Source organism: Panulirus ornatus, chromosome 6 (assembly GCF_036320965.1).
Source record: "Panulirus ornatus isolate Po-2019 chromosome 6, ASM3632096v1, whole genome shotgun sequence".
Taxonomy (NCBI): Eukaryota; Metazoa; Arthropoda; class Malacostraca; order Decapoda; family Palinuridae; genus Panulirus; species Panulirus ornatus.
Window position 1 is genome coordinate 3,668,845 of NC_092229.1, and position 102,278 is coordinate 3,771,122.

General features: G+C 37.0%; 2 protein-coding genes across 3 annotated transcripts; one reads left to right on the forward strand and one right to left on the reverse strand.

Annotated features, from left to right (window-relative positions):
- Positions 1–12,250: 12,250 nt before the first annotated feature.
- Nt5c (5' nucleotidase C) lies at positions 12,251–54,730 on the forward strand. 2 transcript variants are annotated; one of them, XM_071662378.1, is made up of 10 exons: positions 12,251–12,448; positions 22,644–22,819; positions 23,904–24,125; positions 24,413–24,472; positions 35,874–36,002; positions 36,655–36,812; positions 42,776–42,962; positions 44,588–44,728; positions 48,746–48,897; positions 51,195–51,535. In XM_071662378.1, the coding sequence occupies exons 1-10, from the start codon at positions 12,274–12,276 to the stop codon at positions 51,397–51,399; spliced, it is 1,605 nt and encodes a 534-aa protein (XP_071518479.1). In that variant the 5' UTR covers positions 12,251–12,273; the 3' UTR covers positions 51,400–51,535. The 2 variants fall into 2 exon arrangements, with proteins under 2 accessions (XP_071518479.1, XP_071518480.1); XM_071662379.1 differs by lacking the exon at positions 24,413–24,472 and having other exon boundaries at positions 12,252–12,448; positions 51,195–54,730.
- Positions 54,731–58,263: 3,533 nt separating this feature from the next.
- beta-PheRS (phenylalanine--tRNA ligase beta subunit) lies at positions 58,264–80,407 on the reverse strand. The gene is made up of 10 exons (XM_071662377.1): positions 80,238–80,407; positions 78,953–79,200; positions 76,773–76,902; positions 75,361–75,527; positions 72,887–73,105; positions 71,785–71,981; positions 70,880–71,081; positions 66,729–66,896; positions 60,607–60,814; positions 58,264–59,074 (listed from the first exon to the last, which is right to left on the reverse strand). Exons 1-10 carry the CDS (start codon positions 80,293–80,295, stop codon positions 58,902–58,904), a joined length of 1,770 nt encoding a protein of 589 aa, XP_071518478.1. The 5' UTR covers positions 80,296–80,407; the 3' UTR covers positions 58,264–58,901.
- Between the last annotated feature and the right edge of the window lie 21,871 nt (positions 80,408–102,278).

A 102,278-nucleotide genomic window follows, 5' to 3' on the forward strand; every position in this document is an offset into this window, starting at 1 on the left:
TGGAGACTGTATCACTGGAAGTCTAGCTAAAGAATTGTCACTCGAAGGATGTCTAAATTTCCTTGCTACTGAAACTAGCGCAGACCTAAGCTGCACGTACCTTTAGAAAGGTCTCGGATAACACTTGGACTTCTGAAGCAGTCAAGGGAAAATCGTGGAAGGGCCTATGGGGCTTGGCTGTGGACAGAGGAATCTGGTTTCGTTACATTATATAAAAGACAGCCAGAGAGTTCCTGGCTCTACCTCGGTACACGGAAAAAGACTACTAAGTCTTTATATATATATATATATATATATATATATATATATATATATATATATATATATATATATATATATATATATATATATATATATGTATATATATATATATATATATATATATATATATATGTATGTATGTATATGTGTGTGTGTGTGGGTGTGGGTGTGGCTTGTCTTGCGAGTTGACTGGACTTGCTGTGTTTTCCCGTTGAAGTGCTTTCTGGTGGCAGCCTTGTTTGTACCCTGATAGTGTGGGAGATCACTGTCGCTCTCGTGTTACACTGTCTTCATCTGTTCATCGGAGTCATATATACCTTAGGTTTCTCAAGATATCTTTCATTTCATTTACCTGTGGAAGTTCTTATGGCTAGCTCATCAGTTCTGTTTAGTGTCTCGTGTACACAGAATATAATGTATTGATTTTTCATTTACCTCAAAGCTTTCTCTTTGTAGATTTTTTATAGATACAAATGCATATAGTGACCGATATGGTACAGGCAAATCATGCCCATATTGAGGCCATTTTGGGTGAATTGAGAAAGTAATTAAAGATAGGAATGTTACGTGAATGAGGAAAGACGAAAGAAAGAGGACAGTACCACAGCATTGATGTTTCATGAAATGGGATATCATCATAATTTAATCCCCGAGTGGCCTGTCTCCACAATGAAACTTAAGGAAACATACCTGTAGAACAGGGAGACGGCAGCACCATCGCGGCGAACAGAAGAGATTTGAAGATTGAAGAATTGGTGAAACGGAGGGCTTTTCTCACTCGTTAACAGAGAAGTGGACGAAGAAACAACTCAGAAATGTGATCAGTATTGCACCCTATATTAGATCCACTAAAACATCCATTGAAATGAAATAGTTGCGTTTAATAAGAATAATTTCTGTTCAACACACATAGTCTTTGGGAAGGAGGGCTTTATTTTTTTTATTTTTTTTTAAGTTGGAGGCTCCAGTCATGGAAAAAAAAAAAGCCCGCATCAAGGCCAGGCCTTAACTGAAATATAGGGAGGTTAATGAAGGAGGAAAAAGGACAGACAAGGGAAAGATTTTACGAATTTTGGAGGAAGTGGAAAACCTTATCAGAATGTACCAGTACACAGTAATTGGGAAAGACATTATGTGGGATCATAGTATAGAGTTGAGGATGTGGCAATGCCCAACATGTTTAGTTAACACAGGGCTTAGAGATTTAGGAGAAATTGCGTTTTAGCATTATCAATTTCAACAGGCCACTGTCTCCCACTTCATACCGCGCAGGTTCGAAATGAAGTATTGTACGTACAATACGAGAAACAGAGCAAGTATAAGAAGGATGGGAGGGAATGTGAGATGAATTGTGTGAAAGTGACACGAGACGGAAGTTGAAGAGAGATCATTTATAAAGAGGGGAAAGAGAATAAGCGATAGGACAGACAGAGTCCTGGGGGATACCACCGTTGATAGGATAAGATGGGGAAATCACTCCTTCAACGATTCCTGCAATAGATCTATTCGCTAGGAAACGGAAAAAAATCAGAAAAAAGAAAGTAATTTAGAAAGTAACACTTACGCCTTACCGTGTCCAATGCTTTGAAGATGTCGAAGGCCTCGACAAAGGATTTACCGAAATCCCTGAGAGATGAGGACCTGAGATGAGTCTTTAAGATATACCACCAAGAGACCACACGCTGAGAAAGCCGTATAGTTGACCTTTCATCAATTGTAAGGTTACACAGAAAGAATGATTTATATGACTCATTAGCACAGCTCTTCCACTGCATCATTGTTAATGTCTGCAGGTGCCTTTTAAACAGGTCATTACTCAAGCCACTCAGTGTCTGTGCTGCGAAGGCGTCCACATCCTTCCTTGCATCATGGAATTTCTTGTGCCGGCAACATCTGTGTTGCGGATTACCCAGGATCGCTGCTTAGCGAGACTGAACCAATCTTCTGGTCTGTCGAATGTTAACCACACAGATCAAAAAAGAAAAAAAAAACTTTACTTGCATGGAGATATAGATTGTAATAGTAAGAGGGTAGGAAAGAGTTCTCCAAGCTTTGGAACATTTTTGGCAATATTTACTGGTGTACAATTCCGATTACTCACCTGAGAAACCTTTGATAACGTTGTTTAAAGCTACAAGTTTGTTCATAAGGCTTACGTAATTACAAGAGGCAACGTCTATAGGACAATTGATAAATTGTTAATATCAAAATACAGGAATCGACTCCTGCTCGAACTAGTAAATAGATGAAATTAACTTCAACTCTTGGTAGATATCTTATTCAGTTCTACCTTCGACAACACCGAAAGTCGAATGCAAAGTCGTCTGTACTGACAAAAGTTTTTGAAGTATGAGTTGTCGTCTTAAATGAATTTAAGTTGGCGATGATTTGGATAGCTGGTGGGTGAGGCACACAACCAACACTTATCGAGTCCCCCTGCCTTCATTCTCAGAATGTACTTGAATTAAGATGACACACGTTTCTGTAATTCCCTGAAAAATCACACAAAGCAAGCTAAAGCTTTCTTGTGTTGCATGAAATGAACAAATAAGAATTGCCTCCTTCTCTTTCCAAGTTTACCCCTGCGTGCATCACAGCGATAGACTTTCCCAAAGAGACGCTGCGACTTTCTGGGTGCAGTTGTAAATATGAACTTTTTTCAGTCTAGCGTCACAATTGTAATTTTTTATTGACTGATTCTTTAGTTTATAATCGACACTGAATTTACACTTATCTTATATTTGAGTGTGTCGAGTTTCTAGTTAGTGTGTGAAAATCATACTGCAACTGGCAATATTATTGATTACCTCACAGAGCAAATTCATGAACTTTATGCAGGCTCTAAGTACAACAATTTCGCCACAGTATTCACTTTCGGTTGAAAGGTTTAAAACAGTTTAATGGAGACACGAAACATACTTTGATCTCTCAGGATAAGTCGAATGAGTTACAATTCCAGAAGGCTACAAGATCTTGATAAGGTTGTGTGCCTGGTAGCTACCTGTTGGGTATAACTAATATTCTGTAACTTCCTAAAGGAATCTACATTACAATTTTATGAGATAAGGAGAAGGGGGTCGCATATCTATCAACGTGTGACATATTTCCTTTAAATACGTTACTGGATAAAACTAGATATATTTGGTTCTGCCAGCGCACGACACCAAACACTCTTGCCAGATGTTGTGAAGGATGCGCAAGGCCTCAGCCTGGCACGGGCACTTTTCTTCAGAGGGCCCGCCCCTACCTCTTCCTTGTTGTCAGATATGTTATGACAGGGACCAATCAGTGCTCTTGCTGCTGTCGAGAGGTTCCTGATGATTTGAGGGGTGCTTGGTGCTGTCCTAAGATATTGCAATGACTGAATTTGATGCAAATTTAATATTCTTATGGTTGGATGCAAAACAAAACACTCGAAAGACGTAAGGTGTGTGGGAGTGACAATACAAAGGCTCATTGTGTGAGGGACGCACCTTGGTTTTCCTTGTGTTGTAGTACATAACCTATTATCTTGCCTGCATGATAAACACACACGCAGAATTTCTAAATTCAAAAACCTTCGACGCTGAATTCACGGAAATTCTTTTACAAGAAGGCTTTTTCACATAATGTGTTACAAACAAATGCACACACACATTTAAACAATACATAACGAGAAGAGTAACCGCTGGGAAGTGCGTAGTGTTGTTGATGTTATGTAATCAACCAAAGAAAGAATTGCAGCGATCCAGAACAAATGTACAATGACTATAATGAAGGAATGATCAGGATGGTACATAAAGCTGTAAAACACTCACTTCTCATGGGAATCCTTACATTGTTCAAATCTGGCGCCAGTTGCTGTTCTGAGGGCATTTACTTTATTTGTTGTTTATGCGTTGATGTCTATGATGTAGGCAGAGAATGTCATGTATGTGTGTATCACTTTGAACAAGTTTAAACTATTTCAGTCATGCTAAACTAACTTGTAAGGCAATGAGAACAATGTCAAGGAGAGCATAGCACTCATAAGTAATTTCTCAGGGAACGGTATTGTAGAGAAAGATTGTTTACCACTTGATTCAGGAAGCAGTCATGTGACTGCCCACACAGAGCGGATCCAAAGCTGGCTAAAAGCCAGTGAATAGCCGGGCACCAGGATGAAGCCACCTGTAAAGACGATTTTGGCATTAACAAATGATAATAAAATCGTAGTACTTTGTTTTTTCTGGTGAAAGCTGGAGAACTCCCTTGGATTCTCGTGAACAGCTCACCGAACATGCTATCCAACTGTGCAACTGAAGGTTAAGGAAATATCCATGACAAGCCGTAATGAAAGTCAAAAGATTAACACATTAAGGTATATAGACTCAGATGAAATGGTGGATGAGAACTGAATTCGCATATTAAGGTAAGCCTTGCGTGCACTAACACGGACGTGGATGCAGAAGAGTTCTTCTATATTTCGCAGAGGCAAACTAAAAAGACCTAGTGTAATGCACGGTAACCAGAGTTTTGTATCTACCACCAGGCCTCACAGACTTTTCCCTGGCTTAGCCCGGCTACTTCCCCTTCCCTGGTCATTCCACTGACAGTAAGTCGATCCCTGTATATCAAATTACTCTATCCCTTTCACCCCTTGCATGTTGAGACCCCGATCATACAAAATCTTTTTTACTCCATACTTTCATCTCCAATTTAGTCTTCCTGTTCTTGTTCCCTCCACTTCTAACACACGTATATCCTCTGTCTACCTTTCCTCCCTAATTCTCTCCATATGTTCAAACCACTTCAGCACACCCTCTTTAGCTCTCTCAACCACAATCTTTTTACTCTTAGCTTCTTACCTTCGAAAACCCTGAGACGAATGTGACAACAATCTAAATTCTACCTTTTGTACATTTCATCCGAGCTAGAATGATATGCAATATCCTGTTTCTCAAACATCAAAGCTCATCGAACGGCTGGGAATGTCTTCATAGAATTTAACCAGAATAGCTCTAGAAGTGAGTTGATTGAATCATGAAAAGAGGAAAGAAGCCTTCAGTCTACCCATACTGAAAGAAAAGAAGGGGGAAGTGAGGTATGATTACCACATTTAAATCCATGGAAGACCACGGTCATGTTAACACAGAACAGTTGATTGAAGTCATGATAAACACTGCCACAAGGGGATATATTAAGAGATTAGCCAAGGAATGTGTTTAGAGGGACATGCAGAATCATTTCTTCAGCAGAAGAATTATTGGAATATGAAAGCAAATTGCAGATGAAACAAATGAAGACAGTATTAGAGAAAAAGATTATTATTGCAGCGTACACTGTTTGCTGTAGGCCAGCCTGCAGGGCACGAGCACCAGTGTGTCGAACCTCTAGCACCTTGCCCGTTGTTAAGAAGTTCGTGAAGGAAGCGTTCCTTCATCTTGCGCTACTAGATTCTTGTGGATCGTTCATAGGAGCTACACACTCCTTAGGAGTGCCAGTAAGACCAGCAGTCGTATATACAAATTCGCTGAGTGTTTTTGTAGCAGAGGCTTTATCAGTTTGGCTCTAATTTGTACCTACCATAGGGAAGAGAGACTGACAAGGTACCATGGCTGTGTTGCAGTTAGGAAATAGCCTTGCCGAGGTCCCGTGGCTGTGCTATAAGTACTACTGGGGGGAGGAAGCGTTTCCGAGGTCCAGATTGTGATGAAGTAGGTTAGGAAGCGTTGCTGATATCCCGTGGCTGCACTACAGAAAGGAAGAGGTACTGCTTAGGTGTCAATTGTATTTCTGTGCTAAGAAGGCCCGAGAAGTGACATGTCATTCATGCCATCTGGGGTGTGAAATGTGACAGCAGCTGTCAGGGCTTGGGGAGAGCCAAAAGATTTGCGTAAGGGCTGAGGTCGTTCACACCACCTGGAGGTTGAATAATGACGAAAAACTTTAGGTTAGTGAGAGCAAGGTTTCTCGAAGCAAAGAGATCCTTAACTGGAGTTCATGTTGACTAAGGGTGGTTTTGTGGAGTGACACTGGGAGAGATTTTGAAAACTTAAGCTTCAACATTAGTAACTCATAGCCCATGGTAAGGAAAAGCAAAATAGAATTAAGGTCGAAATGCGAGGTTAAGGGACTGGACCTCATATGTAAACATTACATAATGATAATAACATTACATTATTATAATTATTACTATTATTATCAATATCATTACTATTATTATACAGCTCCAAGACCCTTTTTATGGGGTTCCTGCATCTTCGAAGCTGCACTCTATGCAGAAGCAGGGAAATGATTGATCCTTTTTGAGCAGGAAGATCCTCGACGAGGATACGTTTTCCCGTTCATTGACACCGAGGCAGACTCAACAAAGGTAACCGCAACTCGAGGTGTGACCACTTGAAAGCGGCGTCCCGTAACACCGTAGTTAACATATAAGGGGTCTGACTCCAGAAGCTATGATAACCCTAGGAACCTTAATCCAGGGTCTCCTGCAGTTTCAAGACTGCTTTATGCTCAGTAACAGGGAAACGAAGGATTCCTTTGAAATGAGTTCTCCGACGATAATACGGTTTCTTTCGTTAAATGTCAAAAGTTACAGCCTCGTCAACAAAGGTGACTTTTTACTTTTCACGGCGAGTGAAATGTCATATTTAGCGAGTCTCTGTGACAGGGAGCAGTCAATCCAAAAGAAAAAACCCACATTTCCCTGCTGCTGAAAGTAGGAGATCCATGGACTAAAGGGGCCTTTCGGAAAGACATCCAGGGCAATACCAGGACTGACAATAGAAAGAGGTCCTGAGGTGATTCTATATATATATATATATATATATATATATATATATATATATATATATATATATATATATATATATATATATATATATGGAAGGAAGTAAATAAAGTGCGTAAGACAAGGGAGCAAATGGGAACTGCAGTGAAGGGCGCAAATGGGGAGGTGATAACAAGTAGTGGTGATGTGAGAAGGAGATGGAGTGAGTATTTTGAAGGTTTGTTGAATGTGTTTGATGATAGAGTGGCAGATATAGGGTGTTTTGGTCGAGGTGGTGTGCAAAGTGAGAGGGTTAGGGAAAATGATTTGGTAAACAGAGAAGAGGTAGTGAAAGCTTTGCGGAAGATGAAAGCCGGCAAGGCAGCAGGTTTGGATGGTATTGCAGTGGAATTTATTAAAAAAGGGGGTGACTGTATTGTTGACTGGTTGGTAAGGTTATTTAATGTATGTATGACTCATGGTGAGGTGCCTGAGGATTGGCGGAATGCGTGCATAGTGCCATTGTACAAAGGCAAAGGGGATAAGAGTGAGTGCTCAAATTACAGAGGTATAAGTTTGTTGAGTATTCCTGGTAAATTATATGGGAGGGTATTGATTGAGAGGGTGAAGGCATGTACAGAGCATCAGACTGGGGAAGAGCAGTGTGGTTTCAGAAGTGGTAGAGGATGTGTGGATCAGGTGTTTGCTTTGAAGAATGTATGTGAGAAATACTTAGAAAAGCAAATGGATTTGTATGTAGCATTTATGATTCTGGAGAAGGCATATGATAGAGTTGATAGAGATGCTCTGTGGAAGGTATTAAGAATATATGGTGTGGGAGGAAAGTTGTTAGAAGCAGTGAAAAGTTTTTATCGAGGATGTAAGGCATGTGTACGTGTAGGAAGAGAGGAAAGTGATTGGTTCTCAGTGAATGTAGGTTTGCGGCAGGGGTGTGTGATGTCTCCATGGTTGTTTAATTTGTTTATGGATGGGGTTGTTAGGGAGGTAAATGCAATAGTTTTGGAAAGAGGGGCAAGTATGAAGTCTGTTGGGGATGAGAGAGCTTGGGAAGTGAGTCAGTTGTTGTTCGCTGATGATACAGCGCTGGTGGCTGATTCATGTGAGAAACTGCAGAAGCTGGTGACTGAGTTTGGTAAAGTGTGTGGAAGAAGAAAGTTAAGAGTAAATGTGAATAAGAGCAAGGTTATTAGGTACAGTAGGGTTGAGGGTCAAGTCAATTGGGAGGTGAGTTTGAATGGAGAAAAACTGGAGGAAGTGAAGTGTTTTAGATATCTGGGAGTGGATCTGGCAGCGGATGGAAGCATGGAAGCGGAAGTGGATCATAGGGTGGGGGAGGGGGCGAAAATTCTGGGGGCCATGAAGAATGTGTGGAAGTCGAGAACATTATCTCGGAAAGCAAAAATGGGTATGTTTGAAGGAATAGTGGTTCCAACAATGTTGTATGGTTGCGAGGCTTGGGCTATGGATAGAGTTGTGCGCAGGAGGATGGATGTGCTGGAAATGAGATGTTTGAGGACAATGTGTGGTGTGAGGTGGTTTGATCGAGTAAGTAACGTAAGGGTAAGAGAGATGTGTGGAAATAAAAAGAGCGTGGTTGAGAGAGCAGAAGAGGGTGTTTTGAAGTGGTTTGGGCACATGGAGAGGATGAGTGAGGAAAGATTGACCAAGAGGATATATGTGTCGGAGGTGGAGGGAGCAAGGAGAAGAGGGAGACCAAATTGGAGGTGGAAAGATGGAGTGAAAAAGATTTTGTGTGATCGGGGCCTGAACATGCAGGAGGGTGAAAGGAGGGCAAGGAATAGAGTGAATTGGAGCGATGTGGTATACCGGGGTTGACGTGCTGTCAGTGGATTGAATCAAGGCATGTGAAGCGTCTGGGGTAAACCATGGAAAGCTGTGTAGGTATGTATATTTGCGTGTGTGGACGTATGTATATACATGTGTATGGGGGGGGGTTGGGCCATTTCTTTCGTCTGTTTCCTTGCGCTACCTCGCAAACGCGGGAGACAGCGACAAAGTATAAAAATATATATATATATATATATATATATATATATATATATATATATATATATATATATATATATATATATATATATATATGCATATATATATATATATATATATATATATATATATATATATATATATATATATATATATATTTTTTTTTTTTTTTTTTTTTTATACTTTGTCGCTGTCTCCCGCGTTTGCGAGGTAGCGCAAGGAAACAGACGAAAGAAATGGCCCAACCCCCCCCCATACACATGTACATACACACGTCCACACACGCAAATATACATACCTACACAGCTTTCCATGGTTTACCCCAGACGCTTCACATGCCTTGATTCAATCCACTGACAGCACGTCAACCCCTGTATACCACATCGCTCCAATTCACTCTATTCCTTGCCCTCCTTTCACCCTCCTGCATGTTCAGGCCCCGATCACACAAAATCCTTTTCACTCCATCTTTCCACCTCCAATTTGGTCTCCCTCTTCTCCTCGTTCCCTCCACCTCCGACACATATATCCTCTTGGTCAATCTTTCCTCACTCATTCTCTCCATGTGCCCAAACCATTTCAAAACACCCTCTTCTGCTCTGTCAACCACGCTCTTTTTATTTCCACACATCTCTCTTACCCTTACGTTACTTACTCGATCAAACCACCTCACACCACACATTGTCCTCAAACATCTCATTTCCAGCACATCCATCCTCCTGCGCACAACTCTATCCATAGCCCACGCCTCGCAACCATACAACATTGTTGGAACTACTATTCCTTCAAACATACCCATTTTTGCTTTCCGGGATAATGTTCTCGACTTCCACACATTTTTCAAGGCTCCCAAAATTTTCGCCCCCTCCCCCACCCTATGATCCACTTCCGCTTCCATGGTTCCATCCGCTGACAGATCCACTCCCAGATATCTAAAACACTTCACTTCCTCCAGCCTCTCACCATTCAAACTCACCTCCCAATTGACTTGACCCTCAACCCTACTGTACCTAATAACCTTGCTCTTATTGACACTTACTCTTAACTTTCTTCTTCCACACACTTTACCAAACTCCGTCACCAGCTTCTGCAGTTTCTCACATGAATCCGCCACCAGCGCTGTATCATCAGCGAACAACAACTGACTCACTTCCCAAGCTCTCTCATCCCCAACAGACTTCATACTTGCCCCTCTTTCCAAAACTCTTGCATTTACCTCCCTAACAACCCCATCCATAAACAAATTAAACAACCATGGAGACATCACACACCCCTGCCGCAAACCTACATTCACTGAGAACCAATCACTTTCCTCTCTTCCTACACGTACACATGCCTTACATCCTCGATAAAAACTTTTCACTGCTTCTAACAACTTGCCTCCCACACCATATATTCTTAATACCTTCCACAGAGCATCTCTATCAACTCTATCATATGCCTTCTCCAGATCCATAAATGCTACATACAAATCCATATATATATATATATATATAGGTATATAGGTATTAAGAATATATGGTGTGGGAGGCAAGTTGTTAGAAGCAGTGAAAAGTTTTTATCGAGGATGTAAGGCATGTGTACGTGTAGGAAGAGAGGAAAGTGATTGGTTCTCAGTGAATGTAGGTTTGCGGCAGGGGTGTGTGATGTCTCCATGGTTGTTTAATTTGTTTTTGGATGGGGTTGTTAGGGAGGTAAATGCAAGAGTTTTGGAAAGAGGGGCAAGTATGAAGTCTGTTGGGGATGAGAGAGCTTGGGATGTGAGTCAGTTGTTGTTCGCTGATGATACAGCGCTGGTGGCTGATTCATGTGAGAAACTGCAGAAGCTGGTGACTGAGTTTGGTAAAGTGTGTGAAAGAAGAAAGTTAAGAGTAAATGTGAATAAGAGCAGGTTATTAGGTACAGTAGGGTTGAGGGTCAAGTCAATTGGGAGGTAAGTTTGAATGGAGCAAAACTGGAGGAAGTAAAGTGTTTTAGATATCTGGGAGTGGATCTGGCAGCGGATGGAAACATGGAAGCGGAAGTGGATCATAGGGTGGGGGAGGGGGCGAAAATCCTGGGAGCCTTGAAGAATGTGTGGAAGTCGAGAACATTATCTCGGAAAGCAAAAATGGGTATGTTTGAAGGAATAGTGGTTCCAACAATGTTGTATGGTTGCGAGACGTGGGCTATGGATAGAGTTGTGCGCAGGAGGGTGGATGTGCTGGAAATGAGATGTTTGAGGACAATGTGTGGTGTGAGGTGGTTTGATCGAGTAAGTAACGTAAGGGTAAGAGAGATGTGTGGAAATAAAAAGAGCGTGGTTGAGAGAGCAGAAGAGGGTGTTTTGAAATGGTTTGATCACATGGAGAGAATGAGTGAGGAAAGATTGACCAAGAGGATATATGTGTCGGAGGTGGAGGGAACGAGGAGAAGAGGGAGACCAAATTGGAGGTGGAAAGATGGAGTGAAAAAGATTTTGTGTGATCGGGGCCTGAACATGCAGGAGGGTGAAAGGAGGGCAAGGAACAGAGTGAATTGGAGCGATGTGGTATACCGGGGTTGACGTGCTGTCAGTGGATTGAATCAAGGCATGTGAAGCGTCTGGGGTAAACCATGGAAAGCTGTGTAGGTATGTATATTTGCGTGTGTGGACGTATGTATATACATGTGTATAGGGGTGGGTTGGGCCATTTCTTTCGTCTGTTTCCTTGCGCTACCTCGCAAACACGGGAGACAGCGACAAAGCAAAAAAAAAAAAAATATATATATATATATATATATATATATATATATATATATATATATATATATATATATATATATATATATATATATATATATATATATATTGAACACTCATGTAAGCTTCCAGTTTTCCTGTTCACCTTCTAGAGGAATTTTATTCGTAATTACATTTGGTATGTTTACATACAATGAACTATTTGCGTATATGATATTTTTTTGTGCTCTTACCTCACTGGAAGTATCTATAACCGAAATTAACAATAATACCATCAGAATATTCAGGATAGTTGTCTTGTTAGTTTAAAGTAGGTAAATGACTGAATTTTTTACCTATTTTCTTCATGTGGAAAAGACATCACATGACCATAATTATACATTTACTATATGAATTAGGTTTTTGGTTATATGAAAAGCTATATCTCTATAATTGAAACTTATAAATCAGCCATCGTCAGTTCCTATGTATCATTAGGGAATCACAAACGGAGGACGAGCATCCCGCACCAGCTGACTGCAGACGACACATGTTGGCAACGATGCGGGGTGTTCAGTGTATTTACAGTCTTTACTTGGCTTCAGTGCAGACCCGACCATCGAGAAGGATAGTCAGAAGTATTAGGATGTGCACCATGCAAAAAAGGGAATACTCTCAGGAGTTCCTACAAAAGTGTTATCAGGATCATCGGGCATTATGGGAGAGTGAGTCAACCTATCTTTTCTGCAACATGAAAAGTCTCCCCACGGAAGTACCGAGTGGCGCTTAACTTGAATAATCTCACTTTCGTTAGTAATGACCAACGTTATTGTTTCTAAGTCGAGCAGTAAGCTAGTTTGTGTGTTCCATTTAACTTGTTCTTGTTATGAAATTGACAGATATTTGAAGGTTCTTTAATTCTGATTAGAGACAAAACCCCGGTAAAGCTTTAGTATTTTGGGCATCATGAAACTGACTTTGGAATATCACTTACTTTAGTTTGCACTGTTAGTGTACTTGTGAATAATAATAAGCAAGTTGATAGTGGGAGGACTGTGTAGATCATGGAAAAGTGTGGTTAAGCAGTGTAAAAGTAGGTAAAATACTTTTAGAAATCAGCCGAGCCGCTAAAGAAGCTCACTTAGCTTTGCCTAAGAGGTGACAATCACTCTTTGTCAGTGTTATACCTTAGTTAACATATCCTTATATTACTGTTATCTGCTTCCTCATGCCACATGAAGTTTGTATGTTGGAACATGCTTATGAAATTGAATGCTTCTTTTTTGTGTTTGGACATACCCAAACTTATATCCCATAGCTTCTCAAGAACTAGATGTAAGTGTAATACCATGGCAAATGCTTATTTTTCAAATTATTCTAAAGATAAAGTAACTATCAGCAGCTAGGGAAAGTTAGGTGAGGATTTTACTGTATCTTAATTCTCTGAAGTGTTTTGCATACTTTAACATTAATCAGATCCACATTCTCCCTGACCTTCATAGCCCCTCTGCTATTAATATATACTGTTGTAGGATAAACGAAAATCCTAGTCATATGATGCTGAACTTATATTCTCCACACTGTACACCTCCAACGCAAAAAGTTACTGATATTCCAGAGCTAATATAGTAGTGCTTCTAGGCTGAATCTTTACCAATATGTCATCTAAAGGACTGAAAAGATAGAGTTTGCTAGCAATGTGCAGAGGTGGTAAACATTTTATATTCCTAGGACTTTGAAGGAGTAACATTGACTGATTATTTGTTGCAGCCAGTTGACATTTTATGATTCCACACACACATGTCAAAAGTCATTCTTGAAGCAAAAACGATTCACTCTCTAGGTGATAGGGAACAGTATTTGTGAAGCATAGGAAATTCCAAGGTACAAAATGGATAAGCCACCTTGAAAGAAATGTTTGCTCCCAGATGGGACTTCTTGATTTTATTATTTTATGGTCATGAAGTAGATTCATAAATTATTTTCCACAAACTGTAAAGTTTTTGATTGTTCTGGTGTTTCAGCATTCAACATGACTTTATTGTGGAGAACTTTTACCTACAGGAATGGTGTGTGACATACTTATAATGATAAACTAAGACAGACATTTCTTATTGATTATGCCATGCAAACAACCTGGGATTATATGGATTTATGGGTAGTGAGACCCAGATGATGACATATTTCTAAAATAACTGAAAATAGGGTAATGTCAGTACTAATGAAAAGTAGGTGACTTTTCATTGGATATTTTTTATAAAGAATTTTTAAACTACGTATAACCCAAAATTTTCTCTCTTCAGTACCTTAACTCCTTAGGAGTTATTTACAGTATTACTCCATAATAATTTCAAGTTAGATGCTAAAGCAAATGTATTGATCAGATTTTTTCAGTATGAAGATCTAAACTTTACATGCATCTACATTGCTGGTTCAGAACAGTTGAATATCAGTTCCATTTGGGTGTAGATATCTATCAACATTTATACCCAAATGAGCAACAATACTTGGGTAGATTGGGCTTCTCTTCCAACCTAAGAGGTTTGATGTAATCTGAACATTATAATGTCAAAATACCTCTTCCTTTGGTTGAAAGTCTTATCCTGAAATACCCAATCTTCTTTTACACATGTGTGTAATGCTGCTGAACATAGTTGATACTGCAGATTTTTTAAGTGTTTTATCTTACTCTGTCCTCAGAGCTATTAATAGTCTTGGCACAGCAGTCATGAGTAGAGCATAACTAGAAGAAGCAAACAAACTGAAGATAGAATATATGTACATTTAACGCAGATGAGTAAACATTTTTAGTTAATGATGACAAAACCCCTTTGATTTATGGTGATGTTCAGTCTTGAAATAGAGTCAGTGCTCATTTAGTGAGTCCATAAAGCTATTAACAGTTTAGATATATCCTAACATTAGTAAAGCATAATTGGGACAAATTCATGGACTCTTAGAAAAACCAAATTTATGTGCCAGGACTTTATTAATCAACTTTAGTTCTACTTTCAACACCAGAGCATGCTGCCTAATGTGAAAACTTTCTGATCTTAAGATATTATATAGATGTAGATTTGTCTTGAATTTACTATAGATATAAGTTCTGAATATTGGTAACAAAACATTAACCACCAGAGTTATAGATATTGGATCATAACAAGGTTATATTTTGTTTGATGTGTTATTCATTCTATGTACAGGTGGACTCTTATCACATTTAAACAGCTGCTTTGTTGTAATTTGTTGCCATCTCATCTTTATTAAGACCAGTTTCTGACAGTGATGAAAACAATCTTTTGGTTGGTGTAAAGAAAACAAAAGAACTCATAATTGATTAATGGAAATATGATCCTTCTTGATTCCAGTTAGTTATCACTGGTGACTCTTATGGAATATTAGGAAACTCAAATACCTTAGTACCAGCTTTGATGAAAAATTATCTTGGTTGTAGTATTTTGGTGAAGTAACATCTAGATTTCCTGGAAGTGCTTTAAAACATTAGATTTTGATAATACCATATTTTATCTGTTCTGTACATATATAGTTGTAAGTTATGTTTGATATTCTTATTTATTGGTCTGCTTTAAATAATGTTCAGAAATAATACATGAGAAGGCTGCATAAAAGAAATGATAGGATTACAAGTACCAAAATCACCACATTTGAATCCAGTATATCAGTGAATGTGTACACAAAGTAAGATTTATGATTGTAGATCATTATTATCCACCAGCATATTATTGCTGATCTGAGGTGCTCTTTGCAATGACTATCTAAACTTCATACAGTAAGTATTCCACCCGACCATTTCCAACCTCTCCTTTAAAGAAATCTATCCATCTTATACAGATATCATCCTGTGTCAGATTTGTGAAAGGATAGACATGCATGGCAGAGACTACATGAAATGCTTTTATGGATACTTGCCAACTTGTACAAGTTTGAGATAGTTAATGTGTTTTCTGCTCTTTATTTTCCTACATCATTTAAATATTGCAGTTGGGAGTTCTGAAAATGTGTAGTAAAGACATTGTGACAAACTGATTTTTTTTCTTTCCTCTTTACTCTGTGCTACCTTGTTGTAGTTACCCTTAGCTCATGTTTTGGCAGTTTGCTGCTGTACTACCGGCCTACTTGTTTCGGTTTCATTCCTTGATGAATGTGAGTGGTGATCTTTATCTGTCATTGGAGAAAGGAGTAGTAGCATCTGGACATTGCTCAAGCTAACAGTGCATTACACTAGGGGTCTAGATTTTAATGATAGTTTGTTAACTGTGACACACATACCTTTGTTTTAGGTTGTGCTTATTACATATATAACAATAGGTTTTGTAAATTGACTTCATACCTTTATTTACAAATGAAAATTTTGATGCAATGTGAATATGTTGATTTTTCTAAATTCATTTGGATTTGGTAGACTCATGACACCCTACATCAACAAAAATTTCATTGGATGGGAATACTGTGAGATATGCTTCCCTGCCATGCTAAGTTTGGCATTATGCCTACAATGCTCATTCATTTCATGATATCACCACACCTAAATTGGAGACTTCCCAATCACAAAATTCAAAATAGGCAAAAAACAAACCAGACGGGAGTGGATGGAGATAGTATCCATTGATCCCACAGACATATACATATATACACTTGTACATAATTCATACTTGCTGCCTTTGTTCATTCCTGTCGCCACCCCGCCACACTTGAAATGACAACCCCCTCCCCCCGCACGTGCGCGAGGTAGCGCTAGGGAAAGACAACAAAGGTCACATTCGTTCACACTCAGTCTCTAGCTGTCATGTATAATGCACTGAAACCACAACTCCCTTCCCACATCCAGGCCCTACAAAACTTTCCATGGTTTACCCCAGACATTTCACATGCCCTGGTTCAATCCATTGACAGCATGTCGACCCCGGTATACCACATCATTCCAATTCTCTCTATACCTTGCACGCCTTTCACCCTCCTGTATGTTCAGGCCCCGATCGCTCAAAATCTTTTTCACTCCATCCTTCCACCTCCAATTTGGTCTCCCACTTCTTGTTCCCTCCACCTCTGACACATGTATCCTCTTTGTCAATCTCTCCTCACTCATTCTCTCCATGTGACCGAACCATTTCAATACACACTGTTCTGCTCTCTCAACCACACTCATTTTATTACCGCACATCTCCTTTTTGAAGAAAGAAATCATGGTTGCTACCAATTTTGAATAAACAAAACTTACAGTTGTACATATGGCATGGAAGAGAAAAGAACACTGCAAGAAATACAACTTCCTGACATTACAGTTTTGGAAGGCCTGTCCACGGTTCAGATAATCAGAGGTCTAAGTTTATTGCAGGTTTCGTAATTTTGTTTTATCTTCTAGGAATATTCCCTCCATCAAGTTTTACAGGAGTTTTACTTGTACTCTTTGCATGATCATTGACAGACACATCACCATTACAGTCAGTTGACTCTGTGAGTAGATTATGGCAAACATCACCTTTGACATTATCACTTTAGCAGTCATCCACAACTGTATCAAGTTTATCATGTTCTGCTGCTACATTCATATCAATTGCATAAATGATGTGATTTACATGAACATATCTTACTGAGTTACCACATTTCACTAAATATGTCTTAGATCCACATACTTTATTGATGACACCTGTTATCCATTTTGCATGTACAGTACCATAGTCTTTAGCCATGTTCCTAATTCTCACCCTATCACTTACCTTTAACACTCTTTCATTGGAACTCTTGTCATGATACATCTTTTGTTGAGCTTGTTTCCTCACTACAATTGCAAACAGACTTGTCTTAACTAAACTCAATCTTGTTTTCAATTATCTCTTCATCATTAACTCTGCAGGAGTACATCCTGTCACACCATGTGGTGTGGTTCTGTATCTGAGTACGAAATTTGCTACTCTGTGTTTCATTGATTTTCCAGCAGTTCCTTGAATTACCTGCTTAGAAAGTGCTCCTTTTACAAATCTAACTGATCTCTCAGTTGCAGCACGAGAGGCAGAATGATAGGGTGGGGTCAGTGCACGCTTTACACTGTTGAGTCTCATAAAGTTTTTAACTCTAATGATTGAAATGGAGGACCATTGTCAGATACTACCTCCTCTGGTATTTCATGTTCAGTAGATATTAATCTTGATTCATTAATGGTGCTACCAGCATTAGTACTATACATGTGCTTAACATCAATCCACTTTGAATGACTCTCAATTAATATAAAAGATTTGTCTGTTCCCTTAGCACAAAAGTCAATGTGTACTCTTTGAAAGGGACAGGTAGGCCATTTCGAAGTTTTCAATGGTGTGCTGGGTGGCATACTCTTAACATTCTGACAAACAGAGCATTCACATACCATCATTTCTATTTCACGATTCACTGTAGGCTACCATACAAAACTTTTGACCAATGCTTTCGTAGCACATATACCTGGATGTTCAAAATGCTGTTCATTCAGAATTTGCCCTCCAAAACACTGTGAAATTAACACTGTCATACCCCACAACACACATCCCTGCCCTATGGATAATTCACATCTCCTTAAATGGTATGGTTGAAAGTCTAAGGATGGACAAATCTCTGGCCATTCATTTAGTGTATATTCTAGGACTCTGCCTAAAATGACATCTCTCTTAGTTTCATGAGCAATCATTCTGGAGGTGACTGGAAAATCTTCTGATATCATGGTTACAACATAAATCCTAGGATCTACTCCATCATTTGATCTGCTACATGGCAACCTGGACAAAGCATCAGCATTGAGATGATCCTTTGAACGTCTGTACTGTATCTCATAGTCATATGCAGATAATATCACAGCCCATCTCTGCATTCTGGCTGCAGCAAGTGTAGGAATAAGTGATTTAGGACTCAAAATTGCCAAGAAAGGCTTGTGATCAGTTACTACAACAAAGTTCCTACCATATAAATACTGGTGAAAAACTCTACTCCAGATATGATAAACAAGGTCTCTTTCCCCATTTGTGCTTTGTTTTTCTCACTTTACGTTAGAATTCTTGAGGCATCTGCAATGGGTCTTTCTTCATCATTATCCATTGTGTGACTTATGACAGCACCAAATCCGTAGAATCATGTGTCACAAGCAAGCTTTAGTGTTCTACTAGCATCATAGTGGACCAAAGCATCAGTACTAGACTGAGCATCTTTACTATACTCAAATGACCTCTGAGTTGCACTATTCCGTTTCCATTAAGTTCGTGCAAAGGGCCCAAAACTAAAGAAAGTCCACTCAAGAACCTTGAATAGTTCTTTATCATTCCCTGGATTGCTTTCAATTCACTGACATTTTTTGGAGCAGGTAAACTTACTGTCTCTTACTTTATCTTCTACTGGTCTCAGCTCTCCTGCATTCACTTTTTAGCCAAGTAACTTCTGTAGCTAGAAATTAACTTTTGCTCTTGTTGAGCATGCCATTGTGTGCCAGCAATTTTTCAAATACTGTAGCTAGGGTTTAGACATAATTTTGGATGTCACTGTCAACAATAAGAACATCATCCTGAAAACATAACGCATTTGGAAGACCCACAAGAATATTGTCCATGATGCACTGAAATAACTTTGGTGCACTTTCAACCCCCTAAGGCAACCTTTTGAACTTATACAATCCTTTATGGGTGTTTACGGTAAGGTACTGTTGACTTTCATCATCAACACAGAATTGGGCAAGTCTTAGTGAAAATGTCACCTGTCAGTGAAGCAAACAAATCTTGAGAAGTGGATAAGGGATGTTGCTCATCCTCAACAGCTTGATTAATGGTAACTTTAATCACCAAATGATCTAACAGATTTATCAGCTTTAGGTACAACTACTATAAGAGCAGCCCAGTTGCTCTTGGCAATTTTTCAATATCTCCCTCACTCACAAGTCTGTCTAATTCCTTGTTCACCTCACCTTTCAGTTGCTAAGGAACAGGTCTAGCCTTAGCATATATGGGTGTAACATCTTTGTCAATGGTGATATGAGCCTCAAAACCCTTTATACCATCCTCTCCCTTATCAAATGACATCTTATATCGTTCATACATTCTGTAGACCTGGAACACTTTACACACTTTACACTTGATATCTCCTTCCAGTCCATCTTAAGCTCACACAACCAGTCCTTACCTAACAAAGTTGGTTTATCCACAGAACTAGCTACAGTTAATGGTAACTTCAAATTCTTATTTTTGTACCTTACCTCACAGTCTAGTTTCCCTTATGTGTTCAAAATCTGTCCAATGTAGGTTCTTAACCTAACACCTGAGTCTTCTAAAGGTATGTATGCAAATAACCTCTCATACGTATATTTGCTCATTATAGAGAAATCAGCTACAGTATCTACTTCCATGGTTGCTAGTGTATAATTAATGCACAAGTCCTCATTATATATATATATATATATATTTTCTTTCTTTCAAACTATTCGCCATTTCCCGCATTAGCGAGGTAGCGTTAAGAACAGAGGACTGGGCCTTTGAGGGAATACCCTCACCTGGCCCAATTCTCTGTTCCTTCTTTTGGAAAATTAAAAAAAAACCGAGAGGGGAGGATTTCCAGCCCCCTGCTCCCTCCCCTTTTAGTCGCCTTCTACGACACGCAGGGAATACGTGGGAAGTACTCTTAATCCCCTATCCCCAGGGATAATATATATATATATATATATATATATATATATATATATTTTTTTTTTTGCTTTGTCACTGTCTCCCGCGTTTGCGAGGTAGCGCAAGGAAACAGACGAAAGAAATGGCCCAACCCACCCCATACACATGTATATACATACACGTCCGCCCACGCAAATATACATACCTACACAGCTTTCCATGGTTTACCCCAGACGCTTCACATGCCCTGATTCAATCCACTGACAGCACGTCAACCCCGGTATACCACATCGATCCAATTCACTCTATTCCTTGCCCTCCTTTCACCCTCCTGCATGTTCAGGCCCCGATCACACAAATCTTTTTCACTCCATCTTTCCACCTCCAATTTGGTCTCCCACTTCTCCTCGTTCCCTCCACCTCCGACACATATTTCCTCTTGGTCAATCTTTCCTCACTCATTCTCTCCATGTGCCCAAACCATTTCAAAACACCCTCTTCTGCTCTCTCAATATATATATATATATATATATATATATATATATATATATATATATATATATATATATATATATATATATCCCTGGGGATAGGGGATTAAGAGTACTTCCCACGTATTCCCTGCGTGTCGTAGAAGGCGACTAAAAGGGGAGGGAGCGGGGGGCTGGAAATCCTCCCCTCTCGGTTTTTTTTTAATTTTCCAAAAGAAGGAACAGAGAATTGGGCCAGGTGAGGGTATTCCCTCAAAGGCCCAGTCCTCTGTTCTTAACGCTACCTCGCTAATGCGGGAAATGGCAAATAGTTTGAAAGAAAAAGAAATATATATAAACCATGGAAAGCTGTGTAGGTATGTATATTTGCGTGTGTGGACGTATGTATACACATGTGTATGGGGGTGGGTTGGGCCATTTCTTTCGTCTGTTTCCTTGCGCTACCTCACAAACGCGGGAGACAGCGACAAAGCAAAAAAAATATATATATATATATATATATATATATATATATATATATATATATATATATATATATATATATATATAGCGCTACCTCGCGTGCATGCGGGGAGAGGGGGTTGTCATTTTATGTGTGGCGAGGTGGCGACAGGAATGAATAAAAGCAGCAAGTATGAATTATGTACATGTGTATATATGTATAGGTATGTATATGTGCGTGTGTGGACGTGTATGTATATACATGTGTATGTGGGTGGGTTGGGCCATTTCTTTCGTCTGTTTCCTTGCGCTACCTCGCAAACGCGTGAGACAGCGGTAAAAAAAAAAAAAAAATCAATATAGGTGGTATGTAAACGTACATATGTATAACAGGCCCAACAACCCCATACCCGTTTATGAATACTCCCAAGATAATCTTGCCTCAACATGTTTGTTATAGAGTTCTTAGGAAGAATGCTAGACCCTTTGTCCCCAAGCCACTCCAAAACTAACCATCATCCCTGCACACTTCAAGATATGTACTCACAGATTCTTCCTCCCTTAACAAACACAATATCAAAAAAATATATATATGAACACACCAAAATAACCAACAAACAGTAAACAACTGCCCTCCCAATCCAGTCTTAAACACCAACCCACCAGACATACACCCATCTGAAACCATGTTCTCTAGACATGCACAAGTTACCTTTTCTTGCCTACATTCTGGACACTACCCATTACTCTAGCATTACACATAACAACATATGGGAGGACTTGTTAGGAAAATTAGGTTATGAGCCTCTGAAAGCACTGTGCTAGAGTTGCCCTTTCCCAGTATCCTGTTCAGGGTGAGGCAGTAAAGGCTAAGAAGCAGCACCAGAGTTCATCAGTTATGGAGACTTTTGCTATGGTCACCCTCAGAAGAGAGTTCCTGGAAGGAACAGGTATCTGAGATATAGACAAACAGATAGAAAAATGAGAAGACTCCTTGTGCTCAAAATGTACCTTCCACACACTCAGTTGTCTTGTGCCCACCCCACAAAGACACGCACATCACCACCACACTTTTTGACTTGTAGTCCTGCTTGTTGGACATGGCTAGCATCTTGAGCATTGTGGGAGCCCCACAGAAGGGGCTTGTAGGGCAGGAAGGTAAATTTGAATATGATTTTAAAAAGTTTATAAATGCTCTAGTGTATTGCTGTTTTGAAGAGTGAATATAAAAAGTCAAAGAAATGTTTAACCAGGAAATATTTGCTTTTAAGTATTTTGTTTTTAACCTAAATTTTAGATCCTATCTTTGACCTTGCAGATATGTTGTATATCAGTTTCCATTTTATCTGTTTCAGGTAAAAAGCTACCAGATAATGTTAACCCAAGAGCTGTATTTGCAAACAATGAACTTGATCTTCGAGATATTAAAGTCTATGGCTTTGACTATGACTACACCTTAGCAAATTATGAAGTAACCGTTGAAAGTTTGATCTATGATCTGGGAAAGAATGTTTTAGTTTCTAAATATAGGGTGAGTACAACATCAGCATTAGTCAGTTTAAAGAGGGCCGTAGTTTTTTCCTTTTTTTAAGGAAATAAAGCTTTAAGTCCTTCTTTACCTTTACCTTCTTTATCTGTATCAAAAGAAGCTAGTAGATAGGAGACAATATACTGAATGACATGAAAAGCAAAATTTTTTTTTACTTGAAGAATCATTACTTTCCACAGAGTATATTGTACTGTACATTCTCACATTTCTGTGTACAAAACATTTACTTTTTATCACGTTTATCCTGCCCTTCTTTGTTCTCTGTCCTCATTTTTGGTCAGTCCTTCATTTACTTCACTTGATGTAATCCTTGCATGATACTCTTCATGTTTTCCATCTTCCTAGGTCCATGCTTTTCAAAAAGACTCCATTATTTATGAACTGCAGCCTGCATAAGTAAACATCTCCTGTGAACTTTCTTCACTTTCATAACATCTCCATATGAGAATTATACTTGAATAGTTACGACTTACAAACCAATCTTTCATTCCATACTTGCATTTACTAGCATATCCTGAAATAGGCTGTAATTTCCATTGGACAATTCTTTTCACACTTTCATATATACAGTTTTAGCCTTTCATTGCTTTCCTGTTTACAGAGCTGTTTGCATGCTGATATGAACTTTATTTTTTAATATTTTCTCAGTCATGCTAAATTGTCTTCTGTAGGTTTTGATTCTCCATTGATTTTTGTTTGAATGGGATGATAGCCCCTTTTATATTGTCACTCAAAAAGGGACTTGGGGGACCTAGTTAGGATAGTACCAACTCAAAATATAACTATAACAGAAACCGTCAGTCCATCATAGATAAAGTATGGGATAAAGGCTATCTTCTCAAGATAGGTAATCAAAGCATTGCCTTTGGCATGATGTTAGGGCATTGAGCCTATGTAAAAGAGAGAGGGAAGGTAGTTCATGCTATAGAATTGATGTGCAATTCCAAATTTCCTTCATATCTATATATTAGTTCTGGAGGGATCAATTTATGACTAGAAATATTTTGATTTCTTTCACAACATGATTCAGATAATTTCAGAAATAATATATAAAGAAATTTTTCAGTATCCTGAGGCAATTAAGTCTCTAGAATACAACCGTGACTTTGCTGTACGAGGGCTTCACTATGATATTGAACAAGGACTGCTGATGAAGTTAGACCAGTTTCAGCAAATTCAAATTGGATCTATATTTCGAGGCTTAACTCGTCTCAGCCAAAAGGAGGTCTTAGAAATTTATGGTAGTCGGTCGCTGCCGCTCCATTATGTGGAGGGGCACTTGAGAGGGGTAAGTACACTTTCAGCTTTACTTCATTTTAATTTCAGAGAGAATGAAGCATGATTAGTGGTAAATGTATGGAAAGATTTAGTGAGCTGCTACCCAAACATTCAATTTGGATAAAAATTATTACATTTTACTGAAGTCAATATTTATTAGAATGTTTATGATATAATGATATATATATTCATATATAATAAGAAACTGAAGAAGTCTAATTATATTAACAGGAAAGCTCATTTATATTATGATGTGGTAGCTAAGGTTCTTGCTTTCACATTTTCATTTACAAACAGATTTCTGATGGTGTCTGTGAGGGACGCATCTTTGGAGAAAACCAGTTGGCAAATTCCATGGTATAAGAAATGATTAATATAATGACAATAAACCTTTTCCTCTCTGAGTTGATTATGGGAGAAGTATGTAAATGGGATGAAATTCATTGTAAATCTTGTTTAATTCCTTTCTCTTTCATTAGTTTTTGAAATTTAGAATTATGTATTTCAATAACCGTAATTCATATTGGGCAAGTGATTTGTGCAGACAGCTATACATTTCTTACCTATGGACAAAGCCCTTTTTTTACCCAGTTATTTAAGCTCTGTTCTTGTTCATTTACCCCCAGTGAACATCAGAAAACTTGAGGCCACTAGATGCTCATTTATAGGACTTTTCATCCATAGAACAACTTGTTTGGGCATGTGACATCCTGGCCTGGAGTTGAGGTGATGCTAAGTAATCCCTCTTCATCATTCATGTACTGTTGCCAACTGGTGTTATTTAAACTTGCCAACCAGTGCTTGACATTTGTTTTTGATGTCTACTTTTTTCAGTGACACAAATCATAAGAATTTTGTTATTCTTAAGAACCAGTGCACCTGTAGACAATGATATCTGCTACAATATGGTTTCAACTTTAGACTTTTGTATTATAGTCTAAAGTTTGGCATGCTGTCAGGAAACATGCCAATATAAGTTCAAATAACCATACTGAAAGTATGTGCAATATACTACAGAGAAATGTTTAAACTGTATGTCATGATATGAAAAATACTTACTGGCTCATATCAACTGGCATATGCCAGTTCATTCCATCTTGGCTAGGTTAATATCAGACATCTTTACCATCAGTAATGCAATATCTTTAGCAAATTTCATAGATTTTCTAAGTAATGCAGATTCAGATGATGAATGTGTCAGGTTTAGCTATTTAGTCACCGACATTTTGTCAAGAAGGCATGTTTCTTCCTAATACAGGAAAGTCTATGATCTTTTTAAATCAGTTCACAAGGCACAGGATCATTTGACGTCCCCAAATAGATTGGCTACACCATTCAGCTTGTTAATAGTACAAATAACATTGCTTGTTTTGGTGACTTTGGGTCGACATTGTTTGAATTTATGAATCAGGGATGTTTGTTCATCAGTGCTGAGGCTGTAGACAATGTAGACAATGTGTCTCATTTGGCCAGGTGTATCAAACATGTGGAGAATTACCTAAGAGTGAATTTATGCCACAAAAGTAAGCACTGCCTTACTAGATCAGAGAGGCAGAATAGTGATGTAGTCTTGTGTCACTGTATTGAAATCAACTATTTTGAAGTGGATCTAGTCATCAGAAGTAGAGCAACAGTTGGATCTCTTTGCCACCAAGGCAAGAAAGAATAGACCAGATTTAAAAGAAGTGGACCTCCATGGTGCAGTGGTTAGTGTTGCTTACTGTGACATTCTTAGGCTACCCAGGGTTGAGGCTACATAAGTTTGAAATCCTGGTTACAGCAGTTAGTGCACAGTCAAAGCAGTTGTTCACTGGGGCAACTCATTAGACTGATTACCTAGCATAGACTGGCGTATGTATATATATGTATATATATATATATATATCTTTTATTTCATACTATTCGCCATTTCCCGCGATAGCGAGGTAGCGTTAAGAACAGAGGACTGGGCCTTTGAGGGAATATCCTCACCTGACCCCCTTCTCTGTTCCTTCTTTTGGAAGAAAAAAAAAAAAAAGAAAAACGAGAGGGGAGGATTTCCAGCCCCCTGCTCCCTTCCCTTTTAATCGCCTTCTACGACACGCAGGGAATACGTGGGAAGTATTCTTTCTCCCCTATCCCCAGGGATAATATGTATATATATATATATATATATATATATATATATATATATATATATATATATATATATATTTCTTTCTTTCTTTCAAACTATTCGCCATTTCCCGCATTAGCGAGGTAGCGTTAAGAACAGAGGACTGGGCCTTTGAGGGAATACCCTCACCTGGCCCAATTCTCTGTTCCTTCTTTTGGAAAATTAAAAAAAAAAAAAAAAAAAACGAGAGGGGAGGATTTCCAGCCCCCCGCTCCCTCCCCTTTTAGTCGCCTTCTACGACACGCAGGGAATACGTGGGAAGTACTCTTAATCCCCTATCCCCAGGGATAAATATATATATATATATATATATATTTTTTTTTTATCGAGGATGTAAGGCATGTGTACGTGTAGGAAGAGAGGAAAGTGATTGGTTCTCAGTGAATGTAGGTTTGCGGCAGGGGTGTGTGATGTCTCCATGGTTGTTTAATTTGTTTATGGATGGGGTTGTTAGGGAGGTGAATGCAAGACTTTTGGAAAGAGGGGCAAGTATGAAGTCTGTTGTGAATGAGAGAGCTTGGGAAGTGAGTCAGTTGTTGTTCGCTGATGATACAGCGCTGGTGGCTGATTCATGTGAGAAACTGCAGAAGCTGGTGACTGAGTTTGGTAAAGTGTGTGAAAGAAGAAAGTTAAGAGTAAATGTGAATAAGAGCAAGGTTATTAGGTACAGTAGGGTTGAGGGTCAAGTCAATTGGGAGGTAAGTTTGAATGGAGAAAAACTGGAGGAAGTAAAGTGTTTTAGATATCTGGGAGTGGATCTGGCAGTGGATGGAACCATGGAAGCGGAAGTGAATCATAGGGTGGGGGAGGGGGCGAAAATCCTGGGAGCCTTGAAGAATGTGTGGAAGTCGAGAACATTATCTCGGAAAGCAAAAATGGGTATGTTTGAAGGAATAGTGGTTCCAACAATGTTGTATGGTTGCGAGGCGTGGGCTGTGGATAGAGTTGTGCGCAGGAGGGTGGATGTGCTGGAATGAGGTGTTTGAGGACAATGTGTGGTGTGAGGTGGTTTGATCGAGTAAGTAATGTAAGGGTATGAGAGATGTGTGGAAATAAAAAGAGCGTGGTTGAGAGAGCAGAAGAGGGTGTTTTGAAATGGTTTGGGCACATGGAGAGAATGAGTGAGGAAAGATTGACCAAGAGGATATATGTGTCGGAGGTGGAGGGAACGAGGAGAAGTGGGAGACCAAATTGGAGGTGGAAAGATGGAAGGGAAAAGATTTTGAGTGATCGGGGCCTGAACATGCAGGAGAGTGAAAGGCGGGCAAGGAATAGAGTGAATTGGATCGATGTGGTATACCGGGGTTGACGTGCTGTCAGTGAATTGAATCGGGGCATGTGAAACGTCTGGGGTAAACCATGGAAAGTTGCGTGGGGCCTGGAGGTGGAAAGGGAGCTGTGGTTTCGGGCATTATTGTATGACAGCTAGAGACTGAGTGTGAACGAATGGGGCCTTTGTTGTCTTTTCCTAGCGCTACCTCGCACACATGTGGGGGGGGGATGGTATTCCACGTGTGGCAAGGTGGCGATGGGAATGAATAAAGGCAGACAGTGTGAATTTTGTGCATGGGTATATATGTATGTGTCTGTGTGTGTATATATATATGTACATTGAGATGTATAGGTATGTATATTTGCGTGTGTGGACGTGTATGTATATACATGTGTATGGGGGTGGGTTGGGCCATTTCTTTCGTCTGTTTCCTTGCACTACCTCGCAAACGCGGGAGACAGCGACAAAGCAAAATAAATAATAATAATATATATATATATATATATATGGAGTGAAAAAGATTTTGAGTGATATGGGCCTGAACATGCAGGAGGGTGAAAGGCGGGCAAGGAATAGAGTGAATTGGATCGATGTGGTATACCGGGGTTGACGTGCTGTCAGTGGATTGAATCAGGGCATGTGAAGCGTCTGGAGTAAACCATGGAAAGTTGTGTGGGGCCTGGATGTGGAAAGGGAGCTGTGGTTTCGGGCATTATTGCATGACAGCTAGAGACTGAGTGTGAACGAATGGGGCCTTTGTTGTCTTTTCCTAGTGCTACCTCGCACACATGAGGGGGGAGGGGGATGGTATTCCATGTGTAGCGAGGTGGCGATGGGAATGAATAAATGCAGACAGTGTGAATTGTGTGCATGGGTATATATGTATGTGTCTGTGTGTGTATATATATGTGTACATTGAGATGTATAGGTATGTATATTTGCGTGTGTGGACGTGTATGTATATACATGTGTATGGGGGTGGGTTGGGCCATTTCTTTCGTCTGTTTCCTTGCACTACCTCGCAAATGCGGCAGACAGCGACAAAGCAAAATAAATAATAATAAATGACATGAAGTCTGTTGTGGATGAGAGAGCTTGGGAAGTGAGTCAGTTGTTGTTCGCTGATGATACAGAGCTGATGGCTGATTCATGTGAGAAACTGCAGAAGCTGGTGACTGAGTTTGGTAAAGTGTGTGAAAGAAGAAAGTTAAGAGTAAATGTGAATAAGAGCAAGGTTATTAGGTACAGTAGGGTTGAGGGTCAAGTCAATTGGGAGGTAAGTTTGAATGGAGAAAAACTGGAGGAAGTAAAGTGTTTTAGATATCTGGGAGTGGATCTGGCAGCGGATGGAACCATGGAAGCAGAAGTGGATCATAGGGTGGGGGAGGGGGCGGAAATTCTGGGAGCCTTGAAGAATGTGTGGAAGTCGAGAACATTATCTCGGAAAGCAAAAATGGGTATGTTTGAAGGAATAGTGGTTCCAACAATGTTGTATGGTTGCGAGGCGTGGGCTATGGATAGAGTTGTGCGCAGGAGGATAGATGTGCTGGAAATGAGATGTTTGAGGACAATGTGTGGTGTGAGGTGGTTTGATCGAGTAAGTAACATAAGGGTAAGAGAGATGTATGGAAATAAAAAGAGCGTGGTTGAGAGAGCAGAAGAGGGTGTTTTGAAATGATTTGGGCACATGGAGAGAATGAGTGAGGAAAGATTGACCAAGAGGATATATGTGTCGGAGGTGGAGGGAAAGAGGAGAAGTGGGAGACCAAATTGGAGGTGGAAAGATGGAGTGAAAAAGATTTTGTGTGATCGGGGCCTGAACATGCAGGAGGGTGAAAGGAGGGCAAGGAATAGAGTGAATTGGATCGATGTGGTATACCGGGGTTGACGCACTGTCAGTGGGTTGAATCAGGGCATGTGAAGCATCTGGGGTAAACCATGGAAAGCTGTGTAGGTATGTATATTTGCGTGTGTGGACGTATGTATATACATGTGTATGGGGGTGGGTTGGGCCATTTCTTTCGCCGGTTTCCTTGCGCTACCTCGCAAACGCGGGAGACAGCGACAAAAAAAAAAAATATATATATATATATATATATATATATATATATATATATATATATTTTTTTTTTCATACTATTCGCCATTTCCCGCGCTTGCGAGGTAGCGTTAAGAACAGAGGACTGGGCCTCAGAGGGAAAATCCCCACCTGGCCCCCCTCTCCGTTCCTTCCTTTGGAAAATAAAAAAAAAACGAGAGGGGAGGATTTCCAGCCACCCGCTCCCTCCCCTTTTAGTCGCCTTCTACGACACGCAGGGAATACGTGGGAAGTATTCTTTCTCCCCTATCCCAGGGATAATATATATATATAGATATATATATATATATATATATATATATATATATATATATATATATATATATATATATATATATTTATATATATGTACACCAGTCTATGCTATGTAACCAATTTAATAAGTTGCTCCAGTGAACAGTGTTATATGGTCACAAGGCATGGGCTATAGATAGGGTTGTGCGGAGGAGGGTCGATGTGTTGGAAATGAAGTGTTTGAGGGCAGTATGTGGTGTGAGGTGGTTTGATCAAGTAAGTAATGAAAGGGTAAGAGATATGTGTGGTATTAGAAAGAGTGTGGTTGAGAGAGCAGAGGAGGGTTTATTGAAATGGTATAGCCACATGGAGAGAATGAGTGAGGAAAGATTGACAAAGACGATGGACATATGTGTCAGAGGTGGAGGGAACGAGAAGTGGGAGACCAAATTGGAGATGGAAGGATGGAGTGAAAAAGATTTTGAGCAATCGGGGCCTGAACATACAGGAAGCTGAATGGCGTGCAAGGAATAGAGTGAATTGGTACGATGTGGTATACTGGGGTCGATGTGCTGTCAATGGATTGAACCAGGGCATGTGAAGTGTCTAGGGTAAACCATGAAAAGTATTGTGGGGCCTGGATATGGAAAGGGAGCTTTGGTTTCGGTGCATTACACATGACAGCTAGAGACTGAGTGTGAATGAATGTGGTCTTTGTTGCCTTTTCCTGGCTATATATATGGAGAGAGATGGGTGATTTTAGGTGCCTATGCACCTGGTCATGAAGAGAAAGATCATGAGAGACAAGTGTTTTGGGAGCAGCTGAGTGTGTGTGTTAGCAGCTTTGATGCACGAGACCAGGTAGTGATGAGTGATTTGAATGCAAAGGTGAATAATGTGGCAGTTGAGGGTATAATTGGTGTGCATGGGGTGCTCAGTGTTGTAAATGGAAATGTTGAAGATCTTTTAGATTTTTGTGCTGAAAAAGGACTGGTGATTGGGAATACCTGGTTTAAAAAGAGAGATATACATAAGTATACATATGTAAGTAGGAGAGATGGCCAGAGAGCATTATTGGATTACATGTTAATTGATAGATGTGTGTGAAAGAGAGACTTTTGGATGTTGATGTGCTGAGAGGGGCATCTGGAGGGATGTCTGATCATTATCTTGTGGAGGCGAAGGTGAAGATTTGTAAAGGTTTTCGGAAAAGAAGAGAATTTTAGGGTGAAGAAAGTGGTGAGAGTAAGTGAGCTTGGAAAGGAGATTTGTGTGAGGAAGTACCAGGAGAGATTGAGTGTAGAATGGAAAAAGATGAGAGCAAATGACATAAGGGGAGTCGGGGGAGGAATGGGATGTATTTAGGGAGCCATTGATGGCTTGTGCAAAAGATGCCTGTGGCATGAGAAGCGTGGGAGGTGGGCAGATTAGAAAGGTTATGAGTGGTGGGATGAAGAAGTAAGATTGCTAGTGAAAGAGAAGAGAGAGGCATTTGGATGATTTTTGCATGGAAGTAGTGCAAATGACTGGGAGATGTATAAAAGAAAGAGTCAGGAGGTCAAGAGAAAGGTACAGGAGGTGAAAGTGGTGAAGTGAGGAGATGGAGTGAGTATTTTGAAGGTTTGTTGAATGTGTTTGATGATAGAATGGCAGATATAGGGTGTTTTAGTTGAGGTGGTGTGCGAAGTGAGAGGGTCAGGGAGAATTGTTTGGTAAACAGAGAAGAGGTAGTGAAAGCTTTGCATAAGATGAAAGCTGGGGAGTCGGCGGGTTTGGATGGTATTGCAGTGGAATTTATTGAAAAGGGGGTGACTGTGTTCTTGACTGGTTGGTAAGGATATTCATTGTATGTATGGTTCATGGTAAAGTGCCTGATGATTGGCAGAATGCATGCATAGTACCATTGTACAAAGGCAAAGGGGATAAAGGTGAGTGTTCAAATAACAGAGGGAACAACATGTGGGAGACCAAAGTGGAGGTGGAAGGATGGAGTGAAAAATTTTTAAGCAATCGGGGCCTGAACATACAGGAAGGTGAAAGGCATGCAAGGAATAGAGGGAATTGGAACGATGTGATATACCAGGGTCGACGTGCTGTCAATGGATTGAACCAGGGCATGTGAAGCGTTTAGGGTAAACCATGGAAAGTTTTGTGGGGCCTGGATGTGGAAAGGGAGCTATGGTTTTGGTGCATTATACATGACAGCTAGAGACTGAGTGTGAATGAATGTGGCCTTTGTTGTCTTTTCCTAGCGCTACCTCGTGCACGTGCGGAGGGAGGGGGGTGCCATTTCATGTGTGGCGGGGTGGCGATAGGAATGGATGAAGGCAGCAAGTATGAATATGTACATGTGTATATATATATATGTGTATATATATATCTCTGTGTATGTATATGTACATGTGCGTTGAAATGTATAGGTATGTATACATGCATGTGTGGGCGTTTATGTGTTTACATGTGAATGTGGGTGGGTTGGGCCAGTCTTTCGTCTGTTTCCTACCAGGAAGCCAACTTGTAAGATATGTAATAGAAAACTTGCCTGTTCTTTGGTGTTAAGATAATGGTGAGGTCAATGTATATTGCCATGTAAGGCTGCCTGCATTGCGTGATTTTATTCAAAGACACAATTTTAACTTGTATGATAAAATGATGATATTAATTTGTTACTTTCATACACATTCTAGACTTTCATTATCATGTCAACTGATCATCAACGGTAGAAGAGAAGGTTTTCTGTTCACTTATTAAGCCATGCCATCCTTTGTTGAAAAATTTTGTCAGGATAAAAAACAAAATCTCAATAGATTCAGAGGTGACACTGAAGTCATATTTCAATGTTATCTGAACCCAAATGGGGTTAGGTTGTTTTTCCTATGTCTTCCATCCAGGAATCACAACCTAACCATATATCACTTGTTTTCTGAATCTAATCTTAGTACCATACTCATTCCTAAGTAACTTAGACCATTAGATTACTCTTGATTACTAATGTAATCTGGAAAACAAGAACCTAACCTTGATGTGAATCATTTGTTTTGCTTGTTTAATTTATTTGACCAAGCTTGCATGTTATGCTACCATGGGACCTTACTTATCTTATAATCAGGTAAGAGGGATACAAGGCCATATCACAAGGTCAAATAGTTAAACAAGATTATTGGATGAAGAGTTGCCATTTTTGTTGTAGATAACAGGCCTGCTAACATTTGAAGTCATGATTTCACTTGGAGACTACACACCAAAAAATGTAAAGAATGAATATGCCCTAAACTCATTTCAGTGGATAGAAGATACTAAAGAAAAAATTTGAAAAAAAATTATGTGAGGAAACAAAAACAAGTGTGAAAAGCACAAGAAAGAATTTGGACCTGTAGTGAACAACATGAATGGTGTGAAATCTACACATGACTTAGATATAAGGAATATATATACTCACTGTTCCCATAAAATGCCAGAATAAACCCAGAAGAAACAGAATAATCATAATTAGAAGATAATAAATCGGTGATCAACAAAGACTGAAGAAATTACAGCACCAGCCAAAAAGCATGTTGTGTAGAGAAAAGTAGAGTTTAGTCAATTACTTGCTTAGCTTACCTCTTTGGATTCATTTCTTGACAGCAGAGATAATATTGGACCACTGATTATGCAGGGTTTTCCTTGCTATTGTGGCAAATGATGGGTAAACTGCTATAAATCTTTGGGATTGTGCCTGGTTTTTATTCCAACGGAAACGGGTCTCTCATGTCCATGCTCAGTGGCTAGACTTAGTAAGGAAGAGTTCTTAAAAATTATTCATTATACTTAACCGCTGTCTCCTACATTAGCAAGGTAGCGCGAGGAAACAGACGAAGAATGGCCCAACCCACCCACATACACATGTATGTACATAAACGCTCACACATGCACATACATATGCATTTCATTGTTTTTTATTTATCTATGTGAATATGTGAGTACTTATTTGTATATTAGTTCATGAATTAGGAACCAACCTGCTAAAGAGAATTCGCAAGAAAGATTAAAAAAGAAGCAATTTACCATATTCTTTACTGAATATGAATTGAGCTTGCTCTGTTTCCACACTTGCTAGTGGTGACGTGCTTAACAGCAGTTCCATCTCTAATACCCATTTCTCCCCTCATTTTTTGAATGTCTATATTCATTAGTCCACGAACTAGATAGCAACTTAGTAAGAAGTTTGTAAAAAAAAAGTATATATGAATTGACTCAAGAATTTACCGAAAATATGAATGCTATGATGCAATAGAATAGAATTGAATTCATGTGACATATATGTCAAGTATGACAGAGTGTTAATGTACTGTGTTCTGAAAATATAGCACATACTGGCTTGTGCTGATGTCAACTTTGACTAGTCCAGTGCATGCTGATGTTGATTTATCTTTGCTTGGTGCCTCCTCCTATAATATATCAAATGGCACACCACAAACTGATGTGGCTGAACATGTTTAGTCGGGAAGTGGCGTGGTTTTTGGATGAGGTGTTGGATGTATTGTTAGCTAAAGAATTTTGCATTAGTCTATCATTGAAATATCCAACATGAAAAGATTTGTTTTTGGTGTAGCTGGCTAGTGGAAATAGAGATATCAAGTTACATTTTGTTTGGAGAGAAAAGGAGTTGACTCTTTGCAAAAAATGAAGCTGCCTGATTTTTAAAAGAAAGCTTTCATGTGCATGCTTAAAAACTTGTTTAGGGATACATCATATGTTTTGTCCAGTTTTGGTGTTAAGATAGTACTGTGTTTGAAATATACAGTTGGGGTTACAATTAACAGTCTTTCCATTAATCCTAGATCTTGCTTTTTGTTTAAAGCCAAGAACTTCACACTTGATTTAAAGAACCGTTAAGATTATCCAACCCAGGATTTATTTAAGAATGCATGACTTGAAAAAGTATTCCACAGTTAAGGTCTTTCCATCACACAACATGCATGTCCATCAAACATCAAATATTATGGAAGTCCAGGAAGAGTTTTGCTGGGAGATGTTTGCTCTGAGGGTTTCTCTCATTTTAATGCTATGTGGCCTTGGGAAGATTTATCGACATGAAAACTTCAGCAATAGAAGAGTGCCTTAGATCGTAGAAGACAAGTGCCATGTAGATTGTCTCCACCATGTACTAGTATCTTACAGTGATTTTATGGTTGATAGATCTTCCCTTCCTGTTCACAGTGGTCCTAAAACTACATTATGGAAATGAGATTAGAGAGCTGGCTCAGTAAGTCAGCTGTAAGCATATGAAAAGCACATATTGGGACAGATCTTTCACTTACTCATTACCCATCCAACTTTTCCCTGTATTCTTGGGTTGCCCTTCTGATTATCAGTAAAGTTCAAGTCTAAGTGGCACAACAGCTGTGTAGTGGAGCTATAGCAGCATGATGCCATAGGTGTGAAGGCAGAGGAATAATTTAGCCAGTGATTATAGGATTATTTAAGAGCAGAATTTCTCACACAGCCCTCCAGGACATTACAATTATGTCTTTTGTATGCATTTAATGTGACTATGCCACTATAGGTATTTTGTTTGTTTGTTTCATTGACTAGATTAAATGGGTGTTAGGAGAACTATATGATAGAGTGTAGGTGAGGGATATGGCTCAAAGTCTTGCTTTTCATAAGCACAAAACTGACATTTTATTATTTTTGGTGTAATTGTTTCTTGGTAACAATAGAACAGTTTGACTACCAAGTTTCTTTCTGTCTGATAATTAGCATGAAATTCAAAATAGCTTTACTGAAACTGATTTTACTTGGTAATTTCTTATTGTAATGATTGGCATGCAGTTTGAAACTAACATTGCTCATACACTTGTGTATAAGATTTGATTGACCAGTTTCATGCTCACTAATGATTAGCTTAGTGTTTGAATTTGTATTTGGTTATAGTGACATGCAAATATTTAGGACATATTTTGATATTTCATAAATGTAATGTTCATTCAGAATTTTTTATTTGAAATTGTTTCAGCATGCCAAGATGGCTCATCTGGCTGATCTCTTCTCTCTGCCTGAGATGTGCCTCCTTAGTCAGGTGGCACAATACTTCCATGACAATAATGTGCCTTATCACTCCGTCCCTCTCTTCAATGATGTTAAGGTCAGTATTCAGTTATTAAGTTAATTGAAAACTATTTGTATTACTTCATAACATTTTTAAGGAATGGTATGTATTGTTTTGTTTTAACTAATATCAGATATCATAGTTTTTTGGCTTAAAAGCAAAGCTTTTCTTGGAACAATGTTTTTCTTTTTATAATGAATGTATAATTTTCAATTATGACAGAATCTTTCCAAGTCACTAAGGCATATTACATGATACCTCCATCTGTCTTAGTTTAACCTTCAGTTGTCAACAGGAGTTGAAATCAGTCTATAGAGCTAAAAGTGATTTTGATTTGACTTGAAAATTGGTTTTGAGCTCATGTGAGTTTAGTTTTCTATTGATAACTTTTTCCACTCATTGCTATTGTGTTCCTTTCCTTCCCCTTTTGAAGTTGCACCGTTTTTCATTATATATAAACCAGTTGTGATGAACTTGTGGCCTACGAGCACCACCCATCAGTAAGACTTGGGAAATATACATGCTCATTATCTTAATGTATGATGATACTTTTCCATTTTTTCTCATTTAATGGTATACTCATCTTGCTTTTAGTGTATTTGTGATGACTCACATGCATGAGTGATAGCTAGACTTGATTATTGCAAGAAAAACCCTAACTAAATGAAATTATCATGATTTTCCACAGGCAGCCATTGGTAGTATTCATCCAGAGATGCACCGTATTGTGGGCCGTAACATCAGTGAATATTTGATCAAGGACCCCAATCTTGTTACCTTTTTTGATATGTTAAAGAAAAACAAGAAAGAAATATTCATCATTACCAACAGTCCATTTTATTTTGTGTAAGTGTAATTAAGTATGCTGTCAAGGAGTCAGTATGCAAGATTGTAAAATAGAGATATTTATTTATATTTATTTATTATACTTTGTCGCTGTCTCCTGTGTTAGCAAGGTAGCGCAAGGAAACAGATGAAAGAATGGCCCAACCCACCCACATACACATGTATATACATACACGTCCACACACGCACATATGAATACCTATACATCTCAACGTATACATATATATACACACACAGACATATGCATATACATATAAAATAGAGATACATATACATATAAATATATATACATATACATATGAAATAGAGATAACATATTTATTATATCTTATGGCAGCTTCTGAGAAGTATAAGGAGGTAAGAATTGAGTAATGTAAAATGAGAGTGTAGTAGAAACGTATGAAATAACACTGTGGAACATGGTTCAGAAAATCCTAAGCTGTTTCATCTGTGCATTAGAAGCATATTGTCATTAAAAAATAAGCATTCAGACTGAAGGATAGAGGGGTAAGGGTCATGAAATCAGAGGAGAAAATATATGAGGGGGGTCTAAATGTAAAATTTCAAAACTTCCTCTTAAGGCTGAAGAGTTGGGAAAGGAGAGTAAATATATATGGTTTCTAGTATTTTAACAAGATACTAATGGTTTATGATCCTCATAAGCTGCATGACCATGATGGAATCTCACTTTGTGTACTCCATGAATGTGCAGAAATACTCAACAGAGCACTTGATTGGAAGAGAGTAAACATCATATCTTTCTTTTCAAAGGAAGCAAAGGAAATTGCACAACACTACTGGCTGGTATCTATCGTGAGTTCAGTCTGTAAAGGACTAGATAATAAGGAAACAAGTAGATAAATACTTGCAAAGTGGGTACTGTCTAAGCAAAAAAAAACCTGTCATAGATTAAGCAGTGGCCTAAATAAAAAGCTCGGTAGCTTGACAGTATTTTTGGAGTACCAGTGTTTCTTCGACTCTGTTATCCAAAAGAAGTTGACTAAGATATTGGAAGTACAGGCAGGCATAAGAGGAGACCTTTAGTGAACTGAAAATGATCTAAGTGAGAGAGAGCAAAGGACTCTTGTCAAGGGTGTTTTCTCAAATTGGGATAGTGTAACTATTGTGGTCCCGTCAGGGCTTGGTACTTAGACTGCCACTCTTCCTGAATTCTATCTGTATCTCTGATGCTTGTTCCAACTGGAACCCCCTCAAGGGGATGGCCAAGGTAATAGAGTCTCCATAACTAGAGACTTCCAGTGCCACTTATTAACCTTTAGTGCCTCACCTTTAGCAGTCCACTAGCAGAGGGCAACTCTGGGCAGTGTTTGCAGAGGCTCCTACCTAATATTCGCACTGACTACTTCTACCTAATGCTCCAGCCTAAATGTCCCTTCATACTACTTAATCCACTGCTCCTACCATCTTGCCAGAAGGCAGGGCTAGCGCATAGTGCTCACTGCAAGAAAATCTCATTACAAAGAATGAGTTGTGTGAGTCAGTGTTGTCAAGTGTTATATATGACAAGGAGAGATTGTATGTTTGTGGACAGAATGCCACACCTGAATATGTTTACAGATGATATTAGAATTATGAGATCAAAAGAATTGTGTGGACTACCACAGAGAACCAAAATAGAATTCAGCTCTTGCCATCATATACTTGCCTAGGGAAATTCATCCCAATGATTTGTAAGGTAATAAAGATGGGATAGAAAGAGGAGACTTTTTTGACTATTATCTTGCTGTAAACAAATTGTGGGAATCATCATGAGAGACTTGTGGCTGATATACTACCAAGCCTATCCCTAGAACAATACTTTAGGAAGAATGTCAAGGGGCTAATTCATATGCTGGTCATCAACAAAACTTTTTGAATAAAGAAAACAGGAAAGGATTCAGAAAAGTATACATAGCATATATTAGGCCCAAACTAGTATGCAGCACCATTTTGGTCACTGAGCTAGATTATTTATTTATTTATTATACTTTGTCGCTGTCTCCCGCGTTTGCGAGGTAGCGCAAGGAAACAGACGAAAGAAATGGCCCAACCCCCCCATACACATGTATATACATACGTCCACACACGCAAATATACATACCTACACAGCTTTCCATGGTTTACCCCAGACGCTTCACATGCCTTGATTCAATCCACTGACAGCACGTCAACCCCGGTATACCACATCGCTCCAATTCACTCTATTCCTTGCCCTCCTTTCACCCTCCTGCATGTTCAGGCCCCGATCACACAAAATCTTTTTCACTCCATCTTTCCACCTCCAATTTGGTCTCCCTCTTCTCCTTGTTCCCTCCACCTCCGACACATATATCCTCTTGGTCAATCTTTCCTCACTCATCCTCTCCATGTGCCCAAACCACTTCAAAACACCCTCTTCTGCTCTCTCAACCACGCTCTTTTTATTTCCACACATCTCTCTTACCCTTACGTTACTCACTCGATCAAACCACCACACACCACACATTGTCCTCAAACATCTCATTTCCAGCACATCCATCCTCCTGCGCACAACTCTATCCATAGCCCACGCCTCGCAACCATACAACATTGTTGGAACCACTATTCCTTCAAACATACCCATTTTTGCTTTCCGAGATAATGTTCTCGACTTCCACACATTCTTCAAGGCCCCCAGAATTTTCACCCCCTCCCCCACCCTATGATCCACTTCCGCTTCCATGGTTCCATCCGCTGCCAGATCCACTCCCAGATATCTAAAACACTTCACTTCCTCCAGTTTTTCTCCATTCAAACTCACCTCCCAATTGACTTGACCCTCAACCCTACTGTACCTAATAACCTTGCTCTTATTCACATTTACTCTTAACTTTCTTCTTCCACACACTTTACCAAACTCAGTCACCAGCTTCTGCAGTTTCTCACATGAATCAGCCACCAGCGCTGTATCATCAGCGAACAACAACTGACTCACTTCCCAAGCTCTCTCATCCCCAACAGACTTCATACTTGCCCCTCTTTCCAAAACTCTTGCATTTACCTCCCTAACAACCCCATCCATAAACAAATTAAACAACCATGGAGACATCACACACCCCAGCCGCAAACCTACATTCACTGAGAACCAATCACTTTCCTCTCTTCCTACACGTACACATGCCTTACATCCTAGATAAAAACTTTTCACTGCTTCTAACAACTTTCCTCCCACACCATATATTCTTAATACCTTCCACAGAGCATCTCTATCAACTCTATCATATGCCTTCTCCAGATCCATAAATGCTACATACAAATCCATTTGCTTTTCTAAGTATTTCTCACATACATTCTTCAAAGCAAACACCTGATCCACACATCCTCTACCACATCTAAAATCACACTGCTCTTCCCCAATCTGATGCTCTGTACATGCCTTCACCCTCTCAATCAATACCCTCCCATATAATTTACCAGGAATACTCAACAAACTTATACCTCTGTAATTTGAGCACTCACTCTTATCCCCTTTGCCTTTGTACAATGGCACTATGCACGCATTCCGCCAATCCTCAGGCACCTCACCATGAGTCATACATACATTAAATAACCTTACCAACCAGTCAACAATACAGTCACCCCCTTTTTTAATAACTTCCACTGCAATACCATCCAAACCTGCTGCCTTGCCGGCTTTCATCTTCCGCAAAGCTTTCACTACCTCTTCTCTGTTTACCAAATCATTTTCCCTAACCCTCTCACTTTGCACACCACCTCGACCAAAACACCCTATATCTGCCACTCTATCATCAAACACATTCAACAAACCTTCAAAATACTCACTCCATCTCCTTCTCACATCACCACTACTTGTTATCACCTTCCCATTTGCGCCCTTCACTGAAGTTCCCATTTGCTCCCTTGTCTTACGCACTTTATTTACCTCCTTCCAGAACATCTTTTTATTCTCCCTAAAATTTAATGATACTCTCTCACCCCAACTCTCATTTGCCCTTTTTTTCACCTCTTGCACCTTTCTCTTGACCTCCTGTCTCTTTCTTTTATACATCTCCCACTCAATTGCATTTTTTCCCTGCAAAAATCGTCCAAATGCCTCTCTCTTCTCTTTCACTAATACTCTTACTTCTTCATCCCACCACTCACTACCCTTTCTAATCAACCCACCTCCCACTCTTCTCATGCCACAAGCATCTTTTGCGCAATCCATCACTGATTCCCTAAATACATCCCATTCCTCCCCCACTCCCCTTGCTTCCATTGTTCTCACCTTTTTCCATTCTGTACTCAGTCTCTCCTGGTACTTCCTCACACAGGTCTCCTTCTCAAGCTCACTTACTCTCACCACCCTCTTCACCCCAACATTCACTCTTCTTTTCTGAAAACCCATACAAATCTTCACCTTAGCCTCCACAAGATAATGATCAGACATCCCTCCAGTTGCACCTCTCAGCACATTAACATCCAAAAGTCTCTCTTTCGCACGCCTGTCAATTAACACGTAATCCAATAACGCTCTCTGGCCATCTCTCCTACTTACATAAGTATACTTATGTATATCTCGCTTTTTAAACCAGGTATTCCCAATCATCAGTCCTTTTTCAGCACATAAATCTACAAGCTCTTCACCATTTCCATTTACAACACTGAACACCCCATGTATACCAATTATTCCCTCAACTGCCACATTACTCACCTTTGCATTCAAATCACCCATCACTATAACCCGGTCTCGTGCATCAAAACCACTAACACACTCATTCAGCTGCTCCCAAAACACTTGCCTCTCTTGATCTTTCTTCTCATGCCCAGGTGCATATGCACCAATAATCACCCACCTCTCTCCATCAACTTCCAGTTTTACCCATATTAATCAAGAATTTACTTTCTTACACTCTATCACATACTCCCACAACTCCTGTTTTAGGAGTATTGCTACTCCTTCCCTTGCTCTTGTCCTCTCACTAACCCCTGACTTTACTCCCCAGACATTCCCAAACCACTCTTCCCCTTTACCCTTGAGCTTCGTTTCACTCAGAGCCAAAACATCCAGGTTCCTTTCCTCAAACATACTACCTATCTCTCCTTTTTTCACATCTTGGTTACATCCACACACATTTAGGCTAGAGCTAGATGGGACCTAAAAATTGGAAATGGCAGGTCGATGAAAGGACGTAGAATGAAACTAAAAGCAAGATACAAGAGCTGTAGGAAATATATCAGAATAATGAACAGACAGAAGAAGCTGAGAGGAAATGACAGATGCAGACAGAATAAATGAGTTTAAAAGATTGTATGATGAAAAGAAAGTTTAAGAGATTGTGCCTTTGTAAGTGTAGAATTTCCCCTTCTCCCATATTTCATGGATGTTAATCACAGTTTCATATGACTGACTTTACTTTTACTGAGGGAGATATTGTTATCCCGACTTAAAATGCTGAAATGATGTTTTTAATAATTCAGGACCCTTTTTTCAGGATTTCTAATTGTAGATTATTTCTCTGTAAAAGTAAGCACCCAAGCTTCTTTTTGTATCTTTTTTTCACATTTCCAATGTACCTATTATTTTATAATGTCTTGCCATACAATTTTTCTCAGCTTCTCTTTTTCATGTATTCTGTTAGACTATTAACTTCTTTTTTTTGCTTTCTCTTGGCCCTTCTTTAAAGTAATGGGTCTGTACTCATCTCCAAATAGACTCCTAAGCAAATCAGTAATGGATCCATTTTCATGTCAGACATATGTAAAGGAATGCACATTGAAAAGTATTTTCTGGTTAATTTTCATTTTGCAAGTTGTTCTTTAGCCAGATTTTTGCATAGGAGTTTTAGGTAGAAATAAGAGATTGGAGAAAAGTGATTGTACTGTTGGATATTGATTTTGGAAGTACCTTTATATCAATCATTTTAATAAGTCCCAGGATATTGTATGTAAAGTACATGTACAAGCTGTAGTTTGACTTAAGGAAAAATTCTCAAACTTTTCAGAGATGCTGGAATGTCGTACTTATTAGGAGAAAATTGGCGTGATTACTTTGATGTTGTGGTTGCTAGTGCAAAGAAACCAGCATTTTTCACAGATAGCATGAGACCTTTTCGTGAGCTAAACGAAGAAATACACATTCAAACTTGGGGGCCAGTGACCAAATTGGAAAAAGGCAAGATTTACTTAGAGGTAAGCTGTTTATCAGTTATAATTAAAAGTAAGGCAAAATAATGAAGCTTGCTCTTTATGAATACTGTTCATATTCTCTAAATTCCTGAAGTAGCACAGTATATAGATTTAAGAGTTCCAGAGTTGTTTGGCTACTTACAATTATGTTTGATGAAACAGCTTCATTAAAATTGATTATTTTTCATCTCTAATGTATGAAAATTTTTAATTCATCATATTGTGTTTGACTGTTGAGCCCCAGATTTCAATCATTTTATGAGGTCTTGAAACGAATCATGGAGTCTTCAGCTTGGTTGCTTTGTATGTTATTCTAGGCTTTGTAGCAGAGGAAGGATAATTTGTTTATTGACATGTTTGAATTGGAAATCAGTCCACAGACATAAATCCAACTTCCACCCTCACAAAATCCTGAATGGTCATCCACCTCCAGTTAGCAAAACTCCAACTTTATACATGGTATCACCGATGACATACAAATGGAATTCACTCCACACTACAAAGATAGACACAAAAGTCATGAGCATCCTCAAAACACTAACACAACTTTGGACAAGGAAATTAATCCCCTCAGTATCCTCTTCATGAAGTTTAGCTCTGGCAGTTATGCCTTACCTTCATGGTCATCCACAGATTCAAAAGCTTATATAACAGAACTACAAATCACATGATACAGAGCTCTCAAAACAATCACCTATTGTTCAGCAGCCATAAACATACATCATCTATGGAATGTAACAAACATAGATGATTCCATCTCGCTACACTTGATGACCCTTACCATTTCACAACCAAAGAGCATCCTTCATGTAAAAATTGAAAACTAACTTGACCTCATACTTCAGCAACCTATACTTGCAAATTACCCTCTCCCCAGCATTGACAAAAAATATTCATTGTGTAATAGCTCATCATGTACAAAAAATAACTGCCCCATCAACTCAGTTTTTTGAACTCCACTCCACTGGACACCCTTCAGAAGCTGCAGTCCCCAGTCTTGTTTAGATTACACTTTTTGATCTCTATTCTTGATGTCGTCTATCTATCACCATTATAAGCATCAATTCAGCACATCTCAAGACTCCTTATGCCAAAAATGCAACTTTCATGCTTAGAATACAGAGCACCTCCCACAGTTGTCCTGCACTCACCCAACAAAGACAGGCACACAATATAATGGTTATTTTCACTTTTGGCCCCACCCTCTGAATGTGGTTAGCTATCCCAGTACTATGCGAGTCCTATGGAAGGGTATCCCTGGGGAAGAGAGGATGGACAACTGCCATTAGGAGAAGGTGAAGGATAATTGTTTAGAATCTTTTAATAAATATGATTGATCAGTATGTTAAGATAGTTTGCTATAGGAAAATTAGGAATAATGAGTAAGACAAAGAGGATGTTAATGAAAATATGAAAAAAATTGAACAGAAAACTGCAGTTGTCAGAGTTAGTCAAGCTGCAACAGTAGGAGATGCAAAAGGTAAGTAGTGAATGTTAAATCATTGTCAGAGTTACCAAGATGAAGTAGTAACAAATGCCTTATAAAGTCTTACATATTTTGTTTGTGGGATAATTCAAAGTAATATATCTGTGTAAATGTTTGTCAGGTTCATCATTTTTTTTTTCAGGGTAACCTAAGCCAACTGCAGGAGATGAAAGGTTGGCAAGGTCAAGAAGTTTTATATTTCGGCGATCATCCATACAGTGATTTGGCAGATGTGTCCCTCAACCACAGTTGGCGGACTGGTGCTATTATATGGGAGCTAGATGTAAGTAAAGATTCTGCGAATTAGTTGATATTTTCATTAGTTAAACATGGGAAAAGTTAAGATATTGTTTTATGATAATGAAGAATGTTCAAGAGATGGGGCCCCACAAGTGTAAAACTCCTTCCCCGTGCAGTACAAGTAGGTAAAGATTACATATATATCCCTGGGGATAGGGGAAAAGAATACTTCTCGCACATTCCTCATGTGTCATAGAAGGCGACTGAAGGGGACAGGAGCGGGGGGCTAGAAACCCTCTCCTCCTTGTATTTTAACTTTCTAAAAGGGGAAACAGAAGAAGGAGTCACGCGGGGAGTGCTCATCCTCCTCGAAGGCTCAGACTGGGCTATCTAAATGTGTGTGGATGTAACCAAGATGAGAAAAAGGAGAGATAGGTAGTATGTTTGAGGAAAGGAACCTGAATGTTTTGGCTCTGAGTGAGACGAAGCTCAAGGGTAAAGGGGAAGAGTGGTTTGGGAATGTTTTGGGAGTAAAGTCAGGGGTTGGTGAGGATAGGGGGAAGGGAAGGAGTAGCACTACTCCTGAAACAGGAGTGGTGGGAGTATGTGATAGAGTGTAAGAAAGTAAACTCTAGATTGATATGGGTAAAACTGAAAGTGGATGGAGAGAGATGGGTGATTATTGGTGCCTCTGCACCTGGGCATGAGAAGAAAGATCATGAGTGGCAAGTGTTTTGGGAGCAGCTGAGTGAGTGTGTTAGTAGTTTCGATGCACAGGACTGGGTTATAGTAATGGGTGATTTGAATGTAAAGGTGAGTAATGTGGCAGTTGAGGGAATAATTGGTGTACATGGGGTGTTCAGTGTTGTAAATGGAAATGGTGAAGAGCTTGTGGATTTGTGTGCTGAAAAAGGACTGGTGATTGGAAATACCTGGTTTAAAAAGAGAGATATACATAAGTATACATATATATATGTAGAAGAGATGGCCAGAGAGCATTATTTGATTATGTGTTAATTGATAGGTGCATGAAAGAGAAACTTTTGGATGTTAATGTGCTGAGAGGTGCAACTGGAGGGATGTCTGATCATTATCTTGGAGAGGCAAAGGTGAAGATTTGTAGAGGTTTTCAGAAAAGAAGAGAGAATGTTGGGGTGAAGAGTGGTGAGAGTAAGTGAGCTTAGGAAAGAGACTTGTTTGAGGAAGTGCCAGGAGAAACTGAGTGCAGAATGGAAAAAGGTGAGAATAAAGGACGTAAGAGGAGTGGGGGAGGAATGGGATGTATTTAGGGTAGCAGTGACGGCTTGTGCAAAAGATGCTTGTGGCATGAGAAGTGTGGGAGGTGAGCAGATTAGAAAGGGTAGTAAGTGGTGGGATGAAGAAGTAAGATTATTAGTGAAAGAGAAGAGAGAGGCATTTGGACGATTTTTGCAAGAAAATAATGCAATTGACTGGGAGATGTATAAAAGAGAGAGGCAGGAGGTCAAGAGAAAGGTGCAAGAGGAGAAAAAGAGGGCAAATGAGAGTTGGGGTGAGAGAGTATCCTTAAATTTTAGGGAGAATAAAAAGATGTTTTGGAAGGAGGTAAATAAAGTGCAGAAGACAAGAACAAATGGGAACATTGGTGAAGGGGGCTAATGGGGAGGTAATAACAATTAGTGGTGATGTGAAAAGGAGATGGAGTGAGTATTTTGAAGGTTTGTTTAATGTGTTAGATGATAGAGTGGCAGATATAGGGTGATTTGGTCGAAGTGGTGTGCGAGATGAGAGGGTTAGGGAGAATGATTTGGTAAACAGAGAAGAGGTAGTAAAAGCTTTGTGGAAGATGAAAGCCGGCAAGGCAGTGGCTTTGGATGGTATTGCAGTGGAATTTATTAAAAAAGGGGGTGACTGTTGTTGACTGGTTGGTAAGGATATTTAATGTATGTATGACTCATGGTGAGGTGCCTGAGGATTGGCGGAATGCATGCATAGTGCCATTGTACAAAGGCAAAGGGGATAAAGGTGAGTGCTCAAATTACATAGGTATAAGTTTGTTGAGTATACCTGGGAAATTATATGGGAGGGTATTGATTGAGAGGGTGAAAGCATGTACAGAGCATCAGATTGGGGAAGAGTGGTGTGGTTTCAGAAGTGGTAGAGGATGTGTGGATCAGGTGTTTGCTTTGAAGAATGTATGTGAGAAATACTTAGAAAAGCAAATGGATTTGTATGGATCTATGGATCTGGAGAAGGCATATGATAGAGTTAATAGAGATGCTCTGTGGAAGGTATTATGAGTATATGGTGTGGGAGGCAAGTTGCTAGAAGCAGTGAGGAGTTTTTATCGAGGATGTAAGGCATGTGTACAAGTAGGAAGAGAGGAAAGTGATTGGTTCTCAGTGAATGTCAGTTTGCGGCAGGGGTGCGTGATGTATTCATGGTTGTTTAATTTATTTATGGATGAGGTTGTTAGGAAGGTGAATGCAAGAGTTTTGGAGAGAGGAGCAAGTATAGTCTGTTGTGGATGAGAGGACTTGGTAAATGAGTCAGTTGTTGTTCACTGATGATACAGTGCTGGTGGCTGATTCAGGTGAGAAACTGCAGAAGCTGGTGACTGAGTTTTCTTAAAGTGTGTGAAAGAAGAAAGCTGAGAGTAAATGTGAATAAGAGCAAGGTTATTAGGTACAGTAGGGTTGAGGGACAAGTCAATTGGGAGGTAAGTTTGAATGGAGAAAAACTGGAGGAAGTGAAGTGTTTTAGATATCTGGGAGTGGATTTGGCAGCGGATGGAACCATGGAAGCGGGAGTGAGTCACAGGATGGAGGAGGGGGCGAAAGTTCTGGGAGCGTAGAGAAATGTGTGGAAGGCGAGAACGTTATCTCGGAAAGCAAAAATGGGTGTGTTTGAAGGAATAGTGGTTCCAACAACGTTATATGGTTGCGAGGCGTGGGCTATAGATAGAGTTGTGCAGAGGAGGGTGGATGTGTTGGAAATGAGATGTTTGAGGACAATATGTGGTGTGAGGTGGTTTGATCGAATAAGTAATGAAAGGGAAAGAGAGATGGGTGGTAATAAAAAGAGTGTGGTTGAGAGAGCAGGAAAGGGTATTTTGAAATGGTTTGGTCACATGGAGAGAATGAATGAGGAAAGATTGACCAAGAGGATATATGTGTCAGAGGTGGAGGGAACGAGGGGAAGTGGGAGACCAAATTAGAGGTGGAAAGATGGAGTGAAGAAGACTTTGAGTGATCGGGGCCTGAACATGCAGGAGGGTGAAAGGCGTGCAAGGAATAGAGTGAATTGGAACGATGTGGTATACCGGGGTCGACGTGCTGTCAATGGATTGAACCAGGGCATGTGAAGCGTCTGGGGTAAACCATGGAAAGTTCTGTGGGGCCTGGATGTGGAAAGGGAGCTGTGGTTTCAGTGCATTATTACATGATAGCTAGAGACTGAGTGTGAACGAATGGGGCCTTTGTTGTCTTTTCCTAGCGCTACCTCGCACACATGAGGGGGGAGGGGGTTGTCATTCCATGTGTGGTGTGGTGGCGATGGGAATGTATAAAGGCAGACAGTATGAATTATGTACATGTGTATATATGTATATGTCTGTGTGTGTATATATATGTGTACATTGAGATGTATAGGTATGTATATTTGCGTGTGTGGATGTACATGTATATACGTGTGTATGTGGGTGGGTGCGGTCATTCTTTCTTCTGTTTCCTTGCGCTACCTCGCTGACGCGGGAGACAGCGACAAAGCAAAATAAATAAATAAATTATAAATATATCATATAATTTTTTTTTATTATAATTACCCCAGGGTCTCTTTCTAAGAGAGTTCTTGCCACCCAAGACTGCACTACTTCCCATAGCAAGAAAAAGTGGACTCCTTTGGAATGAGAAATTCTGTGGTGAGACTTCTCACCTAATGATACATCCTCACCAGAGATGATGACTTTTCACTCACAGGTCAACCACATGCAGATGGAGTCCATTTACATCATATATTATATTTAAAAATGTGTGTAGCCTTTATGTTATTCTTTATAAAGTAAGCTTTCATTTATTTGCAGTATGAGATAGAATGTCTCAATTGTGAGGATTACAAGAAGATCAGTGGATGGCTGATGATCTTGCAGTCACTCATAGAGAGCAGCCAAGACTTTGAAGATGAGGAGTCACGTAAAATTGTACAGCAGTGGGAGGAGGAGAGAGATTTATTGAGGTGAAGATATTTTTCTCATCCACTTGTGTCTCTGAAAGTTTTGGCTAACTTTCCTTATAAACAAATTTACCATCTCCGGAGTTACCTTTTTGTTTTTTTGGAGAGTAGTGTTGTATTTTGTGTAAAGAGGTAGTAAAAGCTTTGCGGAAGATGAAAGCCGGCAAGGCAGCAGGTTTGGATGGTATTGCAGTGGAATTTATTAAAAAAGGGGGTGACTGTATTGTTGACTGGTTGGTAAGGTTATTTAATGTATGTATGACTCATGGTGAGGTGCCTGAGGATTGGCGGAATGCGTGCATAGTGCCATTGTACAAAGGCAAAGGGGATAAGAGTGAGTGCTCAAATTACAGAGGTATAAGTTTGTTAAGTATTCCTGGCAAATTATATGGGAGGGTATTGATTGAGAGGGTGAAGGCATGTACAGAGCATCAGATTGGGGAAGAGCAGTGTGGTTTCAGAAGTGGTAGAGGATGTGTGGATCAGGTGTTTGCTTTGAAGAATGTATGTGAGAAATACTTAGAAAAGCAAATGGATTTGTATGTAGCATTTATGGATCTGGAGAAGGCATATGATAGAGTTGATAGAGATGCTCTGTGGAAGGTATTAAGAATATATGGTGTGGGAGGCAAGTTGTTAGAAGCAGTGAAAAGTTTTTATCGAGGATGTAAGGCATGTGTACGTGTAGGAAGAGAGGAAAGTGATTGGTTCTCAGTGAATGTAGGTTTGCGGCAGGGGTGTGTGATGTCTCCATGGTTGTTTAATTTGTTTATGGATGGGGTTGTTAGGGAGGTGAATGCAAGAGTTTTGGAAAGAGGGGCAAGTATGAAGTCTGATGGGGATGAGAGAGCTTGGGAAGTGAGTCAGTTGTTGTTCGCTGATGATACAACGCTGGTGGCTGATTCATGTGAGAAACTGCAGAAGCTGGTGACTGAGTTTGGTAAAGTGTGTGAAAGAAGAAAGTTAAGAGTAAATGTGAATAAGAGCAAGGTTATTAGGTACAGTAGGGTTGAGGGTCAATTCAATTGGGAGGTGAGTTTGAATGGAGAAAAACTGGAGGAAGTGAAGTGTTTTAGATATCTGGGAGTGGATCTGGCAGCGGATGGAACCATGGAAGCGGAAGTGGATCATAGGGTGGGGGAGGGGGCGAAAATTCTGGGAGCCTTGAAGAATGTGTGCAAGTCGAGAACATTATCTCGGAAAGCAAAAATGGGTATGTTTGAAGGAATAGTGGTTCCAACAATGTTGTATGGTTGCGAGGCGTGGACTATGGATAGAGTTGTGGGCAGGAGGATGGATGTGCTGGAAATGAGATGTTTGAGGACAATGTGTGGTGTGAGGTGGTTTGATCGAGTAAGTAACGTAAGGGTAAGAGAGATGTGTGGAAATAAAAAGAGCGTAGTTGAGAGAGCAGAAGAGGGTGTTTTGAAATAGTTTGGTCACATGGAGAGAATGAGTGAGGAAAGATTGACCAAGAGGATATATGTGTCGGAGGTGGAGGGAACGAGGAGAAGAGGGAGACCAAATTGGAGGTGGAAAGATGGAGTGAAAAAGATTTTGTGTGATCGGGGCCTGAACATGCAGGAGGGTGAAAGGAGGGCAAGGAATAGAGTGAATTGGAGCGATGTGGTATACAGGGGTTGACGTGCTGTCAGTGGAGTGAATCAAGGCATGTGAAGCGTCTGGGGTAAACCATGGAAAGCTGTGTAGGTATGTATATTTGCGTGTGTGGACGTGTGTATGTACATGTGTATGGGGGGGGGTTGGGCCATTTCTTTCGTCTGTTTCCTTGCGCTACCTCGCAAACGCGGGAGACAGCGACAAAGTATAAAAAAAAAAAAAAAAAAAAAAAAAAAAAAAATATATATATATATATAGTGGTCAGAAGAAACCATGGAATATTCTGTGGGAATTGGCTATGGATATGTTGGGTTCCTTTTTTGACGGCTAGAAAGTGGATATGAATGAATGAGGTTGTTGTTCATCTTCCTTACTAAGGCAAGAAATTGTGACGTTTTAAAAAATACATGAAGAGAATGAAAATAAGTTTGGATTGGTTAACTATTTAAACTTGCATAGAGGAGTGTAGAAATGAGACCATTCAGAAATATTGCTAGACTGATTGTAGAGTGAGACTTTCATAAGAATATGATGAAAAGAAATACCATCAAGGTGAATAAGGGGTAAGTGGAGAGATCTTAGTTTGACAGTAATTTATCTTTAGGCTGTGCCACCTTGCATAACTTAGACTAATGATCTGTTATCTGTTCAAGATAATAATGTTATATTCTGATTCACAGAAAGAAGACTAAAGACATGTTTAATTGTCACTTTGGCAGCGTCTTCAGAACTCATAATAATCCAACATACTTCTCACGCCGTCTCTTCCGCTTTGCTGACATCTATACATCTCGACTATCCAACTTGAATGATTATTGTATAAATCACACGTTTTATCCACGAAGAGGAGTTCTACCACATGAGTACAAATCTCTTTTTGTGTAAGTGTATCAGTAATAATAGTTAAACAATAACTGGATCTCACTGGTTAGAAGGAAATTTACTTATGATTATGCAGGTATTGTATGTTTATATTTATTGCATAGTCTATTCAGTATTTAGAATACTGTTTAAACAGTAGTAAATGATGTTATAGTCATTAACTTAAGTTTGAAATCTCTAAAAGAAATAGTGTAGTATTTTATCTTTAGATGTCTGTAATTGGTAGAGTTTGAAACACATGCTGGGTTATCTGTTAAAAGCAGCTTCACCTCAGAATGGAAAGTCAAACTAATTGACTGATTACATGTTCATTAAAGGACATCCACGTACAGCTCCTGATAAAGCTGTTACTGTTCAATGATTTCTTCTTTATGCACCCGGCTTACAGAACACATGCCAGCAGACAACTAGATAAATCCTCTCCACAAGTAAGCCAGGTCAAAATATAGATAAAGTTAGAACTGAATATTTTATTCTCAGTGAACTTAAAGTTGGAATGGTGATTGTACAGACAGTTTTTATTGAGGGTCATTTTTGTCCAGTTGATTATACAAGCTATTTACCTTGTAAAGGAAAATCAATGAGGTTGAATATGTTAGAGCACTGCTTGTAGACATGGAGGCTGAAAATTGTTGTGTAGGTGATTTGATGCAGCTTTGAGAATAGCAAATACAGACCTACTAAACCTTAGCCTGTCACATGGATCAAACAGATTAGTAATGCCAGTCTAGTACATCTGATTTTGATGCTTTAGAATTACTACATGCTTACCATGCTTTTTAACCATTAGAAACTGATGCTTTATGTGCTCAAAAAATCATTTTTCTTGCTCACATGGAGCTGCTAGAGTGAAGAGTGAATGGATCATTTTAATTCTCATTATAAAAGGAGTGTGGGCTACACATGGTAGAACTTCTGTTGGCACTGTTGATGAAGAACATTGAAACTGATTCTATACTTTGTGTCAGCAGTTATGTTTCTGAGCTGTGAAGATAAATTCTGAAGTAGAGTGAAATGTTTTCTTTTTTCTAAATAATCATCACTTACCAAAGGGTGATTAAGTTTCAAAACAGGAATTTGTGCAGTTACCTTTTTATCTAGTATAAGGGGAGAGCTTCACGTGTGGGGTCTCATTTCTTATACTTTCTTAGCTTCTTTTATGGGGCCTTATCATTTGAACTTTCTTTTATTATAAAACTTTTTATACTTTCTTGTTATGTTAGTTTTCTCATTTTATGGCTTGTTTACTCCATTCATCCTCAAATTTTTTACTATAAAAAGCACATCTTTTCTCTTGATTTTTTTCTTTAGTTCTCTAGTTGCTTTTTTTTTTTTGGTATCTTAAAGTGCTCTTTGTCAACATTGTCAATTATATCAAGAAGTTCAAAGCTTATAATCAAGTCCCTCTCACTTTTTTTCCTCTTTTTTTGTAGGAGGCATCACTTTATTTGTGCCTTTCAAATTTTATGTTCAGAAAATCAGTATTATGCACTAGTAGTTGGACATATATGCATTTGCTAACTAGTCAGTATGATGCATTACATCAGAAGGCTTGGCTTTTCTTGTCTATGTTTATTTCATGTGGTTGTTAGTCATTGTGTAGGCTGCAAGCAGTGAGTCCCTATTGGTAGAGAAGTGATAAACTAGTTTCAGTACATGTCCTCAGCAGTAGGGAAGTGAAATGGGATGGGAAGGTATATGTTGATGGGCCATGTAAACTCAAGGGCCTATGCATGGCTAGGACCTGACAAATCTTAAATAGGGAAAAGATGAGTCTGTAACAATTTCATCACAAGTAAACATTGGTAGGGAAATGAAGAATACTGCAATAGTTTCAACATTTTAGGGGCCATATTTGTCTGGTTCATACACATTTGAGGGATTGACAAATAATTTTAAGTGCAATTTGATTTTCCATTTAATGATCCAGTTGCCCTTACCTAGACTCGAATATCTAGCATGTGCTATCTAAGCTCTTTGATAGAGCAGAAATTCGTCAGTTATTTTTTTATTATGTTGAAGGTAAAGATTGTTGGAAGCATTTATTTGAGAAAAAGACCTTAAAAAGAGTAAAACCATAGTATACACATGCAAATCTTGTTTATGACAAAACAGAGCAAATTCTAGATTGATGAATTTTACAAATTATACTTTCAGTATATTCCATAACTTGTAAAACAAAAAGGCAGTTCAGAACATGAACATTTAAATGTGTTCTGTACATATTAAAGGGGCCTCTATGTAATGGGGGTATCCACAGCAAAGTTTCAACAACTGATGAACTCCAGTTAATGCAAAGTTATGTATTTTATAAGCAAGTGGCTGGTAACTGCCATATTCTTAAGGTGCTGACACATTTTTTTTTTAAAGCAGAGATTTAAAAAATGGAATTATTTAAAAAATTTTATTTAAAGAATTTTATATTGAGACTATATCTATCTATATCTCTGATGCCCTTTCCCTCCAAGAACTCCCATCAAGGGGTGGCCATGGCAAAAGTCTCCACTTATCCTGTCCTTACATGCCTCCCTCACATACACCATTCCATGCATTCTTCCTATATTTCTCCCACTCCAATATTCCTCCACCTTATTTGTCCATGTCACAGGTGGAAGACCACCTGTGACATACACTTTCCCTGTAAACTCCCAGTCTTGCATTCTTTCCACATGCCCAAACCCCTCAAAGTATTACATTTCACACATTCTATCACTCCACAATTCACTCCCTTTGCAATCCTTGCCATACCACATTTCATACACCCTTTCATTTCTTTCTTCATTCCATCTAGTCACACCACATGCTCTTTTCAAATCGCTCATTTCCACAGCCTGGATGCTTCACCTCTGTGCCTCATTCCATGTCCATGTTTTGGCTGCATAGGTCAAGGTTGGGAGGACTATGCTGCCCCTTAATCCTCTCTTCACTCCCATACTTACACCTCTACCCTTCATTATCTGTTAACGTACCCAATGACTCTTCTACCCTGTACTGCTTTTTCCCTTAACTCTCTTTCCATATTACCGCACTTACCCAAGACAGCTCCCAGATACTTAAATTCCCTCACTTTCTTCCAATCTTTTTTCTCCCCATTTCTACAGCACAATTTAGTGCACTTGCTTCATTCACTCTATATGGTTTTACAAAATCTATACTTTCATTCCATTTCCGTTCAAACCCCATTACTTTACTTTTACTTGCATTTACCTTCAATCTCTTATGCCTACCCACACATCATAAAACACACTTACATCATTCTGCAACTCCTCTTCACTCTCTGCAAACACAGTATCATCCGCAAACAGGCTTGCCACTAGCCACCATATCTCACAGCCACACTCCATGTCTACATCCCTTATCCCTAGTTTTGCCACTCAATCCTGCCTCACACCTACATATATCCCAAAACTTTGATTCAGCTCTCCATCCACTCTTACACATGCATTTGCTCCTCTGTAGAAGGATTTTACACCATCCATCAGTCCCCCTATACCATTTATCCTTAACACATCCCACAAAGCATTGCACTTGACTCTGTCATATGCTTTCTCCAGATCCATAAAAGCTGCATGCAACTTCTTACCTTTCGCTAAACACTTTTCCGCGGTCATCTTTATAACAAAAGTCTGATCCATACATCCCCTACCTTTCCAAAAAAAAAAACCTTGCTCTTCACTTATTCTGCATTCAGTCACTTCCATCACTGTCAATTAATATTCTTGCATACACTTTTCCTGGTATACTGAAGACTTTTTCCTCTACAATTGCTATACATACATCCTTAGCACCTCTTCCTTTTGAATAAAGGAATGTTAATAGTTTTCACTGAATCCTTGGGCACAACCTTCTATTTCCATGCTAAATTACATGTAAGATGCATCCACTCTCACACTTTCTCCTCCATACTTCAGCATTTCAGCTATAATCCCATCCACTCCAGGTGCCTTTCCTCCTTTTAGCCTGTTTATTGCCCTTCTTACCTCTCCTTTTGCTTTAGGTCCCTGCACTTTTATCCTCTTCCTTCTCTCCTCCATACCCATGCATGTAACAATGGCTGCCTCCCCTTCTCTCACATTGATTAGTTCTTCAAAATACTCTTTCCATCTTCCTTTCACTTACTCCTTTTGATTCAGCAATTCCCCTTCCTTACTTCTCACATCAACATTTCCCATCTTACAGCCACATCTTTTCTTTCACCTCCTTCCAGTATAGTTTCTTATTATCCCAAAACTCTTCACTTTCTTCCAAAAATTTTCATCTACTCTTTGCTTTCCTCTATCAGCTTCTTAACATTCTGCTTACATACTTTGTATTCTTCCCTCCTCCTTTCGTGAACTTCCACTGGTACATTCCTATTGAGCAATTTACCATATGCCTTTTTCTTCTCTTCCATAGCATTTCTAATCTCTTCTGTCCCCATGCATTGCCCTTTTTATTCCAGTATCTCATTACCTTGTATCCAACTACTTTTACTAGTATTTCTCTAAACAGTTTAAACACTTCAATCACATGACTGCATTCCTACATTCACAGCACTTCCATCTGAGCTTTCATTTACCTTACTTTCATACTCCTCCCTGTATTTTTTGCAATTCATCTTCACATTTGCCAGCACTTTTACTTCTCCATTCTTCTTTACACCATACTTCCACTTCACCCTGATCCTTACACCCAAAAGAACCATGAAATGGTCAGTCTCTCCAAAGGATCCTCTCACTACTCTTGCATCCAGCACAGCCTTACTCAATCTTTCATCCACTGTCACATAGTAAAAAAAATATACCAAGGTATACCAATGCATTGTGATGGTGGCCACCAAACAGTTGTTAAGAAACCAGAACTATTGGATGATATATACAAGTCATAGTATTAACATAACCACCTAAGCTAACAAATCATGATGGAAATCTGTGAAATAAACTAAACTACACTCAAGAAAAGTGAGTTTTTCAAGTGTAATAAATTAACTGACAGTGGATAGACACAGAGTCGTGACTATGGCACAATCAGCTGTTACAAAGAAACGTTTTACTGTGATATACTGTATTCCATGGATTTTAATGTACACTGGTACTTTTTGTGATTTTAAAATCACAGAATATCCAAATAGACTGGAATCTTTACTGAAGTTTCCTTTGCTATTATTTTGTACTAAAGGAAAATAACAATAATCGTAAAGATGTTACCAAATTACATTTCTGGATACAACGCTTGATGAAGGAAGCCTTGCTTTAGTTTTTTATAAGATTTCTTTTTAGATCTGGATACTATTAAGCTTTTATGTGACTTTCTAAGTAGCGCACATAAATCACTTTCAACATGATAGCCACCAGGAAGTTGTCCCAATAATTCTTGGTCCATTACTTTGTCATAAGTTGAAACATTACATTTACTTTCATTAATGATGGGCTTAAGGCAATTCTAACAATGTATATTTGCTAACATATTTTGAGAGTTGCATTCAAAATACTGAATTGCATTTATTGTAATAAACTATACAAGTATTATACTTTCATATGTTGATATTGGTGGTTCCTAAGAATGCCATGATGCGTAGTAACAAATAATATCAACTTGCTCTCTGATATGTTTAGGTGTTCATATGCTGTTCACTCTCTTTGTAACATTAATTTATAACATTTGAGATCTTTATATGTCAAAAAATGTTTGTTACCCTTAGGTGTTAGCACCTTTGTGAACATCTTTGGACATGTACGGTCTGTACATATATTGATTTCTTTGTAGGCAATTATTTTTTCATATTGTAATTAACAATAAAAAACCTTGCAAGTTAAGATTTTTCCTGCAGTTTACTGTAAATGCTATTTTTTGTAAACTGAAACATATATGTGCTATCATCATGTAATTTATAGTAGTTACATATTTAATATTGAGAATTTCAATAAATAATGTGAATTAGGAAGAATATTAGATTTTTTGGTGACAAGGGAGAGAACTATGGAAAAATATACATTTTACAGAGATGTCAGCATTCACATTTGTAATCTGAAGTGATTTATATTTAAAAATACTTTGATACATATTTTGTATGATTATTTTAAAATGATTCTCCCTAGATTAATGGCATTTATCACTATTTTGCATAGTTTTGGTTCAGCCATTAATTCTTTTTTTGTGCCACATATGTTCAGGATATCTTGCTTAAGTTGTCTAAGATCTGTTGTTCTTAATGTTTCTATGCCCCCTAACATATTGATTCCTTGTTCATTTGCAACTGGATTATACAGAATCTCCTTAAAGTAGATCTCATACCTCTTTTATATGACCCACTCACTTTTTTGTATGTATAGTGATTATTTTAGATATCCTCTAAGCTGCAGTATAACCAAAAATTGAGTTATTTATTTAAGATATTTTAAACTACCATCTTCTGTTATTTTTCTCCCCATGTTTAGTTTGCCTGTAACTGTGGAAGTAAACTTTGATGTAACAGATTTAATAAAATAATTTTAATATCTATGACAACTAAAATAATTTTAATATGATTTAATATGTTCACTTTTATGGAAATAATTGACTTTTTTTAATACTTTGCCATTTTGCACATAGTGAGGTAACACTAGAAGCAAAGAGCAGACCCATTAACTCACATATCTGAGGCTTAGGGAACAAGTGCAAGGGGGAACTGAGGAGGTAGAAAGTCGAAGTAAAACATATATACATGAAAGGGGCTAAACATACAAGAGTGTGTGAGATAAGCATGGGATACAATATTTTTGGAGTGATGTGATGTCAATTTGCTGAACCATGGCATATGAAGCAGTCTGAGGAAACCACAGAAAGATTTGTAGATCTTGCCTGTAGACAGGGCTTTCGTTGTGGTGCATTAAACAAAACAGCTGGAAAGTTGAATAGACTCACAGGTATACTTTTATCTTTTTCATTTTTGTACAAACAATTGTAAACTGGACATGTTAATTTCTAGATATGGGTTTTTAGATCCTTACATACACTTGATGTTAATCCTAATATTGTCATTAATATGAATGGCATGTGGTGTTACTCTTAAAAATTCCAATTATAATAAAATGGAAAATGAATTCTTTTGATGAGGAATGTTGGAAATTATACTTTATACATATTTCTCTATGACAAACATACAATTGAAAGTTATTCAAGTTTAATGCATCTTTTGCTACCCTTAGGTTTTAGGTATAAGGTGAAACAAAAGTTGAAAAGACAGGTGGGAATCCCTCATCATGACCACACAATACTTAACAAGGATTGCATTACATGATTCCTGTATGACTATTGGCAACTGAAGGGTGGACCTATGAGATACCTTCCCTACTTCTTCTCCACCTTAAAAACCATATTATTCTTTTCTTCTCTCCTTTGTGTATTTACCTTTATGTTTTATCTAAGGCCTGGCATAGATAACATCAGTATATATATATAAAAAAAAATAACCTTATCTGTTATGGGGGAAAAGGTGTATGCACATTACAAGCTGAGATGGAAAGAATTATGTCAATCTTTAAGTATTACCGCCCAAAATTTGTTATTTCTAAAACTTTTTGCAAATTAATTTCCAATGCAGCAGCAGGATTGTTGAGGTTGAAGTTAGTGATGACCTCTGGGTGGATGAGTCCAATCTGACCAACTGGAACCCCACTGATGATAATGCTGCCACAAAATCCAGGAAAGAAACTTGGGTCTGTAAAAAACATAAAAAAGAGTAAACTTGGCAGCAGAGATTTTAAACACATATACCTACGTTGCTTTAGCTAATTTCCTTATGCTGATTTCAAGAAAGCAGCCGAAATTTTTTTCGTATTTAGATTTTTCCTTATGACAACAATATAATGAGTTTTTCTAAAAGGAATTTTTTGAAATTCTATACATTTATCTTAAAGAAATATTTAAGTGAATATGGTTTAAAACTAAGGTTAAAGTGACTACCAACAATGTAAAAGTTTCATGGCTGGAAAATTCATGGCAATTTGTCACTAGACTTCTGTCAGGTTTACAAGGTTTCACAAAGTTTAGCTTTCTTTGCCAGAAGCACAAGATAAAACAAAGGCCTGTAGGAGAAAAATATGTTTCTTGAGTAAAATTGAGCTGTCTCTATCATTCAACCTCATAAAACTTTTCCTACTTTACATATATATTTCAAACTTGGCATACTGATGAATTTTTCTAAGGCTTCACACAAAGAAGGAGACACTTTCAGCTGTTTTGAAAAAAGTGTCACCAATTTGAAACAAGTCTTATCTGTTACAAATTAGAAAGGTGAAAGAAACTTAAGACAAGTTGACACACTGAACTGGATCACTGTTTCTCAAATGGTGGATCACGAAGTTTCCAGGGAAGTTATGAGCTCTCCACATTAAGAAAATATTTTTGCTGTACAGCAAGGACAGTTCATAGATAAATATTTGTGAGAAAAGGAAATAAAAATGGCTGATTCCATATTTTAGTTATTTGTGGGCAAAATAAATCCCCCAACCTATGTCTGTTTACACCTGTAGAGTTGAAAAGGGTTGCAGCAAAGAAAGACCTATTCAAAGGGCTTGTTGGACAAATCCACTGAGAAACAGTGAATCAGATGCTTGGCAGTCCTTTGAAGGAAAATGAAAGAATTATTAGGAAAATGAGAGTCCTTCGCTAAGAGAGAGATATCAAAGCATAAATACTACAAAAGTATGAGCTGCCTTTTCATTCTGAAAATCCATTTTTTGCTCTCTTATTTGGAGGGAAGAAAAAAATTCCTAAAATCTGTCACCCATAAATAAGGCGAGAAACTCTTTCAAGATATTTCTGCAAACCCTTATCAGATTGCAGTGCGTCAAATCCACAGATGATGACACTGATAAAAATCAAGATGTAATGAACAAACCTGGGATGCATTGCTGAAATTGGCAAATCAAAAATTGGATAAGTTTGTACATTTTTGTTTGATAAGAAAAGAAGTTATGCTGAACAGAGTGATTATTCTGGTAATTTTCATAATTTACACATCTTTCTCAAAGAACTGAGAAAAAAAAGAACTGAATTTATGTGCAGGCACATAAATTTCTTAATTCTGAAAAATGGGTGTACTCTGTACAGATTTTGGTTGGCCAAGGGTAATTTTCTAAGTACACACGGTTCACAAGGAACATGTATTTACAAAAGCTGAGTACTAACTGTGAAAAAGTACAATTTGACCTCTGTACAATGATAAACAGAAATGAACAAAATACTCACGGTCTTCTCCTTCTAAGTAATATCCTTTTAAACTGTTGTCAGTGGCAAATGGGACTTTGAGAGCTATCATGATGTTGTCCAGGAGACCCTGAACTATCTCTATTCCTGGTTTAACATTGTAATTAATTGCACATAGGTGACGCTGATTCCGGGCCCCCGTGCCTCTTGTAGCAGAAGGGCAACCATCTCTTATCACTACATCAGAAACCTGTGATATAATTGTCTTTTTACAGTAAGAATACAAGTGCTTGAAAGTCTGATTACAAAAACAATAAAAACAAGACATGCTAAAATTTCACATATTATTGATATTCATTATCATGTAACCCCCTCTCATGACGTTACTGCAGCTTCAAGACAGCACTCCGCTACGGAGAGGAGAGATGATAAACTCCTTTGAAATAAGAGGGTCTTTGATAAGACTATATTCATTAATGTCAACTAATGATGATGTATATACATGCGAAAGGCTACTTGGTGCAGCCCCTTACAGGCAGAGTCCAGTAACAGACAAAGAATGACCCATCCACTCAATATACACATATATATACATGTTTGAAGGAATAGTGGTTCCAACAATGTTATATGGTTGTGAGGCGTGGGCTATGGATAGAGTTGTGCATAGGAGGGTGGATGTGCTGGAAATGAGACGTTTGAGGACAATATGAGGTGTGAGGTGGTTTGATCGAGTAAGTAATAATAGGGTAAGAGAGATGTGAGGTAATAAAAAGAGTGTGGTTGAGAGAGCAGAAGAGGGTGTTTTGAAATGGTTTGGTCACATGGAGAGAATGAGTGAGGAAAGATTGACCAAGAGGATATATGTGTCAGAGGTGGAGGGAACGAGAAGTGGGAGACCAAATTGGAGGTGGAAAGATGGAGTGAAAAAGATTTTGAGTGATCGGGGCCTGAACAGGCAGGAGGGTGAAAGGCATGCAAGGAATAGAGTGAATTGGAACGATGTGGTATACCGGGGTCGACGAGCTGTCAATGGATTGAACCAGGGCATGTGAAGCGTTTGGGGTAAACCATGGAAAGTTCTGTGGGGCCTGGATGTGGAAAGGGAGCTGAGGTTTTGGTGCATTATTACATGACAGCTAGAGACTGAGTGTGAACAAATGTGGCCTTTGTTGCCTTTTCCTAGCACTACCTCGCATACATGAGGGGGTAGGGGGTTGTTATTTCATGTGTGGCGAGGTGGCGATGGGAATTAATAAAGGCAGACAGTATGAATTATGTACATGTGTATATATGTATATGTCTGTGTGTGTGTATATATATGTATACGTTGAGATGTATAGGTTTGTATATTTGCGTGTGTGGACGTGTATGTATATACATATGTATGTGGATGGGTTGGGCCATTCTTTCGTCTGTTTCCTTGTGCTACCTCGCTAATGCGGGAGACATATATATATATATATATATATATATATATATATATATATATATCCTCCCTGGGGATAGGGGAGAAAGAATACTTCCCACGTATTCCCTGCGTGTCGTAGAAGGCGACTAAAAGGGGAGGGAGCGGGGGGCTGGAAATCCTCCCCTCTCATTATTTTTTTTTTATTTTTCCAAAAGAAGGAACAGAGAAGGGGGCCAGGTGAGGATATTCCCTCAAAGGCCCAGTTCTCTGTTCTTAACGCTACCTCGCTAACGCGGGAAATGGCGAATAGTTTGAAAGAAAATATATATATATATATATATATATATATATATATATATATATATATATATTTTTTTTTTTTTTTTTTTTTTTTTTTTTTTTTTTTTTTATACTTTGTCGCTGTCTCCCGCGTTTGCGAGGTAGCGCAAGGAAACAGATGAAAGAAATGGCCCAACCCCCCCCATACACATATATATACATACGTCCACACACGCAAATATATATACCTACACAGCTTTCCATGGTTTACCCCAGACGCTTCACATGCCTTGATTCAATCCACTGACAGCACGTCAGCCCCGGTATACCACATCGCTCCAATTCACTCTGTTCCTTGCCCTCCTTTCACCCTCCTGCATGTTCAGGCCCCGATCACACAAAATCTTTTTCACTCCATCTTTCCACCTCCAATTTGGTCTCCCTCTTCTCCTTGTTCCCTCCACCTCCGACACATATATCCTCTTGGTCAATCTTTCCTCACTCATCCTCTCCATGTGCCCAAACCACTTCAAAACACCCTCTTCTGCTCTCTCAACCACGCTCTTTTTATTTCCACACATCTCTCTTACCCTTACGTTACTCACTCGATCAAACCACCTCACACCACACATTGTCCTCAAACATCTCATTTCCAGCACATCCATCCTCCTGCGCACAACTCTATCCATAGCCCACGCCTCGCAACCATACAACATTGTTGGAACCACTATTCCTTCAAACATACCCATTTTTGCTTTCCGAGATAATGTTCTCGACTTCCACACATTCTTCAAGGCCCCCAGAATTTTCGCCCCCTCCCCCACCCTATGATCCACTTCCGCTTCCATGGTTCCATCCGCTGCCAGATCCACTCCCAGATATCTAAAACACTTCACTTCCTCCAGTTTTTCTCCATTCAAACTTACCTCCCAATTGACTTGACCCTCAACCCTACTGTACCTAATAACCTTGCTCTTATTCACATTTACTCTTAACTTTCTTCTTCCACACACTTTACCAAACTCAGTCACCAGCTTCTGCAGTTTCACACATGAATCAGCCACCAGCGCTGTGTCATCAGCGAACAACAACTGACTCACTTCCCAAGCTCTCTCATCCCCAACAGACTTCATACTTGCCCCTCTTTCCAAAACTCTTGCATTTACCTCCCTAACAACCCCATCCATAAACAAATTAAACAACCATGGAGACATCACACACCCCTGCCGCAAACCTACATTCACTGAGAACCAATCACTTTCCTCTCTTCCTACACGTACACATGCCTTACATCCTCGATAAAAACTTCTCACTGCTTCTAACAACTTTCCTCCCACACCATATATTCTTAATACCTTCCACAGAGCATCTCTATCAACTCTATCATATGCCTTCTCCAGATCCATAAATGCTACATACAAATCCATTTGCTTTTCTAAGTATTTCTCACATACATTCTTCAAAGCAAACACCTGATCCACACATCCTCTACCACTTCTGAAACCACACTGCTCTTCCCCAATCTGATGCTCTGTACATGCCTTCACCCTCTCAATCAATACCCGCCCATATAATTTACCAGGAATACTCAACAAACTTATACCTCTGTAATTTGAGCACTCACTCTTATCCCCTTTGCCTTTGTACAATGGCACTATGCACGCATTCCGCCAATCCTCAGGCACCTCACCATGAGTCATACATACATTAAATAACCTTACCAACCAGTCAACAATACAGTCACCCCCTTTTTTAATAAATTCCACTGCAATACCATCCAAACCTGCTGCCTTGCCGGCTTTCATCTTCCGCAAAGCTTTCACTACCTCTTCACTATATATATATATATATATATATATATATATATATATATATATATATATATATATATGGTTCTCAGTGAATGTAGGTTTGCAGCAGGGGTGTGTGATGTCTCCATGGTTGTTTAATTTGTTTATGGATGGGGTTGTTAGGGAGGTGAATGCAAGAGTTTTGGAAAGAGGGGCAAGTATGAAGTCTGTTGAGGATGAGAGAGCTTGGGAAGTGAGTCAGTTGTTGTTCGCTGATGATACAGCGCTGGTGGCTGATTCATGTGAGAAACTGAAGAAGCTGGTGACTGAGTTTGATAAAGTGTGTGAAAGAAGAAAGTTAAGAGTAAATGTGAATAAGAGCAAGGTTATTAGGTACAGTAGGGTTGAGGGTCAAATCAATTGGGAGGTAAGTTTGAATGGAGAAAAACTGGAGGAAGGAAAGTGTTTTAGATATCTGGGAGTGGATCTGGCAGCAGATGGAACCATGGAAGCGGAAGTGGATCATAGGGTGGGGGAGGGGGCGAAAATCCTGGGAGCCTTGAAGAATGTGTGGAAGTCGAGAACATTATCTCGGAAAGCAAAAATGGGTATGTTTGAAGGAATAGTGGTTCCAACAATGTTGTATGGTTGCGAGGCGTGGGCTATGGATAGAGTTGTGCGCAGGAGGATGGATGTGCTGGAAATGAGATGTTTGAGGACAATGTGTGGTGTGAGGTGATTTGATCGAGTAAGTAAAGTAAGGGTAAGAGAGATGTGTGGAAATAAAAAGAGCGTGGTTGAGAGAGCAGAAGAGGGTGTTTTGAAATGGTTTGGGCACATGGAGAGAATGAGTGAGGAAAGATTGACCAAGAGGATATATGTGTCGGAGGTGGAGGGAACGAGGAGAAGTGAGAGACCAAATTGGAGGTGGAAAGATGGAGTGAAAAAGATTTTGTGTGATCGGGGTCTGAACATGCAGGAGGGTGAAAGGAGGGCAAGGAATAGAGTGAATTGGATCGATGTGGTATACCGGGGTTGACGTGCTGTCAGTGGATTGAATCAGGGCATGTGAAGCGTCTGGGGTAAACCATGGAAAGCTGTGTAGGTATGTATATTTGCGTGTGTGGACGTATGTATATACATGTGTATGGGGGTGGGTTGGGCCATTCTTTCGTCTGTTTCCTTGCGCTACCTCGCAAACGCGGGAGACAGCGACAAAGCAAAAAAAAAAAAAATATATATATATATATGAATACATGGGCATTCTTCATATGTTTCCTGGTGCTATCTCGCTGATGCGGAAAACAGCGATTAAGTATAATAAAACAAAAAATAAATGATCTTGTAGTACTGATGTCCTAAACCCTAATCCTACAGGCTGGCAAACGGCAGGGAGAGTTCAAGGCCTGATCATGCAGAACGGTGTATGGTGTGCATGGGATTGAGTGAATTGGAGTAATGTTTACACGGAAGCCAGAGTGTTGTTAAAAGACAAATCAGTGGACTGAACCAGGGTATCTGAAGGAGACATTAAAGATGGGTCTTTGAAGCCTGGTTGTAAATTAGGGCTCTAGTTCTGATGCATTATACATAACATTGCCACAGGGTGGATATGAAAGCAAATGAGACCCTTCTTCATGTTTTTGGCTTAACCTCACTAAAAAGGCACTTTTCAATATCTGTCCAAAATATATCATGAGAAAAACAGCTCTGATGTATAAAGACATTAATCCTTGTTTTGGTGGAAAGTTTGATTCACTGAAAGCTTTAAGTCCACTAGAGAGTACAACAGGGATTTTACAATTTCAGCAGCAAGCTTGATTCTTTGAGCCTTAAGTCCACTAGAAAGTACTACAGGGATTTTAAAGTTTTGTCTATCTAAAAATACAAGTTATAAATGTTCATTGTTCTAGTACAATAAAATAAAGATTTTTTTTTTACATACATATCAGCCATTTCCCACTTCAGTGAGATAGCATCAAAAACACAGAACTGAGCCTTAGAGGGGAAAACCCTCACTTTGCCACCTTCTCTGTCCCTTCTTCTGGAAAAGTAAAATCAGGAAGGGAGGATTTGCGGCCCCCAACTCCCACCCCTATTAGTCACCTTCTACAACATACAGGAAATACATGGGAAGTACTCTTTCTCCCCTATCCTTCGAGATAAATAAAATAAAGACGAAACATGTACATATTCACAAAAGAGATCATTAGCCTTATACAATACACTACAGTATGGAAGACAAACTCCACCACCTACATATATCAATAAACCTACTATCAAGCAAGAATAAATAAACAACTACTATGCACTGCCAGTGTACTGTTTACAGCCATACCATAATTGTAGCACAGTAAAAATGAAATATCAAAAAACAAATTTCTCCTCCATACTGGCTTTCTAGCCAGTGGGGGAGGAAAGCAAGTGTATTGGAGTACTCTCCCATACCGTACACACACCTCCCACATACACTGATGCCTAAACTTTCTGGTACAATTTAATGACTGATGTGCACTACTACTGTTATGTTTTTACCTACATAGTGGCAAAATACCTAAGAGAAGTAAGATAGCGATAGAATAGCAGGCTGATAAAGGTTGGTTCTGAGGTATATTCAGATGTTCTGCTATTCTCATTCAGACAATATTCAGAAGACTTATATTTAAATGTTTCTCAAGTTTAGTCACCTCAAACAATCGAAGAGGTAAGGATATGTGTTTGTTGGCTGCTACAGTCTTCAAAATTCCAGGTAAAAGACTTGTTCGTACAGCTTCACACTCTGTAGTTTTGGGGTTACCAACTCTAACCCATGGAAGGCTATCGAGGTTTACTTTCATTCTCTCACCCAAGTCTACCTGAAAATAAACATTTGATACTGGCATTAATGTATTTTACAATCTCTCTTTACCTGTAAAGTTCAATCCTGTGATTAAAACATGGTGGCTGTGGGTGCATACAACAAATATACCACAAAGCATTAGTCAGTTTTAATTTGAAAGATCTCTGCTTGTGGACAACGACTGCAAGGAAAAAGTTAATGACAGAAAGATAACTGTCAAACAAGCAATCCAACTACTTAAAGCAGCAGTTAATTTTTCCTTGAAACATCAGAAACAAAATGCTCACTAATTACACTAACAACTTGATTTCTCAAAGAACAATCTTTACCTTCACTAACCAGTAATTACCACTACCAAAATAGGTGACAGCTGTCCTTGTTTATGAAATTAAAAAAAAAAAAGGGAACAGAGGGCTAGCACCTCTACATCTCTGCAGATCACAAAATATTTAGGCAAAAGAAATCTTCTGTGACCAAAGAAGAAATACAATTCTTGACAATCTATAGCTATCTACCCATCTCCTTATATCAATAATACCCATTCCCTTTGGGAATCCTACTTATCTCTATCCATACATTCCTCCCTCACACAAACCAATTCATGCATTCTTCCACCATTTCTCTCCGTGCAGAACTCTTCAACTATATTAATCAATCAGTTTAACATGGTGAGAAAACCATCAGTTTATTTCAATGACCAAGCTCCAAGTCCTTAATAATATCTAAAAGGCCCATTACACAAGATGCATATTTACATTCACCTTTCATACCTGATCACTGCCTCCCATGTCAGCAAGGTAGTGCCAGGGATATATATCACTGTTATTATCAATATCATTATGCTTGATTGCCATTTCCTGCATTTGCAAGGTAGCACCAGGAAACTGATGAAGAAAGACCCATCCACTTATATACACATATACATACACTCACATATATTTTTTTTTTTTTTTTTTTTTTTTTTTTTTTTTTTTTTTTACTTTGTCGCTGTCTCCCGCGTTTGCGAGGTAGCGCGAGGAAACAGACGAAAGAAATGGCCCAACCCCCATACACACGTACATACACACGTCCACACACGCAAATATACATACCTACACAGCTTTCCATGGTTTACCCCAGACGCTTCACATGCCTTGATTCAATCCACTGACAGCACGTCAACCCCTGTATACCACATCGCTCCAATTCACTCTATTCCTTGCCCTCCTTTCACCCTCCTGCATGTTCAGGCCCCGATCACACAAAATCTTTTTCACTCCATCTTTCCACCTCCAATTTGGTCTCCCTCTTCTCCTCGTTCCCTCCACCTCCGACACATATATCCTCTTGGTCAATCTTTCCTCACTCATTCTCTCCATGTGCCCAAACCATTTCAAAACACCCTCTTCTGCTCTCTCAACCACGCTCTTTTTTATTTCCACACATCTCTCTTACCCTTACGTTACTTACTCGATCAAACCACCTCACACCACACATTGTCCTCAAACATCTCATTTCCAGCACATCCATCCTCCTGCGCACAACTCTATCCATAGCCCACGCCTCGCAACCATACAACATTGTTGGAACCACTTTTCCTTCAAACATACCCATTTTTGCTTTCCGAGATAATGTTCTCGACTTCCACACATTCTTCAAGGCTCCCAGGATTTTCGCCCCCTCCCCCACCCTATGATATTATATATTATATTTATTATTTATTATACTTTGTCGCTGTCTCCCGCGTTTGCGAGGTAGCGCAAGGAAACAGACGAAAGAAATGGCCCAACCCCCCCCATACACATGTATATACATACGTCCACACACGCAAATATACATACCTACACAGCTTTCCATGCCTTGATTCAATCCACTGACAGCACGTCAACCCCGGTATACCACATCGCTCCAATTCACTCTATTCCTTGCCCTCCTTTCACCCTCCTGCATGTTCAGGCCCCGATCACACAAAATCTTTTTCACTCCATCTTTCCACCTCCAATTTGGTCTCCCTCTTCTCCTTGTTCCCCCCACCTCCGACACATATATCCTCTTGGTCAATCTTTCCTCACTCATCCTCTCCAAGTGCCCAAACCACTTCAAAACACCCTCTTCTGCTCTCTCAACCACGCTCTTTTTATTTCCACACATCTCTCTTACCCTTACGTTACTCACTCGATCAAACCACCTCACACCACACATTGTCCTCAAACATCTCATTTCCAGCACATCCATCCTCCTGCGCACAACTCTATCCATAGCCCATGCCTCGCAACCATACAACATTGTTGGAACCACTATTCCTTCAAACATACCCATTTTTGCTTTCCGAGATAATGTTCTCGACTTCCACACATTCTTTAAGGCCCCCAGAATTTTCGCCCCCTCCCCCACCCTATGATCCACTTCCGCTTCCATGGTTCCATCCACTGCCAGATCCACTCCCAGATATCTAAAACACTTCACTTCCTCCAGTTTTTCTCCATTCAAACTCACCTCCCAATTGACTTGACCCTCAACCCTACTGTACCTAATAACCTTGCTCTTATTCACATTTACTCTTAACTTTCTTCTTCCACACACTTTACCAAACTCAGTCACCAGCTTCTGCAGTTTCTCACATGAATCAGCCACCAGCGCTGTATCATCAGCGAACAACAACTGACTCACTTCCCAAGCTCTCTCATCCCCAACAGACTTCATACTTGCCCCTCTTTCCAAAACTCTTGCATTTACCTCCCTAACAACCCCATCCATAAACAAATTAAACAACCATGGAGACATCACACACCCCTGCCGCAAACCTACATTCACTGAGAACCAATCACTTTCCTCTCTTCCTACACGTACACATGCCTTACATCCTCGATAAAAACTTTTCACTGCTTCTAACAACTTTCCTCCCACACCATATATATATATATCTATCCCTGGGGATAGGGGAGAAAGAATACTTCCCACGTATTCCCTGCGTGTCGTACAATGCGACTAAAAGGGGAGGGAGCGGGTGGCTGGAAATCCTCCCCTCTCGTTTTTTTTTTAATTTTCCAAAAGAAGGAACAGAGAAGGGGGCCAGGTGAGGATTTTCCCTCTAAGGCCCAGTCCTCTGTTCTTAACGCTGCCTCGCAAATGCGGGAAATGGCGAATCGTATGAAAAAAAAAAAATATATATATATATATATATATATCAACATAAACATATATACATACACATACATATACATATATACACATGAACATATTCATACCTGCTCACCTTAATCCAATCCTATGAGAACAAAATGACTAACTAGAACTCCTACAAGTTAAACCATTCACTTAAAACTAGCATTAGAAAAGAATCTAGTTTCACACTTAGACCAGTACTCTTGGATGAGGTAGATATATTTGATGGTCTTCAGTGTTCTCACCAGAATATGAAAATGGAGGTTAGAGCAGAAACACATATGGAAGATCACCAGGGAGATATTGTAGGGATTTAAGAGGTGCATATTATGACAAATTTAATAGAATGTGGAAACAGCATGAGTGAGTGTGATAGCTGTAAGACTGAGAACACTGATCTTATTAGAGATGGACCACACCAAATACATTTTCAAGGAGGAAAATTTTGTGATTTTAGACTGAACAAAACTGGTTAACAAGAATCACTGCTAGCTCAGAAATACATTCTCTTCACACAGGAGGAGGTATGCCATACAAACCACAGACCTTGCCCATGCATAGCTAGGGAAATACTTGGAAGGCCTGGTATGAAGAAAGTTCAGGAAGGCATAAGCTCAGTGCAATGCCTCTTATTCCTTAATCTTTCTAAAACTACTTTTTCAGTACAATCACATCCACATCATTCTTCCTAAGTACCTTATATATGTTGTCCCTGCTATGACTGTAACATACAATTCTCAACTATGTAATGACAAATAACATTTCTTTTGTCATAACAATGTCATAACTTAATCCTGCTTTTCATGTCTTACTTGTATAGTGGTCATTTACAATATCACTAAAACGTTTACTTACCTTGGAACATAATGAGAAAGTTGCTGCTTCAGTATAGTTATTCTGGGACATTAAAAGCCTCAACTTATCACTTAGATAATTCAGTTCAAATTCCTGGCCAATGGTGTTTGTAGAGGGCATCTGCATGTCAGAAGCCAACTTGTCAAAGCCATATGCGACCGCAAAGTCCTCTGCTATATCACATTCGTGAAGTATATCATACCTATTAAAAGAAAAATCAAAATACCACATACAAGGAAATGAACAGTATATATGTCTACATCTTCTATAACCATAGCTGTTATCCAGCAGAAAAGAGTTGTGCAGAAGCTCCAACAAACACTAAATTCATCTAATATTTCTGTATATCCCTTGGTCATTGCTATATACCCCTTACACACAAATACTCTCCCATACTGTTCTTCTATCATAACTTTTAATTCCTACAGTCCTTATTCAAACCCACAAGTTAAATACATATCTGAGCTCATTAACTGATGACACTACATACTGCCATGAAATTTCAAGAAAGGTTGTTTTCTCATCAAGCACTGAACAAATTCTATGGTAATTCAACCAATTACCCAGTAGAAACTGATCCACTATACAGATAGAACTATTGTGGCAAAAAGCTGCTTTCTGTGCTCTGCAAAGGCTCTGTTCAACCTAGGCCCATTCTCCTTTATGATTTTCAATTCATAATAATTCAAATCGCATTCAGAGTAAACTTTACTGACTACATTTCAAAATTTAGTTACAATGATAAAAAATAATTACAATTTGTTCCTTTCACATAAAAAATCAAGAATTAAGTAAAAAGAAAGACCTACATTGAAAAAAAATTAAGTTCATTCATTTGACTGACTGAAGGTCTCAAAAAAAAAAAAAAAGTCCTTAATTCTTCCCATAGGATGGTGTCCACTAACCTCGTTGGAGGTACCTCAACAATGACTTTGTCCTCTCCCTGAGGCTTAGCTGAAAGGCTCATAGACGTCAGCATTTTTGCTATGCTCTCTGGAGTTTCACTCACTCCAGCCAAGGTGTTGCAGTAAGCAACAGAAGCTTCTTGCTGACGGTACTGCAGAGTTGGGTATTGGAACTTTTTTCCATCAGGGTATTCAACCTAGAAATAATTGTATGTATTTTCATTTAAGAGGTACAAACTTCCCTAATCTTATGTACATCAACACCATTCTTACAGAGGTTTCATGCAAAATCTTTCCAAAGAATTATTACAACAGTATTCAGCAATAGCAGTATTTCTAACTAATCTTCCCTCTCCATGCCTTTCAGCTTTAACTTACACCTTCATGAAGGCCTAATTACCCCAGTTAACTAAAATATCATACACTTAAATTCTTCCCATGCAAAATTTTTACTAAAAAATGATTATCTGTGAATCTTTCCACTATTCCAATTCAGTTCTCTTATTAGGACGAGACTATAGCTGAAGAATTTTATAACAGAGCTGATGTGTTCTTTCCAGCTCAGTTTACTGTTTAGAGTGACACCAAGAAGCCTACCAATCACAACCATGCCTCACAGACTATTCCATAGAATACCCTTACCACCTCATATACTTCTTATTTCCTGGTTCTCCCAGGTGACAGCGCACTGAACCATTTAATTCTATCCCATGCATGTCTCTCACCCTCCTGAATGTTCAGGCCACAGTAACCTAAAGCCTCTTTCACTTCATCCTTCCATCCCCTTCTTGATCAGGCCCTTCCTCTTCTCCTTCCATTTCTGACACAGAACATCTTAGTCAGCTTTTCTTAACTCATCTTCCCCATGTGTCCAAACCATTTCAACACACATATATGATTAACCCTCCTCACAACACATATTGTCCTCAGGCATTCCATTTCCAGGATGTCCACCTTGTTCTGTTCTTTTGCATTTAGTATCAAAGACTTACCATCATACATATCAATTATCTTTTTTGCCTGTCTTCTCCAAAGCTACTTATTTGCAACAAATGCTCACTAGAAACCAGGAGAACTTGGACTGTAAACAATGAATATTTACCTGAACAGGTTCAGCAGTGTAAGGTTGGTCACAGTAACCGGAGAACATGCAGATTAAGGTATCCAGTACAATCTGAGCCTTGTATCGATCAGTAGCTGTACACTCAATAAAGACATTACGTGTATTGAGAGTAAGCTTGGAGTGGTTACCATTGATAATGGGAGGCAAGGAAAGCACTACACCATTCTGATCGGAAATCACTGGATAAACAGGTTTGTCCTGCAGTGAAATAAAAATAAAACTGGCATCAGTAGAGAAATATTTAATTGTAATAACATTTGAACTGGAGGAAGTGAAGTGTTTTAGATATCTGGGAGTGGATCTGGCAGCGGATGGAACCATGGAAGTGGAAGTGGATCATAGGGTGGGGGAGGGGGCGAAAATTCTGGGAGCCTTGAAGAATGTGTGGAAGTCGAGAACATTATCTCGGAAAGCAAAAATGAGTATGTTTGAAGGAATAGTGGTTCCAACAATGATGTATGGTTGCGAGGCGTGGGCTATGGATAGAGTTGTGCGCAGGAGGATGGATGTGCTGGAAATGAGATGTTTGAGGACAATGTGTGGTGTGAGGTGGTTTGATCGAGTAAGTAACGTAAGGGTAAGAGAGATGTGTGGAAATAAAAAGAGCGTGGTTGAGAGAGCAGAAGAGGGTGTTTTGAAATGGTTTGGGCACATGGAGAGAATGAGTGAGGAAAGATTGACCAAGAGGATATTTGTGTCGGAGGTGGAGGGAACGAGGAGAAGAGGGAGACCAAATTGGAGGTGGGAAGATGGAGTGAAAAAGATTTTGTGTGATCGGGGCCTGAACATGCAGGAGGGTGAAAGGTGGGCAAGAAATAGAGTGAATTGGAGCGATGTGGTATACCGGGGTTGACGTGCTGTCAGTGGATTGAATCGGGGCATGTGAAGCGTCTGGGGTAAACCATGGAAAGCTGTGTAGGTATGTGTATTTTGCGTGTGTGGACGTATGTATATACATGTGTATGGGGGTGGGTTGGGCCATTTCTTTCATCTGTTTCCTTGCGCTACCTCGCAAACGCGGGAGACAGCGACAAAGCAAAAAAAAAAAAAAAAAAAAAAAAAACATTTGAACTGCCTGGAACAATATAAAATGGCAAACAAAAGTTGTTTTGTTGATTGGGGAGGAATAAAAATCAATCAACCAACATTAAAATGAGTGATATCCTATTCTTGATATTCAATATTTTTAAGTCCATAGAACATTTTGTTTTCAACACATCTAATCAATCTCTCTTTAAATTTTTCATTCTTTGTCCATGGTGCCTCATTATCTCCTCAATATGCGAGTGGCCACATCACACACATCTCCCTAACAATTTCCATCACCCTCACACCTTCCTGGTTCCTCTCCCTAATATATTTTTCTTTTCAAATTCCCATTCCCATGATGCTGTCATTCCTGAAAGTGTGATGTACAGAGTCACTATTATTATTTTTGATGAGAAAAGTTATTCATTCATTGATGTAAATAATGTTTATCTATCTATATCTCCAATGACTGTTCCCTCTGGGAACTCCATCAAGAGGGTGATCATGGCAAAAGTCTCCATAACTGGTGAACTCCAACATCACTTCTTAGCCTTTAGTGCCTTACCTTTTACAGGCCACTAGCAGATGGCAACTCAAGCACAATATTTCCAGAGGCTCCTACCTAATGTTTCTACCAACTACTCCTACCTAACATTCCAACCTACTACTGCTACTCAATGCTCTCGCCTAATGTCCCTACCAACTATTTCTACCTAATGTTCATAACTACTACTAACTATAGCTCCTAAAGTTTTTGTCAACTTTGTGAATTAAGTATTGTCAAGTGTTAGGCGAGACAAGTACAGCCTGTATGTTTATGGACAGAATGCCAGCAGTCCATGTGTAGGCAAGTTGGAAAGAAAAGACAGCTATCTAGGTCAGAGGGGTGCAACTTATCCACTGAAGTACTGGCTTACTACAAAGCCATTTATTGACCTTCCCAATACCCAGGCAGGTAAATGATGAAAATGTAAACAATGCATATAAAAATAAAAAACATGTAAATGATATTTATGAGATGCATGAAATCATGCAGTAAGTTAAGGTTTATACAGAACAAAATCATACCCAGAAAAGCATTACCATCATATAATTGCATAATTCATGAGGATCTGTGATGCTATCAGGGCCTACCACATGTCAATTCAACAACATTCAATACTAATATGGAAGAAAGTGTATCATTTTATTTTCTTAAATAATATATGATACAGAAATAGTTTTTACAGTTAAAAAAAAATGCTACATGGGGAAATAAATTTTCAGAAAGAATGCACAATGAAGGTTAAACTGACACATCAGACTATTGGAGTGACAAAAGTTTCTACCAACAGAACCATACTCAAAGGAAATATCTAAAATTTACAAAGTAAATCATCAGTCCAGCATCATGAACAATCAACAGATTGATTATAAGAATTTACCTTTATGATAGGCACATATTCCTTAAGATGTGAGTCATGAGAGTACATTTCCAAAAGTTTGTCAGCCCTGAAAACTTCTGACTGATTCAGAGGCACAAAAGAGATATCAACTGGTGGTCTTGCATCATATATAAATGGACCAGAGATGGTGTCTAGGTCATGAGTGCCTGTTGAAACAGAATGTAAAGAATAAGGATCACATCTAAAGGAAAACATTGATATCAAATACAGAAAACTGAAATACATAGAAAGGATAAGACAGTATTATTAATCAGTTAGTAAGGTAATTCACTGTTTGTATGACCCAAGGGCAGGTGCCCAAGATAATGCAGAATGCATTCATAGTGTGCTCTTATAACAAAGGGACAAAGTGAATGCCCGATTACATTGGTCTGGTGCACGCATGCCTTATTGTCCCACTAAAAACTCTTTGATACACTCGGTTTGCATATATTTCTCAGATAAAACTCTTAGTAATGACTTACATGTGCTTTGCTTTCTCCTCTGTAACCCTGTTCACTATAAAAAAGAACTACCTAGAAACTGTACTTTCTAGAAATCAGTTATGCTACATGAGATGTTGGTGAGAGAGGTGGTAAGACAAGGGCAATGGTGAAGGAGAGACAGACTATGACAAGAGAAATGGCATGACCTGCCTTGGGTTCATTTGTCATAGGGACTTGGCCTAGTCACTGAGCCTTTCTGCAAAGTGCTCTGCTATAGTTAGTGAAGGGGTTGAAGAGTCATAGTGGTTACAGGGCAGGGAAAGGTAAGAGTGTTAGTCACGTGATGATACCCCAATGCACCAATGTACATATCAATGAAATTAAATCCTTAGGGTAGCCTTGTCCAAGTCTTAGTATACAGACTGGCTGCTGAGCTGCATGAAAAGGGACTGAAAACAGAAAAGGGAAACAGCATCATCTGAAGGAGACAATACTTCATATGTTACCAAGGACAGTTTCCAATGGTGCCTTTAGGAAACCAAGACAGTGTCAAACCCATACATTAATGCATCTGAAAATAGTTTGTTTCTTACTGAAAGGGAAAACTAGATGATGTTAACAAAAAAGAGTTGTTTCAAAACTAAAACTGAAGTGTATTTTCATGAGATTATTCACAATCATAAAAGAATAAAACCAAAAGAGCTTGCTAAATTAAGTACCTCATGATACTTTTTCATTACTAAAAGGTATAATGTTAAAAATAAACAAACTATCTAAATGTCACCAAACCTCTTATCTAACTTGGTGAAACACAATGAAAGCTGAATTTATAACTCACATGCAAAATGTAACCACTGGAAGCAGCCAGAGTGAGCCAAGTCTCATTCATCAAACAGCAGCATTAAAATTTAAGAGTACCATAATCACTATTTGGTAGCAAACAAAGTAAGTTACGAATTTACATACCAATGGCAACCAGAGTGCGTTTCCGAGCTAAGTTCTGGTGTAGCTTGTCCTGAAGATCTATGAACGAGTCATACACACCCTGAGTGAATGTCACATTCCGTAAAACAGCACCAACTACATACGGACGTACCTGAAGGGATTACAGCACATCATTTCAGTGTACTCATTTTCAGCTATCTATTTACTAGTGGATGGGAACAAAGACTGCAGAAACCTTAAAAATATAATGAAGTATACGAAAGGTGTTTCTATACTTGGACAATACATAAACCAAAGAAATGTTTACTAGATCTGTCTGACAGTATAGCAGCATAAACAGCCATTACGTCCAATTCAAACTATCCAACAAGACAGATATCTCCAAATCACACAAAACCTCTTTCATAAGCTTTATGACCACATTTTGCAATCAAAAGATTCAAAGCCTTTGCAGATCATACCCTTTGTGTATTTCACTTAGCTGAATGTAATAAACCAGGTAATAAATCTGTTCCAAGATTAAAAGCATCAACAACTGGGAAAGGTGGGATGCCAACAACAAGTCTGTAAGATTCATGACATCTCACAATACAAACAGGTATCTTTATATACTTCATCCTACAGCGTTAGCAAAAAAACCTTGTCTGCCTCCCTACAAATTTTTGAAGGTGATGTCACACTTACATTCTAGTGCTTTGTCACCTCTCCTTTAGCCTTAATTATCACCAGCAAACATCTATAAATTGAATTGGCAAAGTTCCTGAAGTATCGTAGGTTCATGTTTTAGGTCCAAAGGGTCGGAATCTCCTGAATGAGGCAAGGTACTAATATGCTGCAGGAAGCAGTTGCCTGATCATGCATTTTGTGCATCCAATGTGCTTAGAAATCTCAAGTGGACCCACATTCTTTTGTTTCTAGGTGAGCATTCAGGTTTTCTCCTTAAAAAGGTATGATCCAACCATCTTAAAACACAGGTGGATGATATACATCACCCAGAAGTGAAATTCCCAAAATGAGGTGGTAGCCAGAAAGAGTAAAGAAAATCATACTACCTTCAAGATAGCCTGAGAGCATCACATGCTTGAACCCACAATGAATATTAAGCTGTGTATCACCTCTGAAAATATATGGGGGTGGACATCGATATTTGCAGAAACTACATTTCAGTATTTGCCAACTAACCTAACAGAAATGCAGTTTATTTATCAGGTAACCAATCTATACAGGGGAAGGTGGGTTTTGGATCCAACAGGGAAGGTTCTGTGGAATGCAACAAAGATGCCACCTGAAATGAGGAACTGAGTTAGAGAGAGGGATTACAGGTTTAAAATCACCCACTCTGGAACTTTTAAGATTTTATATCCATTTGACAGTCAACAACAAACACATCTTTCAGTTGCAGAGCAAGAAAAAATCGTAGCAAGAAATAAAGCACAAAAACTGATTAGAAAAGAATAAAGTTGTAGACGAGTAGAATGAGCAAAATCGATGAAACTGTGAATGTAGAGAGGAGAAAAAGTTAAAAATAATGCCTGATAGTAAAGTTCAAGAGATGAGAACTAATAAGTTTACAACATCCTCCATGTGTGATACAAAGGGACAATTACAAACAGGTAACTAAAAAAGACTTGAGTAATTTCTACCCCTACAGAGAATTATATTTGTTAGTTCATAATTTCATTCATTGCCAATAAAAGAAGTGAAAATATATATTTTTTCAATTATTCAAAACCACTCAACAAACAAAAATCTAAAATTCACAGATCCATATTTCAAGAACAACATTACTTTTTCAGCTTATTAAAGAACATCTGTTCTTACCTGTTCAACTAACACCATGGTGAATTATTAGTAGTTATTTTCAACTCTTTTTAACTAATACTATACAAACTCACAATCTGTTATGACACAGTATGTATACGACTCCATGCTCTAATCTTGCTTCCATGCACATTTCAAATTCAACGTAACATAAAAATTACTGCCAAACCCACTTTTAATGTAAAATACATTTCATACAAACACGGCAGCATTCTCTCATTATGCAATAATACCCAAAAAACTTTAATCAACTTTTTACAGCTTTATACTTTCTTGGTTTCTTGCCTGACACTCAAAAACTGCCCCCAGAAATGCAAAATTATTTGTAAAAATCTAATACTTCATCTGCACCCTTATCAACATCAATCATAAAATCTAACCTGAGCAGTTGGAGGTTTCACAATTAGCTTATACTTCTCTGGCTCTTTGGCTGGTACCACACGATAGTTGGGAAGTGACTCTTTTCCCAAGTAAACACAGAGAGAACGGGCAATGCCCTCAATACACAAAAGATCATATCGATTGGCAGCAACTTCAATCTTGTATGTCATTCCTTTGTCTGGATCATCAATTATGTCATCAACTTCGAGTCCATACTGAAAGCAGAGTTCATCAAATTCTTCATCGGCTGTGGAAATACAAATATCAATTTAGAAGTCAAATTTTTCCTAACAACACAAAATCATATCCATCCGCATTTTATGCTTCTAAACAAATACATTTCATGAATTTCAACTGTACTAACAGTACATTCCAGCCCCTTAAAATGTTCTAATGAAACCTATAAAAACATCACCTTACTTTACCTTGTGGCCAACATTTGCTTTAATTTGAATAATATACTTGAAATATATCAATATATGGATATATGTTCCCTCATGCCACATGGTGAAGAATGGTCACAGTAGTCAATTAATTACCTATTTGTGCTGTAATGGACGAAGTTTTACACCCACGGAGCCCCATCTCTTAAAACATTCTCTACTATTATACTACCTTTTAAATTTACGTAAGCTATCTGAATTAACCACGTCCTTGGCCAATCTGTTCCATTCATCTACCCCTAATACCATGAAAAGAATTTCTCACACTCTTATTTATATGTTTCTTATTTAATGTACTTCTGAATATCAGGTACTGCATGTATTTACTGTACACGAGCCCAAGCAATGCTCGAAATCTGGATGCAAACACTAGACCTAATGCTTAGGATATCATCAAAATAAGTGGCTATGGGAAGTTTGGTGAGACTTTCAAAGGCTCAACTAATTTATACGAGTCTCCTTTCACCTACTCTTCCATAAATTATCCCTAAATTATAAGACAGAAAACAACTGCAAGTAGTTGATATAGCCTCCAGTGCACCCAGAAAAATGTTCAACATATGTTTATCAGGCGCTTGCAAGATGTTGAATTCTTTTTTACCCAGTATGTATTTGCATGGGATGAAGTACATAATGCCTCCCAATTCTCATACACACACACATCAACAATCTCAGTCTCGTGAAACAAGTAACACATCAACAATCTCAGTCTCGTGAAACAAGTAAAACATGGATATCAACGACAAAAATCATCCCTTCGTAATTCATCACAGCCCATGAAAGTGGTGCAAGTGATGTTTCCATTCACACCTTAAAAATCAATGTTAGGACAAGTACTTACAGTAAGTTCGACCAAGGGCTTCAAACAATGCATCCCTATTTACAGATACAGTTGGCATGACTAACGTCTGATTTCTTCTTGTCTGTATCCAATTAACAACGATTTGGTGTTCCCAAAACACTTGTCACATGCAGCACACACAAACCACCTACCGACTGTCAGCTGTGTTTCGCCGTGACGTTGATACTTTCGTACAGAGATTCTAAAATCATTGTACTTCAGTCTCAAAATATATATATATATATATATATATATATATATATATATATATATATATATATATATATATATATATATATATATATATTTACTTATTTATTATTGTAAAATAGTGAAAAGCTCTCCCATGATTTCCCTGTTGAACAGTAAATGTATTGTATGGTATTCTTTTACTGTTCACATTGACTTCCACTGGAACTTATATATCAACAGCAACATTCAGCACATAGCGATACAAATACAGCATTACCAGGAAACCGGTCTGATATATAAAAAGATAGACAGAAGGGTAGATATATAGATAGACAGGTAGAACGGTTTAATGAAAAAATATTACAACTGTACCATGATACCCTAAAACAGGCCAAATAAAGGTAAACTCATATTAGGACGAGTATCTACCAATGCCCAATGCCCAGAACTTGTACAGAGCAGTGCACTTCACGTCAAGTCGGACACATTTACAGATCCCTTTTTAGGGATCCTTGCATCCACAGTTCTATAGGCTAAATACAAAAACAAAGAATGTATGAGAATGCCCATTGTCTGATCTCAGACATAAACGTCCTGATCAACTGTATAAGGTCAACGCACCTTTAACAAGGCGTCTGTCGGGCCTCACTGACCTTCGTATCGTCTGATGTCTTGAGAAACATGTACAACAGCACTATGAATTTTTCACTAAGTTCGTTTATATTCTTATTCATTTTTATTGAGATATATATGAGCTTTCTGGAAATATCATCTACATGTCCCAAGCCGTTTTCTTGCCTTGGAAAAACTCATATAATTTTTTTTTAATTTGACTATCTTTAACCCGTTCACGTTTCGGCCCCAAAACCCCTCTTCCAGTAAGAACAAGTACCGGAGACACACCCGGTTCTGAAGGCGTCAGTTCACCTAAATAACCTATATTACTAAATGATTTTATCTACACAATCACAAGGAAAAAACCACTAAATTTACCTCGAAAACTTCATTCCGGTCTCAAAGTAGCATTAGTGACAAATATGGCCACACCACTCGGTTCCAAAGGTCTCTGCTCCTCAAAATGATACACATTGCTTAAATACAAACAACACAATGCCCACTAATTCTACCTCTAAAAAAGTCGGTCATATTTCAATTTTGAAACAAAAAGGTTTTTGACTTAAAATTTACCTTGACCTGCAAATTTTTGCTAGTTTTAGTCAGAAAATGAATTTCCGTAAAAACCTCAGCAAAGCACCTATTTTCCGCGCTGAATACGAATTTATCATCAAAATATGGTTTAAGAGTCATTTGATCCCGCAATAATTCACTCAAATCTTTAAAGGAGTAAAAACCTTCATGACAATTCCTTTTATATCTAATACTACATGTCGATCAGAGGAAGCTTATGATGTATTCTACTCAATAATTTCAAGTATAGAAGACTTTCCTTATGTCATATTTTTGTTTTGAAACAAAAAGTTTTTTGACCTAAAATTTACCCTGACCTATTACCTGCAGATTTTATAGTTTTCATCGGAAAATTAATTTCAGTAAAAACCTCAGCATAGCACCTATTTTCCAGGCTGACTATTAATTTAGCAACAAAATATTGATTAAGAGCCATTTCATTTCGAAATAATTCACTCAAATAATTGAAAGAGTAAAAACTCTCATGGGAATTTCTTTTTATATCTGTTAGAATCTGTCGGACAGAGGAAGCATTATGATATAGTATATTCTATAATTTGAAGTATAGAAGACTTTCCTGACGTCATATTTCAATTTTGAATCAAAAGTTTTTTTTACCTAAAATTTACCATGACCTGCAGATTTTGCTAGTTTTCGTCGAAAAATAGATTTAAATAAAAACCTTAGCATAGCACCTATTCTCAATTCTGAATATGAATTTATCATCAAAATACTGTTTAAGAGCCATTTGATCCCGAAATAATGGACTAAAATCTTGAAAAGAGTAAAAAACTTTCATGAGAATTCATTTTAAATCTATTAGTATCTGTCGGTCAAAGGAAATATTATTTCATTTAATAATCTGAAGAATAGGAGACATTCTTTACGTCATATTTCAATTTTGAAACAAAAAGGTTTTTGATCTGAAATTCAACCTGGCATAGCTAGTACCGCCAGATTTTGCTATTTTTCACAGGAAAATGGATTTCAATAAGAATCTCAAAATAGCACATATTCTCCCTGCTGAAAACCAAACAAACATCAAAATCAATAATGCACTCAAATCTTTGAAAGAGCAAAAACTTTCATAGGAATTCTTTTTATATCTATTAGTAAGTGTCGGTCACAGGAAGTATTATGATATGTTTTATTTAATAATTCAGAGTATAGAAGACTTTCTTCACGTCATATTTCAATTTTGAAACAAAAAGTTTTTTGAGCTAAAATTTACCCTGACCTATTACCTGCAGATTTTATTTTTCATCGGAAAATTGATTTCGATAAAAACCACAGCATAGCACCTATTCGTAATGCTGAATACGAATTTATCGTCAAAATATTGTTTAAGATTCATCTGACCCCATGATAATGCATTCAAACCTTATAAAGTATAAAAATCTTCATGACAATTCCTTTTATAACTATTACTATCTGTCGATCAGAGAAAGCATTATGATGTATTTTATTTGAAAATTTCAAATAAAGAAGACTTTCCTTATGTCATATTTCAATTTTTAAACAAAAAGTTTTTTGACCTAAAATTTACCCTGAGCTATTTACCTGCAGATTTTGCTGTTTTTCGTCAGAAAATAAATTTCAATAAAAACCTCAGCATAGCACTTACTTTCCATGCTGAATACTAATCTAGCAACAAAATACTGATTGAGAGCCATTTTATTACAGAATAATGCACTCAATCACTAAAAAGGTAAAAACTTTCATGGGATTTCCTTTTATATCTATAAGTATCTATCGGTCAGAGGAAGCATTAGGATATATTATATTTTATAATATGAAGTATGTAAGACTTTTCTTACGTTATATTTCAATTTTGAAAAAAAAAGTATTTTTACCTAAAATTTACCCTAACCTATTGCCTGCAGATTTTGCTAGTTTTCGTCGAAAAATAAATTTCAATAAAAACCTCAGCATAGCACCTATTCGCAATGCTGAATACTAATTTAGTAACAAAATGTTGATTAAGAGCCATTTCTTTCCAGAATGATGCACTCAGTTCTTTAGAAAAGTAAAAATTTCCAATAGAATTCCATTTATATCTATTACTATCTGTCCATCAGAGGAAGTATTATGATATATTTCATAATTTCAATTATAGAATACTTTAGTTACGTCATATTTTGATTTTGAAACAAAACGTTTTTTAAGCTAAAATTTACCCTGACCTGCAGATTTCGCTATTTTTCATCGGAAAATGTATTTCCATATAATACCTCAGCATAGCACCTACTCTTCATGCTGAATATTTATCTAGCATCAAAATACTGATTGAGAGCCATTTGATTCCAGAAATGCGCTCCAATCTTTAAAAGAGCAAAAACTTTCATAAGAATACCTTTATATCTATTAGTAAGTGTCGGTCAGAGGAAGCATTTATGATATGTTTTACTTAATAACTTCAAGTATAGAAGACTTTCCTTACGTCATATTTCAATTTTGAAACAAAAAGTATTTTGAGCAAAAATTTACATGCAGATTTTGTTATTTTTCATCGGAAAATAGATTTCCATAAAAACCTCAGCATAGCACCTATTCGCAATGCTGATTACGAATTTATCGTCAAAGTTTTGTTTAAGATCCATTTGATCTCATAATAATGCACTCAAATCTTATAAAGTGTAAAAATCTTCATGATAATTTTTTTTCATATCTGTTACTATCTGTCGATCACAGGAAGCATTAGGATGTATTTCTTTTGAAAATTTCAAGTAAAGAAGACTTTCCATACGTCATATTTCAATTCTGAAACAAAAAGATTTTTGAGCAAAAATTTACCCTGACCTATTACCTGCAGATTTTGCTACATTTCATCGGAAAATAGATTTCGATAAAAACCTCAGCATAGCACCTATTCGCAATGCTGATTACGAATTTATCGTCAAAATATTGTTTAAGATCCATTTGACCCCATAATAATGCAATCAAAGCTTATAAAGTGTAAAAATCTGCATGACAATTCTTTTTATATCAATTACTATTTGTCGATCAGAGGAAGCATTATGATGTATTTTATTTGAAAATTTCAAATAAAGAAGACTTTCCTTAGATCATATTTCAATTTTGAAACAGAAAGTTTTTTGAGCTAAAATTTACCCTAAAATTTACCTGCAGATTTTGCTGTTTTTCGTCAGAAAATAAATTTCAATAAAAACCTCAGCATAGCACCTACTTTCCATGCTGAATACTAATTAGGCAACAAAATATTGATTAAGAGCCATTTTATTCCAGGATAATACACTCAATCATTAAATTTGTAAAATTTTTTATGGGATTTACTTTTTTATTTATTAGTATCTATCGGTCAGAGTAAGCAATAGGATATATTATATTTTATGATTTGAAGTATGTAAGACTATTCTTACGTTATATTTCAAGTTTAAAAATAAAGTATTTTTACCTAAAATTTACCCTACAGATGTTGCTAGTTTTCGTCGAAAAATAAATTTCAATAAAAACCTCAGCATAGCACCTATTTTCCATGCTGAATACTAATTTAGCAACAAAATATTGATTAAGAGCCATTTCTTTCCAGAATGATGCACTCAATTCTTTAAAAAAGTAAACATTTCCAATGGAATTCCGTTTATATCTATTACAATCTGTCCATCAGAGAAAGCATTATGATATATCATATTTCATAATTTCCAGTATAGAAGAATTTAGTTACGTCATATTTCAATTTTGAAACAAAAAGTTTTTTTGAGCTAAAATTTACCCTGACCTATTACCTGCAGATTTCGCTATTATTCGTCGGAAAATGTATTTACATATAATACCTCAGCATAGCACCTATTCTTCATGCTGAATGATTATCTAGCATCAAAATACTGATTGAGAGTCATTTGATTTCAGAAATGCGCTCAAATCTTTAAATGAGCAAAAACTTTCATAAGAATACCTTTATATCTATTAGTAAGTGTCGGTCAGAGGAAGCATTATGATATGTTTTACTTGATAATTTTAAGTATAGAAGACTTTCCTTATGTCATATTTCAATTTTGAAACAAAAAGTATTTTGAGCAAAAATTTACCCTGACCTATTACCTGCAGATTTTGTTATTTTTCATCGGAAAATAGATTTCCATAAAAACCTCAGCATAGCACCTATTCGCAATGCTGATTACGAATTTATCGTCAAAGTTTTGTTTAAGATCCATTTGATCTCATAATAATGCATTCAAATCTTATAGTGTAAAAATCTTCATGATAATTTTTTTTCATATCTGTTACTATCTGTCGATCAGAGGAAGCATTAGCATGTATTTCTTTTGAAAATTTCAAGTAAAGAAGACTTTCCATACGTCATATTTCAATTCTGAAACGAAAAGATTTTTGAGCAAAAATTTACCCTGCAGATTTTGGTATTTTTCATCGGAAAATAGATTTCGATAAAAACCTCAGCATAGCACCTATTCGCAATGCTGATTACGAATTTATCGTCAAAATATTGTTTAAGATCCATTTGACCCCATAATAATGCAATCAAAGCTTATAAAGTGTAAAAATCTGCATGACAATTCTTTTTATATCTATTACTATCTGTCGATCAGAGGAAGCATTATGATGTATTTTATTTGAAAATTTCAAATAAAGAAGACTTTCCTTAGGTCATATTTCAATTTTGAAAAAAAAAAGTTTTTTGAGCTAAAATTTACCCTGAGCTATTACCTGCAGATTTTGCTGTTTTTCGTCAGAAAATAAATTTCAATAAAAACCTCAGCATAGCACCTACTTTCCATGCTGAATACTAATTAGGCAACAAAATATTGATTAAGAGCCATTTTATTCCAGGATAATACACTCAATCATTAAATTTGTAAAATTCTTTTATGGGATTTACTTTTTTATTTATTAGTACCTATCGGTCAGAGGAAGCATTAGGATATATTATATTTTATGATTTGAAGTATGTAAGACTATTCTTACGTTATATTTCAAGTTTAAAAATAAAGTACTTTTACCTAAAATTTACCCTACAGATTTTGCTAGTTTTCGTCGAAAAATAAATTTCAATAAAAACCTCAGCATAGCATCTATTTTCCATGCTCAATACTAATTTAGCAACAAAATATTGATTAAGAGCCATTTCTTTCCAGAATGATGCACTCAATTCTTTAAAAAAGTAAACATTTCCAATGGAATTCCATTTATATCTATTACAATCTGTCCATCAGAGGAAGCATTATGATATATCATATTTCATAATTTCAAGTATAGAAGAATTTAGTTACGTCATATTTCAATTTTGAAACAAAAAGTTTTTTTGAGCTAAAATTTACCCTGACCTATTACCTGCAGATTTCGCTATTATTCGTCGGAAAATGTATTTACATATAATACCTCAGCATAGCACCTATTCTTCATGCTGAATGACTATCTAGCATCAAAATACTGATTGAGAGTCATTTGATTTCAGAAATGCGCTCAAATCTTTAAATGAGCAAAAACTTTCATAAGAATACCTTTATATCTATTAGTAAGTGTCGGTCAGGGGAAGCATTATGATATGTTTTACTTGATAATTTCAAGTATAGAAGACTTTCCTTATGTCATATTTCAATTTTGAAACAAAAAGTTTTTTGAGCAAAAATTTACCCTGACCTAATACCTGCAGATTTTGTTATTTTTCATCGGAAAATAGATTTCGATAAAAACCTCAGCATAGCACCTATTCGCAATGCTGATTACTAATTTATCGTCAAAATTTTGTTTAAGATCCATTTGATCTCATAATAATGCATTCAAATCTTATAAAGTGTAAAAATCTTCATGATAATTTTTTTCATATCTGCTACTATCTGTCGATCAGAGGAAGCATTAGGATGTATTTCTTTTGAAAATTTCAAGTAAAGAAGACTTTCCATACGTCATATTTCAATTCTGAAACAAAAAGATTTTTCAGCAAAAATTTATCCTGACCTATTACCTGCAGATTTTTTTATTTTTCATCGGAAAATAGATTTCGATAAAAACCTCAGCATAGCACCTATTCGCAATGCCGATTACGAATTTATCGTCAAAATATTGTTTAAGATACATTTGATCTCATGATAATGCATTCAAGTCTTAAAAAGTGTAAAAATCTTCATGATGATTTTTTTCATATCTGTTACTATCTGTCGATCAGAGGAAGCATTAGGATGTATTTCTTTTGAAAATTTCAAGTAAAGAAGACTTTCCGTACGTCATATTTCAATTCTGAAACAAAAAGATTTTTGTGCAAAAATTTACCTGCAGATTTTGTTATTTTTCATCGGAAAATAGATTTCGATAAAAACCTCAGCATAGCCCCTATTCGCAATGCTGATTACGAATTTATCGTCAAAATTTGTTTAAGATCTATTTCATCTCATAATAATGCATTCAAATCATATAAAGTGTAAAAATCTTCATGATAATTTTTTTCATATCTGTTACTATCTGTCGATCAGAGGAAGCATTAGGATGTATTTCTTTTGAAAATTTCAAGTAAAGAAGACTTTCCATACGTCATATTTCAATTCTGAAACAAAAAGATTTTTGAGCAAAAATTTACCCTGACCTATTACCTGCAGATTTTGCTACATTTCATCGGAAAATAGATTTCGATAAAAACCACAGCATAGCACCTATTCGTAATCCTGAATACGAATTTATCGTCAAAATATTGTTTAAGATCCATTTGACCCCACAATAATGCAATCAAAGCTTATAAAGTGTAAAAATCTTCATGACAATTCCTTTTATATATATTACTATCTGTCGATCAGAGGAAGCAATATGATGTATTTTATTTGAAATTTTCAAATAAAGAAGACTTTCCTTAGGTCATATTTCAATTTTGAAACAAAAAGTTTTTTGAGCTAAAATTTACCCTGAGCTATTACCTGCAGATTTTGCTGTTTTTCGTCAGAAAATAAATTTCAATAAAAACCTCAGCATAGCACCTACTTTCCATGCTGAATACTAATTAGGCAACAAAATATTGATTAAGAGCCATTTTATTCCAGGATACTACACTCAATCATTAAATTTGTAAAATTTTTTATGGGATTTACTTTTTTATCTATTAGTATCTATCGGTTAGAAGAAGCATTAGGATATATTATATTTTATGATCTGAAGTATGTAAGACTATTCTTACGTTATATTTCAAGTTTAAAAATAAAGTATTTTTACATAAAATTTACCCTACAGATGTTGCTAGTTTTCGTCGAAAAATAAATTTCAATAAAAACCTCAGCATAGCACCTATTTTCCATGCTGAATACTAATTTAGCAACAAAATATTGATTAAGAGCCATTTCTTTCCAGAATGATGCACTCAATTCTTTAAAAAAGTAAGCATTTCCAATGGAATTCCGTTTATATCTATTACTATCTGTCCATCAGAGGAAGCATTATGATATATCATATTTCATAATTTCAAGTATAGAAGAATTTAGTTACGTCATATTTCAATTTTGAAACAAAATGTTTTTTTGAGCTAAAATTTACCCTGACCTATTACCTGCAGATTTCGCTATTATTCGTCGGAAAATGTATTTCCATATAATACCTCAGCATAGCACCTATTCTTCATGCTGAATAATTATCTAGCATCAAAATACTGATTGAGAGTCATTTGATTTCAGAAATGCGCTCAAATCTTTAAATGAGCAAAAACTTTCATAAAAATACCTTTATATCTATTAGTAAGTGTCGGTCAGATGAAGCATTATGATATGTTTTACTTGATAATTTCAAGTATAGAAGACTTTCCTTATGTCATATTTCAATTTTGAAACAAAAAGTTTTTTGAGCAAAAATTTACCCTGACCTAATATACCTGCAGATTTTATTTTTCATCGGAAAATAGATTTCGATAAAAACCTCAGCATAGCTCCTATTCGCAATGCTGATTACGAATTTATCGTCAAAATTTTGTTTAAGATCCATTTGATCTCATAATAATGCATTCAAATCTTATAAAGTGTAAAAATCTTCATGATAATTTTTTTCATATCTGCTACTATCTGTCGATCAGAGGAAGCATTAGGATGTATTTCTTTTGAAAATTTCAAGTAAAGAAGACTTTCCATACGTCATATTTCAATTCTGAAACAAAAAGATTTTTCAGCAAAAATTTATCCTGCAGATTTTTTTTATTTTTCATCGGAAAATACATTTCGATAAAAACCTCAGCATAGCACCTATTCGCAATGCCGATTACGAATTTATCGTCAAAATTTTGTTTAAGATACATTTGATCTCATGATAATGCATTCAAGTCTTAAAAAGTGTAAAAATCTTTACGATGATTTTTTTCATATCTGTTACTATCTGTCGATCAGAGGAAGCATTAGGATGTATTTCTTTTGAAAATTTCAAGTAAAGAAGACTTTCCGTACGTCATATTTCAATTTTGAAACAAAAAGATTTTTGTGCAAAAATTTACCTGCAGATTTTGTTATTTTTCATCGGAAAATAGATTTCGATAAAAACCTCAGCATAGCCCCTATTCGCAATGCTGATTACGAATTTATCGTCAAAATTTGTTTAAGATCTATTTCATCTCATAATAATGCATTCAAATCTTATAAAGTGTAAAAATCTTCATGATAATTTTTTTCATATCTGTTACTATCTGTCGATCAGAGGAAGCATTATGATGTATTTCTTTTGAAAATTTCAAGTAAAGAAGACTTTCCATACGTCATATTTCAATTCTGAAACAAAAAGATTTTTGAGCAAAAATTTACCCTGACCTATTACCTGCAGATTTTGCTAATTTTCATCGGAAAATAGATTTCGATAAAAACCACAGCATAGCACCTGTTCGTAATCCTGAATACGAATTTATCGTCAAAATATTGTTTAAGATTCATTTGACCCCATAATAATGCAATCAAAGCTTATAAAGTGTAAAAATCTTCATGACAATTCCTTTTATATATATTACTATCTGTCGATCAGAGGAAGCATTATGATGTATTTTATTTGAAAATTTCAAATAAAGAAGACTTTCCTTAGGTCATATTTCAATTTTGAAACAAAAAGTTTTTTGAGCTAAAATTTACCCTGAGCTATTACCTGCAGATTTTGCTGTTTTTCGTCAGAAAATAAATTTCAATAAAAACCTCAGCATAGCACCTACTTTCCATGCTGAATACTAATTAGGCAACAAAATATTGATTAAGAGCCATTTTATTCCAGGATACTACACTCAATCATTAAATTTGTAAAATTTTTTATGGGATTTACTTTTTTATCTATTAGTATCTATTGGTTAGAGTAAGCATTAGGATATATTATATTTTATGATCTGAAGTATGTAAGACTATTCTTACGTTATATTTCAAGTTTAAAAATAAAGTATTTTTACATAAAATTTACCCTACAGATGTTGCTAGTTTTCGTCGAAAAATAAATTTCAATAAAAACCTCAGCATAGCACCTATTTTCCATGCTGAATACTAATTTAGCAACAAAATATTGATTAAGAGCCATTTCTTTCCAGAATGATGCACTCAATTCTTTAGAATAGTAAGCATTTCCAATGGAATTCCGTTTATATCTATTACTATCTGTCCATCAGAGGAAGCATTATGATATATCATATTTCATAATTTCAAGTATAGAAGAATTTAGTTACGTCATATTTCAATTTTGAAACAAAATGTTTTTTTGAGCTAAAATTTACCCTGACCTATTACCTGCAGATTTCGCTATTATTCGTCGGAAAATGTATTTCCATATAATACCTCAGCATAGCACCTATTCTTCATGCTGAATAATTATCTAGCATCAAAATACTGATTGAGAGTCATTTGATTTCAGAAATGCGCTCAAATCTTTAAATGAGCAAAAACTTTCATAAGAATACCTTTATATCTATTAGTAAGTGTCGGTCAGATGAAGCATTATGATATGTTTTACTTGATAATTTCAAGTATAGAAGACTTTCCTTATGTCATATTTCAATTTTGAAACAAAAAGTTTTTTGAGCAAAAATTTACCCTGACCTAATACCTGCAGATTTTATTTTTCATCGGAAAATAGATTTCGATAAAAACCTCAGCATAGCACCTATTCGCAATGCTGATTACGAATTTATCGTCAAAATTTTGTTTAAGATCCATTTGATCTCATAATAATGCATTCAAATCTTATAAAGTGTAAAAATCTTCATGATAATTTTTTTCATATCTGCTACTATCTGTCGATCAGAGGAAGCATTAGGATGTATTTCTTTTGAAAATTTCAAGTAAAGAAGATTTTCCATACGTCATATTTCAATTCTGAAACAAAAAGATTTTTGAGCAAAAATTTATCCTGACCTGCAGATTTTTTTCATTTTTCATCGGAAAATAGATTTCGATAAAAACCTCAGCATAGCACCTATTCGCAATGCTGATTACGAATTTATCGTCAAAATTTTCTTTAAGATACATTTAATCTCATGATAATGCATTCAAGTCTTATAAAGTGTAAAAATCTTTATGATTTTTTTCATATCTATTACTATCTGTCGATCAGAGGAAGCATTAGGATGTATTTCTTTTGAAAATTTCAAGTAAAGAAGACTTTCCGTACGTCATATTTGAATTCTGAAACAAAAAGATTTTTGAGCAAAAATTTACCTGCAGATTTTGTTATTTTTCATCGGAAAATGGATTTCGATAAAAACCTCAGCATAGCCCCTATTCACAATGCTGATTACGAATTTATCGTCAGAATTTTGTTTAAGATCTATTTCATCTCATAATAATGCATTCAAATCTTATAAAGTGTAAAAATCTTCATGATAATTTTTTTCATATCTGTTACTATCTGTCGATCAGAGGAAGCATTAGGATGTATTTCTTTTGAAAATTTCAAGTAAAGAAGACTTTCCATACGTCATATTTCAATTCTGAAACAAAAAGATTTTTGAGCAAAAATTTACCCTGAGCTATTACCTGCAGATTTTGCTGTTTTTCGTCAGAAAATAAATTTCAATAAAAACCTCAGCATAGCACCTACTTTCCATGCTTAATACTAATCTAGCAACAAAATATTGATTAAGAGCCATTTTATTCCAGAATAATACACTCAATCATTAAATTTGTAAATTTTTTATGGGATTTACTTTTATATCTATTAGTATCTATCGGTCAGAGGAAGCATTAGGATATATTATATTTTATGATTTGAAGTATGTAAGACTATACTTACTTTATATTTCAAGTTTAAAAAAAAAATATTTTTACCTAAAATTTACCCTAACCTATTGCCTACAGATTTTGCTAGTTTTCGTCGAAAAATGAATTTCAATAAAAACCTCAGCATAGCACCTATTTTCCATGCTGAATACTAATTTAGCAACAAAATATTGATTAAGAGCCATTTCTTTCCAGAATGATGCACTCAATTTCCAATGGAATTCCATTTATATCTATTACTATCTCTCCATCAAAGGAAGCATTTTGATATATCATATTCTATAATTTCAATTATAGAATACTTTAGTTACGTTATATTTCAATTTTGAAACAAAAAGTTTTTTAAGCTAAAATTTACCCTGACCTATTAACTGCAGATTTCGCTATTTTTCATCGGAAAATGTATTTCCATATAATATCTCAGCATAGCACCTACTCTACATGCTGAATATCTATCTACCATCAAAATACTGATTGAGAGCCATTTGATTCCAGAAATGCGTTGAAATCTTTAAATGAGCAAAAACTTTCATAAGAATACCTTTATATCTATTAGTAAGTGTCGGTCAGAGGAAGCATTTATGATATGTTTAACTTAATAACTTCAGGTATAGAAGACTTTCCTTACATCATATTTCAATTTTGAAACAAAAAGTATTTTGAGCAAAAATTTACCCCGACTTATTACCTGCAGACTTTGTTATTTTTCATCGGAAATAGATTTCGATAAAAAACCTCAGCATAGCACCTATTTGCAATGCTGATTACGAATTTATCGTCAAAATTTTGTTTAAGATCCATTTGATCTCATGATAATGCATTCAAATCTTATAAAGTGTAAAAATCTTCATGATAATTTTTTTCATATCTGTTACTATCTGTCGATCAGAGGAAGCATTAGGATGTATTTCTTTCGAAAATTTCAAGCAAAGAAGACTTTCGATACGTCATATTTCAATTCTGAAACAAAAAGATTTTTGAGCAATAATTTACCCTGACCTATTACCTTTGTTATTTTTCATCGGAAAATAGATTTCGATAAAAACCTCAGCATAGCACCTATTCGCAATGCTGATTACGAATTTATCGTCAGAATTTTGTTTAAGATCCATTTGATCTCATTATAATGCATTCCAATCTTATAAAGTGTAAAACTCTTCATGATAATTTTTTCATATCTGTTACTCTCTGTCGATCAGAGGAAGCAATATGATGTATTTCTTTTGAAAATTTCAGGTAAAGAAGACTTTCCATACGTCATATTTCAATTCTGAAACAAAAAGATTTTTGAGCAAAAATTTACCCTGACCTATTACCTGCAGATTTTGTTACTTTTCATCGGAAAATAGATTTCGATAAAAACCTCAGCATAGCACCTATTCGCAACGCTGATTACGAATTTATCGTTAGAATTTTGTTTAAGATCCATTTGATCTCATAATAATGCATTCAAATCTTATAAAGTGTAAAAATCTTCATGATAATTTTTTCATATCTGTTACTCTCTGTCGATCAGAGGAAGCATTATGATGTATTTCTTTTGAAAATTTCAAGTAAAGAAGACTTTCCATGCGTCATATTTCAATTCTGAAACAAAAAGATTTTTGAGCAAAAATTTACCTGCAGATTTTGTTATTTTTCATCGGAAAATGGATTTCGATAAAAACCTCAGCATAGCCCCTATTCGCAATGCTGATTACGAATTTATCGTCAGAATTTTGTTTAAGATCTATTTCATCTCATAATAATGCATTCAAATCTTATAAAGTGTAAAAATCTTCATGATAATTTTTTTCATATCTGTTACTATCTGTCGATCAGAGGAAGCATTAGGATGTATTTCTTTCGAAAATTTCAAGCAAAGAAGACTTTCGATACGTCATATTTCAATTCTGAAACAAAAAGATTTTTGAGCAATAATTTACCCTGACCTATTACCTTTGTTATTTTTCATCGGAAAATAGATTTCGATAAAAACCTCAGCATAGCACCTATTCGCAATGCTGATTACGAATTTATCGTCAGAATTTTGTTTAAGATCCATTTGATCTCATAATAATGCATTCCAATCTTATAAAGTGTAAAAATCTTCATGATAATTTTTTCATATCTGTTACTCTCTGTCGATCAGAGGAAGCAATATGATGTATTTCTTTTGAAAATTTCAGGTAAAGAAGACTTTCCATACGTCATATTTCAATTCTGAAACAAAATTTTGAGCAAAAATTTCAAGTAAAGAAGACTTTCCATACGTCATATTTCAATTCTGAAACAAAAAGATTTTTGAGCAAAAATTTACCTGCAGATTTTGTTATTTTTCATCGGAAAATAGATTTCGATAAAAACCTCAGCATAGCACCTATTCGCAACGCTGATTACGAATTTATCGTTAGAATTTTGTTTAAGATCCATTTGATCTCGTAATAATGCATTCAAATCTTATAAAGTGTAAAAATCTTCATGATAATTTTTTCATATCTGTTACTCTCTGTCGATCAGAGGAAGCATTATGATGTATTTCTTTTGAAAATTTCAAGTAAAGAAGACTTTCCATACGTCATATTTCAATTCTGAAACAAAAAGATTTTTGAGCAAAAATTTACCCTGATCTATTACCTGCAGATTTTGTTATTTTTCATCGGAAAATAGATTTCGATAAAAACCACAGCGTAGCACCAATTCGTAATGCTGAATACGAATTCATCGTCAAAATATTGATTAAGATCCATTTGACCCCATGATAATGCAATCAAAGCTTATAAAGTGTAAAAATCTTCATGACACTTCCTTTTATATCTATTACTATCTGTCGATCAGAGGAAGCATTATGATGTATTTTATTTGAAAATTTCAAATAAAGAAGACTTTCCTTAGGTTATATTTCAATTTTGAAACAAAAAGTTTTTTGAGCTAAAATTTACCCTGAGCTATTACCTGCAGATTTTGTTGTTTTTCGTCAGAAAATGAATTTCAATAAAAATCTCAGCATAGCACCTACTTTCCATGCTGAATACTAATCTAGCAACAAAATATTGATTAAGATCGATTTTTTTCAAGAATAATATACTCAGCCATTAAATATGTAAAATCTTTATGGGATTTACTTTTATATCTATTAGTATCTATCGGTCAGAGGAAGCATTAGGATATAATATATTTTATGATTTGAAGTATGTAAGACTATTCTTACGTTATATTTCAAGTTTAAAAAAAAAGTATTTTTACCTCAAATTTACCTTGCAGATTTTGCTAGTTTTCGTCGAAAAATAAATTTCAATAAAAACCTCAGCATAGCACCTATTTTCCATGCTGCATACTAATTTAGCAACAAAATATTGATTAAGAGCCATTTCTTTCCAGAAGGATGCACTCAATTCTTTAAAAAAGTAAATATTTCCAATGGAATTCCATTTATATCTGTTACTATCTGTCCATCAGAGGAAGCATTATGATATATCATATTTTATAATTTCAAGTATAGAAGACTTTAGTTACGTCATATTTCAATTTTGAAACAAAAAGTTTTTTTGAGCTAAAATTTACCCTGACCTATTATCTGCAGATTTCGCTATTTTTCGTCGGAAGATATATTTCCATATAATACCTCAGCATAGCACCTATTCTTCATGCTGAATAATTATCTAGCATCAAAATACTGATTGAGAGCCATTTGATTTCAGAAATGCGCTGAAATCTTTAAATGAGCAAAAACTTTCATAAGAATACCTTTATATCTATTAATAAGTGTCGGTCAGAGGAAGCATTATGATATGTTTTACTTAATAATTTCAAGTATAGAAGACTTTCCTTAAGTCATATTTCAATTTTGAAACAAAAAGTTTTTTTGAACAAAAATTTACCCCGACCTATTACCTGCAGATTTTGTTATTTTTCATCGGAAAATAGATTTCGATAAAAACCTCAGCATAGCACCTATTCGCAATGCTGATTACGAATTTATCGTCAAAGTTTTGTTTAAGATCCATTTGATTTCGTAATAATGCATTCAAATCTTATAAAGTGTAAAAATCTTCATGATAATTTTTTTCACATATGTTACTATCTGTCGATCAGAGGAAGCATTAGGATGTATTTCTTTTGAAATTTTCAAGCAAAGTAGACTTTCCATACGTCATATTTCAATTCTGAAACAAAAAGATTTTTGAGCAAAAATTTACCCTGACCTATTACCTGCAGATTTTGTTATTTTTCAACGGAAAATAGATTTCGATAACAACCTCAGCATAGCACCTATTCGCAATGCTGATTACGAATTTATTGTCAAAATTCTGTTTAAGATCCATTTGATCTCATAATAATGCATTCAAAATCTTATAAAGTGTAAAAATCTTCATGATAATTTTTTTTTCATATCTGTTACTATCTGTCGATGAGAGGAAGCCTTATGATGTATTTCTTTTGAAAATTTCAAGTAAAGAAGACTTTCCATACGTCTTATTTCAATTCTGAAACAAAAAGATTTTTGAGCAAAAATTTACCCTGCTGATTTTATTATTTTTCATCGGAAAATAGATTCCGATAAAAACCAATGTATAGCACCTATTCGTAATGCTGAATACGAATTTATCGTCAAAATATTGTTTAAGATCCATTTGACCCCATAATAATGCAATCAAAGCTTATAAAGTGTAAAAATCTTCATGACAATTCCTTTTATATCTATTACTATCTGTCGATCAGAGGAAGCATTATGATGTATTTTATTTGAAAATTTCAAATAAAGAAGACTTTCCTTATGTCATATTTCAATTTTGAATCCAAAAGTTTTTTGAGCTAAAATTTACCTGCAGATTTTGCTGTTTTTCGTCAGAAAATAAATTTCAATAAAAACCTCAGCATAGCACCTACTTTCCATGCTGAATACTAATCTAGCAACAAAATATTGATTAAGAGCCATTTTATTCCAGAATAATACACTCAATCATTAAACCTGTAAATTTTTTTTATGGGATTTATTTTTATATCTATTAGTATCTATCGGTCAGAGGAAGCATTAGGATATATTATATTTTATGATTTGAAGTATGTAAGACTATTCTGACGTTATGTTTCAAGTTTAAAAAAAAAAGTATTTTTACCTAAGGTTTACCCTCACCTATTGCCTGCAGATTTTGCTAGTTTTCGTCGAGAAATGAATTTCAATAAAAGCCTCAGCATAGCACCTATTCGCAGTGCTGAATACTAATTTAGCAACAAAATATTGATTAAGAGCCATTTCTTTCCAGAATGATGCACTCAATTCTTTAAAAAAGTAAAAATTTCCAATGGAATTCCATTTATATCTATTACTATCTGTCCATCAGAGGAAGGATTATGATATATCATATTTTATAATTTCAAGTATAGAAGACTTTAGTTACGTCACATTTTAATTTTGAAACAAAAAGTTTTTTTGAGCTAGAATTTACCCTGACCTATTACCTGCAGATTTCGCTATTTTTCATCGGAAAATGTATTTCCATATAATACCTCAGCATACCAACTATTCTTCATGCTGAATAATTATCTAGCATCAAAATACTGATTGAGAGCCATTTGATTCCAGAAATGCGCTCAAATCTTTAAATGAGCAAAAACTTTCATAAGAATACCTTTATATCTATTAGTAAGTGTCAGTCAGAGGAAGCATTTATGATATGTTTTACTTAATAATTTCAAGTACAGAAGACTTTCCTTACGTCATATTTCAATTTTGAAATAAAACGTTATTTGAGCAAAAATTTACCCTGACCTATTACCTGCAGATTTTGTTATTTTTCATCGGAAAATAGATTTCGATAAAAATCTCAGCATAGCACCTATTCGCAATGCTGATTACGAATTTATCGTCAAAATTTTGTTTAAGATCCATTTGATCTCATAATAATGCATTCAAATCTTATAAAGCGTAAAAATCTTCATGATAATTTTTTTCATATCTGTTACTATCTGTCGATCAGATGAAGCATTATGATGTATTTCTTTTGAAAATTTCAAGTATAAAAGACTTTCCTCACGTCATATTTCAATCCTGAAACAAAAGGATTTTTGAGCAAAAATTTACCCTGACCTATTACCTGCAGATTTTGTTATTTTTCATCGGAAAATAGATTTCGATAAAAACCAAGGCATAGCACCTATTCGTAATGCTGAATACGAATTTATCGTCAAAATATTGCTTAAGATTCATTTGACCCCATAATAATGCAATCAAAGCTTATAAAGTGTAAAAATCTTCATGACAATTCCTTTTATACCTACTACTATCTGTCGATCAGAGGAAGCATTATGATGTATTTTGTTTGAAAATTTCAAATAAAGAAGACTTTCCTTATGTCATATTTCAATTTTGAAACGAAAAGTTTTTTGAGCTAAAATTTACCCTGACCTATTACCTGCAGATTTTGCTGTTTTTCGTCAGAAAATGAATTTCAATAAAAACCTCAGCATAGCACCTACTTTCCATGCTGAATACTAATCTAGCAGCAAAATATTGATTAAGAGCCATTTTATTCCAGAATAATACACTCAATCATTAAATTTGTAAACTTTTTTATGGGATTTACTTTTATATCTATTAGTATCTATCGGTCAGAGGAAGCATTAGGATATATCATATTTTATGATTTGAAGTATGTAAGACTATTCTTACGTTATATTTCAAGTTTTATAAAAAAGTATTTTTACCTAAATTTACCCCAACCTATTGCCTGCAGATTTTGCTAGTTTTCGTCGAAAAATAAATTTCAATAAAAACCTCAGCATAACACCTATTTTCCATGCTGAATAATAATTTAGCAACAAAATATTGATTAAGAGCCATTTCATTCCGGAATAATGCACTCACTTCTTTAAAAAAGTAAAACCTTTCATGGGAATTCCATTTATATCAATTAGTATCTGTCCGTCAGAGGAAGCATTATGATACATCATAATTCATAATCTGAAGTATAGAAGACATTACTTACGTCATATTTCAATTTTAAAACAAAAATTATGTTTACCCAAAATTTACCCTGACCTATTTCCTGTAGATTTTGCTAGTTTTCGTAAGAAAATAGATTTCAATAAAAAAAAAATCAGCATAGAAACTGTTTTCCATAATGAACAATAATTCATCATCAAAATATTCTTTAAGACCCATTTGATCCCGTAATAATGCAATCAAATCTTTAAAAGAGTAAAAACCTTCATGACAATTCCTTTTATATCTATTACCATCTGTCGATCAGATGAAGCATTATGAAGCATTTTATTCAATAATTTCAAGTATAGAAGACTCTCCTTACGTTATATTTCAGTTTTGAAACAAAAAGCTTTTTCACCTAAAATTTACGCTGACCTATTACCTACAGATTTCGCGATTTTTCGTCCGAAAATGTATTTCTATATAATACCTCAGCATAGCACCTATTCTCCATGCTGAATAATTATCTAGCATCAAAATACTGACTGAGAGCCATTTGATTCCGGAATAACGCACTCAAATCTTTGAAAGAGCAAAAACTTTCATAGGAATTCTTTTTATATCTATTAGTAATGTCGGTCAGAGGAAGCATTATGATATGTTTTATTTGATAATTTCAAGTATAGAAGACTCTCCTCACGTCATATTTCAATTTTGAAACAAAAAGTTTTTTGACCTAAAATTTACCCTGATTTTGCTATTTTTCGTCGGAAAATAAATCTGATTGAAAACTTCAGCATAGCACCTATTCTCCATGCTGAATACTAATCTAGCATCAAAATATTGTTTAAGAGCCATTAGATCCCGTAATAATGCAGTCAAATGTTTAAAAGACTAAAAAGTTTCATGAGAATTCGTTTTCTATTCATCAGTATCAGTCGGCCAGAGGAAGAATTATGATATATTTTATCAAATCATTTCAAGCATGGAAGAATTTCTTTATTTCATATTCAAATTTTGAAAAAGAAACAGGATTACATACTTTCTTGAAAAAAATTGTATATATCTTTTCCGTACTTGTCGGCAGGAGGAAAATCTATATATTTTGTATCATAATTTGAAGTACATCAAAATTCGTTTACATACCGTATGTCTGCCAGAGGAAGCATTATGACAAATTCCTATATCATTTCAAGTATAGAAGACTTTCAGTACGTTACATCTCAGTTTGCTTTAACGTACGTTAGTGGTTAAGTTAGTCATTGTTAATTTACGTTAACAGACAATCCAGTGTTTTATCATGCCCCAGTACGTCTGTTCTGCGTATTCGACAGACAATCCGAGGTTTTATCATGCCCCAGTACGCCTACTCGACACAGACACTACCGCGACAGGTGAAGCTATTAGTTCAAATGGAGGGATCTACTTACGTTACTATCAAAAATTCGACGTGGAACAGATAGCTTTTCTTTTAGTAGTGTCAGTGCAAAACAGTTAGAGCAAGCATATCAGTTCATCACACCTAAGTAACTACATCACTACAATGCCTTACGTCTGGATACGAAATAAACAAGAAATTAGAACATTGCCTATTTACCTGAGATGATTGCCGAGGACAGCAACACTTCTCATGTCTGAATGTGGCCACTCTGGTTTTTCACAAGAGTCCATTGTGTCTTACTGTCTTAACGTCTTCATCCTCCTTTGCGTTTGTTATCTAAAGAACCCATTGTACTTTCCTGTATTTGCGTCTTCATCCTCTCCCTTAGGTCCTGTCGGATCATCCACAGCCTTAATCTTGTCTTCATTACGATGTTAAATACTGAAAGAACCAGAAAAACATAATTTCTAACAAGTTTCTAATCATTAGTTGTTTTGTGATGTTAAAAAGAAACAAGACATATAGTTACTGAGTGCTTGGACGTCACGAAGAAAGATCTGGGATGACTTTCTGCTTCTTGCCACCATGGACGGAAGCTTTAGCTGTTTGTTTCCTCTTGCTGTCTGTTCTAATCCGACTGTTAGTTTTAATACTTTTCTTGAAGACAACGAGTCCAGAAAGACTACGCATGTATTCACGAGAAAGAGATAATTATCTAAGGCTACAGATATAACTCGATGCCAGCCTAAATCATTCTCATACACGACCTGTTAGAGAGTAGCATACCATTCGCACGAATTTCACGGTTAGCGCTCGGCTCGGGCGATTGTGCAAATTCTGCGACACGACACACCTCACGTCATGTACAGTACACCGCCCTCCCTCCGATCGTACTTCTACTGTCATAGGAGCACGACGGAAAATGGTTGACACAATTACTCTATACCACCAAATCATAAGCTCGCTTAGTTGTAGCTCTGCTAGTTCTCCCACCACAAAAAAAAAAAAAATTAAAGACAATCTTAAAACAAAAAAGTGAGCTCAGTATCTGACTCAAGTGACCCGCAGCTGATGGTTGTTGTGGCTAAAAAAGAAAGCCCGACATTGTGTGTACATGTGGATGTATTTGGAGTTAGAGGATGCCTACTGCTGCCTCTTTATTAAGTACCAAAGATATACGGTTATATTACATA

What these genes read in the sequence shown, in the direction of transcription:
- Nt5c (XM_071662378.1), top strand. Translation starts at nt 12,274, where the DNA reads ATGTTGGCAACGATGCGGGGTGTTCAGTGTATTTACAGTCTTTACTTG. An exon ending in AACAGTCCATTTTATTTTGT is followed by an intron (nt 36,813 to 42,775) that starts GTAAGTGTAATT and finishes CAAACTTTTCAG; the next exon opens with AGATGCTGGAATGTCGTACT. An exon ending in CTATTATATGGGAGCTAGAT is followed by an intron (nt 44,729 to 48,745) that starts GTAAGTAAAGAT and finishes ATTTATTTGCAG; the next exon opens with TATGAGATAGAATGTCTCAA.
- beta-PheRS (XM_071662377.1), bottom strand. Translation starts at nt 80,295, where the DNA reads ATGCCAACTGTATCTGTAAATAGGGATGCATTGTTTGAAGCCCTTGGT. An exon ending in AGCCCTTGGTCGAACTTACT is followed by an intron (nt 79,201 to 80,237) that starts GTAAGTACTTGT and finishes GTATTTCCACAG; the next exon opens with CCGATGAAGAATTTGATGAA. An exon ending in CTTTCTCATTATGTTCCAAG is followed by an intron (nt 66,897 to 70,879) that starts GTAAGTAAACGT and finishes GTTTATTTTCAG; the next exon opens with GTAGACTTGGGTGAGAGAAT.